A 144,179-nucleotide genomic window follows, 5' to 3' on the forward strand; every position below is an offset into this window, starting at 1 on the left:
TGAAGGTCCTAAGAATACATTGAACCTGCTGAGGTGTATCGGAAATTAATACTGGTATCACAGGGAATGCTGAAAGCACCGACTGTAAGAAGAGTCTCTACTCTTGTACTTACGCGGCAGATTGGCTTTTGTATTTCATTCCGATGCGATTTCTGTGTTTCATCGTCAATGTGAATGTCCAAGGAATACATTGAACCTGGAGTGGTGTATCGGAAACTAATACTGGTCTCACAGGGAATGCTCAAAGCACCGACTGTAAGAAGAGTCTCTATTCTTGTACTTTAGGCGACATTGTGCCTTTTGTATTTAATTCCGATGCGATTTCTGTGTTTCATCATCAATGTGAAGGTCCTAGGAATACATTGAACCTGCAGTGTTGTATCGGAAACTAATACTGGTCTCACAGGGAATACTCAAATCACCGACAGTAAGAAGAGTCTCTATTCTTGTACTTAAGGCGACATTGTGCCTTTTGTATTTAATTCCGATGCGATTTCTGTGCTTCATCGTCAATATGAAGGTCCTAGAAATACATTGAACCTGCTGAGGAGTATCGGAATTTAATACTGGTCTCACAGGGACTGCTGAAAGCACCGACTGTAAGAAGAGTCTCTATTCTTGTACTTTAGCGGCAGTTTGCCTTTTGTATTTCATTCCGATGCGATTTCTGTGTTTCATCGTCAATGTGAATGTCTAAGGAATACATTGAACCTGGAGTGTTGAATCGGAAACTAATTTTGGTCTGACAGGGAATGCTCAAAGCACCGACTGTAAGAAGAGTCTCTATTCTTGTACTTAAGGCGGAATTGCGCCTTTTGTATTTAATTCCGATGCGATTTCTGTGTTTTATCGTCAATGTGAATGTCCTAGGAATACATTGAACATGCTGAGGTGTATCGGAAACTAATACTGGTCTCACAGGGAATGCTGAAAGCACCGACTGTAAGAAGAGTCTCTACTCTTGTACTTACGCGGCAGTTTGCCTTTTGTATTTAATTGCGATGCGATTTCTGTGCTACATCGTCAATGTGAAGGTCCAAAGAATACATTGAACCTGCAGTGGTGTATCGGAAAATAATACTGGTCTCACAGGGAATGCTCAAAGCACCGACTGTAAGAAGAGTCTCTATCCTTGTACATAAGGCGACATTGTGCCTTTTGTATTTAATTCCGATGCGATTTCTGTGTTTCATCGTCAATGTGAAGGTCCTAGGAATACATTGTACCTGCTGAGGTGTATCGGAAACTAATACTGGTCTCACAGGGCATGCTGAAAGCACCGACCGTAGGAAGAGTCTCTATTCTTGTACTTAAGACGGCTTTGTGCCTATTGTATTTAATTCCGATGCGATTTCTGTGTTTCATCGTCAATGTGAAGGTCCAAGGAATACATTGAACCTGCAGTGGTGTATCGGACACTAATACTGGTCTCACAGGGAATGCTCAAACCACCGACCCTAAGAAGAGTCTCTATTCTTGTACTTAAGGTGGCATTGCGCCTTTTGTATTTAATTCCCATGCGATTTCTGTGTTTCATCGTCAATGTGAAGGTCCAAGGAAAACATTGAACCTGCAGTGGTGAATCGGAAACTAATACTGGTCTCACAGGGAATGCTCATAGCACCGACTGTAAGAAGAGTCTCTATACTTGTACTTCAGACGGCATTGAGCCTTTTGTATTTAATTCCGATGCGATTTCTGTGTTTCATCGTCAATGTGAAGGTCCAAGGAATACATTGAATCTGCAGTGGTGTATCAGAAACTACTACTGGTCTCACAGGGAATGCTCATAGCACCGACTATAAGAAGGGTCTCTAATCTTGTACTTAAGGCGCCATTGTGCCTTTTGAATTTAATTCCGATGCGATTTCTGTGTTTCATCGTCAATGTGAAGGTCCAAGGAATACATTGTGCCTGCAGTGGTGTATCGGAAACTAATACTGGTCTCACAGGGAATGCTCAAAGCACCGACTGTAAGAAGAGTCTCTATTCTTGTACTTAAGGCGACATTGTGCCTTTTTTATTTAATTCCGATGCGATTTCTGTGTTTCATCGTCAATGTGAAGGTCCTAGGAATACAATGAACCTGCTGAGTTGTATCGGAAACTAATACTGGTCTCACAGGGAATGCTGAAAGCACCAACTGTAAGAAGAGTCTCTTTTCTTGTACTTACGCGGCAGTTTGCCTTTTGTATTTCATTTCGATGCGATTTCTGTGTATCATCGTCAATGTGAAGGGCCAAGGAATACATTGAACCTGGAGTGGTGTATCGGAAACTAATTCTGGTCTCACAGGGAATGCTTAAAGCACCGACAGTAAGAAGAGTCTCTATTCTTGTACTTAAGGCGACATTGTGCTTTTTGTATTTAATTCCGATGCGATTTCTGTGTTTCATCCTCAATGTGAAGGTCCAAGGAATACATTGAACCTGCAGTGGTGTATCGGAAACTAATACTGGTCTCACAGGGAATGCTCAAAGCACCGACTGTAAGAAGAGTCTCTATTCTTGTACTTAAGGCGACATTGTGCCTTTTGTATTTAATTCCGATGCGATTTCTGTGTTTCATCGTCAATGTGAAGGTCCTAGGAATACAATGAACCTGCTGAGTTGTATCGGAAACTAATACTGGTCTCACAGGGAATGCTGAAAGCACCAACTGTAAGAAGAGTCTCTATTCTTGTACTTACGCGGCAGTTTGCCTTTTGTATTTCATTTCGATGCGATTTCTGTGTATCATCGTCAATGTGAAGGGCCAAGGAATACATTGAACCTGGAGTGGTGTATCGGAAACTAATTCTGGTCTCACAGGGAATGCTCAAAGCACCGACAGTTTGAAGAGTCTCTATTCTTGTACTTAAGGCGACATTGTGCTTTTTGTATTTAATTCCGATGCGATTTCTGTGTTTCATCGTCAATGTGAAGGTCCAAGGAATACATTGAACCTGCAGTGGTGTATCGGAAACTAATACTGGTCTCACAGGGAATGCACAAAGCATCGACTGTAAGAATGGTCTCTATTCTTGTACTTAAGGCGCCATTGTTCCTTTTGAATGTAATTCCGATGCGATTTCTGTGTTTCATCATCAGTGTGAAGGTCCAAGGAATACATTGTGCCTGCAGTGGTGTATCGGAAACTAATACTGGTCTCACAGGATATGCTCAAAGCACCTACGGTAAGAAGAGTCTCTATTCTTGTACTTAAGGCGGCATTGTGCCTTTTGTATTTATTTCCGATGCGATTTCTGTGTTTCATCGTCAATGTGAAGGTCCTAGGAATACATTGAATCTGCTGAGGTGTATCGGAAACTAATACTGGTCTCACAGGGAATACTGAAAGCACCGACTGTAAGAAGAGTCTCTATTCTTGTACTTAAGACGGCATTGTGCTTTTGTATTTAATTTCGATGCGATTTCTGTGTTTCATCGTCACTGTGAAGGTCCAAGGAATACATTGAACCTGCAGTGGTGTATCGGAAACAAACACTGGTCTCACAGGGAATGCTAAAAGCACCGACTGTAAGAAGAGTCTCTGTTCTTGTACTTAAGGCGACATTGTGCCATTTGTATTAAATTCCGATGCGATTTCTGTGTTTCATCGTCAATGTGAAGGTCCTAGGAATACATTGAACCTGCAGAGGTGTATCGGATGCTAATACTGGTCTCACAGGTAATGCTGAAAGCACCGACTGTAAGAAGAGTCTCTATTCTTGTACTTACGCGGCAGTTTGCCTTTTGTATTTCATTCCGATGCGATATCTGTGTTTCATCGTCAATGTGAATGTCCAAGGAATACATTGAACCTGGAGTGGTGTATCGGAAGCTAATTCTGGTCTCACAGGGAATGCTCAAAGCACCGACTGTAAGAAGAGTCACTATTCTTGTACTTAATGCGGCATTGCGCATTTTGTATTTAATTCCGATGCGATTTCTGTGTTTCATCGTCAATGTGAAGGTCCAAGGAATACATTGAACCTACAGTGGTGTATCGGAAACTAATACTGGTCTCACAGGGAATGCTCAAAGCACCGACTGTAAGAACAGTCTCTATTCTTGTACTTAAGGCGACATTGTGCCTTTTGTATTTAATTCCGATGCGATTTCTGTGTTTCATCGTCAATGTGAAGGTCCTAGGAAGACATTGAACCTGATGAGTTTTATCGGAAACTAATACTGGTCTCACAGGGAAAGCTGAAAGCACCGACTGTAAGAAGAGTCTCTTTTCTTGTACTTCAGACGGCATTGAGCCTTTTGTATTTAATTCCGATGCGATTTCTGTGTTTCATCGTCAATGTGAAGGTCCAAGGAATACATTGAACCTGCAGTGGTGTATCAGAAACTACTACTGGTCTCACAGGGAATGCTCATAGCACCGACTATAAGAAGGGTCTCTATTCTTGTACTTAAGGCGCCATTGTGCCTTTTGAATTTAATTCCGATGCGATTTCTGTGTTTCATCGTCAATGTGAAGGTCCAAGGAATACATTGTGCCTGCAGTGGTGTATCGGAAACTAATACTGGTCTCACAGGGAATGCTCAAAGCACCGACAGTAAGAAGAGTCTCTATTCTTGTACTTAAGGCGACATTGTGCCTTTTTTATTTAATTCCGATGCGATTTCTGTGTTTCATCGTCAATGTGAAGGTCCTAGGAATACAATGAACCTGCTGAGTTGTATCGGAAACTAATACTGGTCTCACAGGGAATGCTGAAAGCACCAACTGTAAGAAGAGTCTCTTTTCTTGTACTTACGCGGCAGTTTGCCTTTTGTATTTCATTTCGATGCGATTTCTGTGTATCATCGTCAATGTGAAGGGCCAAGGAATACATTGAACCTGGAGTGGTGTATCGGAAACTAATTCTGGTCTCACAGGGAATGCTTGAAGCACCGACAGTAAGAAGAGTCTCTATTCTTGTACTTAAGGCGACATTGTGCTTTTTGTATTTAATTCCGATGCGATTTCTGTGTTTCATCCTCAATGTGAAGGTCCAAGGAATACATTGAACCTGCAGTGGTGTATCGGAAACTAATACTGGTCTCACAGGGAATGCTCAAAGCACCGACTGTAAGAAGAGTCTCTATTCTTGTACTTAAGGCGACATTGTGCCTTTTGTATTTAATTCCGATGCGATTTCTGTGTTTCATCGTCAATGTGAAGGTCCTAGGAATACAATGAACCTGCTGAGTTGTATCGGAAACTAATACTGGTCTCACAGGGAATGCTGAAAGAACCAACTGTAAGAAGAGTCTCTATTCTTGTACTTACGCGGCAGTTTGCCTTTTGTATTTCATTTCGATGCGATTTCTGTGTATCATCGTCAATGTGAAGGGCCAAGGAATACATTGAACCTGGAGTGGTGTATCGGAAACTAATTCTGGTCTCACAGGGAATGCTCAAAGCACCGACAGTTTGAAGAGTCTCTATTCTTGTACTTAAGGCGACATTGTGCTTTTTGTATTTAATTCCGATGCGATTTCTGTGTTTCATCGTCAATGTGAAGGTCCAAGGAATACATTGAACCTGCAGTGGTGTATCGGAAACTAATACTGGTCTCACAGGGAATGCACAAAGCATCGACTGTAAGAATGGTCTCTATTCTTGTACTTAAGGCGCCATTGTTCCTTTTGAATTTAATTCCGATGCGATTTCTGTGTTTCATCATCAGTGTGAAGGTCCAAGGAATACATTGTGCCTGCAGTGGTGTATCGGAAACTAATACTGGTCTCACAGGATATGCTCAAAGCACCTACGGTAAGAAGAGTCTCTATTCTTGTACTTAAGGCGGCATTGTGCCTTTTGTATTTATTTCCGATGCGATTTCTGTGTTTCATCGTCAATGTGAAGGTCCTAGGAATACATTGAATCTGCTGAGGTGTATCGGAAACTAATACTGGTCTCACAGGGAATACTGAAAGCACCGACTGTAAGAAGAGTCTCTATTCTTGTACTTAAGACGGCATTGTGCTTTTGTATTTAATTTCGATGCGATTTCTGTGTTTCATCGTCACTGTGAAGGTCCAAGGAATACATTGAACCTGCAGTGGTGTATCGGAAACAAACACTGGTCTCACAGGGAATGCTCAAAGCACCGACTGTAAGAAGAGTCTCTGTTCTTGTACTTAAGGCGACATTGTGCCATTTGTATTAAATTCCGATGCGATTTCTGTGTTTCATCGTCAATGTGAAGGTCCTAGGAATACATTGAACCTGCAGAGGTGTATCGGATGCTAATACTGGTCTCACAGGTAATGCTGAAAGTACCGACTGTAAGAAGAGTCTCTATTCTTGTACTTACGCGGCAGTTTGCCTTTTGTATTTCATTCCGATGCGATATCTGTGTTTCATCGTCAATGTGAATGTCCAAGGAATACATTGAACCTGGAGTGGTGTATCGGAAACTAATTCTGGTCTCACAGGGAATGCTCAAAGCACCGACTGTAAGAAGAGTCACTATTCTTGTACTTAATGCGGCATTGCGCATTTTGTATTTAATTCCGATGCGATTTCTGTGTTTCATCGTCAATGTGAAGGTCCAAGGAATACATTGAACCTACAGTGGTGTATCGGAAACTAATACTGGTCTCACAGGGAATGCTCAAAGCACCGACTGTAAGAACAGTCTCTATTCTTGTACTTAAGGCGACATTGTGCCTTTTGTATTTAATTCCGATGCGATTTCTGTGTTTCATCGTCAATGTGAAGGTCCTAGGAAGACATTGAACCTGATGAGTTTTATCGGAAACTAATACTGGTCTCACAGGGAATGCTGAAAGCACCGACTGTAAGAAGAGTCTTTATTCTTGTACTTACGCGGCAGTTTGCCTTTTGTATTTCATTTCGATGCGATTTCTGTGTATCATCGTCAATGTGAAGGGCCAAGGAATACATTGAACCTGAAGTGGTGTATCGGAAACTAATTCTCGTCTCACAGGGAATGCTCAAAGCACCGACAGTAAGAAGAGTCTCTATTCTTGTAGTTAAGGCGACATTGTGCTTTTTGTATTTAATTCCGATGCGATTTCTGTGTTTTATCGTCAATGTGAAGGTCCTAGGAATACATTGAACCTGCTGAGGTGTATCGGAAACTAATACTGGTCTCACAGGGAAAGCTGAAAGCACCGACTGTAAGAAGAGTCTCTATTCTTGTAATTACGCGGCAGTTTGCCTTTTGTAGTTCATTCCGATGTGATTTCTGTGTTTCATCGTCAATGTGAATGTCCAAGGAATACATTGAACCTGGAGTGGTGTATCGGAAACTAATACTTGTCTCATAGGGAATGCTCAAAGCACCGACTGTAAGAAGAGTCTCTATTCTTGTACTTAAGGCGACATTGTGCCCTTTGTATTTACTTCCGATGCGATTTCTGTGTTTCATCATCAATGTGAAGGTCCTAGGAATACATTGAACCTGCTGAGGTGTATCGGAAACTAATACTGGTCTCACAGGGAATGCACAAAGCATCGACTGTAAGAATGGTCTCTATTCTTGTACTTAAGGCGACATTGTGCCTTTTGTATTTAATTCCGATGCGATTTCTGTGTTTCATCGTCAATGGGAAGGTCCTAGGAATACATTGAACCTGCTGAGTTGTATCGGAAACTAATACTGGTCTCACAGGGAATGCTGAAAGCACCAACTGTAAGAAGAGTCTCTATTCTTGTACTTACGCGGCAGTTTGCCTTTTGTATTTCATTTCGATGCGATTTCTGTGTATCATCGTCAATGTGAAGGGCCAAGGAATACATTGAACCTGGAGTGGTGTATCGGAAACTAATTCTGGTCTCACAGGGAATGCTCAAAGCACCGACAGTTTGAAGAGTCTCTACTCTTGTACTTAAGGCGACATTGTGCTTTTTGTATTTAATTCCGATGCGATTTCTGTGTTTCATCGTCAATGTGAAGGTCTAAGGTATACATTGAACCTGCAGTGGTGTATTGGAAACTAATACTGGTCTCACAGGGAATGCACAAAGCATCGACTGTAAGAATAGTCTCTATTCTTGTACTTAAGGCGGCATTGTGCCTTTTGAATTTAATTCCAATGCGATATCTGTGTTTCATCGTCAATGTGAAGGTCCAAGGGATACATTGAGCCTGCAGTGGTGTATCGGAAACTAATACTGGTCTCACAGGGAATGCTCAAATCACCGACTGTAAGAAGAGTCTCTATTCTTGTACTTAAGGCGACATTGTCCCTTTTGTATTTAATTCCGATGCGATTTCTGTGTTTCATCGTCAATGTGAAGGTCCTAGGAATACAATGAACCTGCTGAGTTGTATCGGAAACTAATACTGGTCTCACAGGGAATGCTGAAAGCACCAACTGTAAGAAGATTCTCTATTCTTGTACATACGCGGCAGTTTGCCTTTTGTATTTCATTTCGATGCGATTTCTGTGTATCATCGTCAATGTGAAGGGCCAAGGAATACATTGAACCTGGAGTGGTGTATCGGAAACTAATTCTGGTCTCACAGGGAATGCTCAAAGCACCGACAGTAAGAAGAGTCTCTATTCTTGTACTTAAGGCGACATTGTGCTTTTTGTATTTAATTCCGATGCGATTTCTGTGTTTCATCCTCAATGTGAAGGTCCAAGGAATACATTGAACCTGCAGTGGTGTGTCGGAAACTAATAGTGGTCTCACAGGGATTGCTCATAGCACCGACTGTAAGAAGAGTCTCTATTCTTGTACTTAAGGCGACATTGTGCCTTTTGTATTTAATTCCGATGCGATTTCTGTGTTTCATCGTCAATGTGACGGTCCTAGGAATACAATGAACCTGCTGAGTTGTATCGGAAACTAATACTGGTCTCACAGGGAATGCTGAAAGCACCAACTGTAAGAAGAGTCTCTATTCTCGTACTTACGCGGCAGTTTGCCTTTTGTATTTCATTTCGATGCGATTTCTGTGTATCATCGTCAATGTGAAGGGCCAAGGAATACATTGAACCTGGAGTGGTGTATCGGAAACTAATTCTGGTCTCACAGGGAATGCTCAAAGCACCGACAGTAAGAAGAGTCTCTATTTTTGTACTTAAGGCGACATTGTGCTTTTTGTATTTAATTCCGATGCGATTTCTGTGTTTCATCCTCAATGTGAAGGTCCAAGGAATACATTGAACCTGCAGTGGTGTATCGGAAACTAATACTGGTCTCACAGGGAATGCTCAAAGCACCGACTGTAAGAAGAGTCTCTATTCTTGTACTTAAGGCGACATTGTGCCTTTTGTATTTAATTCCGATGCGATTTCTGTGTTTAATCGTCAATGGGAAGGTCCTAGGAATACATTGAACCTGCTGAGTTGTATCGGAAACTAATACTGGTCTCACAGGGAATGCTGAAAGCACCAACTGTAAGAAGAGTCTCTATTCTTGTACTTACGCGGCAGTTTGCCTTTTGTATTTCATTTCGATGCGATTTCTGTGTATCATCGTCAATGTGAAGGGCCAAGGAATACATTGAACCTGGAGTGGTGTATCGGAAACTAATTCTGGTCTCACAGGGAATGCTCAAAGCACCGACAGTTTGAAGAGTCTCTATTCTTGTACTTAAGGCGACATTGTGCTTTTTGTATTCAATTCCGATGCGATTTCTGTGTTTCATCGTCAATGTGAAGGTCCTAGGAATACATTGAAACTGCAGTGGTGTATCGGAAACTAATACTGGTCTCACAGGGAATGCACAAAGCATCGACTGTAAGAATGGTCTCTATTCTTGTACTTAAGGCGGCATTGTGCCTTTTGAATTTAATTCCAATGCGATATCTGTGTTTCATTGTCAATGTGAAGGTTAAAGGGATACATTTAACCTGCAGTGGTGTATCGGAAACTAATACTGGTCTCACAGGGAATGCTCAAGGCACCGACTATAAGAAGGGTCTCTATTCTTGTACTTAAGGCGCCATTGTGCCTTTTGAATTTAATTCCGATGCGATTTCTGTGTTTCATCGTCAATGTGAAGGTCCAAGGAATACATTGTGCCCGCAGTTGTGTATCGGAAACTAATACTGGTCTCACAGGATATGCTCAAAGCACCTACTGTAAGAAGAGTCTCTACTCTTGTACTTAAGGCGGCATTGTGCCTTTTGTATTTATTTCCGATGCGATTTCTGTGTTTCATCGTCAATGTGAAGGTCCTAGGAATACATTGAATCTGCTGAGGTGTATCGGAAACTAATACTGGTCTCACAGGGAATGCTGAAAGCACCGACTGTAAGAAGAGTCTCCATTCTTGTACTTAAGACGGCATTGTGCTTTTGTATTTAATTCCGATGCGATTTCTGTGTTTCATCGTCACTGTGAAGGTCCAAGGAATACATTGAACCTGCAGTGGTGTATCGGAAACTAATACTGGTCTCACAGGGAATGCTCAAAGCACCGACTGTAAGAAGAGTCTCTATTCTTGTACTTATGACGGCATTGTGCCTTTTGTAATTAATTCCGATGCGATTTCTATGTTTCATCGTCAATGTGAAGGTCCAAGGAATACATTGAACCTGCAGTGGTATATCAGAAACTAATACTGGTCTCAAAGGGAATGCTCAAAGCACCGACTGTAAGATGAGTCTCTTTTCTTGTACTTAAGGCGGCATTGCGCCTTTTGTATTTATTTCCGATGCCATTTCTGTATTTCTTCGTCAATGTGAAGGTCCCAGGAATACATTGAACCTGCTGAGGTGTATCGGAAACTAATACTGGCCTCACAGGGAATGCTGAAAGCACCGACTGTAAGAAGAGTCTCTATTCTTGTACTTAAGACGGCGTTGTGCCTTTTGTATTTAATTCCGATGCGATTTCTGGGTTTCATCGTCGGTGTGAAGGTCCAAGGAATACATTGAACCTGCAGTGGTGTATCGGAAACTAATACTGGTCTCACAGGGAATGCTCAAAGCACCGACTGTAAGAAGAGTCTCTATTCTTGTACTTAATGCTGCATTGTGCCTTTTGTATATAATTCCGATTCGATTTCTGTGTTTCATCGTCAATGTGAAGGTCCAAGGAATACATTGAACCTGCAGTGGTGTATCAGAAGCTAATACTGGTCTCACAGGGAATGCCCAAAGCACCGACTGTAAGAAGAGTCTCTATTCTTGTACTTAAGGCGGCATTGCGCCTTTTGTATTTAATTCCGATGCGATTTCTGTGTTTCAACGTCAATGTGAAGGTCCAAGGAGTACATTGAACCTGCAGTGGTGTATCGGAAACTAATACTGGTCTCACAGGGAATGCTCAAAGCACCGACTGTAAGAAGAGTCTCTATTCATGTACTTAATGCTGCATTGTGCCTTTTGTATATAATTCCGATGCGATATCTGTGCCTCAATGACAATGTGAAGGTCCAAGGAACACATTGAACCTGCAGTGGTGTATCGGAAACTATAACTGGTCTCACAGAGAATGCTGAAAGCACCGACTGTAATAAGAGTCTCTATTCATGTACTTAAGACGGCGTTGTGCCTTTTGTATTTCATTCCGATGCGATTTCTGTGTATCATCGTCAATGTGAATGTCCAAGGAATACATTGAACCTGGAATGGTGTATCGGAAACTAATCCTGGTCTCACAGGGAATCCTCAAAGCACCGACTGTAAGAAGAGTCTCTATTCTTGTACTTAAGGCGGCATTGCGTCATTTGTATTTAATTCCGATGCGATATCTGTGTTTCATCGTCAATGTGAAGGTCCAAGGAATACATTGAACCTGCAGTTGTGTATGGGAAACTAATACTGGTCTCACAGGGAATGCTCAAAGCACCGAGTGTAAGAAGAGTCTCTATTCTTGTACTTAAGGCGACATTGTGCCTTTTGTATTTAATTCCGATGCCATTTCTGTATTTCTTCGTCAATGTGAAGGTCCCAGGAATACATTGAACCTGCTGAGGTGTATCGGAAACTAATACTGGCCTCACAGGGAATGCTGAAAGCACCGACTGCGAGAAGAGTCTCTATTCTTGTACTTACGCGGCAGTTTGCCTTTTGTATTTCATTGCGATGCGATTTCTGTGTTTCATCGTCTATGTGAAGGTCCAAGGAATACATTGAACCTGGAGTAGTGTATCGGAAACCAATACTTGTCTCACAGGGAATGCTCTAAGCACTGACTGTAAGAAGAGTCTCTATTCTTGTACTTAAGGCGACATTGTGCCTTTTGTATTTAATTCAGATGCGATATCTGTGTTTCATCGTCAATGTGAAGGTCCTAGGAATACATTGAACCTGCTGAGGTGTATCGGAAACTGATACTGGTCTCACAGGGAATGCCCAAAGCACCGACTGTAAGAAGAGTCTCTATTCTTGTACTTAAGGCGGCATTGCGTGTTTTGTATTTAATTCCGATGCGATTTCTGTGTTTCATCGTCAATGTGAAGGTGCAAGGAATACATTGAACCCGCAGTTGTGTATCGGAAACTAATACTGGTCTCACAGGGAATGCTCAAAGCACCGACTGTAAGAAGAGTCTCTATTCTTGTACTTAAGGCGGCATTGCGCATTTTGTATTTAATTCCGATGCGATTTCTGTGTTTCAACGTCAATGTGAAGGTCTAAGGAGTACATTGAACCTGCAGTGGTGTATCGGAAACTAATACTGGTCTCACAGGGAATGCTCAAAGCACCGACTGTGAGAAGAGTCTCTATTCTTGTACTTAATGCAGCACTGTGCCTTTTGTATATAATTCCGATGCGATATCTGTGTTTCATCGTCAATGTGAAGGTCCAAGGAATACATTGAACCTGCAGTGGTGTATCGGAAACTAATACCGGTCTCACAGGGAATGCTGAAAGCACCGACTGTAAGAAGAGTCTCTATTCTTGTACTTACGCGGCAGTTTGCATTTTGTATTTCATTCCGATGCGATTTCTGTGTTTCATCGTCAATGTTAAGGTCCAAGGAATACATTGAACCTGCAGTTGTGTATGGGAAACTAATACTGGTCTCACAGGGAATGCTCAAAGCACCGAGTGTAAGAAGTGTCTCTATTCTTGTACTTAAGGCGACATTGTGCCTTTTGTATTTAATTCCGATGCCGTTTCTGTATTTCTTCGTCAATGTGAAGGTCCCAGGAATACATTGAACCTGCTGAGGTGTATCGGAAACTATTACTGGTCTCACTGGGAATGCTGAAAGCACCGACTGCGAGAAGAGTCTCTATTCTTGTACTTACGCGACAGTTTGCCTTTGTATTTCATTCCGATGCGATTTCTGTGTTTCATCGTCAATGTGAAGGTCCAAGGAATACATTGAACCTGGAGTGGTGTATCGGAAACTAATTCTGGTCTCACAGGGAATGCTCAAAGCACCGACTGTAAGAAGTGTCGCTATTCGTGTACTGAAGGCGGCATTGCGCATTTTGTATTTAATTCCGATGCGATTTCTGTGATTCATCGTCAATGTGAAGGTCCTAGGAATACATTGAACCTGCTGAGGTGTATCGGCAACTAATACTGGTCTCACAGGGAATGCTGAAAGTACCGACTGTAAGAAGAGTCTCTAATCTTGTACTTACGCGGCAATTTGCCTTTTTTTATTTCATTCCGATGCGATTTCTGTGTTTCATCGTCAATGTGAAGGTCAAAGGAATACATTGAACCTGCTGAGGTGTATCGGAAACTAACACTGGTCTCACAGGGAATGCTGAAAGCACCGACTGTAGGAAAAGTCTCTATTCTTGTACTTAAGACGGCATTGTGCCTTTTGTATTTAATTCCGATGCGATTTTTGTGTTTCATTGTCAATGTGAAGTTCCAAGGAATACATTGAACCTGCAGTGGTGTATCGGAAACTAATACTGTTTTCACAGGGAATGCTCAAAGCACCGACTGTAAGAAGAGTCTCTATTCTTGTACTTAAGGCGGCATTGGGCCTTTTGTATTGAATTCCGATGCGATTTCTGTGTTTCATGGTCAATGTGAAGGTCCAAGGAATACACTGAACCTGCAGTGGTGTATCAGAAGCTAATACTGGTCTCACAGGGAATGCCCAAAGCACCGACTGTAAGAAGAGTCTCTATTCTTGTACTTAAGGCGGCATTGCGCCTTTTGTATTTAATTCCGATGCGATTTCTGTGTTTCAACGTCAATGTGAAGGTCCAAGGAGTACATTGAACCTGCAGTGGTGTATCGGAAACTAATACTGGTCTCACAGGGAATGCTCAAAGCACCGACTGTAAGAAGAGTCTCTATTCATGTACTTAATGCTGCATTGTGCCTTTTGTATATAATTCCGATGCGATATCTGTGCCTCATTGACAATGTGAAGGTCCCAGGAACACATTGAACCTGCAGTGGTGTATCGGAAACTAATACTGGTCTCACAGAGAATGCTGAAAGCACCGACTGTAATAAGAGTCTCTATTCATGTACTTAAGACGGCGTTGTGCCTTTTGTATTTCATTCCGATGCGATTTCTGTGTATCATCGTCAATGTGAATGTCCAAGGAATACATTGAACCTGGAATGGTGTATCGGAAACTAATACTGGTCTCACAGGGAATCCTCAAAGCACCGACTGTAAGAAGAGTCTCTATTCTTGTACTTAAGGCGGCATTGCGTCATTTGTATTTAATTCCGAAGCGATATCTGTGTTTCATCGTCAATGTGAAGGTCCAAGGAATACATTGAACCTGCAGTTGTGTATGGGAAACTGATACTGGTCTCACAGGGAATGCTCAAAGCACCGAGTGTAAGAAGAGTCTCTATTCTTGTACTTAAGGCGACATTGTGCCTTTTGTATTTAATTCCGATGCCATTTCTGTATTTCTTCGTCAATGTGAAGGTCCCAGGAATACATTGAACCTGCTGAGGTGTATCGGAAACTAATACTGGTCTCACAGGGAATGCTGAAAGCACCGACTGCGAGAAGAGTCTCTATTCTTGTACTTACGCGGCAGTTTGCCTTTTGTATTTCATTGCGATGCGATTTCTGTGTTTCATCGTCTATGTGTAGGTCCAAGGAATACATTGAACCTGGAGTGGTGTAACGGAAACCAATACTTGTCTCACAGGGAATGCTCTAAGCACTGACTGTAAGAAGAGTCTCTATTCTTGTACTTAAGGCGACATTGTGCCTTTTGTATTTAATTCAGATGCGATTTCTGTGTTTCATCGTCAATGTGAAGGTCCTAGGAATACACTGAACCTGCTGAGGTGTATCGGAAACTAATACTGGTCTCACAGGGAATGCCCAAAGCACCGACTGTAAGAAGAGTCTCTATTCTTGTACTTAAGGCGGCATTGCGCCTTTTGTATTTAATTCCGATGCGATTTCTGTGTTTCATCGTCAATGTGAAGGTGCAAGGAATACATTGAACCCGCAGTTGTGTATCGGAAACTAATACTGGTCTCACAGGGAATGCTCAAAGCACCGACTGTAAGAAGAGTCTCCATTCTTGTACTTAAGACGGCATTGTGCTTTTGTATTTAATTCCGATGCGATTTCTGTGTTTCATCGTCAATGTGAAGGTCCAAGGAATACATTGTGCCCGCAGTTGTGTATCGGAAACTAATACTGGTCTCACAGGATATGCTCAAAGCACCTACTGTAAGAAGAGTCTCTACTCTTGTACTTAAGGCGGCATTGTGCCTTTTGTATTTATTTCCGATGCGATTTCTGTGTTTCATCGTCAATGTGAAGGTCCTAGGAATACATTGAATCTGCTGAGGTGTATCGGAAACTAATACTGGTCTCACAGGGAATGCTGAAAGCACCGACTGTAAGAAGAGTCTCCATTCTTGTACTTAAGACGGCATTGTGCTTTTGTATTTAATTCCGATGCGATTTCTGTGTTTCATCGTCACTGTGAAGGTCCAAGGAATACATTGAACCTGCAGTGGTGTATCGGAAACTAATACTGGTCTCACAGGGAATGCTCAAAGCACCGACTGTAAGAAGAGTCTCTATTCTTGTACTTATGACGGCATTGTGCCTTTTGTAATTAATTCCGATGCGATTTCTATGTTTCATCGTCAATGTGAAGGTCCAAGGAATGCATTGAACCTGCAGTGGTATATCAGAAACTAATACTGGTCTCAAAGGGAATGCTCAAAGCACCGACTGTAAGATGAGTCTCTTTTCTTGTACTTAAGGCGGCATTGCGCCTTTTGTATTTATTTCCGATGCCATTTCTGTATTTCTTCGTCAATGTGAAGGTCCCAGGAATACATTGAACCTGCTGAGGTGTATCGGAAACTAATACTGGCCTCACAGGGAATGCTGAAAGCACCGACTGTAAGAAGAGTCTCTATTCTTGTACTTAAGACGGCGTTGTGCCTTTTGTATTTAATTCCGATGCGATTTCTGGGTTTCATCGTCGGTGTGAAGGTCCAAGGAATACATTGAACCTGCAGTGGTGTATCGGAAACTAATACTGGTCTCACAGGGAATGCTCAAAGCACCGACTGTAAGAAGAGTCTCTATTCTTGTACTTAATGCTGCATTGTGCCTTTTGTATATAATTCCGATTCGATTTCTGTGTTTCATCGTCAATGTGAAGGTCCAAGGAATACATTGAACCTGCAGTGGTGTATCAGAAGCTAATACTGGTCTCACAGGGAATGCCCAAAGCACCGACTGTAAGAAGAGTCTCTATTCTTGTACTTAAGGCGGCATTGCGCCTTTTGTATTTAATTCCGATGCGATTTCTGTGTTTCAACGTCAATGTGAAGGTCCAAGGAGTACATTGAACCTGCAGTGGTGTATCGGAAACTAATACTGGTCTCACAGGGAATGCTCAAAGCACCGACTGTAAGAAGAGTCTCTATTCATGTACTTAATGCTGCATTGTGCCTTTTGTATATAATTCCGATGCGATATCTGTGCCTCAATGACAATGTGAAGGTCCAAGGAACACATTGAACCTGCAGTGGTGTATCGGAAACTATAACTGGTCTCACAGAGAATGCTGAAAGCACCGACTGTAATAAGAGTCTCTATTCATGTACTTAAGACGGCGTTGTGCCTTTTGTATTTCATTCCGATGCGATTTCTGTGTATCATCGTCAATGTGAATGTCCAAGGAATACATTGAACCTGGAATGGTGTATCGGAAACTAATCCTGGTCTCACAGGGAATCCTCAAAGCACCGACTGTAAGAAGAGTCTCTATTCTTGTACTTAAGGCGGCATTGCGTCATTTGTATTTAATTCCGATGCGATATCTGTGTTTCATCGTCAATGTGAAGGTCCAAGGAATACATTGAACCTGCAGTTGTGTATGGGAAACTAATACTGGTCTCACAGGGAATGCTCAAAGCACCGAGTGTAAGAAGAGTCTCTATTCTTGTACTTAAGGCGACATTGTGCCTTTTGTATTTAATTCCGATGCCATTTCTGTATTTCTTCGTCAATGTGAAGGTCCCAGGAATACATTGAACCTGCTGAGGTGTATCGGAAACTAATACTGGCCTCACAGGGAATGCTGAAAGCACCGACTGCGAGAAGAGTCTCTATTCTTGTACTTACGCGGCAGTTTGCCTTTTGTATTTCATTGCGATGCGATTTCTGTGTTTCATCGTCTATGTGAAGGTCCAAGGAATACATTGAACCTGGAGTAGTGTATCGGAAACCAATACTTGTCTCACAGGGAATGCTCTAAGCACTGACTGTAAGAAGAGTCTCTATTCTTGTACTTAAGGCGACATTGTGCCTTTTGTATTTAATTCAGATGCGATATCTGTGTTTCATCGTCAATGTGAAGGTCCTAGGAATACATTGAACCTGCTGAGGTGTATCGGAAACTGATACTGGTCTCACAGGGAATGCCCAAAGCACCGACTGTAAGAAGAGTCTCTATTCTTGTACTTAAGGCGGCATTGCGTGTTTTGTATTTAATTCCGATGCGATTTCTGTGTTTCATCGTCAATGTGAAGGTGCAAGGAATACATTGAACCCGCAGTTGTGTATCGGAAACTAATACTGGTCTCACAGGGAATGCTCAAAGCACCGACTGTAAGAAGAGTCTCTATTCTTGTACTTAAGGCGGCATTGCGCATTTTGTATTTAATTCCGATGCGATTTCTGTGTTTCAACGTCAATGTGAAGGTCTAAGGAGTACATTGAACCTGCAGTGGTGTATCGGAAACTAATACTGGTCTCACAGGGAATGCTCAAAGCACCGACTGTGAGAAGAGTCTCTATTCTTGTACTTAATGCAGCACTGTGCCTTTTGTATATAATTCCGATGCGATATCTGTGTTTCATCGTCAATGTGAAGGTCCAAGGAATACATTGAACCTGCAGTGGTGTATCGGAAACTAATACCGGTCTCACAGGGAATGCTGAAAGCACCGACTGTAAGAAGAGTCTCTATTCTTGTACTTACGCGGCAGTTTGCATTTTGTATTTCATTCCGATGCGATTTCTGTGTTTCATCGTCAATGTTAAGGTCCAAGGAATACATTGAACCTGCAGTTGTGTATGGGAAACTAATACTGGTCTCACAGGGAATGCTCAAAGCACCGAGTGTAAGAAGTGTCTCTATTCTTGTACTTAAGGCGACATTGTGCCTTTTGTATTTAATTCCGATGCCGTTTCTGTATTTCTTCGTCAATGTGAAGGTCCCAGGAATACATTGAACCTGCTGAGGTGTATCGGAAACTATTACTGGTCTCACTGGGAATGCTGAAAGCACCGACTGCGAGAAGAGTCTCTATTCTTGTACTTACGCGACAGTTTGCCTTTGTATTTCATTCCGATGCGATTTCTGTGTTTCATCGTCAATGTGAAGGTCCAAGGAATACATTGAACCTGGAGTGGTGTATCGGAAACTAATTCTGGTCTCACAGGGAATGCTCAAAGCACCGACTGTAAGAAGTGTCGCTATTCTTGTACTGAAGGCGGCATTGCGCATTTTGTATTTAATTCCGATGCGATTTCTGTGATTCATCGTCAATGTGAAGGTCCTAGGAATACATTGAACCTGCTGAGGTGTATCGGCAACTAATACTGGTCTCACAGGGAATGCTGAAAGTACCGACTGTAAGAAGAGTCTCTAATCTTGTACTTACGCGGCAATTTGCCTTTTTTTATTTCATTCCGATGCGATTTCTGTGTTTCATCGTCAATGTGAAGGTCAAAGGAATACATTGAACCTGCTGAGGTGTATCGGAAACTAACACTGGTCTCACAGGGAATGCTGAAAGCACCGACTGTAGGAAAAGTCTCTATTCTTGTACTTAAGACGGCATTGTGCCTTTTGTATTTAATTCCGATGCGATTTTTGTGTTTCATTGTCAATGTGAAGTTCCAAGGAATACATTGAACCTGCAGTGGTGTATCGGAAACTAATACTGTTTTCACAGGGAATGCTCAAAGCACCGACTGTAAGAAGAGTCTCTATTCTTGTACTTAAGGCGGCATTGGGCCTTTTGTATTGAATTCCGATGCGATTTCTGTGTTTCATGGTCAATGTGAAGGTCCAAGGAATACACTGAACCTGCAGTGGTGTATCAGAAGCTAATACTGGTCTCACAGGGAATGCCCAAAGCACCGACTGTAAGAAGAGTCTCTATTCTTGTACTTAAGGCGGCATTGCGCCTTTTGTATTTAATTCCGATGCGATTTCTGTGTTTCAACGTCAATGTGAAGGTCCAAGGAGTACATTGAACCTGCAGTGGTGTATCGGAAACTAATACTGGTCTCACAGGGAATGCTCAAAGCACCGACTGTAAGAAGAGTCTCTATTCATGTACTTAATGCTGCATTGTGCCTTTTGTATATAATTCCGATGCGATATCTGTGCCTCATTGACAATGTGAAGGTCCCAGGAACACATTGAACCTGCAGTGGTGTATCGGAAACTAATACTGGTCTCACAGAGAATGCTGAAAGCACCGACTGTAATAAGAGTCTCTATTCATGTACTTAAGACGGCGTTGTGCCTTTTGTATTTCATTCCGATGCGATTTCTGTGTATCATCGTCAATGTGAATGTCCAAGGAATACATTGAACCTGGAATGGTGTATCGGAAACTAATACTGGTCTCACAGGGAATCCTCAAAGCACCGACTGTAAGAAGAGTCTCTATTCTTGTACTTAAGGCGGCATTGCGTCATTTGTATTTAATTCCGAAGCGATATCTGTGTTTCATCGTCAATGTGAAGGTCCAAGGAATACATTGAACCTGCAGTTGTGTATGGGAAACTGATACTGGTCTCACAGGGAATGCTCAAAGCACCGAGTGTAAGAAGAGTCTCTATTCTTGTACTTAAGGCGACATTGTGCCTTTTGTATTTAATTCCGATGCCATTTCTGTATTTCTTCGTCAATGTGAAGGTCCCAGGAATACATTGAACCTGCTGAGGTGTATCGGAAACTAATACTGGTCTCACAGGGAATGCTGAAAGCACCGACTGCGAGAAGAGTCTCTATTCTTGTACTTACGCGGCAGTTTGCCTTTTGTATTTCATTGCGATGCGATTTCTGTGTTTCATCGTCTATGTGTAGGTCCAAGGAATACATTGAACCTGGAGTGGTGTAACGGAAACCAATACTTGTCTCACAGGGAATGCTCTAAGCACTGACTGTAAGAAGAGTCTCTATTCTTGTACTTAAGGCGACATTGTGCCTTTTGTATTTAATTCAGATGCGATTTCTGTGTTTCATCGTCAATGTGAAGGTCCTAGGAATACACTGAACCTGCTGAGGTGTATCGGAAACTAATACTGGTCTCACAGGGAATGCCCAAAGCACCGACTGTAAGAAGAGTCTCTATTCTTGTACTTAAGGCGGCATTGCGCCTTTTGTATTTAATTCCGATGCGATTTCTGTGTTTCATCGTCAATGTGAAGGTGCAAGGAATACATTGAACCCGCAGTTGTGTATCGGAAACTAATACTGGTCTCACAGGGAATGCTCAAAGCACCGACTGTAAGAAGAGTCTCTATTCTTGTACTTAAGGCGGCATTGCGCATTTTGTATTTAATTCCGATGCGATTTCTGTGTTTCAACGTCAATGTGAAGGTCTAAGGAGTACATTGAACCTGCAGTGGTGTATCGGAAACTAATACTGGTCTCACAGGGAATGCTCAAAGCACCGACTGTGAGAAGAGTCTCTATTCTTGTACTTAATGCAGCACTGTGCCTTTTGTATATAATTCCGATGCGATATCTGTGTTTCATCGTCAATGTGAAGGTCCAAGGAATACATTGAACCTGCAGTGGTGTATCGGAAACTAATACCGGTCTCACAGGGAATGCTGAAAGCACCGACTGTAAGAAGAGTCTCTATTCTTGTACTTACGCGGCAGTTTGCATTTTGTATTTCATTCCGATGCGATTTCTGTGTTTCATCGTCAATGTTAAGGTCCAAGGAATACATTGAACCTGCAGTTGTGTATGGGAAACTAATACTGGTCTCACAGGGAATGCTCAAAGCACCGAGTGTAAGAAGTGTCTCTATTCTTGTACTTAAGGCGACATTGTGCCTTTTGTATTTAATTCCGATGCCGTTTCTGTATTTCTTCGTCAATGTGAAGGTCCCAGGAATACATTGAACCTGCTGAGGTGTATCGGAAACTATTACTGGTCTCACAGGGAATGCTGAAAGCACCGACTGCGAGAAGAGTCTCTATTCTTGTACTTACGCGACAGTTTGCCTTTTGTATTTCATTCCGATGCGATTTCTGTGTTTCATCGGCAATGTGAAGGTCCAAGGAATACATTGAACCTGGAGTGGCGTATCGGAAACTAATTCTGGTCTCACAGGGAATGCTCAAAGCACCGACTGTAAGAAGAGTCGCTATTCTTGTACTGAAGGCGGCATTGCGCATTTTGTATTTAATTCCGATGCGATTTCTGTGATTCATCGTCAATGTGAAGGTCCTAGGAATACATTGAACCTGCTGAGGTGTATCGGCAACTAATACTGGTCTCACAGGGAATGCTGAAAGTACCGACTGTAAGAAGAGTCTCTAATCTTGTACTTACGCGGCAATTTGCCTTTTTTTATTTCATTCCGATGCGATTTCTGTGTTTCATCGTCAATGTGAAGGTCAAAGGAATACATTGAACCTGCTGAGGTGTATCGGAAACTAACACTGGTCTCACAGGGAATGCTGAAAGCACCGACTGTAGGAAGAGTCTCTATTCTTGTACTTAAGACGGCATTGTGCCTTTTGTATTTAATTCCGATGCGATTTCTGTGTTTCATTGTCAATGTGAAGGTCCAAGGAATACATTGAACCTGCAGTGGTGTATCGGAAACTAATACTGTTTTCACAGGGAATGCTCAAAGCACCGACTGTAAGAAGAGTCTCTATTCTTGTACTTAAGGCGGCATTGGGCCTTTTGTATTGAATTCCGATGCGATTTCTGTGTTTCATGGTCAATGTGAAGGTGCAAAGAATACATTGAACCTGCAGTGGTGTATCGGAAACTAATACTGGTCTCACAGGGAATGCTCATAGCATCGACTGTAAGAAGAGTCTCTATTACTGTACTTAAGACGGCATTGAGCCTTTTGTATTTAATTCCGATGCGATTTCTGTGTTTCATCGTCAATGTGAAGGTGCAAGGAATACATTGAACCTGCAGTGGTATATCGGAAACTAATACTGGTCTCACAGGGAATGCTCATAACACCGACTGTAAGAAAAGTCCCTTTTCTTGTACTTAAGGCGGCATGGCACCTTTTGTATTTAATTCCGATGCGATTTCTGTGTTTCATCGACAATGTGAAGGTCCAAGGAATACATTGAACCTGCAGTGGTGTATCGGAAACTAATTCTGGTCTCACAGGGAATGCTCAAAGCACCGACTGTAAGAAGAGTCTCTACTCTTGTACTTAAGGCGGCATTGCGCATTTTGTATTTCATTCCGATGCGATCTCTGTGTTTCATCGTCAATGTGAAGGTCCAAGGATTACATTGAACCTGCAGTTGTGTATGGGAAACTAATACTGGTCTCACAGGGAATGCTCAAATCACCGAGTGTAAGAAGAGTCTCTATTCTTGTACTTAAGGCGACATTGTGCCTTTTGTATTTAATTCCGATGCCATTTCTGTGTTTCATCGTCAATGTGAAGGTCCAAGGAATACATTGAACCTGCTGAGGTGTATCGGAAACTAATACTGGTCTCACAGGGAATGCTGAAAGCACCGACTGTAGGAAGAGTCTCTATTCTTGTACTTAAGACGGCATTGTGCCTTTTGTATTTAATTCCGATGCGATTTCTGTGTTTCATTGTCAATGTGAAGGTCCAAGGAATACATTGAACCTGCAGTGGTGTATCGGAAACTAATACTGGTTCCACAGGGAATGCTCAAAGCACCGACTGTAAGAAGAGTCTCTATTCTTGTACTTAAGGCGGCATTGGGCCTTTTGTATTGAATTCCGATGCGATTTCTGTGTTTCATGGTCAATGTGAAGGTCCCAAGAATACATTGAACCTGCAGTGGTGTATCGGAAACTAATACTGGTCTCACAGGGAATGCTCATAGCATCGACTGTAAGAAGAGTCTCTATTATTGTACTTAAGACGGCATTGAGCCTTTTGTATTTAATTCCGATGCGATTTCTGTGTTTCATCGTCAATGTGAAGGTGCAAGGAATACATTGAACCTGCAGTGGTATATCGGAAACTAATACTGGTCTCACAGGGAATGCTCAAAACACCGACTGTAAGAAAAGTCTCTTTTCTTGTACATAAGGCGGCATGGCACCTTTTGGATTTAATTCCGATGCCATATCTGTGTTTCATCGACAATGTGAAGGTCCAAGGAATACATTGAACCTGCAGTGGTGTATCGGAAACTAATACTGGTCTCACAGGGAATGCTCAAAGCACCGACTGCAAGAAGAGTCTCTATTCTTGTACTTAAGGCGGCATTGTGCCTTTTGTATTTAATTCCCATGCGATTTCTGTGTTTCATCGTCAATGTGAAGGTCCTAGGATTACATTGAACCTGCTGTGGTGTATCGGAAACTAATACTGGTCTCACAGAGAATGCTGAAAGCACCGACTGTAAGAAGAGTCTCTATTCTTGTACTTAAGACGGCGTTGTGCCTTTGTATTTCATTCCGATGCGATTTCTGTGTTTCATCGTCAATGTGAAGGTCCTAGGAATACATTGACCCTGCTGAGGTGTATTGGAAACTAATACTGGTCTCACAGGAATGCTGAAAGCACCGACTGTAAGAAGAGTCTCTATTCTTGTACTTACGCGGCAGTTTGCCTTTTGTATTTCATTCCGATGCGATTTCTGTGTTTCGTCGTCAATGTGAATGTCCAAGGAATACATTGAACCTGGAGTGGTGTATCGGAAACTAATTCGGGTCTCACAGGGAATGCTCGAAGCACCGACTGTAAGAAGAGTCTCTATTCTTGCACTTAAGGCGGCATTGCGCCTTTTGTATTTATTTCCGATGCGATTTCTGTGTTTCATCGTCAATGTGAAGGTCCAAGGAATACATTGAACCTGCAGTTGTGTATGGGAAACTAATACTGGTCTCACAGGGAATGCTCAAAGCACCGAGTGTAAGAAGAGTCTCTATTCTTGTACTTAAGGCGACATTGTGCCTTTTGTATTTAATTCCGATGCCATTTCTGTATTTCTTCGTCAATGTGAAGGTCCCAGGAATACATTGAACCTGCTGAGGTGTATCGGAAACTAATACTGGTCTCACAGGGAATGCTGAAAGTACCGACTGCGAGAAGAGTCTCTATTCTTGTACTTACGCGGCAGTTTGCCTTTTGTATTTCATTGCGATGCGATTTCTGTGTTTCATCGTCTATGTGAAGGTCCAAGGAATACATTGAACCTGGAGTGGTGTATCGGAAACCAATACTTGTCTCACAGGGAATGCTCTAAGCACTGACTGTAAGAAGAGTCTCTATTCTTGTACTTAAGGCGACATTGTGCCTTTTGTATTTAATTCAGATGCGATTTCTGTGTTTCATCGTCAATGTGAAGGTGCAAGGAATACATTGAACCCGCAGTTGTGTATCGGAAACTAATACTGGTCTCACAGGGAATGCTCAAAGCACCGACTGTAAGAAGAGTCTCTATTCTTGTACTTAAGGCGGCATTGCGCATTTTGTATTTAATTCCGATGCGATTTCTGTGTTTCAACGTCAATGTGAAGGTCTAAGGAGTACATTGAACCTGCAGTGGTGTATCGGAAACTAATACTGGTCTCACAGGGAATGCTCAAAGCACCGACTGTGAGAAGAGTCTCTATTCTTGTACTTAATGCAGCACTGTGCCTTTTGTATATAATTCCGATGCGATATCTGTGTTTCATCGTCAATGTGAAGGTCCAAGGAATACATTGAACCTGCAGTGGTGTATCGGAAACTAATACCGGTCTCACAGGGAATGCTGAAAGCACCGACTGTAAGAAGAGTCTCTATTCTTGTACTTACGCGGCAGTTTGCATTTTGTATTTCATTCCGATGCGATTTCTGTGTTTCATCGTCAATGTTAAGGTCCAAGGAATACATTGAACCTGCAGTTGTGTATGGGAAACTAATACTGGTCTCACAGGGAATGCTGAAAGCACCGAGTGTAAGAAGTGTCTCTATTCTTGTACTTAAGGCGACATTGTGCCTTTTGTATTTAATTCCGATGCCGTTTCTGTATTTCTTCGTCAATGTGAAGGTCCCAGGAATACATCGAACCTGCTGAGGTGTATCGGAAACTATTACTGGTCTCACAGGGAATGCTGAAAGCACCGACTGTAGGAAAAGTCTCTATTCTGGTACTTAAGGCGGCATTGGGCCTTTTGTATTGAATTCCGATGCGATTTCTGTGTTTCATGGTCAATGTGAAGGTCCCAAGAATACATTGAACCTGCAGTGGTGTATCGGAAACTAATACTGGTCTCACAGGGAATGCTCATAGCATCGACTGTAAGAAGAGTCTCTATTATTGTACTTAAGACGGCATTGAGCCTTTTGTATTTAATTCCGATGCGATTTCTGTGTTTCATCGTCAATGTGAAGGTGCAAGGAATACATTGAACCTGCAGTGGTATATCGGAAACTAATACTGGTCTCACAGGGAATGCTCAAAACACCGACTGTAAGAAAAGTCTCTTTTCTTGTACATAAGGCGGCATGGCACCTTTTGTATTTAATTCCGATGCCATATCTGTGTTTCATCGACAATGTGAAGGTCCAAGGAATACATTGAACCTGCAGTGGTGTATCGGAAACTAATACTGGTCTCACAGGGAATGCTCAAAGCACCGACTGTAAGAAGAGTCTCAATTCTTGTACTTAAGGTGGCATTGTGCCTTTTGTATTTAATTCCCATGCGATTTCTGTGTTTCATCGTCAATGTGAAGGTCCTAGGATTACATTGAACCTGCTGTGGTGTATCGGAAACTAATACTGGTCTCACAGGAATGCTGAAAGCACCGACTGTAAGAAGAGTCTCTATTCTTGTACTTACGCGGCAGTTTGCCTTTTGTATTTCATTCCGATGGGATTTCTGTGTTTCGTCGTCAATGTGAATGTCCAAGGAATACATTGAACCTGGAGTGGTGTATCGGAAACTAATTCGGGTCTCACAGGGAATGCTCGAAGCACCGACTGTAAGAAGAGTCTCTATTCTTGCACTTAAGGCGGCATTGCGCCTTTTGTATTTATTTCCGATGCGATTTCTGTGTTTCATCGTCAATGTGAAGGTCCAAGGAATACATTGAACCTGCAGTTGTGTATGGGAAACTAATACTGGTCTCACAGGGAATGCTCAAAGCACCGAGTGTAAGAAGAGTCTCTATTCTTGTACTTAAGGCGACATTGTGCCTTTTGTATTTAATTCCGATGTCATTTCTGTATTTCTTCGTCAATGTGAAGGTCCCAAGTATACATTGAATCTGCTGAGGTGTATCAGAAACTAATACTGGTCTCACAGGGAGTGCTGAAAGCACCGACTGCGAGAAGAGTCTCTATTCTTGTACTTACGCGGCAGTTTGCCTTCTGTATTTCATTCCGATGCGATTTCTGTGATTCATCGTCAATGTGAATGTCCAAGGAATACATTGAGCCTGGAGTGGTGTATCGGAAACTAATACTGGTCTCACAGGGAATGCTCAAAGCACCGACTGTAAGAAGAGTCTCTATTCTTGTACTTAAGGCAACATTGTGCCTTTTGTATTTAATTCAGATGCAATTTCTGTGTTTCATCGTCAATGTGAAGGTCCTAGGGATACATTGAACCTGCTGAGGTGTATCGTAAACTAATACTGGTCTCACAGGGAATGCCCAAAGCACCGACTGTAAGAAGAGTCTCTATTCTTGTACTTAAGGCGGCATTGCGCCTTTTGTATTTAATTCCGATGCGATTTCTGTGTTTCAACGTCAATGTGAAGGTCCAAGGAGTACATTGAACCTGCAGTGGTGTATCGGAAACTAATACTGGTCTCACAGGGAATGCTCAAAGCACCGACTGTAAGAAGAGTCTCTTTTCTTGTACTTAATGCTGCATTGTGCCTTTTGTATTTAATTCCGATGCGATTTCTGTGTTTCGTCGTCAATGTGAAGGTCCAAGAAATACATTGAACCTGCAGTGGTGTATCGGAAACTAATACTGGTCTCACAGGGAATGCTCATAGCACCGACTGTTAGAAGAGTCTCTATTCTTGTACTTAAGGCGACATTGTGCCTTTTGTATTTATTTCAGATGCGATTTCTGTGTTTCATCGTCAAAGTGAAGGTCCTAGGAATACATTGAACCTGCTGAGGTGTATCGGAAACTAATACTGACTCACAGGGAATGCTGAAAGCACCGACTGTAAGAAGAGTCTCTATTCTTGCACGTAAGACGGCATTGTGCCTTTTCTATTTAATTCCGATTTGATTTCTGTGTTTCATCGTCAATGGGAAGGTCCTAGGAATACATTGAACCTGCTGAGGTGTATCGGAAACTAATACTGGTCTCACAGGGAATGCTGAAAGTTCCGACTGTAAGAAGAGTCTCTATTCTTGTACTTAATTCGGCATTGCGCCTTTTGTATTTAATTCCGATGCGATTTCTGTGTTTCATGGTCAATGTGAAGGTCCAAAGAATACATTGAACCTGCAGTGGTGTATCGGAAACTAATACTGGTCTCACAGGGAATGCTCATAGCATCGACTGTTAGAAGAGTCTCTATTATTGTACTTAAGACGGCATTGAGCCGTTTGTATTTAATTCCTATGCGATTTCTGTGTTTCATCGTCAATGTGAAGGTGCAAGGAATACATTGAACCTGCAGTGGTATATCGGAAACTAATACTGGTCTCACAGGGAATGCTCAAAGCACCGACTGTAAGATAAGTCTCTATTCTTGTACTTAAGGCGGCATGGCACCTTTTGTATTTAATTCCGATGCGATTTCTGTGTTTCATCGTCAATGTGAAGGTCCAAGGAATACATTGAACCTGCAGTGGTGTATCGGAAACTAATACAGGTCTCACAGGGAATGCTGAAAGCACCGACTGCGAGAAGAGTCTCTATTCTTGTACTTACGCGGCAGTTTGCCTTCTGTATTTCATTCCGATGCGATTTCTGTGATTCAACGTCAATGTGAATGTCCAAGGAGTACACTGAGCCTGGAGTGGTGTATCGGAAACTAATACTGGTCTCACAGGGAATGCTCAAAGCACCGACTGTAAGAAGAGTCTCTATTCTTGTACTTAAGGCGACATTGTGCCTTTTGTATTTAATTCAGATGCAATTTCTGTGTTTCATCGTCAATGTGAAGGTCCTAGGGATACATTGAACCTGCTGAGGTGTATCGTAAACTAATACTGGTCTCACAGGGAATGCCCAAAGCACCGACTGTAAGAAGAGTCTCTATTCTTGTACTTAAGGCGGCATTGCGCCTTTTGTATTTAATTCCGATGCGATTTCTGTGTTTCAACGTCAATGTGAAGGTCCAAGGAGTACATTGAACCTGCAGTGGTGTATCGGAAACTAATACTGGTCTCACAGGGAATGCTCAAAGCACCGACTGTAAGAAGAGTCTCTTTTCTTGTACTTAATGCTGCATTGTGCCTTTTGTATTTATTTCCGATGCGATTTCTGTGTTTCATCGTCAATGTGAAGGTCCAAGAAATACATTGAACCTGCAGTGGTGTATCGGAAACTAATACTGGTCTCACAGGGAATGCTCATAGCACCGACTGTTAGAAGAGTCTCTATTCTTGTACTTAAGGCGACATTGTGCCTTTTGTATTTATTTCAGATGCGATTTCTGTGTTTCATCGTCAAAGTGAAGGTCCTAGGAATTCATTGAACCTGCTGAGGTGTATCGGAAACTAATACTGACTCACAGGGAATGCTGAAAGCACCGACTGTAAGAAGAGTCTCTATTCTTGTACGTAAGACGGCATTGTGCCTTTTCTATTTAATTCCGATTTGATTTCTGTGTTTCATCGTCAATAGGAAGGTCCTAGGAATACATTGAACCTGCTGAGGTGTATCGGAAACTAATACTGGTCTCACAGGGAATGCTGAAAGTTCCGACTGTAAGAAGAGTCTCTATTCTTGTACTTAATTCGGCATTGCGCCTTTTGTATTTAATTCCGATGCGATTTCTGTGTTTCATGGTCAATGTGAAGGTCCAAAGAATACATTGAACCTGCAGTGGTGTATCGGAAACTAATACTGGTCTCACAGGGAATGCTCATAGCACCGACTGTTAGAAGAGTCTCTATTATTGTACTTAAGACGGCATTGAGCCGTTTGTATTTAATTCCTATGCGATTTCTGTGTTTCATCGTCAATGTGAAGGTGCAAGGAATACATTGAACCTGCAGTGGTATATCGGAAACTAATACTGGTCTCACAGGGAATGCTCAAAGCACCGACTGTAAGATAAGTCTCTATTCTTGTACTTAAGGCGGCATGGCACCTTTTGTAATTAATTCCGATGCGATTTCTGTGTTTCATCGTCAATGTGAAGGTCCAAGGAATACATTGAACCTGCAGTGGTGTATCGGAAACTAATACAGGTCTCACAGGGAATGCTCAAAGCACCGACTGTAAGAAGAGTCTCTATTCTAGTACTTATGACGGCATTGTGCCTTTTGTAATTAATTCCGATGCGATTTCTATGTTTCATCGTCAATGTGAAGGTCCAAGGAATACATTGAACCTGCAGTGGTGTATCAGAAACTAATACTGGTCTCAAAGGGAATGATCAAAGCACCGACTGTAAGAAGAGTCTCTATTCTTTGCTAAAGACGGCATTGCGCATTTTGTATTTAATTCCAATGCGATTTCTGTGTTTCATCGTCAATGTGAAGGTCCAAGGAATACATTGAACCTACAGTGGTGTATCGGAAACAAATACTGGTCTCACAGGGAATGCTCAAAGCACCGACTGTAAGAAGAGTCTCTATTCTTGTATTTATGACGGCATTGTGCCTTTTGTAATTAATTCCGATGCGATTTCTGTGTTTCATCGTCAATGTGAAGGTCCAAGGAATGCATTGAACCTGCAGTGGTGTATCAGAAACTAATACTGGTCTCACAGGGAATGCCCAAAGCACCGACTGTAAGAAGAGTCTCTATTCTTGTACTTAAGGCGGCATTGCGCCAATTGTATTTAATTCCGATGCGATTTCTGTGTTTCAACGTCAATGTGAAGGTCCAAGGAATACATTGAACCTGCATTGGTGTATCGGAAACTAATACTGGTCTCACAGGGAATGCTCAAAGCACCGACTGTAAGAAGAGTCTCTATTCTTGTACTTAAGGCGACATTGTGCCTTTTGTATTTATTTCAGATGCGATTTCTGTGTTTCATCGTCAATGTGAAGGTCCTAGGAATACATTGAACAATCTGAGGTGTATCGGAAACTAATACTGGTCTCCCAGGGAATGCTGAAAGCACCGACTGTAAGAAGAGTCTCTATTCTTGAACTTACGCGGCAGTTTGCCTTTTGTATTTCATTCCGATGCGATTTCTGTGTTTCATCGTCAATGTGAAGGTCCTAGGAATACATTGAAACTGCTGAGGTGTATCGGAAACTAATACTGGTCTCAAAGGGAATGCTGAAAGCACCGACTGTAAGAAGAGTCTCTATTCTTGTACTTAAGACGGCATTGTGCCTTTTCTATTTAATTCCGATGTGATTTCTGTGTTTCATCGTCAATATGTAAGTCCTAGGAATACATTGAACCTGCTGAGGTGTATCGGAAACTAATACTGGTCTCACAGGGAATGCTGAAAGCACCGACTGTAAGAGGAGTCTCTATTCTTGTACTTAAGGCGGCATTGCGCCTTTTGTATTTAATTCCGATGCGATTTCTGTGTTTCATGGTCAATGTGAAGGTCCAAAGAATACATTGAACCTGCAGTGGTGTATCGGAAAATAATACTGGTCTCACAGGGAATGCTCATAGCACCGACTGTAAGAAGAGTCTCTATTATTGTACTTAAGACGGCATTGAGCCTTTTGTATTTAATTCCGATGCGATTTCTGTGTTTCATCGTCAATGTGAAGGTGCAAGGAGTACATTGAACCTGCAGTGGTATATCGGAAACTACTACTGGTCTCACAGGGAATGCTCAAAGACCCGATTGTAAGAAAAGTCTCTATTCTTGTACTTATGGCGGCCATGCGCCATTTGTATTTAATTCCGATGCGATTTCTGTGTTTCAACGTCAATGTGAAGGTCCAAGGAATACATTGAACCTGCAGTGGTGTATCGGAAACTAATGCTGGTCTCACAGGGAATGCTCAAAGCACCGACTGTAAGAAGAATCTATATTCTTGTACTTAATGCTGCATTGTGCCTTTGGTATTTAATTCCGATGCGATTTCTGTGTTTCATCGTCAATGTGAAGGTCCAAGGAATACATTGAACATGCAGTGGTGTATCGGAAACTAATACTGGTCTCACAGGGAATGCTCAAAGCACCGACTGTAAGAAGAGTCACTATTCTAGTACTTATGACGGCATTGTGCCTTTTGTAATTAATTCCGATGCGATTTCTAAGTTTCATCGTCAATGTGAAGGTCCAAGGAATACATTGAAATTGCAGTGGTGTATCAGAAACTAATACTGGTCTCAAAGGGAATGCTCAAAGCACCGACTGTAAGAAGAGTCTCTATTCTTGTACTTCAGGCGGCATTGCGCCTCTTGTATTTAATTCCGATGCGATTTCTGTGTTTCATCGTCAATGTGAAGGTGCAAGGAATACATTGAACCTGCAGTGGTGTATCGGAAACTAATACTGGTCTCACAGGGAATGCTCAAAGCACCGACTGTAAGAAGAGTCTCTATTCTTGTACTTAATGCTGCATTGTGCCTTTGTATTTAATTCCAATGCGATTTCTGTGTTTCATCGTCAATGTGAAGGTCGAAGGAATACATTGAACATGCAGTGGTGAATCGGAAACTAATACTGGTCACACAGGGAATGCTCAAAGCACCGACTGTAAGAAGAGTCTCTATTCTTGTACTTACGCGGCAGCTTGCTGTTTGTATTTCATTCCGATGCGATTTCTGTGTTTCATCGTCAATGTGAATGTCCAAGGAATACATTGAACCTGCAGTTGTGTATCGGAAACTAATACTAGTCTCACAGGGAATCCTCAAAGCACCGAGTGTAAGAAGAGTCACTATTCTTGTACTTAAGGCGACATTGTGCCTTTTGTATTTAATTCCGATGCGATTTCTGTGTTTCATCGTCAATGTGAAGGTCCTAGGAATACATTGAACCCGCTGAGGTGTATCGGAAACTAATACTGGTCTCACAGGGAATGCTGAAAGCACCGACTGTAAGAAGAGTCTCTATTCTTGTACTAACGCGGCAGTTTGACTTTTGTATTCCATTCCGATGCGATTTCTGTGTTTCATCGTCAATGTGAATGTCCAAGGAATACATTGAACCTGGAGTGGTGTATCGGAAACTAATACTGGTCTCACAGAGAATGCTCAAAGCACCGACTGTAAGAAGAGACTCTATTCTTGTAGTTAAGGCGACATTGTGCCTTTTGTATTTAATTCCGATGCGATTTCTGTGTTTCATCGTCAATGTGGAGGTCCTAGGATTACATTGGACCTGCAGTGGTGTATCGGAAACTAATACTGGTCTCACAGGGAATTCTCAAAGCACCGTCTGTAAGAAGAGTCCCTATTCTTGTACTTAAGGCGACATTGTGCCTTTTTTATTTAATTCCGATGCGATTTCTGTGTTTCAACGTCAATCTGAAGTTCCTAGGAATACATTGAACCTGCTGAGGTGTATCGGAAACTAATACTGGTCTCACAGGGAATGCTGAAAGCACCGACTGTAAGAAGAGTCTCTATTCTTGTACTTACGCGGCAGTTTGCCTTTTGTATTTCATTCCGATGCGAATTCTGTGTTTCATCGTCAATGTGAATGTCCAAGGAATACATTGAACCTGGAGTGGTGTATCGGAAACTAATTCTGGTCTCACTTGGAATGCTCAAAGCACCGACTGTAAGAAGAGTCTGTATTCTTTTACTTAAGGCGGCATTGTACCTTTTGTATTTAATTCCTATGCGATTTCTGTGTTTCATCGTCAATGTGAAGGTCCTAGGAATACATTGAAACTGCTGTGGTGTATCGGAGACTAATACTGGTCTCAAAGGGAATGCTGAAAGCACCGACTGTAAGAAGAGTATCTACTCTTGTACTTAAGGTGGCATTGCGCTTTTTGTATTTAATTCCAACGCGATTTCTGTGTTTCATCGTCAATGTGAAGGTCCTAGGAATACATTGAATCTGCTGAGATGTATCGGAAACTAATACATGTCTCACAGGGAATGCTGAAAGCACCGACTGTAAGAAGAGTCTCTATTCTTGTACTTACGTGGCAGTTTGCCTTTTGTATTTCATTCCGATGCGATTTCTGTGTTTCATCGTCAATGTGAAGGTCCAAGGAATACATTGAACCTGGAGTGGTGTATCGGAAACTAATTCTGGTCACACAGGGAATGCTCAAAGCCCCGACTGTAAGAAGAGTCTGTATTCTTGTACTTAAAGCGACATTGTGCCTTTTGTATTTAATTCCGAAGCGATTTCTGTGTTTCATCGTCAATGTGAAGGTCCTAGGACTACATTGAACCTGCTGAGGTGTATCGGAAACTAATACTGGTCTCACAGGGAATGCTGAATGCACCGACTGTAAGAAGAGTCTCTATTCTTGTACTTACGTGGCAGTTTGCCTTTTGTATTTCATTCCGATGCGATTTCTGTGTTTCATCGTCAATGTGAATGTCCAAGGAATACATTGAACCTGGACTGGTGTATCGGAAACTAATTCTGGTCTCACAGGGAATGCTCAAAGCGCCGACTGTAAGAAGAGTCTCTATTCTTGTACTTAAGGCGGCATTGCGCCTTTTGTATTTAATACCGGTGCGATTTCTGTGTTTCATCGTCAATGTGAATGTCCTAGGAATTAATTGAACCTGCTGAGGTGTATCGGAAACTAATACTGGTCTCACAGGGAATGCTGAATGCACCGACTGTAAGAAGAGTCTCTATTCTTGTACTTACGCGGCTGTTTGCCTTTTGTATTTCATTCCGATGCGATTTCTGTGTTTCATCGTCAATGTGTAGGTCCAAGGAATACATTGAACCTGCAGTTGTGTATCGGAAACTAATATTGGTCTCACAGGGAATGCTCAAAGCACCGAGTGTAGGAAGTGTCTCTATTCTTGTACTTAAGGCGACATTGTGCCTTTTGTATTTAATTCCGATGCCATTTCTGTGTTTCTTCGTGAATGTGATGGTCCCAGGAATACATTGAACCTGGAGTGGTGTATCGGATACTAATACTGGTCTCACAGGGAATGCTCAAAGCAACGACTGTAAGAAGAGTCTCTATTCTTGTACTTAAGGCGACAGTGTGCCTTTTGTATTTAATTCCGGTGCGATTTCTGTGTTTCATCGACAATGTGAAGGTCCTAGGATTACATTGAACCTGCAGTGGTGTATCGGACACTAATACTGGTCTCACAGGGAATGCTCAAAGCACCGACTGTAAGAGCAGTCTCTATTCTTGTACTTAAGGCGACATTGTTCCTTTAGTATTTAATTCCGATGCGATTTCTGTGTTTCAACGTCAATCTGAAGGACCTAGGAATACATTGAACCTGCTGAGGTGTATCGGAAACTAATACTGCTCTCACAGGGAATGCTGAAAGCACCAACTGTAAGAAGAGTCTCTATTCTTGTACTTACGCGGCAGTTTGCCTTTTGTATTTCATTCCGATGCGAATTCTGTGTTTCATCGTCAATGTGAATGTCCAAGGAATACATTGAACCTGGAGTGGTGTATCGGAAACACATTCTGGTCTCACAGGGAATGCTCAAAGCACCGACTGTAAGAAGAGTCTCTATTCTTTTCATGAGACGCCATTGTGCCTTTTGTATTTAATTCCGATTCGATTTCTGTGTTTCATCGTCAATGTGATGGTCCTAGGAATACATTGAAACTGCCGAGGTGTATTGGACTCTAATACTGGTCTCAAAGGGAATGCTGAAAGCACCGACTGTAAGAAGAGTCTCTATTCATGTACTTACGCGGCAGTTTGCCTTTTGTATTTCATTCCGATGCGATTTCTGTGTTTCATCGTCAATGTGAAGGTCCAAGGAATACATTGAACCTGCAGTGGTGTATCGGAAACTAATACTGGTCTCACAGGGAATGCTCAAAGCACCGACTGTAAGAAGAGTCTCTATTCTTGTACTTAAGGCGACATTGTGCCTTTTGTATTTAATTCCGATGCGATTTCTGTGTTTCATCGTCAATGTGAAGGTCCTAGGAATACATTGAACCTGCTGAGGTGTATCGGAAACTAATACTGGTCTCACAGGGAATGCTGAAAGCACCGACTGTAAGAAGAGTCTCTATTCTTGTACTTACGCGGCAGTTTGCCTTTTGTATTTCATTCCGATGCGATTTCTGTGTTTCATCGTCAATGTGAAGGTCTAAGGAATACATTGAACGTGGAGTGGTGTATCGGAAACTAATTCTGGTCTCACAGGGAATGCTCAAAGCACCGACTGTAAGAAGAGTCTCTATTCTTGTGCTTAAGGCGACATTGTGCCTTTTGTATTTAATTCCGATGCGATTTCTGTGTTTCATCGTCAATGTGAAGATCCTAGGATTACATTGAACCTGCTGAGGTGTATCGGAAACTAATACTAGTCTCACAGGGAATGCTGAAAGCACCGACTGTAAGAAGAGTCTCTATTCTTGTACTTACGCGGCAGTTTGCCTTTTGTATTTCATTCCGATGCGATTTCTGTGTTTCATCGTCAATGTGAATGTCCAAGGAATACATTGAACCTGTAGTGGTGTATCGGAATCTAATTCTGGTCTCACAGGGAATGCTCAAAACACCGACTGTAAGAAGAGTTTCTATTCTTGTACTTAAGGCGACATTGTGACTTTTGTATTTAATTCCGATGCGATTTCTGTGTTTCATCGTCAATGTGAAGGTCCTAGGAATACATTGAACCTGCTGAGGTGTATCGGAAACTAATACTGGTCTCACAGGGAATGCTGAAAGCACCGACTGTAAGAAGAGTCTCTATTCTTTTCTTACGCGGCAGTTTGCCTTTTGTATTTCATTCCGATGCGATTTCTGTGTTTCATCGTCAATGTGAAGGTCCAAGGAATACATTGAACCTGGAGTGGTGTATCGGAAACTAATTCTGGTCTCACAGGGAATGCTCAAAGCACCGACTGTGAGAAGAGTTTCTATTCTTGTACTTAGGGCGACATTGTGCTTTTGTATTTAATTCCGATGCAAATTCTGTGTTTCATCGTCTATGTGAAGGTCCTAGCATTACATTGAACCTGCTGAGGTGTATCGGAAACTAATACTAGTCTCACAGGGAATACTGAAAGCACCGACTGTAAGAAGAGTCTCTATTCTTGTACTTACGCGGCAGTTCGCCTTTTGTATTTCATTCCGATGCGATTTCTGTGTTTCATCGTCAATGTGAATGTCCACGGATTACATTGAACCTGGAGTGGTGTATCGGAAACTAATACTGGTCTCACAGGGAATGCTCAAAGCACCGACTGTAAGAAGAGTCTCTATTCTTGTACTTAAGCCGTCATTGTGCCTTTTGTATTTAATTCCGATGCGATTTCTGTGGTTCATCGTCAACGTGAAGGTCCTAGGAATACATTGAACCTGCTGAGGTGTTTCGGAAACTAATACTGGTCTCACAGGGAATGCTGAAAGCACCGACTGTGAGAAGAGTCTCTATTCTTGTACTTACGGGGCAGTTTGCCTTTTGTATTTCATTCCGATGCGATTTCTGTGTTTCATCGTCAATGTGTATGTCCAAGGAATACATTGAACCTGGAGTGGTGTATCGGAAACTAATACTGGTCTCACAGGGAATGCTGTAAGCACCGACTGTAAGAAGAGTCTCTATTCTTGTACTTACGCTTCAGTTCGCCTTTTGTATTTAATTCCGATGCGATATCTGGGTTTCATCGTCAATGTGTATGTCCAAGGAATACATTGAACCTGCAGTGGTGTGTCGGAAACTAATACTGGTCTCACAGGGAATGCTCAAAGCACCGACTGTAAGAAGAGTCTCTATTCTTGTACTGATGACGGCATTGTGCCTTTTGTACATAATTCCGATGCGATTTCTGTGTTTCATCGTCAATGTCAAGGTCCAAGGAATACATTGAACCTGCAGTGGTGTATCAGAAAGTAATACTGGTCTCACAGGGAATGCTCAAAACACCGACTGTAAGAAGAGTCTCTATTCTTGTGCTTAAGGCGGCATTGCGCCTTTTCAATTTAATTCCGATGCGATTTCTATGTTTCATCGTCAATATGAAGGTCCAAGGAATACATTGAACCTGCAGTGGTGTATCGGAAACTAATACTGGTCTCACAGGGAATGCTCAAAGCACCGACTGTGAGAAGAGTCTCTATTCTTGTACTTATGGCGGCATTGCGCCTTTTGTATTTAATTCCGATTCGATTTCTGTGTTTCATCGTCAATGTGAAGGTCCAAGGAATACATTGAACCTGCAGTGGTGTATCGGAAACTAACACTGGTCTCACAGGAAATGCTCAAAACACCGACTGTAAGAAGAGTCTCAATTCTTGTACTTATGGCGGCATTGGGCCTTCTGTATTTAGTTCCGATGCGTTTTCTGTGTTTCATCGTCAATGTGAAGGTCCAAGGAATACATTGAACCTGCTGAGGTGTATCGGAAACTAATACTGGACTCACAGGGAATGTTCATGGCACCGACTATAAGAAGAGTCTCTATTCTTGTACTTAAGACGGCATTGTGCCTTTTGGATTTAACTCCAATGCGATTTCTGTGTTTCTTCGTCAATGTGAAGGTCCTAGGAATACATTGAACCTGCAGTGGTGTATCGGAAACTAATACTGGTCTCACAGGGAATGCTGAAAGCACCGACTGTAAGAAGGGTCTCTATTCTTGTACTTACGCTGCAGTTTGCCTTTTGTATTTCATTCCGATGCGATTTCTGTGTTTCTTCGTCCATGTGAAGGTCTTAGGAATACAATGAACCTGCTGAGGTGTATCGGAAACTAATACTGGTCTCACAGGGAATGCTGGAAGCACCGACTGTAAGAAGAGTCTCTATTCTTGTACTTAAGGCGGCATTGCACCTTTTGTATTAAATTCCGATGCGATTTCTGTGTTTCATCGTCAATGTGATGGTCCAAGGAATACACTGAACCTGCAGTGGTGTATCGGAAACTAATACTGGTCTCACAGGGAATGCTCAAACACCGACTGTAAGAAGAGTCTCTATTCTTGTACTTATGACGGCATTTGCCTTTTGTAATTAATTCCGATGCGATTTCTGTGATTCATCGTCAATGTGAAGGTCCAAGGAATACATTGAACTTGCAGTTTTGAATCAGAAACTAATACTGGTCTCACAGGGAATGCTCAAAGCACCGACTGTGAGAAGAGTCTCTATTCTTGTACTTAAGGCGGCATTGCGCCTTTTGTATTTAATTCCGATGCGATTTCTGTGTTTCAACGTCAATGTGAAGGTCCAAGGAATACATTGAATCTGCAGTGGTGTATCGGAAACTAATACTGGTCTCACAGGGAATGCTCAGAGCACCGACAGTAAGAGGAGTCTCTATTCTTGTACTTAAGGCGGCATTGTGCCTTTTGTATTTACCTCCGACGCGATTTCTGTGTTTCATCGTCAATGTGAAGGTGCAAGGAATACATTGAACCTGCAGTGGTGTATCGGAAACTAACATTGGTCTCACAGGAAATGCTCAAAACACCGACTGTAAGAAGAGTCTCTATTCTTGTACTTAAGACGGCATTGTGCCTTTTGTATTTCACTCCGATGCGATTTCTGTGTTTCTTCGTCATTGTGAAGGTCCTAGGAATACATTGAACCTGCTGAGGTGTATCAGAAACTAATACTGGTCTCACAGGTAATGCTCAAAGCACCGACTGTAAGAAGAGTCTCTATTCCTGTACTTAAGACGGCATTGTGCCTTTTGTATTTAATTCCGATGCGATTTCTGTGTTTCATCGTCAATGTGTATGTCCAATTAATACTTTGAACCTGCAGTGGTGTATCGGAAAATAATTCTGGTCTCACACAGAATACTGAAATCACCGACTGTAAGAAGAGTCTCTATTCTTGTAGTTAAGGCGGCATTGCGCCTTTTGTATTTAATTCCGATGCGATTTCTGTGTTTCATCGTCAATGTGAAGGTCCTAGGAATACATTGAACCTGCTGAGGTGTAACGGAAACTAATACTGGTCTCACAGGGAATGCTGAAAGCACCGACTGTAAGAAGAGTCTCTATTCTTGTACTTACGCGGCAGTTTGCTTTTTGTATTTCATTCCGATGCGATTTCTCTGTTTCATCGTCAATGTGAAGGTCCTAGGAATACATTGAACCTGCTGAGGTGTATCGGAAACTAATACTGGTCTGACAGGGAATGCTCAAAGCACCTAGTGTAAGAAGAGTCTGTATTCTTGTACTAAAGGCGACATTGTGCCTTTTGTTTTTAATTCCGATGCGATTTCTGTGTTTCATCGTCAATGTGAAGTTCCTAGGATTACATTGAACCTGCTGAGGTGTATCGGAAACTAATACTGGTCTCACAGGGAATGCTGAAAACACCGACTGCAAGAAGAGTCTCTATTCTTGTACTTACACGGCAGTTTGCCTTTTGCATTTCCTTCCGATGCTATTTCTGTGTTTCATCGTCAATGTGAAGGTCCAAGGAATACATTGAACCTGGAGTGGTGTATCGGAAACTAATTCTGGTCTCACAGGGAATGCTCAAAGCACCGACTGTAAGAAGAGTCTCTATTCTTGTACTTAAAGCGGCATTGTGCCTGTTGTATTTAATTCCGATGCGATTTCTGTGTTTCATCGTCAATGTGAAGGTCCAAGGAATACATTGAACCTGCAGTGGTGTATCGGAAACTAATACTGGTCTCACAGGGAATGCTCAAAGCACCGACTGTAAGAAGAGTCTCTTTTCTTGTACTTAAGGCGACATTGTGCCTTTTGTATTTAATTCCGATGCGATTTCTGTCTTTCATCGTCAATGTGAAGGTCCTAGGAATACATTGAACCTGCTGAGGTGTATCGGAAACTAATACTGGTCTCACAGGGAATGCTGAAAGCACCGACTGTAAGAAGAGTCTCTATTCTTGTACTTAAGCGGCATTGCACCTTTTGTATTAAATTCCGATGCGATTTCTGTGTTTCATCGTCAATGTGATGGTCCAAGGAATACAATGAACCTGCAGTGGTGTATCGGAAACTAATACTGGTCTCACAGGGAATGCTCAAAGCACCGACTGTAAGCAGAGTCTCTCTTCTTGTACTTATGACGGCATTTGCCTTTTGTAATTAATTCCGATGCGATTTCTGTGTTTCATCGTCAATGTGAAGGTCCAAGGAATACATTGAACCTGCAGTTTCGTATCAGAAACTAATACTGGTCTCACAGGGAATGCTCAAAGCACCGACTGTGAGAAGAGTCTCTATTCTTGTACTTAAGGCGGCATTTCGCCTTTTGTATTTAATTCCGATGCGATTTCTGTGTTTCAACGTCAATGTGAAGGTCCAAGGAATACATTGAATCTGCAGTTTCGTATCAGAAACTAATACTGGTCTCACAGGGAATGCTCAAAGCACCGACTGTGAGAAGAGTCTCTATTCTTGTACTTAAGGCGGCATTGCGCCTTTTGTATTTAATTCCGATGCGATTTCTGTGTTTCAACGTCAATGTGAAGGTCCAAGGAATACATTGAATCTGCAGTGGTGTATCGGAAACTAATACTGCTCTCACAGGGAATGCTCATGGCACCGACTGTAAGAAGAGTCTCTGTTCTTGTACTTAAGGCGGCATTGTGCCATTTGTTTTTAATTCCGATGCGATTTCTGTGTTTCATCGTCAATGTGAAGGTCCAAGGAATACATTGAACCTGCAGTGGTGTGTCGGAAAGTAATACTGGTCTCTCAGGGAATGCTCAAAGCACCGACTGTAAGTAGAGTCTCTATTCTTGTACTTAAGATGGCATAGTGAATTTTGAATTTAATTCCGATGCGATTTCTGTGTTTCATCGTTAATGTTAAGGTCCAAGGAATAAATTGAACATGCAGTGGTGTACCGGAAACTAACACTGGTCTCACAGGAAATGCTCAAAACACCGACTGTAAGAAGAGTCTGTATTCTTGTACTTAAGACGGCATTGTGCCTTTTGTATTTAACTCCGATGCGATTTATGTGTTTCTTCGTCAATGTGAAGGTCCTAGGGATACATTGAACCTGCAGTGGTGTATCGGAAACTAATACTGGTCTCACAGGTATTGCTCAAAGCACGGACTGTAAGAAGAGTCTCTATTCCTGTACTTAAGACGGCATTGCGCCTTTTGTATTTAATTCCGATGCGATTTCTGTGTTTCATCGTCAATGTGTATGTCCAAGGAATACTTTGAACCTGCAGTGGTGTATCGGAAAATAATTCTGGTCTCACACGGAATGCTCAAAGCACCGACTGTAAAAAGAGTCTCTATTCTTGTACCGAAAGTGGCATTGAGCAATTTGTATTTAATTCCGATGCGATTTCTGTGTTTCATCGTCAATGTGAAGGTCCAAGGAATATATTGAACCTGCAGTGGTATATCAGAAAATAATAATGGTCTCACAGGGAATGCTCAAAGCACCGACTGTAAGAAGAGTCTCTATTCTTATACTTAAGGCGGCATTGCGTCTTTTGTATTTAATCCCGATGCGATTTCTGTGTTTCATCGTCAATGTGACGGTCCAAGGAATACATTGAACCTGCAGTGGTGTATCAGAAACTAATACTGATCTCACAGCGAATGCTCAAAACACCGACTGTAAGAAGAGTCTCTATTCTTGTACATAAGGCAGCATTGCGCCTCTTGTATTTAATTCCGATGCGATTTCTGTGTTTCATCGTCAATGTGAAGGTCCAAGGAATACATTGCACCTGCAGTGGTGTATCGGAAACTAAAACTGGTCTCACACGAAAGGATCAAATCACAGACTCTAAGAACTCTCACTCTTCTTGCACTTAAGGCGGCATTGTGCCTTTTGTATTTAATTCCGATGTAATTTCGGTGTTTCATCGTCAATGTGTATGTCCAAGGAATACATTGAACCTGCAGTGGTGTATCGGAAACTAATACTGGTCTCACACGGTATGCTCAAATCACCGATTGTAAGAAGAATCCTTATTCTTGTACTTAATTCGGCATTGTGCCTTTTGTATTTAATTCCGATTCGATTTCTGTATTTAATCGTTAATATGAAGGACCAAGGAATACATTGAACCTGGAGTGATGTAGCGGAAACTAATACTGGTCTCACAGGAATGGATAAAAACACAGACTCTAAGAACTCTCACTCTTCCTGTACTTAAGGCGGCATTGAGTGTATTGTATTTAATTACGATGTAATTTCAGTGTTTCATCGTCAATGTGTATGTCCAAGGAATACTATAAACCTGCAGTGGTGTATCGGAAACTAATACTGGTCTCACTGGGAATGCGCAAGGCACCGACTGCAAGAAGAGTCTGCATTCTTGTACCTAAGGCGGCATTGTGCCTTTTGTATTTAATTCCGATGCGATTTCTGTGTTTCATCGCCAATGTGACGGTTCAAGGAATACATTGAGCCTGCAGTGGTGTATCAGACTCTAATACTGGTCTCACAGGGAATGCTCAAAGCACCGACTGTAAGAAGAGTCTCTATTTTTGTACATAAGGCAGCATTGCGCCTTTTGTATTCAATTCCGATGCGATTTCTGTGTTTCATCGTCAATGTGAAGGTCCAAGGAATACAATGAACCGGCAGTGGTGTATCGGAAACTAAAACTGGTCTCACAGGGAATGCTCAAAACACCGACTGTAAGAAGAGTTTCTATTCTTGTACTTAAGGCGGCATTGTGCCTTTTGTATTTAATTCCGATGCGATTTCTGTGTTTCATCGTCAATGTGAAGGTCCAAGGAATACATTGAACATGCAGTGGTGTATCAGAAGCTAATATTGGTCTCACAGGGAATGCTCAAAGCACCGACTGTAAGAAGAGTCTCTATTCTTGTGCTTAAGCCGGCATTGCGCCTTTTCAATTTAATTCCGATGCGATTTCTATGTTTCATCGTCAATATGAAGGTCCATGGAATACATTGAACCTGCAGTGGTGTATCGGAAACTAATACTGGTCTCACAGGGAATGCTCAAAGCACCGACTGTAAGAAGAGTCTCTATTCTTGTACTTAAGGCGGCATTGGCCTTTTGTATTTAATTCCGATGCGATTTCTGTGTTTCATCGTCAATGTGAAGGTCCAAGGAATACATTGAACCTGCAGTGGTGTATCGGAAACTAATACTGGTCTCATAGGGAATGCTTAAGGCACCGACAGTAAGAAGAGTCTCTATTCTTGTGCTTAAGGCGGCATTGTGCATTCTGTATTTAACTCCGATGCGATTTCTGTGTTTCATCGTCAATGTAAAGGTCCAAGGAATACATTGAACCTGCAGTGGTGTATCAGAAACTAATATTGGCCTCACAGGGAATGTTTAAAGCACCGACTGTAAGAAGAGTCTCTATTCTTGTACTTATGGCGGCATTGCGCCTTTTGTAATTAATTCCCATGCGATTTCTGCGTTTCATCGTCAATGTGAGGGTCCAAGGAATACATTGAACCTGCAGTGGTGTATCGGAAACTAATACTGGTCTCACAGGGAATGCTCAAAGCACCGACTGTAAGAAGAGTCTCTGTTCTTGTACTTAAGGCGGCATTGTGCCTTTTGTATTTAATTCCGATGCGATTTCTGCGTTTCATCGTCAATGTCAAGCTCCAAGGAATACATTGAACCTTCAGTGGTGTAACGGAAACTAATACTGGTCTCACAGGGAATGCTCAAAGCACCGACTGTAAGTAGAGTCTCTAGTCTTGTACTTAAGATGGCATAGTGCCTTTTGAATTTAATTCCGATGCGATTTCTGTGTTTCATCGTTAATGTGAAGGTCCAAGGAATACATTGAACCTGCAGTGGTGTACCGGAAACTAACACTGGTCTCACAGGAAATTCTCAAAACACCGACTGTAAGAAGAGTCTGTATTCTTGTACTTAAGACGGCATTGTGCCTTTTGTATTTAACTCCGATGCGATTTCTGTGTTTCTTCGTCAATGTGAAGGTCCTAGGGATACATTGAACCTGCAGTGGTGTATCGGAAACTAATACTGGTCTCACAGGTAATGCTCAAAGCACCGACTGTAAGAAGAGTCTCTATTCCTGTACTTAAGACGGCATTGTGCGTTTTGTATTTAATTCCGTTGCGATTTCTGTGTTTCATCGTCAATGTGTATGTCCAAGGAATACTTTGAACCTGCAGTGGTGTATCGGAAAATAATTCTGGTCTCACACGGAATGCTCAAAGCACCGACTGTAAAAAGAGTCTCTATTCTTGTACTGAAGGCGGCATTGAGCATTTTGTATTTAATTCCGATGCGATTTCTGTGTTTCATCGTCAATGTGAAGGTCCAAGGAATATATTGAACCTGCAGTGGTATATCAGAAACTAATACTGGTCTCACAGGGAATGCTCAAAGCACCGACTGTAAGAAGGGTCTCTATTCTTATACTTAAGGCGGCATTGCGTCTTTTGTATTTAATTCCGATGCGATTTCTGTTTTTCATCGTCAATGTGAAGGTCCAAGGAATACATTGAACCTGCAGTGGTGTATCGGAAACTAACACTGGTCTCACAGGGAATGCTCAAAACACTGACTGTAAGAAGAGTTTCTATTCTTGTACCTAAGGCGGCATTGTGCCTTTTGTATTTAATTCCGATGCGATTTCTGTGTTTCATCATCAATGTGAAGGTCCAAGGAATACATTGAACCTGCAGTGGTGTATCGGATACTAATACTGGTCTCACAGGGAATGCTCAAAGCACCGACTGTAAGAAGAGTCTCTGTTCTTGTACTTAAGGCGGCATTGTGCCTTTTGTATTTAATTCCGATGCGATTTCTGCGTTTCATCGTCAATGTCAAGCTCCAAGGAATACATTGAACCTTCAGTGGTGTATCGGAAACTAATACTGGTCTCACAGGGAATGCTCAAAGCACCGACTGTAAGTAGAGTCTCTATTCTTGTACTTAAGATGGCATAGTGCCTTTTGAATTTAATTCCGATGCGATTTCTGTGTTTCATCGTTAATGTGAAGGTCCAAGGAATACATTGAACCTGCAGTGGTGTACCTTAAACTAACACTGGTCTCACAGGAAATGCTCAAAACACCGACTGTAAGAAGAGTCTGTATTCTTGTACTTAAGACGGCATTGTGCCTTTTGTATTTAACTCCGATGCGATTTATGTGTTTCTTCGTCAATGTGAAGGTCCTAGGGATACATTGAACCTGCAGTGGTGTATCGGAAACTAATACTGGTCTCACAGGTATTGCTCAAAGCGCGGACTGTAAGAAGAGTCTCTATTCCTGTACTTAAGACGGCATTGCGCCTTTTGTATTTAATTACGATGCGATTTCTGTGTTTCATCGTCAATGTGTATGTCCAAGGAATACTTTGAACCTGCAGTGGTGTATCGGAAAATAATTCTGGTCTCACACGGAATGCTCAAAGCACCGACTGTAAAAAGAGTCTCTATTCTTGTACCGAAGGCGGCATTGAGCATTTTGTATTTAATTCCGATGCGATTTCTGTGTTTCATCGTCAATGTGAAGGTCCAAGGAATATATTGAACCTGCAGTGGTATATCAGAAACTAATACTGGTCTCACAGGGAATGCTCAAAGCACCGACTGTAAGAAGAGTCTCTATTCTTATACTTAAGGCGGCATTGCGTCTTTTGTATTTAATCCCGATGCGATTTCTGTGTTTCATCGTCAATGTGACGGTCCAAGGAATACATTGAACCTGCAGTGGTGTATCGGAAACTAATACTGATCTCACAGCGAATGCTCAAAACACCGACTGTAAGAAGAGTCTCTATTCTTGTACATAAGGTAGCATTGCGCCTTTTGTATTTAATTCCGATGCGATTTCTGTGTTTCATCGTCAATGTGAAGGTCCAAGGAATACAATGAACCGGCAGTGGTGTATCGGAAACTAAAACTGGTCTCACAGGGAATGCTCAAAACACCGACTGTAAGAAGAGGCTCTATTCTTGTACTTAAGACGGCATTGTGCCTTTTGTATTTAACTCCGATGCGATTTCTGTGTTTCTTCGTCAATGTGAAGGTCCAAGGAATTCATTGAGCCTGCAGTGGTGTATCGGAAACTAACACTGGTCTCACAGGGAATGCTCAAAACACCGACTGTTAGAAGAGTTTCTATTCTTGTACTTAAGGCGGAATTGTGCCTTTTGTATTTAATTCCGATGCGATTTCTGTGTTTCATCATCAATGTGAAGGTCCAAGGAATACATTGAACCTGCAGTGGTGTATCGGAAACTAACACTGGTCTCACAGGGAATGCTCAAAACACCGACTGTAAGAAGAGTTTCTATTCTTGTACCTAAGGCGGCATTGTGCCTTTTGTATTTAATTCCGATGCGATTTCTGTAATTCATCGTCAATGTGTATGTCCAAGTAATACTTTGAACCTGCAGTGGTGTATCGGAAAATAATTCTGGTCTTACTCGGATTGCTCAAAGCACCGACTGTAAGGAGAGTCTCTATTCTTGTAATGAAGGCGGCATTGAGCATTTTGTGTTTAATTGCGATGCGATTTCTGTGTGTCATCGTCAATGTGAAGGTCCAAGGAATACATTGCACCTGCAGTGGTGTATCGGAAACTAAAACTGGTCTCACACGAAAGGATCAAATCACAGACTCTAAGAACTCTCACTCTTCTTGCACTTAAGGCGGCATTGTGCCTTTTGTATTTAATTCCGATGTAATTTCGGTGTTTCATCGTCAATGTGTATGTCCAAGGAATACATTGAACCTGCAGTGGTGTATCGGAAACTAATACTGGTCTCAAACGGTATGCTCAAATCACCGATTGTAAGAAGAGTCCTTATTCTTGTACTTAAGGCGGCATTGTGCCTTTTGTATTTAATTCCGATTCGATTTCTGTATTTAATCGTTAATATGAAGGACCAAGGAATACATTGAACCTGGAGTGATGTAGCGGAAACTAATACTGGTCTCACAGGAATGGATAAAAACACAGACTCTCAGAACTCTCACTCTTCCTGTACTTAAGGCGGCATTGAGTCTTTTGTATTTAATTACGATGTAATTTCAGTGTTTCATCGTCAATGTGTATGTCCAAGGAATACTTTAAACCTGCAGTGGTGTATCGGAAACTAATACTGGTCTCACTGGGAATGCGCAAGGCACCGACTGCAAGAAGAGTCTGCATTCTTGTACTTAAGGCGGCATTTTGCCTTTTGTATTTAATTCCGATGCGATTTCTGTGTTTCATCGTCAATGTGAAGGTCCAAGGAATATATTGAACCTGCAGTGGTGTATCAGAAACTAATACTGGTCTCACAGGGAATGCTCAAAGCACCGACTGTAAGAAGAGTCTGTATTCTTGTACTTAAGGCGGCATTACGTCTTTTGTATTTAACTCCGATGCGATTTCTGTGTTTCATCGTCAATGTGAAGGTCCAAGGAATATATTGAACCTGCAGTGGTATATCGGAAACTAACACTGGTCTCACAGGGAATGCTCAAAACACCGACTGTAAGAAGAGTTTCTATTTTTGTACATAAGGCAGCATTGCGCCTTTTGTATTCAATTCCGATGCGATTTCTGTGTTTCATCGTCAATGTGAAGGTCCAAGGAATACAATGAACCGGCAGTGGTGTATCGGAAACTAAAACTGGTCGCACAGGGAATGCTCAAAACACCGACTGTAAGAAGAGTTTCTATTCTTGTACTTAAGGCGGCATTGTGCCTTTTGTATTTAAATCCGATGCGATTTCTGTGTTTCATCGTCAATGTGAAGGTCCAAGGAATACATTGAACCTGCAGTGGTGTATCAGAAGCTAATACTGGTCTCACAGGGAATGCTCAAAGCACCGACTGTATGAAGAGTCTCTATTCTTGTGCTTAAGCCGGCATTGCGCCTTTTCAATTTAATTCCGATGCGATTTCTATGTTTCATCGTCAATATGAAGGTCCAAGGAATACATTGCACCTGCAGTGGTGTATCGGAAACTAATACTGGTCTCACAGGGAATGCTCAAAGCACCGACTGTAAGAAGAGTCTCTATTCTTGTACTTAAGGCGGCATTGGCCTTTTGTATTTAATTCCGATGCGATTTCTGTGTTTCATCGTCAATGTGAAGGTCCAAGGAATACATTGAACCTGCAGTGGTGTATCGGAAACTAATACTGGTCTCATAGGGAATGCTTAAGGCACCGACAGTAAGAAGAGTCTCTATTCTTGTACTTAAGGCGGCATTGTGCATTCTGTATTTAACTCCGATGCGATTTCTGTGTTTCATCGTCAATGTAAAGGTCCAAGGAATACATTGAACCTGCAGTGGTGTATCAGAAACTAATATTGGCCTCACAGGGAATGTTTAAAGCACCGACTGTAAGAAGAGTCTCTATTCTTGTACTTATGGCGGCATTGCGCCATTTGTAATTAATTCCCATGCGATTTCTGCGTTTCATCGTCAATGTGAGGGTCCAAGGAATACATTGAACCTGCAGTGGTGTATCGGAAACTAATACTGGTCTCACAGGGAATGCTCAAAGCACCGACTGTAAGAAGAGTCTCTGTTCTTGTACTTAGGGCGGCATTGTGCCTTTAGTATTTAATTCCGATGCGATTTCTGCGTTTCATCGTCAATGTCATGCTCCAAGGAATACATTGAACCTTCAGTGGTGTAACGGAAACTAATACTGGTCTCACAGGGAATACTCAAAGCACCGACTGTAAGTAGAGTCTCTATTCTTGTACTTAAGATGGCATAGTGCCTTTTGAATTTAATTCCGATGCGATTTCTGTGTTTCATCGTTAATGTGAAGGTCCAAGGAATACATTGAACCTGCAGTGGGGTACCGGAAACTAACACTGGTCTCACAGGAAATTCTCAAAACACCGACTGTAAGAAGAGTCTGTATTCTTGTACTTAAGACGGCATTGTGCCTTTTGTATTTAACTCCGATGCGATTTCTGTGTTTCTTCGTCAATGTGAAGGTCCTAGGGATACATTGAACCTGCAGTGGTGTATCGGAAACTAATACTGGTCTCACAGGTAATGCTCAAAGCACCGACTGTAAGAAGAGTCTCTATTCCTGTACTTAAGACGGCATTGTGCGTTTTGTATTTAATTCCGTTGCGATTTCTGTGTTTCATCGTCAATGTGTATGTCCAAGGAATACTTTGAACCTGCAGTGGTGTATCGGAAAATAATTCTGGTCTCACACGGAATGCTCAAAGCACCGACTGTAAAAAGAGTCTCTATTCTTGTACTGAAGGCGGCATTGAGCATTTTGTATTTAATTCCGATGCGATTTCTGTGTTTCATCGTCAATGTGAAGGTCCAAGGAATATATTGAACCTGCAGTGGTATATCAGAAACTAATACTGGTCTCACAGGGAATGCTCAAAGCACCGACTGTAAGAAGGGTCTCTATTCTTATACTTAAGGCGGCATTGCGTCTTTTGTATTTAATTCCGATGCGATTTCTGTTTTTCATCGTCAATGTGAAGGTCCAAGGAATACATTGAACCTGCAGTGGTGTATCGGAAACTAACACTGGTCTCACAGGGAATGCTCAAAACACCGACTGTAAGAAGAGTTTCTATTCTTGTACCGAAGGCGGCATTGTGCCTTTTGTATTTAATTCCGATGCGATTTCTGTGTTTCATCGTCAATGTGACGGTCCAAGGAATACATTGAACCTGCAGTGGTGTATCAGAAACTAATACTGATCTAACAGCGAATGCTCAAAACACCGACTGTAAGAAGAGTCTCTATTCTTGTTAATAAGGCAGCATTGCGCCTTTTGTATTTAATTCCGATGCGATTTCTGTGTTTCATCGTCAATGTGAAGGTCCAAGGAATACAATGAACCGGCAGTGGTGTATCGGAAACTATAACTGGTCTCACAGGGAATGCTCAAAACACCGACTGTAAGAAGAGTTTCTATTCTTGTACCTAAGGCGGCATTGTGCCTTTTGTATTTAATTCCGATGCGATTTCTGTGTTTCATCGTCAATGTGAAGGTCCAAGGAATACATTGAACCTGCTGTGGTGTATCAGAAACTAATACTGGTCACACAGGGAATGCTCAGAGCACCGACTGTAACAAGAGTCTCTATTCTTGTACCTAAGGCGGCATTGGGCCTATTGTATTTAATTCCGATGCGATGTCTGTGTTTCATCGTCAATGTGAAGGTCCAAGGAATACATTGAACATGCAGTGGTGTATCGGAAACTAATACCGGACTCACAGGGAATGCTCATGGCACCGACTGTAAGAAGAGGCTCTATTCTTGTACTTGAGATGGCATTGTGCCTTTTGTATTTAACTCCGATGCGATTTCTGTGTTTCATCGTCAATGTGAAGGTCCAAGGAATACAATGAACCGGCAGTGGTGTATCGGAAACTAAAACTGGTCTCACAGGGAATGCTCAAAACACCGACTGTAAGAAGAGGCTCTATTCTTGTACTTAAGACGGCATTGTGCCTTTTGTATTTAACTCCGATGCGATTTCTGTGTTTCTTCGTCAATGTGAAGGTCCAAGGAATTCATTGAGCCTGCAGTGGTGTATCGGAAACTAACACTGGTCTCACAGGGAATGCTCAAAACACCGACTGTAAGAAGAGTTTCTATTCTTGTACTTAAGGCGGAATTGTGCCTTTTGTATTTAATTCCGATGCGATTTCTGTGTTTCATCATCAATGTGAAGGTCCAAGGAATACATTGAACCTGCAGTGGTGTATCGGAAACTAACACTGGTCTCACAGGGAATGCTCAAAACACCGACTGTAAGAAGAGTTTCTATTCTTGTACCTAAGGCGGCATTGTGCCTTTTGTATTTAATTCCGATGCGATTTCTGTAATTCATCGTCAATGTGTATGTCCAAGTAATACTTTGAACCTGCAGTGGTGTATCGGAAAATAATTCTGGTCTCACTCGGAATGCTCAAAGCACCGACTGTAAGGAGAGTCTCTATTCTTGTAATGAAGGCGGCATTGGGCATTTTGTGTTTAATTGCGATACGATTTCTGTGTTTCATCGTCAATGTGAAGGTCCAAGGAATACATTGCACCTGCAGTGGTGTATCGGAAACTAAAACTGGTCTCACACGAAAGGATCAAATCACAGACTCTAAGAACTCTCACTCTTCTTGCACTTAAGGCGGCATTGTGCCTTTTGTATTTAATTCCGATGTAATTTCGGTATTTCATCGTCAATGTGTATGTCCAAGGAATACATTGAACCTGCAGTGGTCTATCAGAAACTAATACTGGTCTCACACGGTATGCTCAAATCACTGATTGTAAGAAGAGTCCTTATTCTTGTACTTAAGGCGACATTGTGCCTTTTGTATTTAATTCCGATTCGATTTCTGTATTTAATCGTTAATATGAAGGACCAAGGAATACATTGAACCTGGAGTGATGTAGCGGAAACTAATACTGGTCTCACAGGAATGGATAAAAACACAGACTCTAAGAACTCTCACTCTTCCTGTACTTAAGGCGGCATTGAGTCTTTTGTATTTAATTACGATGTAATTTCAGTGTTTCATCGTCAATGTGTATGTCCAAGGAATACTTTAAACCTGCAGTGGTGTATCGGAAACTAATACTGGTCTCACTGGGAATGCGGAAGGCACCGACTGCAAGAAGAGTCTGCATTCTTGTACTTAAGGCGGCATTTTGCCTTTTGTATTTAATTCCGATGCGATTTCTGTGTTTCATCGCCAATGTGAAGGTCCAAGGAATATATTGAACCTGCAGTGGTGTATCAGAAACTAATACTGGTCTCACAGGGAATGCTCAAAGCACCGACTGTAAGAAGAGTCTGTATTCTTGTACTTAAGGCGGCATTACGTCTTTTGTATTTAACTCCGATGCGATTTCTGTGTTTCATCGTCAATGTGAAGGTCCAAGGAATATATTGAACCTGCAGTGGTATATCGGAAACTAACACTGGTCTCACAGGGAATGCTCAAAACACCGACTGTAAGAAGAGTTTCTATTCTTGTACCTAAGGCGGCATTGTGCCTTTTGTATTTAATTCCGATGCGATTTCTGTGTTTCATCGCCAATGTGACGGTTCAAGGAATACATTGAGCCTGCAGTGGTGTATCAGAAACTAATACTGGTCTCACAGGGAATGCTCAAAGCACCGACTGTAAGAAGAGTCTCTATTTTTGTACATAAGGCAGCATTGCGCCTTTTGTATTCAATTCCGATGCGATTTCTGTGTTTCATCGTCAATGTGAAGGTCCAAGGAATACAATGAACCGGCAGTGGTGTATCGGAAACTAAAACTGGTCGCACAGGGAATGCTCAAAACACCGACTGTAAGAAGAGTTTCTATTCATGTACTTAAGGCGGCATTGTGCCTTTTGTATTTAATTCCGATGCGATTTCTGTGTTTCATCGTCAATGTGAAGGTCCAAGGAATACATTGAACCTGCAGTGGTGTATGAGAAGCTAATACTGGTCTCACAGGGAATGCTCAAAGCACCGACTGTAAGAAGAGTCTCTATTCTTGTGCTTAAGCCGGCATTGCGCCTTTTCAATTTAATTCCGATGCGATTTCTATGTTTCATCGTCAATATGAAGGTCCAAGGAATACATTGAACCTGCAGTGGTGTATCGGAAACTAATACTGGTCTCACAGGGAATGCTCAAAGCACCGACTGTAAGAAGAGTCTCTATTCTTGTACTTAAGGCGGCATTGGCCTTTTGTATTTAATTCCGATGCGATTTCTGTGTTTCATCGTCAATGTGAAGGTCCAAGGAATACATTGAACCTGCAGTGGTGTATCGGAAACTAATACTGGTCTCATAGGGAATGCTTAAGGCACCGACAGTAAGAAGAGTCTCTATTCTTGTACTTAAGGCGGCATTGTGCATTCTGTATTTAACTCCGATGCGATTTCTGTGTTTCATCGACAATGTAAAGGTCCAAGGAATACATTGAACCTGCAGTGGTGTATCAGAAACTAATATTGGCCTCACAGGGAATGTTTAAAGCACCGACTGTAAGAAGAGTCTCTATTCTTGTACTTATGGCGGCATTGCGCCTTTTGTAATTAATTCCCATGCGATTTCTGCGTTTCATCGTCAATGTGAGGGTCCAAGGAATACATTGAACCTGCAGTGGTGTATCGGAAACCAATACTGGTCTTACAGGGAATGCTCAAAGCACCGACTGTAAGTAGAGTCTCTATTCTTGTACTTAAGATGGCATAGTGCCTTTTGAATTTAATTCCGATGCGATTTCTGTGTTTCATCGTTAATGTGAAGGTCCAAGGAATACATTGAACCTGCAGTGGTGTACCGGAAACTAACACTGGTCTCACAGGAAATTCTCAAAACACCGACTGTAAGAAGAGTCTGTATTCTTGTACTTAAGACGGCATTGTGCCTTTTGTATTTAACTCCGATGCGATTTCTGTGTTTCTTCGTCAATGTGAAGGTCCTAGGGATACATTGAACCTGCAGTGGTGTATCGGAAACTAATACTGGTCTCACAGGTAATGCTCAAAGCACCGACTGTAAGAAGAGTCTCTATTCCTGTACTTAAGACGGCATTGTGCCTTTTGTATTTAATTCCGTTGCGATTTCTGTGTTTCATCGTCAATGTGTATGTCCAAGGAATACTTTGAACCTGCAGTGGTGTATCGGAAAATAATTCTGGTCTCACACGGAATGCTCAAAGCACCGACTGTAAAAAGAGTCTCTATTCTTGTACTGAAGGCGGCATTGAGCATTTTGTATTTAATTCCGATGCGATTTCTGTGTTTCATCGTCAATGTGAAGGTCCAAGGAATATATTGAACCTGCAGTGGTATATCAGAAACTAATACTGGTCTCACAGGGAATGCTCAAAGCACCGACTGTAAGAAGGGTCTCTATTCTTATACTTAAGGCGGCATTGCGTCTTTTGTATTTAATTCCGATGCGATTTCTGTTTTTCATCGTCAATGTGAAGGTCCAAGGAATACATTGAACCTGCAGTGGTGTATCGGAAACTAACACTGGTCTCACAGGGAATGCTCAAAACACCGACTGTAAGAAGAGTTTCTAATCTTGTACCGAAGGCGGCATTGTGCCTTTTGTATTTAATTCCGATGCGATTTCTGTGTTTCATCGTCAATGTGACGGTCCAAGGAATACATTGAACCTGCAGTGGTGTATCAGAAACTAATACTGATCTAACAGCGAATGCTCAAAACACCGACTGTAAGAAGAGTCTCTATTCTTGTACATAAGGCAGCATTGCGCCTTTTGTATTTAATTCCGATGCGATTTCTGTGTTTCATCGTCAATGTGAAGGTCCAAGGAATACAATGAACCGGCAGTGGTGTATCGGAAACTATAACTGGTCTCACAGGGAATGCTCAATACACCGACTGTAAGAAGAGTTTCTATTCTTGTACTTAAGGCGGCATTGTGCCTTTTGTATTTAATTCCGATGCGATTTCTGTGTTTCATCGTCAATGTGAAGGTCCAAGAAAAACATTGAACCTGCTGTGGTGTATCAGAAACTAATACTGGTCTCACAGGGAATGCTCAGAGCACCGACTGTAACAAGAGTCTCTATTCTTGTACCTAAGGCGGCATTGGGCCTATTGTATTTAATTCCGATGCGATGTCTGTGTTTCATCGTCAATGTGAAGGTCCAAGGAATACATTGAACATGAAGTGGTGTATCGGAAACTAATACCGGACTCACAGGGAATGCTCATGGCACCGACTGTAAGAAGAGGCTCTATTCTTGTACTTGAGATGGCATTGTGCATTTTGTATTTAACTCCGATGCGATTTCTGTGTTTCTTCGTCAATGTGAAGGTCCAAGGAATTCACTGAACCTGCAGTGGTGTATCGGAAACTGACACTGGTCTCACAGGGAATGCTCAAAGCACCGACTGTAAGAAGAGTCTGTATTCTTGTATTGATGACGGCATTGTGCCTTTTGTACTTAATTCTGATGCGATTTCTGTGTTTCATCGTCAATGTGAAGGTCCAAGGAATACATTGAACCTGCAGTGGTGTATCAGAAAGTAATACTGGTCTCACAGGGAATGCTCAAAGCACCGACTGTAAGAAGAGTCTCTATTCTTGTGCTTAAGCCGGCATTGCGCCTTTTCATTTTAATTCCGATGCGATTTCTATGTTTCATCGTCAATATGAAGGTCCAAGGAATACATTGAACCTGCAGTGGTGTATCGGAAACTAATACTGGTCTCACAGGGAATGCTCAAAGCACCGACTGTAAGAAAAGTCTCTATTCTTGTACTTAAGGCGGCATTGGCCTTTTGTCTTTAATTCCGATGCGATTTCTGTGTTTCATCGTCAATGTGAAGGTCCAAGGAATACATTGAACCTGCAGTGGTGTATCGGAAATTAATACTGGTCTCATAGGGAATGCTTAAGGCACCGACAGTAAGAAGAGTCTCTATTCTTGTACTTAAGGCGGCATTGTGCATTCTGTATTTAACTCCGATGCGATTTCTGTGTTTCATCGTCAATGTAAAGGTCCAAGGAATACATTGAACCTGCAGTGGTGTATCAGAAACTAATACTGGCCTCACAGGGAATGTTTAAACCACCGACTGTAAGAAGAGTCTCTATTCTTGTACTTATGGCGGCACTGCGCCTTTTGTAATTAATTCCAATGCGATTTCTGCGTTTCATCGTCAATGTGAGGGTCCAAGGAATACATTGAACCTGCAGTGGTGTATCGGAAACTAATACTGGTCTCACAGGGAATGCTCAAAGCACCGACTGTAAGAAGAGTCTCTGTTCTTGTACTTAAGGCGGCATTGTGCCTTTTGTATTTAATTCCGATGCGATTTCTGCGTTTCATCGTCAATGTCAAGCTCCAAGGAATACATTGAACCTTCAGTGGTGTATCGGAAACTATTACTGGTCTCACAGGGAATGCTCAAAGCACCGACTGTAAGTAGAGTCTCTATTCTTGTACTTAAGATGGCATAGTGCCTTTTGAATTTAATTCCGATGCGATTTCTGTGTTTCATCATTTATGTGAACGTCCAAGGAATACATTGAACCTGCAGTGGTGTACCGGAAACTAACACTGGTCTCTCAGGAAATGCTCAAAACACCGACTGTAAGAAGACTCTGTATTCTTGTACTTAAGACGGCATTGTGCCTTTTGTATTTAACTCCGATGCGATTTCTGTGTTTCTTCGTCAATGTGAAGGTCCTAGGGATACATTGAACCTGCAGTGGTGTATCGGTAACTAATACTGGTCTCACAGGTAATGCTCAAAGCACCGACTGTAGGAAGAGTCTCTATTCCTGTACTTAAGACGGCATTGTGCCTTTTGTATTTAATTCCGATGCGATTTCTGTGTTTCATCGTCAATGTGAAGGTCCAAGGAATATATTGAACCTGCAGTGGTATATCAGAAACTAATACTGGTCTCACAGGGAATGCTCAAAGCACCGACTGTAAGAAGAGTCTCTATTCTTATACTTAAGGCGGCATTGCGTCTTTTGTATTTAATTATGATGCGATTTCTGTGTTTCATCGTCAATGTGAAGGTCCAAGGAATACATTGAACCTGCAGTGGTGTATCGGAAACTAACACTGGTCTCACAGGGAATGCTCAAAACACCGACTGTAAGAAGAGTCTCTATTCTTGTACCTAAGGCGGCATTGTGCCTTTTGTATTTAATTCCGATGCGATTTCTGTGTTTCATCGTCAATGTGACGGTCCAAGGAATACATTGAACCTGCAGTGGTGTATCAAAAACTAATACTGATCTCACAGCGAATGCTCAAAACACCGACTGTAAGAAGAGTCTCTATTCTTGTACATAAGGCAGCATTGCGCCTTTTGTATTTAATTCCGATGCGATTTCTGTGTTTCATCGTCAATGTGAAGGTCCAAGGAATACAATGAACCGGCAGTGGTGTATCGGAAACTAAAACTGGTCTCACAGGGAATGCTCAAAACACCGACTGTAAGAAGAGTTTCTATTCTTGTACTTAAGGCGGCATTGTGCCTTTTGTATTTAATTCCGATGCGATTTCTGTGTTTCATCGTCAATGTGAAGGTCCAAGGAATACCCTGAACCTGCAGTGGTGTATCAGAAACTAATACTGATCTCACAGGGAATGCTCAAAGCACCGACTGTAAGAAGAGTCTCTATTCTTGTACTTAAGGTGGCATTGCGCCTTTTGTATTTAATTCCTATGCGATTTCTGTGTTTCATCGTCAATGTGAAGGTCCGAGGAATACAATGAACCGGCAGTGGTGTATCGAAAACTAATACTGGTCTCACAGGGAATGCTCAAAGCACCGACAGTATGAAGAGTCTCTATTCTTGTACTTAAGGCGGCATTGTGCCTTTTGTATTTGACTCCGATGCGATTTCTGTGTTTCATTGTCAATGTGAACCTCAAAGGAATACATTGAACCTGCAGTGGTGTATCAGAAACTAATACTGGTCTCACAGGGAATGCTCAGAGCACCGACTGTAACAAGAGTCTCTATTCTTGTACCTAAGGCGGCATTGGGCCTATTGTATTTAATTTCGATGCGATTTCTGTGTTTCATCGTCAATGTGAAGGTCCAACAAATACATTGCACCTGCAGTGGTGTATCGGAAACTAAAACTGGTCTCACACGAAAGGATCAAATCACAGACTCTAAGAACTCTCACTCTTCTTGCACTTAAGGCGGCATTGTGCCTTTTGTATTTAATTCCGATGTAATTTCGGTGTTGCATCGTCGATGTGTATGTCCAAGGAATACATTGAACCTGCAGTGGTGTATCGGAAACTAATACTGGTCTCACACGGTATGCTCAAATCACCGATTGTAAGAAGAGTCCTTATTCTTGTACTAAAGGCGGCATTGTGCCTTTTGTATTTAATTCCGATTCAATTTCTGTATTTAATCGTTAATATGAAGGACCAAGGAATACATTGAACCTGGAGTGATGTAGCGGAAACTAATACTGGTCTCACAGGAATGGATAAAAACACAGACTCTAAGAACTCTCACTCTTCCTGTACTTAAGGCGGCATTGAGTCTTTTGTATTTAATTCCGATGTAATTTCAGTGTTTCATCGTCAATGTGTACGTCCAAGGAATACTTTAAACTTGCAGTGGTGTATCGGAAACTAATACTGGTCTCACTGGGACTGCGCAAGGCACCGACTGCAAGAAGAGTCTGCATTCTTGTACTTAAGGCGGCATTTTGCCTTTTGTATTTAATTCCGAAGCGATTTCTGTGTTTCATCGTCAATGTGAAGGTCCAAGGAATACATTGAACCTGCAGTGGTGTATCAGAAACTAATACTGGTCTCACAGGGAATGCTCAAAGCACCGACTGTAAGAAGAGTCTCTATTCTTGTACTTAAGGCGGCATTCCGTCTTTTGTATTTAACTCCGATGCGATTTCTGTGTTTCATCGTCAATGTGAAGGTCCAAGGAATATATTGAACCTGCAGTGGTATATCGGAAACTAACACTGGTCTCACAGGGAATGCTCAAAACACCGACTGTAAGAAGAGTTTCTATTCTTGTACCTAAGGCGGCATTGTGCCTTTTGTATTTAATTCCGATGCGATTTCTGTGATTCATCGCCAATGTGACGGTTCAAGGAATACATTGAGCCTGCAGTGGTGTATCAGAAACTAATATTGGTCTCACAGGGAATGCTCAAAGCACCGACTGTAAGAAGAGTCTCTATTCTTGTACATAAGGCAGCATTGCGCCTTTTGTATTCAATTCCGATGCGATGTCTGTGTTTCATCGTCAATGTGAAGGTCCAAGGAGTACAATGAACCGGCAGTGGTGTATCGGAAACTAAAACTGGTCTCACAGGGAATGCTCAAAACACCGACTGGAAGAAGAGTTTCTATTCTTGTTATTAAGGCGGCATTGTGCCTTTTGTATTTAATTCCGATGCGATTTCTGTGTTTCATCGTCAATGTGAAGGTCCAAGGAATACATTGAACCTGCAGTGGTGTATCAGAAGCTAATACTGGTCTCACAGGGAATGCTCAAAGCACCGACTGTAAGAAGAGTCTCTGTTCTCGTACTTAAGGCGGCATTGCGCCTTTTGTATTTAATTCCGATGCGATTTCTGTGTTTCATCGTCAATGTGAAGGTCCAAGGAATACAATGAACCGGCAGTGGTGTATCGGAAACTAATACTGGTCTCACAGGGAATGCTCAAAGCACCGACAGTAAGAAGAGTCTCTATTCTTGTACTTAAGGCGGCATTGTGCCTTTTGTATTTAACTCCGATGCGATTTCTGTGTTTCATCGTCAATGTGAAGGTCCAAGGAATACATTGAACCTGCAGTGATGTATCAGAAAGTAATACTGGTCTCACAGGGAATGCTCATGGCACCGACTGTAAGAAGAGGCTCTATTATTGTACTTAATACGGCATTGTGCCTTTTGTTTTTAACTCCGATGCGATTTCTGTGTTTCTTCGTCAATGTGAAGGTCCAAGGAATACATTGAACCTGCAGTGGTGTATCGGAAACTAACACTGGTCTCACAAAGAATGCTCAAAGCACCGACAGTAAGAAGAGTCTCTATTCTTGTACTTAAGGCGGCATTGTGCCTTTTGTATTTAACTCCGATGCGATTTCTGTATTTCATCGTCAATGTGAAGGTCCAAGGAATACATTGAACCTGCAGTGGTGTATCGGAAACTAACACTGGTCTCACAGGGAATGCTCAAAACACCGACTGTAAGAAGAGTTTCTATTCTTTTACCTAAGGCGGCATTGTGCCTTTTGTATTTAATTCCGATGCGATTTCTGTGTTTCATCGTCAATGTGACGGTCCAAGGAATACATTGAACCTGCAGTGGTGTATCAGAAACTAATACTGATCTCACAGCGAATGCTCAAAACACCGACTGTAAGAAGAGTCTCTATTCTTGTACATAAGGCAGCATTGCGCCTTTTGTATTTAATTCCGATGCGATTTCTGTGTTTCATCGTCAATGTGAAGGTCCAAGGAATACAATGAACCGGCAGTGGTGTATCGGAAACTAAAACTGGTCTCACAGGGAATGCTCAAAACACCGACTGTAAGAAGAGTTTCTATTCTTGTACTTAAGGCGGCATTGTGCCTTTTGTATTTAATTCCGATGCGATTTCTGTGTTTCATCGTCAATGTGAAGGTCCAAGGAATACCCTGAACCTGCAGTGGTGTATCAGAAACTAATACTGATCTCACAGGGAATGCTCAAAGCACCGACTGTAAGAAGAGTCTCTATTCTTGTACTTAAGGCGGAATTGTTCCTTTTGTATTTAATTCCGATGCGATTTCTGTGTTTCATCATCAATGTGAAGGTCCAAGGAATACATTGAACCTGCAGTGGTGTATCGGAAACTAACACTGGTCTCACAGGGAATGCTCAAAACACCGACTGTAAGAAGAGTTTCTATTCTTGTACCTAAGGCGGCATTGTGCCTTTTGTATTTAATTCCTATGCGATTTCTGTGTTTCATCGTCAATGTGTATGTCCAAGGAATACTTTGAACCTGCAGTGGTGTATCGGAAAATAATTCTGGTCTCACTCGGAATGCTCAAAGCACCGACTGTAAGAAGAGTCTCTATTCTTGTAATGAAGGCGGCATTGAGCATTTTGTATTTAATTCCGATGCGATTTCTGTGTTTCATCGTCAATGGGAAGGTCCAACAAATACATTGCACCTGCAGTGGTGTATCGGAAACTAAAACTGGTCTCACACGAAAGGATCAAATCACAGACTCTAAGAACTCTCACTCTTCTTGCACTTAAGGCGGCATTGTGCCTTTTGTATTTAATTCCGATGTAATTTCGGTGTTTCATCGTCAATGTGTATGTCCAAGGAATACATTGAACCTGCAGTGGTGTATCGGAAACTAATACTGGTCTCACACGGTATGCACAAATCACCGATTGTAAGAAGAGTCCTTATTCTTGTACTAAAGGCGGCATTGTGCCTTTTGTATTTAATTCCGATTCAATTTCTGTATTTAATCGTTAATATGAAGGACCAAGGAATACATTGAACCTGGAGTGATGTAGCGGAAACTAATACTGGTCTCACAGGAATGGATAAAAACACAGACTCTAAGAACTCTCACTCTTCCTGTACTTAAGGCGGCATTGAGTCTTTTGTATTTAATTCCGATGTAATTTCAGTGTTTCATCGTCAATGTGTACGTCCAAGGAATACTTTAAACTTGCAGTGGTGTATCGGAAACTAATACTGGTCTCACTGGGAATGCGCAAGGCACCGACTGCAAGAAGAGTCTGCATTCTTGTACTTAAGGCGGCATTTTGCCTTTTGTATTTAATTCCGATGCGATTTCTGTGTTTCATCGTCAATGTGAAGGTCCAAAAAATATATTGAACCTGCAGTGGTGTATCAGAAACTAATACTGGTCTCACAGGGAATGCTCAAAGCACCGACTGTAAGAAGAGTCTCTATTCTTGTACTTACGGCGGCATTACGTCTTTTGTATTTAACTCCGATGCGATTTCTGTGTTTCATCGTCAATGTGAAGGTCCAAGGAATATATTGAACCTGCAGTGGTATATCGGAAACTAACACTGGTCTCACAGGGAATGCTCAAAACACCGAATGTAAGAAGAGTTTCTATTCTTGTACCTAAGGCGGCATTGTGCCTTTTGTATTTAATTCCGATGCGATTTCTGTGATTCATCGCCAATGTGACGGTTCAAGGAATACATTGAGCCTGCAGTGGTGTATCAGAAACTAATACTGGTCTCACAGGGAATGCTCAAAGCACCGACTGTAAGAAGAGTCTCTATTCTTGTACATAAGGCAGCATTGCGCCTTTTGTATTTAATTCCGATGCGATGTCTGTGTTTCATCGTCAATGTGAAGGTCCAAGGAATACATTGAACCTGCAGTGGTGTATCAGAAGCTAATACTGGTCTCACAGGGAATGCTCAAAGCACCGACTGTAAGAAGAGTCTCTGTTCTCGTACTTAAGGCGGCATTGCGCCTTTTGTATTTAATTCCGATGCGATTTCTGTGTTTCATCGTCAATGTGAAGGTCCAAGGAATACAATGAACCGGCAGTGGTGTATCGGAAACTAATACTGGTCTCACAGGGAATGCTTAAAGCACCGACTGTAAGAAGAGGCTCTATTATTGTACTTAATACGGCATTGTGCCTTTTGTTTTTAACTCCGATGCGATTTCTGTGTTTCTTCGTCAATGTGAAGGTCCAAGGAATACATTGAACCTGCAGTGGTCTATCGGAAACTAACACTGGTCTCACAGGGAATGCTCAAAACACCGACTGTAAGAAGAGTTTCTATTCTTGTACTTAAGGCGGAATTGTGCCTTTTGTATTTAATTATGATGCAATTTCTGTGTTTATCGTAAATGTGAAGGTCCAAGGAATACATTGAACCTGCAGTGGTGTATCGGAAACAAACACTGGTCTCACAGGGAATGCTCAAAACATCGACTGTAAGAAGAGTTTCTATTCATGTACCTAAGGCGGCATTGTGCCTTTTGTATTTAATTCCGATGCGATTTCTGTGTTTCATCGTCAATGTGTATGTCCAAGGAATACTTTGAACCTGCAGTGGTGTATCGGAAAATAATTCTGGTCTCACACGGAATGCTCAAAGCACCGACTGTAAGAAGAGTCTCTATTCTTGTTCTGAAACCGGCATTGAGCATTTTGTATTTAATTCCGATGCGATTTCTGTGTTTCATCGTCAATGTGAATGTCCAAGGAATACATTGCACCTGCAGTGGTGTATCGGAAACTAAAACTGGTCTCACACGAAAGGATCAAATCACAGACTCTAAGAACTCTCACTCTTCTTGCACTTAAGGCGGCATTGTGCCTTTTGTATTTAATTCCGATGTAATTTCGGTGTTTCATCGTCAATGTGTATGTCCAAGGAATACATTGAACCTGCAGTGGTGTATCGGAAACTAATACTGGTCTCACACGGTATGCTCAAATCACCGATTGTAAGAAGAGTCCTTATTCTTGTACTAAAGGCGGCATTGTGCCTTTTGTATTTAATTCCGATTCAATTTCTGTATTTAATCGTTAATATGAAGGACCAAGGAATACATTGAACCTGGAGTGATGTAGCGGAAACTAATACTGGTCTCACAGGGAATGCTCAAAGCACCGACTGTAAGAAGAGTCTCTATTCTTGTACTTAAGGCGGCATTCCGTCTTTTGTATTTAACTCCGATGCGATTTCTGTGTTTCATCGTCAATGTGAAGGTCCAAGGAATATATTGAACCTGCAGTGGTATATCGGAAACTAACACTGGTCTCACAGGGAATGCTCAAAACACCGACTGTAAGAAGAGTTTCTATTCTTGTACCTAAGGCGGCATTGTGCCTTTTGTATTTAATTCCGATGCGATTTCTGTGATTCATCGCCAATGTGACGGTTCAAGGAATACATTGAGCCTGCAGTGGTGTATCAGAAACTAATATTGGTCTCACAGGGAATGCTCAAAGCACCGACTGTAAGAAGAGTCTCTATTCTTGTACATAAGGCAGCATTGCGCCTTTTGTATTCAATTCCGATGCGATGTCTGTGTTTCATCGTCAATGTGAAGGTCCAAGGAATACAATGAACCGGCAGTGGTGTATCGGAAACTAAAACTGGTCTCACAGGGAATGCTCAAAACACCGACTGGAAGAAGAGTTTCTATTCTTGTTATTAAGGCGGCATTGTGCCTTTTGTATTTAATTCCGATGCGATTTCTGTGTTTCATCGTCAATGTGAAGGTCCAAGGAATACATTGAACCTGCAGTGGTGTATCAGAAGCTAATACTGGTCTCACAGGGAATGCTCAAAGCACCGACTGTAAGAAGAGTCTCTGTTCTCGTACTTAAGGCGGCATTGCGCCTTTTGTATTTAATTCCGATGCGATTTCTGTGTTTCATCGTCAATGTGAAGGTCCAAGGAATACAATGAACCGGCAGTGGTGTATCGGAAACTAATACTGGTCTCACAGGGAATGCTCAAAGCACCGACAGTAAGAAGAGTCTCTATTCTTGTACTTAAGGCGGCATTGTGCCTTTTGTATTTAACTCCGATGCGATTTCTGTGTTTCATCGTCAATGTGAAGGTCCAAGGAATACATTGAACCTGCAGTGATGTATCAGAAAGTAATACTGGTCTCACAGGGAATGCTCAAAGCACCGACTGTAAGAAGAGTCTCTATTCTTGTACCTAAGGCGGCATTGGGCCTTTTGTATCTAATTCCGATGCGATTTCTGTGTTTCATCGTCAATGTGAAGGTCCAAGGAATACATTGAACCTGCAGTGGTGTATCGGAAACTAATACTGGTCTCACAGGGAATGCTCATGGCACCGACTGTAAGAAGAGGCTCTATTATTGTACTTAATACGGCATTGTGCCTTTTGTTTTTAACTCCGATGCGATTTCTGTGTTTCTTCGTCAATGTGAAGGTCCAAGGAATACATTGAACCTGCAGTGGTGTATCGGAAACTAACACTGGTCTCACAAAGAATGCTCAAAGCACCGACAGTAAGAAGAGTCTCTATTCTTGTACTTAAGGCGGCATTGTGCCTTTTGTATTTAACTCCGATGCGATTTCTGTATTTCATCGTCAATGTGAAGGTCCAAGGAATACATTGAACCTGCAGTGGTGTATCGGAAACTAACACTGGTCTCACAGGGAATGCTCAAAACACCGACTGTAAGAAGAGTTTCTATTCTTGTACCTAAGGCGGCATTGTGCCTTTTGTATTTAATTCCGATGCGATTTCTGTGTTTCATCGTCAATGTGACGGTCCAAGGAATACATTGAACCTGCAGTGGTGTATCAGAAACTAATACTGATCTCACAGCGAATGCTCAAAACACCGACTGTAAGAAGAGTCTCTATTCTTGTACATAAGGCAGCATTGCGCCTTTTGTATTTAATTCCGATGCGATTTCTGTGTTTCATCGTCAATGTGAAGGTCCAAGGAATACAATGAACCGGCAGTGGTGTATCGGAAACTAAAACTGGTTTCACAGGGAATGCTCAAAACACCGACTGTAAGAAGAGTTTCTATTCTTGTACTTAAGGCGGCATTGTGCCTTTTGTATTTAATTCCGATGCGATTTCTGTGTTTCATCGTCAATGTGAAGGTCCAAGGAATACCCTGAACCTGCAGTGGTGTATCAGAAACTAATACTGATCTCACAGGGAATGCTCAAAGCACCGACTGTAAGAAGAGTCTCTATTCTTGTACTTAAGGCGGAATTGTTCCTTTTGTATTTAATTCCGATGCGATTTCTGTGTTTCATCATCAATGTGAAGGTCCAAGGAATACATTGAACCTGCAGTGGTGTATCGGAAACTAACACTGGTCTCACAGGGAATGCTCAAAACACCGACTGTAAGAAGAGTTTCTATTCTTGTACCTAAGGCGGCATTGTGCCTTTTGTATTTAATTCCTATGCGATTTCTGTGTTTCATCGTCAATGTGTATGTCCAAGGAATACTTTGAACCTGCAGTGGTGTATCGGAAAATAATTCTGGTCTCACTCGGAATGCTCAAAGCACCGACTGTAAGAAGAGTCTCTATTCTTGTAATGAAGGCGGCATTGAGCATTTTGTATTTAATTCCGATGTGATTTCTGTGTTTCATCGTCAATGGGAAGGTCCAACAAATACATTGCACCTGCAGTGGTGTATCGGAAACTAAAACTGGTCTCACACGAAAGGATCAAATCACAGACTCTAAGAACTCTCACTCTTCTTGCACTTAAGGCGGCATTGTGCCTTTTGTATTTAATTCCGATGTAATTTCGGTGTTTCATCGTCAATGTGTATGTCCAAGGAATACATTGAACCTGCAGTGGTGTATCGGAAACTAATACTGGTCTCACACGGTATGCTCAAATCACCGATTGTAAGAAGAGTCCTTATTCTTGTACTAAAGGCGGCATTGTGCCTTTTGTATTTAATTCCGATTCAATTTCTGTATTTAATCGTTAATATGAAGGACCAAGGAATACATTGAACCTGGAGTGATGTAGCGGAAACTAATACTGGTCTCACAGGAATGGATAAAAACACAGACTCTAAGAACTCTCACTCTTCCTGTACTTAAGGCGGCATTGAGTCTTTTGTATTTAATTCCGATGTAATTTCAGTGTTTCATCGTCAATGTGTACGTCCAAGGAATACTTTAAACTTGCAGTGGTGTATCGGAAACTAATACTGGTCTCACTGGGAATGCGCAAGGCACCGACTGCAAGAAGAGTCTGCATTCTTGTACTTAAGGCGGCATTTTGCCTTTTGTATTTAATTCCGATGCGATTTCTGTGTTTCATCGTCAATGTGAAGGTCCAAAAAATATATTGAACCTGCAGTGGTGTATCAGAAACTAATACTGGTCTCACAGGGAATGCTCAAAGCACCGACTGTAAGAAGAGTCTCTATTCTTGTACTTACGGCGGCATTACGTCTTTTGTATTTAACTCCGATGCGATTTCTGTGTTTCATCGTCAATGTGAAGGTCCAAGGAATATATTGAACCTGCAGTGGTATATCGGAAACTAACACTGGTCTCACAGGGAATGCTCAAAACACCGACTGTAAGAAGAGTTCCTATTCTTGTACCTAAGGCGGCATTGTGCCTTTTGTATTTAATTCCGATGCGATTTCTGTGATTCATCGCCAATGTGACGGTTCAAGGAATACATTGAGCCTGCAGTGGTGTATCAGAAACTAATACTGGTCTCACAGGGAATGCTCAAAGCACCGACTGTAAGAAGAGTCTCTATTCTTGTACATATGGCAGCATTGCGCCTTTTGTACTCAATTCCGATGCGATGTCTGTGTTTCATCGTCAATGTGAAGGTCCAAGGAATACAATGAACCGGCAGTGGTGTATCGGAAACTAAAACTGGTCTCACAGGGAATGCTCAAAACACCGGCTGTAAGAAGAGTTTCAATTCTTGTTATTAAGGCGGCATTGTGCCTTTTGTATTTAATTCCGATGCGATTTCTGTGATTCATCGTCAATGTGAAGGTCCAAGGAATACATTGAACCTGCAGTGGTGTATCAGAAGCTAATACTGGTCTCACAGGGAATGCTCAAAGCACCGACTGTAAGAAGAGTCTCTGTTCTCGTACTTAAGGCGGCATTGCGCCTTTTGTATTTAATTCCAATGCGATTTCTGTGTTTCATCGTCAATGTGAAGGTCCAAGGAATACAATGAACCGGCAGTGGTGTATCGGAAACTAATACTGGTCTCACAGGGAATGCTCAAAGCACCGACAGTAAGAAGAGTCTCTATTCTTGTACTTAAGGCGGCATTGTGCCTTTTGTATTTAACTCCGATGCGATTTCTGTGTTTCATCGTCAATGTGAAGGTCCAAGGAATACATTGAACCTGCAGTGATGTATCAGAAAGTAATACTGGTCTCACAGGGTATGCTCAAAGCACCGACTGTAAGAAGAGTCTCTATTCTTGTACCTAAGGCGGCATTGGGCCTTTTGTATCTAATTCCGATGCGATTTCTGTGTTTCATCGTCAATGTGAAGGTCCAAGGAATACATTGAACCTGCAGTGGTGTATCGGAAACTAATACTGGTCTCACAGGGAATGCTCATGGCACCGACTGTAAGAAGAGGCTCTATTATTGTACTTAATAAGGCATTGTGCCTTTTGTTTTTAACTCCGATGCGATTTCTGTGTTTCTTCGTCAATGTGAAGGTCCAAGGAATACATTGAACCTGCAGTGGTCTATCGGAAACTAACACTGGTCTCACAGGGAATGCTCAAAACACCGACTGTAAGAAGAGTTTCTATTCTTGTACTTAAGGCGGAATTGTGCCTTTTGTATTTAATTATGATGCGATTTCTGTGTTTATCGTCAATGTGAAGGTCCAAGGAATACATTGAACCTGCAGTGGTGTATCGGATACAAACACTGGTCTCACAGGGAATGCTCAAAACACCGACTGTAAGAAGAGTTACTATTCATGTACCTAAGGCGGCATTGTGCCTTTTGTATTTAATTCCGATGCGATTTCTGTGTTTCATCGTCAATGTGTATGTCCAAGGAATACTTTGAACCTGCAGTGGTGTATCGGAAAATAATTCTGGTCTCACACGGAATGCTCAAAGCACCGACTGTAGGAAGAGTCTCTGTTCTTGTTCTGAAACCGGCATTGAGCATTTTGTATTTAATTCCGATGCGATTTCTGTGTTTCATCGTCAATGTGAATGTCCAAGGAATACATTGCACCTGCAGTGGTGTATCGGAAACTAAAACTGGTCTCACACGAAAGGATCAAATCACAGACTCTAAGAACACTCACTCTTCTTGCACTTAAGGCGGCATTGTGCCTTTTGTATTTAATTCCGATGTAATTTCGGTGTTTCATCGTCAATGTGTATGTCCATGGAATACATTGAACCTGCAGTGGTGTAGCGGAAACTAATACTGGTCTCACAGGAAAGGATAAAAAAACAGACTCTAAGAACTCTCACTCTTCTTGTACTTAAGGCGGCATTGAGTCTTTTGTATTTAATTCCGATGTAATTGCAGTGTTTCATCGTCAATGTGTATGTCCAGGGAATACATTAAACCTGCAGTGGCGTATCGGAAACTAATACTGGTCTCACAGGGAATGCGCAAGGCACCGACTGTAAGAAGAGTCTGTATTCTTGTACTTAAGGCGGCATTGTGCCTTTTTTATTTAATTCCGATGCGACTTCTGTGTTTCATTGTCAATGTGAAGGTCCAAGGAATATATTGAACCTGCAGTGGTGGATCAGAAACTAATACTGGTCTCACAGGGAATTCTCATGGCACCGACTGTAAGAAGAGGCTCTATTATTGTACTTAAGACGGCATTGTGCCTTTTGTTTTTAACTCCGATGCGATTTCTGTGTTTCTTCGTCAATGTGAAGGTCCAAGGAATACATTGAACCTGCAGTGGTGTATCGGAAAATAACACTGGTCTCACAGGGAATGCTCAAAACACCGACTGTAAGATGAGGCTCTATTCTTGTACTTAAGACGGCATCGGGCCTTTTGTATTTAATTCCGATGTAATTTCGGTGTTTCATCGTCAATTTGTATGTCCAAGGAATACATTGAACCTGCAGTGGTGAATCGGAAACTAATACTGGTCTCACAGGGAATGCTCAAATCACCGATTGTAAGATGAGTCTATATTCTTGTACTTAAGGCGGCATTTTGCCTTTTGTATTTAATTCCGATTCGATTTCTGTATTTAATCGTCAATATGAAGGACCAAGGTATACATTGAACCTGCAGTGGTGTAGAGGAAACTAATACTGGTCTCACAGGAAAGGATAAAAACACAGACTCTAAGAACTCTCCCTCTTCTTGTACTTAAGGCGGCATTGAGTCTTTTGTATTTAATTCAGATGTAATTTCAGTGTTTCATCGTCAATGTGTAGGTCCAAGGAATACATTAAACCTGCAGTGGTGTATCGGAAACTAATACTGGTCTCACAGGGAATGCTCAAAGCATCGACTGTAAGAAGAGTTTCTATTCTTGTACTTAAGGCGGCATTGTGCCTTTTGTATATAATTCAGATGCGATTTCTGTGTTTCATCGTCAATGTGAAAGTCGAAGGAATACATTGAACCTGCAGTGGTGTATCGGAAACTAATACTGGTCTCACAGGGAATGCTCAAAGCACCGACTGTAAGAGGAGTCTCTATTCTTGTACTTAAGGCGGCATTGTGCCTTTTGTATTTAATTCCGATGCGATTTCTGTGTTTCATCGCCAATGTGAAGGTCCAAGGAATACATTGAACCTGCAGTGGTGTATCGGAAACAAATACTGGTCGCGCAGGGAATGCTCAAATCACCGACTGTAAGTAGAGTCTCTATTCTTGCACTCAAGGCGGCATTGTGCCTTTTGTATTTTATTCCGATGTAATTTCAGTGTTCCATCGTCAATGTGTATGTCCAAGGAATACATTGAAACTGCAGTGGTGTATCGGAAACTAATACTGGTCTCACAGGGAATGCTCAAAGCACCGACTGTGAGAAGGGTCTCTATTCTTGTACTTAAGGCGGCATTGTGCCTTTTTTATTTAATTCCGATGCGATTTCTGTGTTTCATCGTCAATGTGAGGGACCAAGGAATACATTGAACCGGCAGTGGTGTATCGTAATCTAATACTGGTCTTACAGGAAAGGATCAAAGCACAGACTCTAAGAAGTCTCACTGTTCTTGCACTTATGGCGGAATTGTTCCTTTTGTATTTAATTCCGATGTAATTTCAGTGTTTCATCGTCAATGTGTATGTCCATGGAATACAATGAACCTGCAGTGGTGTATCGGAAACTAATACTGGTCTCACAGGGAATACTCAAAATACCGACTGTAAGAAGAGTCTCTATTCTTGTATTTAAGGCGTCATTGTGCCTATTGTATTTAATTCCGATGCGATTTCTGTGTTTCATCGTCAGTGTGAAGGTCCAAGGAATACATTGAACCTGCAGTGGTGTATCGGAAACTAATACTGGTCTCACAGGGAATGTTCAAAGCACCGAACGTAAGAAGAGTCCCTATTCTTGTACTTAAGGCTGCATTGTGCCTTTTGTATTTAATTCCGATGCGATTTCCGTGTTTCATCGTCAATGTGAAGGTCCAAGGAATACATTGAACCTGCAGTGGTGAATCGGAAACTAATACTGGTCTCACAGGGAATGCTCAAAACACCGACTGTAAGAAGAGTTTCTATTCTTGTACTTAAGGCGGCATTGTGCCTTTTGTTTTTAATTCCGATGCGATTTCTGTGTTTCATCGTCAATGTGAAGGTCCAAGGAATACATTGAACCTGCAGTGGTGTGTCGGAAACTAATACTGGTCTCACAGGGAATGCTCAAAGCACCGACAGTAAGAAGAGTCTCTATTCTTGTACTTAAGGCGGCATTGTGCCTTTTGTATTTAATTCCGATGCGATTTCCGTGTTTCATCGCCAATGTGAAGGTCCAAGGAATACATTGTACCTGCAGTGGTGTATCGGAAACTAAAACTGGTCTCACAGAGAATGCTCAAAACACTGACTGTAAGACGAGCCTCTATTCTTGTACTTACGCGGCAGTTTGCCTTTTGTATTTCATTCCGATGCGTTTTCTGTGTTTCTTCGTCAATGTGAAGGTCCAAGGAATACATTGTGCGTGCAGTGGTGTATCGAAAACTAATACTGGTCTCACAGGGAATGCTCAAACCACCGACCGTAGGAAGAGTCTCTATTCTTGTACATAAGGTGGCATTGTGCCTTTTGTACTTAATTCCGATGCGATTTCTGTGGTTCATCGTCAATGTGAAGGTCCAAGGAACACACTGAACCTGCAGTGGTGTATCGGAAACTAATACTGGTCTCACAGGGAATGCTCGAAGCACCGACTGTAAGAATGGTCTCTATTTTTGTACTTAAGGCAGCATTGTGCCTTTTGAATTTAATTCCGATGCGAATTCTGTGTTTCATCGTCCATGTGAAGGTCCAAGGGATACATTTAACGTGCAGTCTTGTATCGGAAACTAATACTGGTCTCACAGGGAGTGCTCAAAGCACCGACTGTAAGAAGGGTCGCTATTCTTGTACTTAAGGAGGCATTGTGCCTTTTGAATTTAATTCCGATGCGATTTCTGTGTTTCATCGTCAATTTGAAGGTCCAAGGAATACATTGTGCCTGCAGTGGTGTATCGGAAGCTAATACTGGTCTCACAGGGAATGCTCAAAGCACCGACTGTAAGAAGAGTCTCTATTCTTGTATTTATGGCGGCATTGTGCCTTTTGTATTTAATTCCGATGCGATTTCTGTGTTTCATCGTCAATGTGAAGGACCAAGGAATACATAGAACCTGCAGTGATGTATCGGAAACTAATACTGGTCTCACAGGAAAGAATAAATACACAGACTCTAAGAAGTCTCACTCTTCTTGTACTTAAGGCGGCATTGAGACTTTTGTATTTCATTCCGATGTAATTAAAGTGTTTCATCGTCAATGTGTATGTCCAAGGAATACATTGAACTTGCAGTGGTGTATCGGAAACTAATACTGGTCTCACAGGGAATGCTGAAAGCACCGACTGTAAGAAGAGTCTCTATTCTTGTACTTATGGTGGCATTGTGCCTTTTGTATTTAATTCCGAAGCGATTTCTGTGTTTCATCGTCAATGTGAAGGTCCAAGGAATACACTGAAATTCCAGTGGTGTGTCGGAAACTAATACTGGTCTCACAGGGAATGCTCAAAGCACCGACTGTTAGAAAAGTTTCTAATCTTGTAGTTAAGGCGGCTTTGTGCCTTTTGTATTTAATTCCGATGCGATTTCTGTGTTTCATTGTCAATGTGAAGGTCCAAGGAATGCATTAAACCTGCAGTGGTGTATCGGAAACTAATACTGGTCTCACAGGGAATGCACAAAACACCGACTGTAAGAAGAGTCTGTATTCTTGTACTTAAGGCGGCATTTTGCCTTTTGTATTTAATTCCGATGCGATTTCTGTGTTTCTTCGTCAATGTGAAGGTCCTAGGAATACATTGAACCTGCAGTGGTCTATCAGAAACTAATACTGGTCTCACAGGGAATCCTCAAAGCACCGACTGTAAGAAGAGTCTCTATTCTTGCACATAAGTCGGCATTGTGCATTTTGTATTTAATTCCGATATAATTTCTGTTTTCCATCGGCAATGTGTATGTCCAAGGAATACATTGAACCTGCAGTGGTGTATTGGAAACTAATACTGGTCTCACAGGGAATGCTTAAAGCACCGACTGTAAGAAGAGTCTCTATTCTTGTACTTAAGGCGGCATTGTGCCTTTTGTATTTAATTCCGATGTAATTTCAGTGTTTCATCGTCAATGTGTATGTCCAGTCAATACATTGAACCTGCAGTGGTGTATCGGAAACTATTACTTGTCTCACAGGGAATGCTCAAAGCACCGACTGTACGAAGAGTCACTATTCTTGTACTTGAGGCGACATTGTGCCCTTTGTATTTAATTCCAATGCGATTTCTCTTTTTCATCGTCAATGTGAAGGACAAAGGAATACATCCAACTTGCAGTGGTGTATCGGAAACTAATACTGGTCTCACAGGAAAGGATAAAAACACAGACTCTAAGAAGTCTCACTCCTCTTGTACTTACATCGGCATTGAGTCTTTTGTATTTAATTCGGATGTAAATTCAGTGTTTCGTCGTCATTGCGTATGTCCAAGGAATACATTGAACCTGCAGTGGTGTATCGGAAACTAATACTGGTCTCACAGGGAATGCTCAAAGCACCGACTGTAAGAAGGGTCTCTATTCTTGTACTTAAGGCGGCATTGTGCGTTTTGTATTTAATTCCGATGCGATTTCTGTGTTTCATCGCCAATGTGAGGGTCCAAGGAATATATTGTACCTGCAGTGGTGTATCGGAAACTAATACTGGTCTCACAGGGAATGCTCAAAGCACCGACCGTAAGAAGAGTCTCTATTCTTGTACATAAGGCGGCATTGTGCCTTTTGTACTTAATTCCGATGCGATTTCTGTGTTTCATCGTCAATGTGAAGGTCCAAGGAATACCTTGAACCTGCAGTGGTGTATCGGAAACTAATACAGGTCTCACAGGGAATGCTCAAAGCACCAACTGTAAGAATGGTCTCTATTCGTGTACTTAAGGCGGCATTGTGCCTTTTGAATTTCATTCCGATGCGATATCTGTGTTTCATCGCCAATGTGAAGGTCCAAGGAATACATTGAACCTGCAGTGGTGTATCGGAAACTAATACTTGTCTCACAGGGAATGCTCAAAGCACCCACTGTAAGAAGAGTCTCTATTGTTGTGCTTAAGGCGGCATTTTGCCTTTTGTATTTAATTCCGATGCGATTTCTGTGTTTCATCGTCAATGTGTATGTCCAACGAATATATTGAACCTGCAGTGGTGTTTCGTAAACTAATACTGGTCTGACAGGGAATGCTCAAAGCACCGACTGTAAGATGAGTCTCTATTCATGTACTTATGGTGGCATTGTGCCTTTTGTATCTAATTCCCAAGCGATTTTTGTGCGTCATCGTCAATGTGAAGGTCCAAGGAATACACTGAAACTGCAGTGGTGTATCGGAAACTAATACTGGTCTCACAGGGAATGCTCAAAGCACCGACTGTAAGAAAAGTTTCTAATCTTGTACTTCAGGCGGCATTGTGCCTTTTGTATTTAATTCCGATGTAATTTCAGTGTTTCATCGTCAATGTGTATGTCCAGTCAATACATTGAACCTGCAGTGGTGTATCGGAAACTAATACTGGTCTCACAGGGAATGCTCAAAGCAACGACTGTACGAAGAGTCACTATTCTTGTACTTGTGGAGACATTGTGCCCTTTGTATTTAATTCCGATGCGATTTCTCTTTTTCATCGTCAATGTGAAGATATAAGGAATACATTGAACCTGCAGTGGTGTATCGGAAACTAATACTGGTCTCACAGGGAATGCGCAAAACACCGAGTGTAAGAAGAGTCTCTATTCTTTTACTTAAGGCGACATTGTGCCTTTTGTATTTAGTTCCGACGCGCTTTCTGTGTTTCATCGTAAATGTGAAGGTCCAAGGAATACATTGAACCTGCAGTGGTGTATCGGAAACTAATACTGGTCTCACAGGGAATGCTCAAAGCACCGACTGTAAGAAGAGTCTCTATTCTTGTACTTAAGGCGGCATTGCGCCTTTTGTATTTAATTCCGATGCGATTCCTGTGTTTCATCGTCAATGTGAAGGTCCACGGAATACATTGAACCTGCAGTGGTGTATCGGAAACTAATACTGGTCTCACTGGGAATGCTTATAGCACCGACTGTAAGAAGAGTCTCAATTCTTGTACTTATGACGGCATTGTGCCTTTTGTATTTAATTCCGATGCGATTTCTGTGTTTCATCGTCAATGTGAAGGTCCAAGGAATAGATTGAACCAGCAGTGGTGTATCAGAAACTAATACTGGTCTCACAGGGAATGCTCAAAGCACCGACTGTAAGAAGGGTCTCTATTCTTGTACGTAAGGCGGAATTGCGCCTTTTGTATTTAATTCCGATGCGATTTCTGTGTTTCATCGTCAATGTGAAGGTCCAAGGAATACATTGAACCTGAAGTGGTGTATCGGAAACTAATACTGGTCTCACAGGGAGTGCTCAAAGCACCACCTGTAAGAAGAGTCTCTAATCTTGTACTTAAAGCGGCATTTCGCCTTTTGTATTTAATTCCGATGCGATTTCTGTGTTTCATCGTCAATGTGAAGGTCCAAGGAATACATTGAACCTGCAGTGGTGTATCGGAAACTAATACCGGTCTCACAGGGAATGCTCAAAGCACCGACTGTAAGATAGTCCCTATTCTTGTACTAATGACAGCATTGTGCCTTTTGTATTTAATTCCGATGCGATTTCTGTGTTTCATCGTCAATGTGAAGGTCCAAGGAATACATTGAACCAGCAGTGGTGTATCAGAAACTAATACTGGTCTCACTGGGAATGCTCAAAGCACCGACTGTAAGAAGGGTCTCTATTCTTGTACGTAAGGCGGAATTGCGCCTTTTGTATTTAATTCCGATGCGATTTCTGTGTTTCATCGTCAATGTGAAGGTCCAAGGAATACATTGAACGTGCAGTGGTGTATCGGAAACTAATACTGGTCTCACAGGGAATGCTCAAAGCACCGACTGTAAGAATGGTCTATATTTTTGTACTTAAGGCAGCATTGTGCCTTTTGAATTTAATTCCGACGCGATTTCTGTGTTTCGTCGTCCATGTGAAGGTCCAAGCGATACATTTAACGTGCAGTCGTGTATCGGAAACTAATACTGGTCTCACAGGGAATGCCCATAGCACCGACTGTAAGAAGGGTCTCTATTCTTGTACTTAAGGAGGCATTGTGCCTTTCGAATTTAATTCCGATGCGATTTCTGTGTTTCATCGTCAATTTGAAGGTCCAAGGAATACATTGTGCCTGCAGTGGTGTATCGGAAGCTAATACTGGTCTCACAGGGAATGCTCAAATCACCGACTGAAAGAAGAGTCTCTATTCTTGTATTTAAGGCGGCATTGTGCCTTTGGTATTTAATTCCGATGCGATTTCTGTGTTTCATCGTCAATGTGAAGGTGCAAGGAATACATTGAACCTGCAGTGGTGTATCGGAAACTAATACTGGTCTCACAGGGTATGATCAAAACACCGACTGTAAGACGAGTCTCTATTTTTGTACTTACGCGGCAGTTTGCTATTTGCATTTCTTTCCGATTCGATTTCTGTGTTTCATCGTCAATGTGAAGGTCCAAGGAATACATTGAACTTGGAGTAGTGTATCGGAAACTAATTCTGGTCTCACAGGGAATGCTCAAAGCACCGACTGTAAGAAGAGCCTCTATTCTTGTACTTAAGATGGCATAGTGCCTTTTGAATTTAATTCCAAAGCGATTTCTGTGTTTCATCGTCGATGTGAAGGTCCAAGGAATACATTGAACCTGCAGTGGTGTATAGGAAACTAACACTGGTCTCACAGGGAATGCTCAAAACACCGACTGTAAGAAGAGTTTCTATTCTTGTACCTTAGGCGGCGTTGTGCCTTATGTATTTAATTCCGATGCGATTTCTGTGATTCATCGTCAATGTGAATGTCCAAGGAATACATTGAACCTGCAGTGGTGTATCAGAAACTAATACTGGTCTCACAGGGAATGCTCAAAGCACCGACTGTAAGAAGAGTCTCTATTCTTGTACTTAAGGCGGCATTGGGCCTTTTGTATTTAATTCCGATGCGATTTCTGTGTTTCATCGTCAATGTGAAGGTCCAAGGAATACATTGAACCTGCAGTGGTGTATCGGAAACTAATACTGGTGTCACAGGGAATGATCATGGCACCGACTGTAAGAAGAGGATCAATTCTTGTACTTAAGATGGCATTTTGCCTTTTGTATTTAACTCCGATGCGATTTCTGTGTTTCTTCGTCAATGTGAAGGTCCTTGGAATACATTGAACTTGCAGTGGTGTATCGGAAACTAATACTGGTCTCACAGGGAATGCTCAAAGCACCGACTGTAAGAAGGGTCTCTATTCTTGTACGTAAGCCGGAATTGCGCCTTTTGTATTTAATTCCGATGGGATTTCTGTGTTTCATCGTCAATGTGAAGGTCCAAGGAATACATTGAACCTGCAGTGGTGTATCGGAAACTAATACCGGTCTCACAGGGAATGCTCAAAGCACCGACTGTAAGAAGAGTCTCTATTCTTGTACTTAAGGCGGCATTGCGCCTTTTGTATTTAATTCCGATGCGATTCCTGTGTTTCATCGTCAATGTGAAGGTCCACGGAATTCATTGAACCTGCAGTGGTGTATCGGAAACTAATACTGGTCTCACAGGGAATGCTTATAGCACCGACTGTAAGAAGAGTCTCTATTCTTGTACTTATGACGGCATTGTGCCTTTTGTATTTAATTCCGATGCGATTTCTGTGTTTCATCGTGAATGTGAAGGTCCAAGGAATAGATTGAACCAGCAGTGGTGTATCAGAAACTAATACTGGTCTCACAGGGAATGCTCAAAGCACCGACTGTAAGAAGGGTCTCTATTCTTGTACGTAAGGCGGAATTGCGCCTTTTGTATTTAATTCCGATGCGATTTCTGTGTTTCATCGTCAATGTGAAGGTCCAAGGAATACATTGAACCTGCAGTGGTGTATCGGAAACTAATACTGGTCTCACAGGGAGTGCTCAAAGCACCACCTGTAAGAAGAGTCTCTAATCTTGTACTTAAAGCGGAATTGTGCCTTTTGTATTTAATTCCGATGCGATTTCTGTGTTTCATCGTCAATGTGAAGGTCCAAGGAATACATTGAACGTGCAGTGGTGTATCGGAAACTAATACTGGTCTCACAGGGAATGCTCAAAGCACCGACTGTAAGAATGGTCTATATTTTTGTACTTAAGGCAGCATTGTGCCTTTTGAATTTAATTCCGACGCGATTTCTGTGTTTCGTCGTCCATGTGAAGGTCCAAGCGATACATTTAACGTGCAGTCGTGTATCGGAAACTAATACTGGTCTCACAGGGAATGCCCAAAGCACCGACTGTAAGAAGGGTCTCTATTCTTGTACTTAAGGAGGCATTGTGCTCTTTCGAATTTAATTCCGATGCGATTTCTGTGTTTCATCGTCAATTTGAAGGTCCAAGGAATACATTGTGCCTGCAGTGGTGTATCGGAAGCGAATACTGGTCTCACAGGGAATGCTCAAATCACCGACTGAAAGAAGAGTCTCTATTCTTGTATTTAAGGCGGCATTGTGCCTTTGGTATTTAATTCCGATGCGATTTCTGTGTTTCATCGTCAATGTGAAGGTGCAAGGAATACATTGAACCTGCGGTGGTGTATCGGAAACTAATACTGGTCTCACAGGGTATGATCAAAACACCGACTGTAAGACGAGTCTCTATTTTTGTACTTACGCGGCAGTTTGCTATTTGCATTTCTTTCCGATTCGATTTCTGTGTTTCATCGTCAATGTGAAGGTCCAAGGAATACATTGAACTTGGAGTAGTGTATCGGAAACTAATTCTGGTCACACAGGGAATTCTCAAAGCACCGACTGTAAGAAGTGCCTCTATTCTTGTACTTAAGATGGCATAGTGCCTTTTGAATTTAATTCCAAAGCGATTTCTGTGTTTCATCGTCGATGTGAAGGTCCAAGGAATACATTGAACCTGCAGTGGTGTATCAGAAACTAACACTGGTCTCACAGGGAATGCTCAAAACACCGACTGTAAGAAGAGTTTCTATTCTTGTACCTTAGGCGGCGTTGTGCCTTATGTATTTAATTCCGATGCGATTTCTGTGTTTCATCGTCAATGTGAAGGTCCAAGGAATACATTGAACCTGCAGTGGTGTGTCGGAAACTAATACTGGTGTCACAGGGAATGATCATGGCACCGACTGTAAGAAGAGGATCTATTCTTGTACTTAAGATGGCATTGTGCCTTTTGTATTTAACTCCGATGCGATTTCTGTGTTTCTTCGTCAATGTGAAGGTCCTTGGAATACATTGAACTTGCAGTGGTGTATCGGAAACTAATACCGGTCTCACAGGGAATGCTTATAGCACCGACTGTAAGAAGAGTCTCTATTCTTGTACTTATGACGGCATTGTGCCTTTTGTATTTATTCCGATGCGATTTCTGTGTTTCATCGTCAATGTGAAGGTCCAAGGAGTACATTGAACCAGCAGTGGTGTATCAGAAACTAATACTGGTCTCACAGGGAATGCTCAAAGCACCGACTGTAAGAAGGGTCTCTATTCTTGTACGTAAGCCGGAATTGCGCCTTTTGTATTTAATTCCGATGGGATTTCTGTGTTTCATCGTCAATGTGAAGGTCCAAGGATTACATTGAACCTGCAGTGGTGTATCGGAAACTAATACTGGTCTCACAGGGAATGCTCAAAGCACCGACTGTAAGAATGGTCTCTATTCTTGTATTTCAGGCGGCATTGTGCCTTTTGTATTTAATTCCTATGCGATTTCTGTGTTTCATCGCCAATGTGAAGGTGCAAGGAATACATTGAACCTGCAGTGGTGTATCGGAAACTAATACTGGTCTCACAGGGTATGCTCAAAACACCGACTGTAAGACGAGTCTCTATTCTTGTACATACGCGGCAGTTTGCTATTAGTATTTCTTTCCGATTCGATTTCTGTGTTTCATCGTCAATGTGAAGGTCCAAGGAATACATTGAACCTGGAGTGGTGTATCGGAAACTAATTCTGGTCTCACAGGGACTGCGCAAAACACCGACTGTAAGAAGAGTCTCTATCCTTGTACTTAAGGCGGCATTGTGCCTTTTGTATTTAATTCCGATGTAATTTCAGTGTTTCATCGTCAATGTGTATGTCCAGTCAATACATTGAACCTGCAGTGGTGTATCGGAAACTAATACTGGTCTCACAGGGAATGCTCAAAGCACCGACTGTAAGAACAGTCTCTATTCTTGTATTTCAGGCGGCATTGTGCCTTTTGTATTTAATTCCTATGCGATTTCTGTGTTTCATCGCCAATGTGAAGGTGCAAGGAATACATTGAACCTGCAGTGGTGTATCGGAAACTAATACTGGTCTCACAGGGTATGCTCAAAACACCGACTGTAAGACGAGTCTCTATTCTTGTACATACGCGGCAGTTTGCTATTAGTATTTCTTTCCGATTCGATTTCTGTGTTTCATCGTCAATGTGAAGGTCCAAGGAATACATTGAACCTGGAGTGGTGTATCGGAAACTAATTCTGGTCTCACAGGGACTGCGCAAAACACCGACTGTAAGAAGAGTCTCTATCCTTGTACTTAAGGCGGCATTGTGCCTTTTGTATTTAATTCCGATGTAATTTCAGTGTTTCATCGTCAATGTGTATGTCCAGTCAATACATTGAACCTGCAGTGGTGTATCGGAAACTAATACTGGTCTCACAGGGAATGCTCAAAGCACCGACTGTAAGACGGGACACTATTCGTGTACTTATGGCGGCATTGTGCTTTTTGTATTTAATTCCGATGCGATTTCTGTGTTTCATCGCCAATGTGAAGGTCCAAGGAATATATTGTACCTGCAGTGGTGTATCGGAAACTAATACTGGTCTCACAGGGAATGCTCAAAGCACCGACCGCAAGAAGAGTCTCTATTCTTGTACATAAGGCGGCAATGTGCCTTTTGTACTTAATTCCGATGCGATTTCTGTGTTTCATCGTCAATGTGAAGGTCCAAGGAAAACATTGAACCTGCAGTGGTGTATCGGAAACTAATACAGGTCTCACAGGGAATGCTCAAATCACCGACTGTAAGAATGGTCTCTATTCTTGTACTTAAGGCGGCATTGTGCCTTTTGAATTTAATTCCGATGCGATTTCTGTGTTTCATCGCCAATGTGAAGGTCCAAGGAATACATTGAACCTGCAGTGGTGTATCGGAAACTAATACTTGTCTCACAGGGAATGCTCAAAGCACCGACTGTAAGAAGAGTCTCTATTGTTGTGCTTAATGCGGCATTGTGCCTTTTGTATTTAATTCCGATGCGATTTCTGTGTTTCATCGTCAATGTGTATGTCCAAGGAATACATTGAACCTGCAGTGCTGTATCGGAAACTAATACTGGTCTCACAGGGAATGCTCAAAGCACCGACTGTAAGATGAGTCTCTATTCATGTACTTATGGTGGCATTGTGCATTTTGTATTTAATTCCGAAGCGATTTCTGTGCTTCATCGTCAATGTGAAGGTCCAAGGAATACACTGAAACTGCAGTGGTGGTTCGGAAACTAATACTGGTCCCACAGGGAATGCTCAAAGCACCGACTGTAAGAAAAGTTTCTAATCTTGTACTTAAGGCGGCTTTGTGCCTTTTGTATTTAATTCCGATGCGATTTCTGTGTTTCATCGTCAATGTGAAGGTCCAAGGAATGCATTAAACCTGCAGTGGTGTATCGGAAACTAATACTGGTCTCTCAGGGAATGCGCAAAACAACGACTGTAAGAAGAGTCTGTATTCTTGTACTTAAGGCGGCATTTTGCCTTTCGTATTTAATTCCGATGCGATTTCTGTGTTTCTTCGTCAATGTGAAGGTTTTAGGAATATATTGAACCTGCAGTGGTCTATCAGAAACTAAAACTGGACTCACAGGGAATGCTCAAAGCACCGACTGTAAGAAGAGTCTCTATTCTTGTACTTATGACGGCATTGTGCCTTTTGTATTTATTCCGATGCGATTTCTGTGTTTCATCGTCAATGTGAAGGTCCAAGGAATACATTGAACCAGCAGTGGTGTATCAGAAACTAATACTAGTCTCACAGGGAATGCTCAAAGCACCGACTGTAAGAAGGGTCTCTATTGTTGTGCTTAAGGCGGCATTGTGCCTTTTGTATTTAATTCCGATGCGATTTCTGTGTTTCATCGTCAATGTGTATGTCCAAGGAATACATTGAACCTGCAGTGGTGTATCGGAAACTAATACTGGTCTCACGGGGAATGCTCAAAGCACCGACTGTAAGATGAGTCTCTATTCATGTACTTATGGTGGCATTGTGCATTTTGTATTTAATTCCGAAGCGATTTCTGTGCTTCATCGTCAATGTGAAGGTCCAAGGAATACACTGAAACTGCAGTGCTGGTTCGGAAACTAATACTGGTCCCACAGGGAATGCTCAAAGCACCGACTGTAAGAAAAGTTTCTAATCTTGTACTTAAGGCGGCTTTGTGCCTTTTGTATTTAATTCCGATGCGATTTCTGTGTTTCATCGTCAATGTGAAGGTCCAAGGAATGCATTAAACCTGCAGTGGTGTATCGGAAACTAATACTGGTCTCGCAGGGAATGCGCAAAACAACGACTGTAAGAAGAGTCTGTATTCTTGTACTTAAGGCGGCATTTTGCCTTTCGTATTTAATTCCGATGCGATTTCTGTGTTTCTTCGTCAATGTGAAGGTTTTAGGAAAATATTGAACCTGCAGTGGTCTATCAGAAACTAATACTGGACCTACAGGGAATGCTCAAAGCACCGACTGTAAGAAGAGTCTCTATTCTTGTACTTATGACGGCATTGTGCCTTTTGTATTTATTCCGATGCGATTTCTGTGTTTCATCGTCCATGTGAAGGTCCAAGGAATACATTGAACCAGCAGTGGTGTATCAGAAACTAATACTGGTCTCACAGGGAATGCTCAAAGCACCGACTGTAAGAAGGGTCTCTATTCTTGTACGTAAGGCGGAATTGCGCCTTTTGTATATAATTCCGATGCGATTTCTGTGTTTCATCGTCAATGTGAAGGTCCAAGGAATACATTGATCCTGCAGTGGTGTATCGGAAACTAATACTGGTCTCACAGAGAATGCTCAAAGCACCGACTGTAAGAATGGTCTCTATTTTTGTACTTAAGGCAGCATTGTGCCATTTGAATTTAATTCCGATGCGATTTCTGTGTTTCATCGTCCATGTGAAGGTCCAAGGGATACATTTAACGTGCTGTCGTGTATCGGAAACTAAAACTGGTCTCACAGGGAATGCTCAAAGCACCGACTGTAAAAAGGGTCCCTATTCTTGTAATTAAGGAGGCATTGTGCCTTTTGAATGTAATTCCGATGCGATTTCTGTGTTTCATCGTCAATTTGAAGGTCCAAGGAATACATTGTGCCTGCAGTGTTGTATCGGAAGCTAATACTCGTCTCACAGGGAATGCTCAAAGCACCGACAGTTAAGAAGAGTCTCTATTCTTGTATTTAAGGCGGCATTGTGCCTTTTGTATTTAATTCCTATGCGGTTTCTGTGTTTCATCGTCAATGTGAAGGTGCAAGGAATACATTGAACCTGCAGTGGTGTATCGGAAACTAATACTGGTCTCACAGGGTATGCTCAAAACACCGACTGTAAGACGAGTCTCTATTCTTGTACATACGCGGCAGTTTGCTATTAGTGTTTCTTTCCAGTTCGATTTCTGTGTTTTATCGTCAATGTGAAGGTCCAAGGTATACATTGAACCTGGAGTGGTGTGTCGGAAACTAATACTGGTCTCACAGGGAATGCTCAAAGCACCGACTGTAAGAAAAGTTTCTAATCTTGTACTTAAGGCGGCTTTGTGCGTTTTGTATTTAATTCCGATGCGATTTCTGTGTTTCATTGTCAATGTGAAGGTCCAAGGAATGCATTAAACCTGCAGTGGTGTATCGGAAACTAATACTGGTCTCACAGGGACTGCGCAAAACACCGACTGTAAGAAGAGTCTGTATTCTTGTACTTAAGGCGGCATTTTGCCTTTTGTATTTAATTCCGATGCGATTTCTGTGTTTCTTCGTCAATGTGAAGGTCCTAGGAATACATTGAACCTGCAGTGGTCTATCAGAAACTAATACTGGTCTCACAGGGATTCCTCAAAGCACCGACTGTGAATAGAGTCTCTATTCTTGTACTTATGGCGGCATTGTGCCTTTTGTATTTAATTCCGATGTAATTTCAGTGTTTCATCGTCAATGTGTATGTCCAGTCAATACATTGAACCTGCAGTGGTGTATCGGAAACTAATACTGGTCTCACAGGGAATGCTCAAAGCACCGACTGTAAGAAGGGTCTCTATTCGTGTACTTAAGGCGGCATTGTGCCTTTTGTATTTAATTCCGATGCGATTTCTGTGTTTCATCGTCAATGAGAATGTCCAAGGAATACATTGAACCTGCAGTGGTGTATCGGAAACTAATACAGGTCTCACTGGGAATGCTCAAATCACCGACTGTAAGAATGGTCTCTATTCTTGTACTTAAGGCGGCATTGTGCCTTTTGAATTTAATTCCGATGCGATTTCTGTGTTTCATCGCCAATGTGAAGGTCCAAGGAATACATTGAACCTGCAGTGGTGTATCGGAAACTAATACTTGTCTCACAGGGAATGCTCAAAGCACCGACTGTAAGAAGAGTCTCTATTGTTGTGCTTAAGGCGGCATTGTGCCTTTTGTATTTAATTCCTATGCGATTTCTGTGTTTCATCGTCAATGTGTATGTCCAAGGAATACATTGAACCTGCAGTGGTGTATCGGAAACTAATACTGGTCTCACTGGGAATGCTCAAATCACCGACTGTAAGAATGGTCTCTATTCTTGTACTTAAGGCGGCATTGTGCCTTTTGAATTTAATTCCGATGCGATTTCTGTGTTTCATCGCCAATGTGAAGGTCCAAGGAATACATTGAACCTGCAGTGGTGTATCGGAAACTAATACTTGTCTCACAGGGAATGCTCAACGCACCGACTGTAAGAAGAGTCTCTATTGTTGTGCTTAAGGCGGCATTGTGCCTTTTGTATTTAATTCCTATGCGATTTCTGTGTTTCAGCGTCAATATGTATGTCCAAGGAATACATTGAACCTGCAGTGGTGTATCGGAAACTAATACTGGTCTCACAGGGAATGCTCAAAGCACCGACTGTAAGATGAGTCTCTATTCTTGTACTTATGGTGGCATTGTGCCTTTTGTATTTAATTCCAAAGCGACTTCTGTGCCTTATCGTCAATGTGAAGGTCCAAGGAATACACTGAAACTGCAGTGGTGTATCGGAAACTAATACTGGTCTCACAGGGTATGATCAAAACACCGACTGTAAGACGAGTCTCTATTTTTGTACTTACGCGGCAGTTTGCTATTTGCATTTCTTTCCGATTCGATTTCTGTGTTTCATCGTCAATGTGAAGGTCCAAGGAATACATTGTGCCTGCAGTGGTGTATCGGAAGCGAATACTGGTCTCACAGGGAATGCTCAAATCACCGACTGAAAGAAGAGTCTCTATTCTTGTATTTAAGGCGGCATTGTGCCTTTGGTATTTAATTCCGATGCGATTTCTGTGTTTCATCGTCAATGTGAAGGTGCAAGGAATACATTGAACCTGCGGTGGTGTATCGGAAACTAATACTGGTCTCACAGGGTATGATCAAAACACCGACTGTAAGACGAGTCTCTATTTTTGTACTTACGCGGCAGTTTGCTATTTGCATTTCTTTCCGATTCGATTTCTGTGTTTCATCGTCAATGTGAAGGTCCAAGGAATACATTGAACTTGGAGTAGTGTATCGGAAACTAATTCTGGTCACACAGGGAATTCTCAAAGCACCGACTGTAAGAAGTGCCTCTATTCTTATACTTAAGATGGCATAGTGCCTTTTGAATTTAATTCCAAAGCGATTTCTGTGTTTCATCGTCGATGTGAAGGTCCAAGGAATACATTGAACCTGCAGTGGTGTATAGGAAACTAACACTGGTCTCACAGGGAATGCTCAAAACACCGACTGTAAGAAGAGTTTCTATTCTTGTACCTTAGGCGGCGTTGTGCCTTATGTATTTAATTCCGATGCGATTTCTGTGATTCATCGTCAATGTGAATGTCCAAGGAATACATTGAACCTGCAGTGGTGTATCAGAAACTAATACTGGTCTCACAGGGAATGCTCAAAGCACCGACTGTAAGAAGAGTCTCTATTCTTGTACTTAAGGCGGCATTGGGCCTTTTGTATTTAATTCCGATGCGATTTCTGTGTTTCATCGTCAATGTGAAGGTCCAAGGAATACATTGAACCTGCAGTGGTGTATCGGAAACTAATACTGGTGTCACAGGGAATGATCATGGCACCGACTGTAAGAAGAGGATCTATTCTTGTACTTAAGATGGCATTGTGCCTTTTGTATTTAACTCCGATGCGATTTCTGTGTTCCTTCGTCAATGTGAAGGTCCTTGGAATACATTGAACTTGCAGTGGTGTATCGGAAACTAATACCGGTCTCACAGGGAATGCTTATAGCACCGACTGTAAGAAGAGTCTCTATTCTTGTACTTATGACGGCATTGTGCCTTTTGTATTTATTCCGATGCGATTTCTGTGTTTCATCGTCAATGTGAAGGTCCAAGGAGTACATTGAACCAGCAGTGGTGTATCAGAAACTAATACTGGTCTCACAGGGAATGCTCAAAGCACCGACTGTAAGAAGGGTCTCTATTCTTGTACGTAAGCCGGAATTGCGCCTTTTGTATTTAATTCCGATGGGATTTCTGTGTTTCATCGTCAATGTGAAGGTCCAAGGATTACATTGAACCTGCAGTGGTGTATCGGAAACTAATACTGGTCTCACAGGGAATGCTCAAAGCACCGACTGTAAGAATGGTCTCTAATTTTGTACTTAAGGCAGCATTGTGCCTTTTGAATTTAATTCCGATGCGATTTCTGTGTTTCATCGTCCATGTGAAGGTCCAAGGGATACATTTAACGTGCTGTCGTGTATCGGAAACTAATACTGGTCTCACAGGGAATGCTCAAAGCACCGACAGTAAGAAGGGTCCCTATTCTTGTACTTAAGGAGGCATTGTGCCTTTTGAATTTAATTCCGATGCGATTTCTGTGTTTCATCGTCAATTTGAAGGTCCAAGGAATACATTGTGCCTGCAGTGTTGTATCGGAAGCTAATACTGGTCTCACAGGGAATGCTCAAAGCACCGACTGTAAGAACAGTCTCTATTCTTGTATTTCAGGCGGCATTGTGCCTTTTGTATTTAATTCCTATGCGATTTCTGTGTTTCATCGCCAATGTGAAGGTGCAAGGAATACATTGAACCTGCAGTGGTGTATCGGAAACTAATACTGGTCTCACAGGGTATGCTCAAAACACCGACTGTAAGACGAGTCTCTATTCTTGTACATACGCGGCAGTTTGCTATTAGTATTTCTTTCCGATTCGATTTCTGTGTTTCATCGTCAATGTGAAGGTCCAAGGAATACATTGAACCTGGAGTGGTGTATCGGAAACTAATTCTGGTCTCACAGGGACTGCGCAAAACACCGACTGTAAGAAGAGTCTCTATCCTTGTACTTAAGGCGGCATTGTGCCTTTTGTATTTAATTCCGATGTAATTTCAGTGTTTCATCGTCAATGTGTATGTCCAGTCAATACATTGAACCTGCAGTGGTGTATCGGAAACTAATACTGGTCTCACAGGGAATGCTCAAAGCACCGACTGTAAGACGGGACACTATTCGTGTACTTATGGCGGCATTGTGCTTTTTGTATTTAATTCCGATGCGATTTCTGTGTTTCATCGCCAATGTGAAGGTCCAAGGAATATATTGTACCTGCAGTGGTGTATCGGAAACTAATACTGGTCTCACAGGGAATGCTCAAAGCACCGACCGCAAGAAGAGTCTCTATTCTTGTACATAAGGCGGCAATGTGCCTTTTGTACTTAATTCCGATGCGATTTCTGTGTTTCATCGTCAATGTGAAGGTCCAAGGAAAACATTGAACCTGCAGTGGTGTATCGGAAACTAATACAGGTCTCACAGGGAATGCTCAAATCACCGACTGTAAGAATGGTCTCTATTCTTGTACTTAAGGCGGCATTGTGCCTTTTGAATTTAATTCCGATGCGATTTCTGTGTTTCATCGCCAATGTGAAGGTCCAAGGAATACATTGAACCTGCAGTGGTGTATCGGAAACTAATACTTGTCTCACAGGGAATGCTCAAAGCACCGACTGTAAGAAGAGTCTCTATTGTTGTGCTTAATGCGGCATTGTGCCTTTTGTATTTAATTCCGATGCGATTTCTGTGTTTCATCGTCAATGTGTATGTCCAAGGAATACATTGAACCTGCAGTGCTGTATCGGAAACTAATACTGGTCTCACAGGGAATGCTCAAAGCACCGACTGTAAGATGAGTCTCTATTCATGTACTTATGGTGGCATTGTGCATTTTGTATTTAATTCCGAAGCGATTTCTGTGCTTCATCGTCAATGTGAAGGTCCAAGGAATACACTGAAACTGCAGTGGTGGTTCGGAAACTAATACTGGTCCCACAGGGAATGCTCAAAGCACCGACTGTAAGAAAAGTTTCTAATCTTGTACTTAAGGCGGCTTTGTGCCTTTTGTATTTAATTCCGATGCGATTTCTGTGTTTCATCGTCAATGTGAAGGTCCAAGGAATGCATTAAACCTGCAGTGGTGTATCGGAAACTAATACTGGTCTCTCAGGGAATGCGCAAAACAACGACTGTAAGAAGAGTCTGTATTCTTGTACTTAAGGCGGCATTTTGCCTTTCGTATTTAATTCCGATGCGATTTCTGTGTTTCTTCGTCAATGTGAAGGTTTTAGGAATATATTGAACCTGCAGTGGTCTATCAGAAACTAAAACTGGACTCACAGGGAATGCTCAAAGCACCGACTGTAAGAAGAGTCTCTATTCTTGTACTTATGACGGCATTGTGCCTTTTGTATTTATTCCGATGCGATTTCTGTGTTTCATCGTCAATGTGAAGGTCCAAGGAATACATTGAACCAGCAGTGGTGTATCAGAAACTAATACTGGTCTCACAGGGAATGCTCAAAGCACCGACTGTAAGAAGGGTCTCTATTGTTGTGCTTAAGGCGGCATTGTGCCTTTTGTATTTAATTCCGATGCGATTTCTGTGTTTCATCGTCAATGTGTATGTCCAAGGAATACATTGAACCTGCAGTGGTGTATCGGAAACTAATACTGGTCTCACGGGGAATGCTCAAAGCACCGACTGTAAGATGAGTCTCTATTCATGTACTTATGGTGGCATTGTGCATTTTGTATTTAATTCCGAAGCGATTTCTGTGCTTCATCGTCAATATGAAGGTCCAAGGAATACACTGAAACTGCAGTGCTGGTTCGGAAACTAATACTGGTCCCACAGGGAATGCTCAAAGCACCGACTGTAAGAAAAGTTTCTAATCTTGTACTTAAGGCGGCTTTGTGCCTTTTGTATTTAATTCCGATGCGATTTCTGTGTTTCATCGTCAATGTGAAGGTCCAAGGAATGCATTAAACCTGCAGTGGTGTATCGGAAACTAATACTGGTCTCGCAGGGAATGCGCAAAACAACGACTGTAAGAAGAGTCTGTATTCTTGTACTTAAGGCGGCATTTTGCCTTTCGTATTTAATTCCGATGCGATTTCTGTGTTTCTTCGTCAATGTGAAGGTTTTAGGAAAATATTGAACCTGCAGTGGTCTATCAGAAACTAATACTGTACCTACAGGGAATGCTCAAAGCACCGACTGTAAGAAGAGTCTCTATTCTTGTACTTATGACGGCATTGTGCCTTTTGTATTTATTCCGATGCGATTTCTGTGTTTCATCGTCCATGTGAAGGTCCAAGGAATACATTGAACCAGCAGTGGTGTATCAGAAACTAATACTGGTCTCACAGGGAATGCTCAAAGCACCGACTGTAAGAAGGGTCTCTATTCTTGTACGTAAGGCGGAATTGCGCCTTTTGTATATAATTCCGATGCGATTTCTGTGATTCATCGTCAATGTGAAGGTCCAAGGAATACATTGATCCTGCAGTGGTGTATCGGAAACTAATACTGGTCTCACAGAGAATGCTCAAAGCACCGACTGTAAGAATGGTCTCTATTTTTGTACTTAAGGCAGCATTGTGCCATTTGAATTTAATTCCGATGCGATTTCTGTGTTTCATCGTCCATGTGAAGGTCCAAGGGATACATTTAACGTGCTGTCGTGTATCGGAAACTAAAACTGGTCTCACAGGGAATGCTCAAAGCACCGACTGTAAAAAGGGTCCCTATTCTTGTAATTAAGGAGGCATTGTGCCTTTTGAATGTAATTCCGATGCGATTTCTGTGTTTCATCGTCAATTTGAAGGTCCAAGGAATACATTGTGCCTGCAGTGTTGTATCGGAAGCTAATACTCGTCTCACAGGGAATGCTCAAAGCACCGACAGTTAAGAAGAGTCTCTATTCTTGTATTTAAGGCGGCATTGTGCCTTTTGTATTTAATTCCTATGCGGTTTCTGTGTTTCATCGTCAATGTGAAGGTGCAAGGAATACATTGAACCTGCAGTGGTGTATCGGAAACTAATACTGGTCTCACAGGGTATGCTCAAAACACCGACTGTAAGACGAGTCTCTATTCTTGTACATACGCGGCAGTTTGCTATTAGTGTTTCTTTCCAGTTCGATTTCTGTGTTTTATCGTCAATGTGAAGGTCCAAGGTATACATTGAACCTGGAGTGGTGTGTCGGAAACTAATACTGGTCTCACAGGGAATGCTCAAAGCACCGACTGTAAGAAAAGTTTCTAATCTTGTACTTAAGGCGGCTTTGTGCGTTTTGTATTTAATTCCGATGCGATTTCTGTGTTTCATTGTCAATGTGAAGGTCCAAGGAATGCATTAAACCTGCAGTGGTGTATCGGAAACTAATACTGGTCTCACAGGGACTGCGCAAAACACCGACTGTAAGAAGAGTCTGTATTCTTGTACTTAAGGCGGCATTTTGCCTTTTGTATTTAATTCCGATGCGATTTCTGTGTTTCTTCGTCAATGTGAAGGTCCTAGGAATACATTGAACCTGCAGTGGTCTATCAGAAACTAATACTGGTCTCACAGGGATTCCTCAAAGCACCGACTGTGAATAGAGTCTCTATTCTTGTACTTATGGCGGCATTGTGCCTTTTGTATTTAATTCCGATGTAATTTCAGTGTTTCATCGTCAATGTGTATGTCCAGTCAATACATTGAACCTGCAGTGGTGTATCGGAAACTAATACTGGTCTCACAGGGAATGCTCAAAGCACCGACTGTAAGAAGGGTCTCTATTCGTGTACTTAAGGCGGCATTGTGCCTTTTGTATTTAATTCCGATGCGATTTCTGTGTTTCATCGCCAATGTGAAGGTCCAAGGAATATATTGTACCTGCAGTGGTGTATCGGAAACTAATACTGGTCTCACAGGGAATGCTCAAAGCACCGACCGCAAGAAGAGTCTCTATTCTTGTACAAAAATCGGCATTGTGCCTTTTGTACTTAATTCCGATGCGATTTCTGTGTTTCATCGTCAATGTGAATGTCCAAGGAATACATTGAACCTGCAGTGGTGTATCGGAAACTAATACAGGTCTCACTGGGAATGCTCAAATCACCGACTGTAAGAATGGTCTCTATTCTTGTACTTAAGGCGGCATTGTGCCTTTTGAATTTAATTCCGATGCGATTTCTGTGTTTCATCGCCAATGTGAAGGTCCAAGGAATACATTGAACCTGCAGTGGTGTATCGGAAACTAATACTTGTCTCACAGGGAATGCTCAAAGCACCGACTGTAAGAAGAGTCTCTATTGTTGTGCTTAAGGCGGCATTGTGCCTTTTGTATTTAATTCCTATGCGATTTCTGTGTTTCATCGTCAATGTGTATGTCCAAGGAATACATTGAACCTGCAGTGGTGTATCGGAAACTAATACTGGTCTCACTGGGAATGCTCAAATCACCGACTGTAAGAATGGTCTCTATTCTTGTACTTAAGGCGGCATTGTGCCTTTTGAATTTAATTCCGATGCGATTTCTGTGTTTCATCGCCAATGTGAAGGTCCAAGGAATACATTGAACCTGCAGTGGTGTATCGGAAACTAATACTTGTCTCACAGGGAATGCTCAACGCACCGACTGTAAGAAGAGTCTCTATTGTTGTGCTTAAGGCGGCATTGTGCCTTTTGTATTTAATTCCTATGCGATTTCTGTGTTTCATCGTCAATATGTATGTCCAAGGAATACATTGAACCTGCAGTGGTGTATCGGAAACTAATACTGGTCTCACAGGGAATGCTCAAAGCACCGACTGTAAGATGAGTCTCTATTCTTGTACTTATGGTGGCATTGTGCCTTTTGTATTTAATTCCAAAGCGACTTCTGTGCCTTATCGTCAATGTGAAGGTCCAAGGAATACACTGAAACTGCAGTGGTGTATCGGAAACTAATACTGGTCCCACAGGGAATGCTCAAAGCACCGACTGTAAGAAAAGTTTCTAATCTTGTACTTAAGGCGGCTTTGTGCCTTTTGTATTTAATTCCGATGCGATTTCTGTGTTTCATCGTCAATGTGAAGGTCCAAGGAATGCATTAAACCTGCAGTGGTGTATCGGAAACTAATACTGGTCTCACAGGGAATGCGCAAAACACCGACTGTAAGAAGAGTCTGTATTCTTGTACTTAAGGCGGCATTTTGCCTTTCGTATTTAATTCCGATGCGATTTCTGTGTTTCTTCGTCAATGTGAAGGTCCTAGGAATACATTGAACCTGCAGCGGTCTATCAGAAACTAATACTGGTCTCACAGGGAATGCTCAAAGCAACGACTGTACGAAGAGTCACCATTCTTGTACTTGTGGCGACATTGTGCCTTTGTATTTAATTCCGATGCGATTTCTCTTTTTCATCGTCAATGTGAGGATAAAAGGAATACATTGAACCTGCAGTGGTGTATCGGAAACTAATACTGGTCTCACAGGGAATGCTCAAAGCACCGACTGTAAGAAGAGTCTCTATTCTTGTACTTAAGGCGACATTGTGCCTTTTGTATTTAATTCCGATTCGATTTCTGTGTTTCATCGTCAATGTGAAGTTCCAAGGAATACATTGAACCTGTAGTGGTGTATCGGAAACTAATACTGATCTCACAGGGAATGCTCAAAGCACCGACTGTAAGAAGAGTCTCTATTCTTGTACTTAAGCCGGCATTGAGACTTTTGTATTTAATTCCGATGCGATTTCTGTGTTTCATCGTCAATGTGAAGGTCCACGGAATACATTGTACCTGCAGTGGTGTATCGGAAACTAATACTGGTCTCACAGGGAATGCTTATAGCACCGACTGTAAGAAGAGTCTCTATTCTTGTACTTATGACGGCATTATGCCTTTTGTATTTAATTCCGATGCGATTTCTGTGTTTCATCGTCAATGTGAAGGTCCAAGAAATACATTGAACCAGCAGTGGTGTATCAGAAACTAATACTGGTCTCACAGGGAATGCTGAAAGCACCGACTTTAAGAAGGGTCTCTATTCTTGTACGTAAGGCGGAATTGCGCCATTTGTATTTAATTCCGATGCGGTTCCTGTGTTTCATCGTCAATGTTAAGGTCCAAGGAATACATTGAACCTGCAGTGGTGTATCGGAAACCAATACTGGTCTCACAGGGAGTGCTCAAAGCACCGACTGTAAGAAGAGTCTCTAATCTTGTACTTAAAGCGGCATTGCGCTTTTTGTATTTAATTCCGATGCGATTTCTGTGTTTCATCGTCAATGTGAAGGTCCAAGGAATACATTGAAGCTGCAGTGGTGTATCGGAAAGTAATACCGGTCTCACAGGGAATGCACAAACACCGACTGTAAGATAGTCTCTATTCTTGTACTTATGACTGCATTGTGCCTTTTGTAATTAATTCCAATGCGATTTCTGTGTTTCATCGTCAATGAGAAGGTCCAAGGAATACATTGAACCTGCAGTGGTGTACCAGAAACTAAAACTGGTCTCACAGGGAAAGCTCAAAGCACCGACTGTAATAAGAGTCTCTATTGTTGTACTTAAGGCGGCATTGCGCCTTTTGTATTTAATTCCGATGCGATTTCTGTGTTTCAATTTCAATGTGAAGGTCCAAGGAATACATTGAACCTGCAGTGGTGAATCGGAAACTAATACTGGTCTCACAGGGAATGCTCAAAGCACCGACAGTAAGAAGAGTCTCTATTCTTGTACCTCAGGCCCCATTGTGCCTTTTGTATTTAACTCAGATGCGATTTCTGTGTTTCATCGTCAATGTGAAGGTCCAAGGAATACATTGAACCTGCAGTGGTGGATCGGAAACTAATACTGGTCTCACAGGGAATGCTCAAAACACCGACTGTAAGAAGAGTCTTTATTCTTGTATTTAAGGCGGCATTGCGCCTTTTTTATTTAATTCCGATGCGATTTCTGTGTTTCATCGTCAATGTGAAGGTCCAAGGAATACATTGAACCTGCAGTGGTGTATCGGAAACTAATACTGGTCTCACAGGGAACGCTCAAAACACCGACTGTAAGAAGAGTCTCTATTCTTGTACTTATTACGGCATTGTGCCTTGTGTATTTAATTTCGATGCGATTTCTGTGTTTCATCGTCTATGTGAAGGTAGAAGGAATACATTGAACCTGCAGTGGTGTATCAGAAACTAATACTGGTCTCATAGGGAATGCTCAAAGCACCGACAGTAAGAAGAGTCTCTATTCTTGTACTTAAGGCTTCATTGTGCCTTTTGTATTTAACTCCGATGCGATTTCTATGTATCATCGTCAATGTGAAGGTCCAAGGAATACATTGAACCTGCACTTAAGGCGGCATTGCGCCTTTTGTATTAAATTCCGATGTGATTTCTGTGTTTCATCGTCAATGTGAAGGTCCAAGGAATACATTGAACCCGCAGTGGTGTATCGGAAACTAATACTGGTCTCACAGGGAATGCTCAAAGCACCGACTGTAAGAAGAGTCTCTATTCTTGTACTTAAGACGGCATTGTGCTTTTTGCATTTAATTCCGATGCGATTTCTCTTTTTCATCGTCAATGTGAAGATAAAAGGAATACATTGAACCTGCAGTGGTGTATCGGAAACTAATACTGGTCTCACAGGGAATGCTCAAAGCATTGACTGTAAGAAGAGTCTCTATTCTTGTACTTAAGGCGACATTGTGCCTTTTGTATTTAGTTCCGACGCGCTTTCTGTGTTTCATCGTCAATGTGAAGGTCCTAGGAATACATTGAATCTGCTGAGGTGTATCGGAAACTAATACTGGTCCCACAGGGAATGCTGAAAGCACCGACTGTAAGAAGAGTCTCTATTCTTGTACTTAAGCCGGCATTGTGCCTTTTGTATTTAATTCCGATGCGATTTCTGTGTTTCATCGTCAATGTGAAGGTCCAAGGAATACATTGAACCTGCAGTGGTGTATCAGAAACTAATACTGGTCTCACAGGGAATGCTCAAAGCACCGACTTTAAGAAGGGTCTCTATTCTTGTACGTAAGGCGGAATTGCGCCGTTTGTATTTAATTCCGATGCGATTTCTGTGTTTCATCGTCAATGTGAAGGTCCAAGGAATACATTGAACCTGCAGTGGTGTATCGGAAACTAATACTGGTCTCACAGGGAGTGCTCAAAGCACCGACTGTAAGAAGTGTCTCTAATCTTGTACTTAAAGAGGCATTGCGCCTTTTGTATTTAATTCCGATGCGATTTCTGTTTTTCATCGTCAATGTGAAGGTCCAAGGAATACATTGAACCTGCAGTGGTGTATCGGAAAGTAATACCGGTCTCACAGGGAATGCTCAAACACCGACTGTAAGATAGTATCTATTCTTGTACTTATGACTGCATTGTGCCTTTTGTAATTAATTCCAATGCGATTTCTGTGTTTCATCGTCAATGAGAAGGTCCAAGGAATACATTGAACCTGCAGTGGTGTACCAGAAACTAAAACTGGTCTCACAGGGAAAGCTCAAAGCACCGACTGTAATAAGAGTCTCTATTGTTGTACTTAAGGCGTAATTGCGCCTTTTGTATTTAATTCCGATGCGATTTCTGTGTTTCAATTTCAATGTGAAGGTCCAAGGAATACATTGAACCTGCAGTGGTGTATCGGAAACTAATACTGGTCTCACAGGGAATGCTCAAAGCACCGACAGTAAGAAGAGTCTCTATTCTTGTACCTCAGGCCCCATTGTGCCTTTTGTATTTAACTCCGATGCGATTTCTGTGTTTCATCGTCAATGTGAAGGTCCAACGAATACATTGAACCTGCAGTGGTGTATCGGAAACTAATACTGGTCTCACAGGGAATGCTCAAAACACCGACTGTAAGAAGAGTCTCTATTCTTGTACTTATTACGGCATTGTGCCTTGTGTATTTAATTTCGATGCGATTTCTGTGTTTCATCGTCAATGTGAAGGTAGAAGGAATACATTGAAGCTGCAGTGGTGTATCAGAAACTAATACTGGTCTCATAGGGAATGCTCAAAGCACCGACAGTAAGAAGAGTCTCTATTCTTGTACTTAAGGCTTCATTGTGCCTTTTGTATTTAACTCCGATGCGATTTCTATGTATCATCGTCAATGTGAAGGTCTAAGGAATACATTGAACCTGCACTTAAGGCGGCATTGCGCCTTTTGTATTTAATTCCGATGTGATTTCTGTGTTTCATCGTCAATGTGAAGGTCCAAGGAATACATTGAACCTGCAGTGGTGTATCGGAAACTAATACTGGTCTCACAGGGAATGCTCAAAGCACCGACTGTAAGAAGAGTCTCTATTCTTGTACTTAAGACGGCATTGTGCATTTTGTATTTAATTCCGATGCGATTTCTGTGTTTCATCGTCAATGTGATGGTCCAAGGAAGAAATTGAACCTGCAGTGGTGTATCGGAAACTAATACTGGTCTCACAGGGAATGCTCAAAACACCGACTGTAAGAAGAGTCTCTATTCTTGTACTTATGACGGCATTCTGCCTTGTGTATTTAGTTTCGATGCGATTTCTGTGTTTCATCCTCAATATGACGGTAGAAGGAATACACTGAACCTGCAGTGGTGTATCAGAAACTAATACTGGTCTCACAGGGAATGCTCAAAGCACCGACAGTATGAAGAGTCTCTATTCTTGTACTTAATGCGGCATTTCGCCTTTTGTATTTAATTCGGATGCGATTTCTGTGTTTCATCGTCAATGAGAAGGTCCAAGGAATACAATGAACCGGCAGTGGTGTATCGGAAACTAATACTGGTCTCACAGGGAATGCTCAAAGCACCGACAGTAAGAAGAGTCTCTATTCTTGTACTTAAGGCGGCATTGTGCCTTTTGTAATTAACTCCGATGCGATTTCTGTGTTTCATCGTCAATGTGAAGGTCCAAGGAACACATTGAACCTGCAGTTGTGTATCAGAAACTAATACTGGTCTCACAGGGAATGCTCATAGCACCGACCGTAAGAAGAGTCTCTATTCTTGTACTTAAGGCAGCATTTCGCCTTTTGTATTTAATTCCGATGTAATTTCACTGTTCCATCGTCAATGTGTATGTCCAAGGAATACATTGAACTTGCAGTGGTGTATCGGAAACTAATACTGGTCTCACAGGGAATGCTCAAATCACCGACTGTAAGAAGAGTCTCAATTCTTGTTCTTAAGGCTGCATTGTGCCTTTTGTATTTAATTCCGATGCGATTTCTGTGTTTCATCGTCAATGTGAAGGACCAAGGAATATATTGAACCTGCAGTGGTGTATCGGAAACTAATACTGGTCTCACAGGAAACGATAAAAACACAGACTCTAAGAAGTCTCACTCTTCTTGTACTTAAGGCGGCATTGAGTCTTTTGTATTTAATTCCGATGTAATTCCAGTGTTTCATCGTCAATGTGTGTCTCCAAGGAATACATTGAACCTGCAGTGGTCTATCGGAAACTAATACTGGTCTCACAGGGAATGCTCAAAGCACCGACTGTAAGAAGAGTCTCTATTCTTGTACTTATGGTGGCATTGTGCCTTTTGTACTTAATTCCGACGCGATTTCTGTCTTTCATCGTCAATGTGAAGGTCCAAGGAATACACTGAACCTGCAGTGGTTTATTGGAAACTAATACTGGTCTCACAGGGAATGCTCAAAGCACCGACTGTAAGAAGAGTCTCTATTCTTGTACTTGAGGCAACATTGTGCCTTTTGTATTTAATTCCGATGCGTTTTCTCTTTTTCATCGTCAATGTGAAGATCCAAGGTATACATTGAACCTGCAGTGGCGTATCAGAAACTAATACTGGTCTCACAGGGAATGCTCAAAGCACCGACTGTAAGAAGAGTCTATATTCTTGTACCTAAGGCGGCATTGTGCCTTTTGTATTTAATTCCGATTCGATTTCTATATTTCATCCTCAATGTGAAGGACCAAGGAATATATTGAACTTGCAGTGGTGTATCGGAAACTATTACTGGTCTCACATGAAAGGATAAAAACACAGACTGTAAGAAGTCTCACTCCTCTTGTACTTAAGGCGCCATTGAGTCTTTTGTATTTAATTCCGATGTAATTTCAGTGTTACGTCGTCAATGTGTATGTCCAAGGAATACATTGAACCTGCAGTGGTGTATCGGAAACTAATACTGGTCTCACAGGGAATGCTCAAAGCACCGACTGTAAGAATTGCTTCTATTCTTGTACTTAAGGCGGCATTGTGCCTTTTGTATTTAATTCCGATGCGATTTCTGTGTTTCATCGCCTATGTGAAGGTCCAAGGAATATATTGTACCTGCAGTGGTGTATCGAAACTAATACTGGTCTCACAGGGAATGTTCAAAGCACCGAACGTAAGAAGAGTCTCTATTCTTGTACATAAGGCGGCATTGTGCCTTTTGTACTTAATTCCGATGCGATTTCTGTGTTTCATCGTCAATGTCAACGTCCAAGGAATACATTGAACCTGCAGTGGTGTTTCGGAAACTAATACAAGTCTCACAGGGAATGCTCAAAGCACCGACTGTAAGAATGGTCTCTATTCTTGTACTTAAGGCGGCATTGTGCCTTTTGAATTTAATTCCGATGCGATTTCTGGGTTTCATCGTCAATATGAAGGTCCAAGGAATACATTGAACCTTCAGTGGTGTATCGGAAACTAATACTGGTCTCACAGGGTATGCTCATAGCACCGACTGTAAGAAGAGTCTCTATTCTTGTACTTAAGACGGCATTGGGCCTTTTGTATTTAATTCCGATGCGATTTCTGTGTTTCATCTACAATGTGAAGGTCCAAGGATTACATTGAACCAGCAGTGGTGTATCAGAAACTAATACTGGTCTCACAGGGAATGCTCAAAGCACCAACTGTAAGAAGGGTCTCTATTCTTGTACGTAAGGTGGCATTGCGCCATTTGTATTTAATTCCGATGCGATTTCTGTGTTTCATCGTCAATGTGAAGGTCCAAGGAATACATTGAACCTGCAGTGGTGTATCGGAAACTACCACTGGTCTCACAGGGAATGCTCAAAGCACCGACAGTAAGAAGAGTCTCTAATCTTGTACTTAAGGCGGCATTGCGCCTTTTGTATTTAATTCCGATGCGATTTCTGGGTTTCATCGTCAATGTGAAGGTCCAAGGAATACACTGAACCTGCAGTGGTGTATCGGAAAGTAATAACGGTCTCACAGGGAATGCTCAAAGCACCGACTGTAAGATAGTCTCTATTCTTGTACTTATGACGGCATTGTGCCTTTTGTAATTAATTCCGATGCGATTTCTGTGTTTCATCGTCAATGTGAAGGTCCAAGGAATTCATTGAACCTGCAGTGGTGTATCGGAAACTAATACTGGTCTCACAGGGAATGCTCAAAATACCGACTGTAAGAAGAGTCTCTATTCTTGGACTTAAGGCGGCATTGCGCATTTTGTATTTAATTCCGATGCGATTTCTGTGTTTCATCGTCAATGTGAAGGTCCAAGGAATACATTGAACCTGCAGTGGTGTATCGGAAACTAATACTGGTCTCACAGGGAATGCTCAAAACACCGACTGTAAGAAGAGTCTCTATTCTTGTACTTACGACGGCATTGTGCCTTGTGTACTTAATTTCGATGCGATTTCTGTGTTTCATCGCCAATGTGAAGGTAGAAGGAATACATTGAACCTGCAGTGGTGTATCAGAAACTAATACTGGTCTCACAGGGAATGCTCAAAGCACCGACAGTAAGAAGAGTCTCTATTCTTGTATTTAAGGCGGAATTGCGCCTTTTGTATATAATTCCGATGCGATTTCTGTGTTTTAACTTCAATGTGAAGTTTCAAGGAATACATTGAACCTGCAGTGGTGTATCGGAAACTAATACTGGTCTCACAGGGAATTCTCAAAGCACCGACAGTAAGAAGAGTCTCTATTCTTGTACCTCAGGCACCATAGTGCATTTTGTATTTAACTCCGATGCGATTTCTGTGTTTCATCGTCAATGTGAAGGTCCAAGGAATACATTGAACCTGCAGTGGTGTATCAGAACCTAATACTGGTCTCACAGGGAATGCTTAAAGCATTAAGAGTCTGTAATAAGAGTCTCTATTCTTGTACTTAAGGCGGAATTGCGCCTTTTGTATATAATTCCGATGCGACTTCTGTGTTACAACTTCAATGTGAAGTTTCAAGGAATACATTGAACCTGCAGTGGTGTATCGGAAACTAATACTGGTCTCACAGGGAATTCTCAAAGCACCGACAGTAAGAAGAGTCTCTATTCTTGTACCTCAGGCACCATTGTGCATTTTGTATTTAACTCCGATGCGATTTCTGTGTTTCATCGTCAATGTGAAGGTCCAAGGAATACATTGAACCTGCAGTGGTGTATCAGAACCTAATACTGGTCTCACAGGGAATGCTCAAAATGCCGACTGTAAGAAGAGTCTCTATTCTTGTACTTAAGGCGGCATTCCGCCTTTTGTATTTAATTACGATGCGATTTCTGTGTTTCACCGTCAATGTGAAGGTCCAAGGAATTCATTGAACCTGCAGTGGTGTATCGGAAACTAATACTGGTCTCACAGCGAATGCTCAAAATACCGACTGTAAGAAGAGTCTCTATTCTTGTACTTAAGGCGGCATTGCGCCTTTTGTATTTAATTCCGATGCGATTTCTGTGTTTCATCGTCAATGTGAAGGTCCAAGGAATACATTGAACCGGCAGTGGTGTATCGGAAACTAATACTGGTCTCACAGGGAATGCCCAAAACACCGACTGTAAGAAGAGTCTCTATTCTTGTACTTACGACGGCATTGTGCCTTGTGTACTTAATTTCGATGCGATTTCTGTGTTTCATCGCCAATGTGAAGGTAGAAGGAATACATTGAACCTGCAGTGGTGTATAAGAAACTAATACTGGTCTCACAGGGAATGCTCAAAGCACCGACAGTAAGAAGGGTCTCTATTCTTGTATTTAAGGCGGCATTGTGCCTTTTGTATTTAACTCCGATGCGATTTTTGTGTATCATCGTCAATGTGAAGGTCCAAGGAATACATTGAACCTGCACCTTACTCGGCATTGTGCCTTTTGTATTTAACTCCGATGCGATTTCTATGTTTCATCGTCAATGTGAAAGTCCAAGGAACACATTGAACCTGCAGTGGTGTATCAGAAACTAATACTGGTCTCACAGGGAATGCTCAAAGCACCGACTGTAAGAAGAGTCTTTATTCTTGTACTTATGACGGCATTGTGCCTTTTGTATTTAACTCCGAGGCGATTTCTGTGTTTCATAGTCAATGTGAAGGTCCAAGAAATACATTGAACATGCAGTGATGTATCAGAAACTAATACTGGTCTCACAGGGAGTGCTCAATGCACCGACAGTAGGAAGAGTCTCTATTCTTGTACTTAAGGTGGCATTGCGCCTGTTGTAATTAATTCCGATGCGATATCTGTGTTTCATCGTCAATGTGAAGGTCCAAGAATTACATTGAACCAGCAGTGGTGTATCAGAACCTAATACTGGTCTCACAGGGAATGCTCAAAGCACCGACTGTAAGAAGAGTCTCTATTCTTAAACTGAAGGCGGCATTGCGCCTTTTGTATTTAATTCCGATGCGATTTCTGTGTTTCATCGTCAATGTGAAGGTCCAAGGAATACATTGAACCTGCAGTGGTGAATCGGAAACAAATACCGGTCTCACAGGGAATGCTCAAAACACCGACTGTAAGAAGAGTCTCTATTCTTGTACTTATGACGGCATTGTGCCTTGTGTATTTAATTTCGATGCGATTTCTGTGTTTCATCGTCAATGTGAAGGTAGAAGGAATACATTAAACCTGCAGTGGTGTATCAGAAACTAATGCTGGTCTCACAGGGAATGCTCAAAGCACCGACAGTAAGAAGAGTCTCTATTCTTGTACTTAAGGCGGCATTGTGCCTTTTGTATTTAACTCCGATGCGATTTCTGTGTATCATCGTCAATGTGAAGGTCCAAGGAATACATTGAACCTGCACTTAAGGCGGCATTGTGCCTTTTGTATTTCATTCCGATGCGATTTCTGTGTTTCAACGTCAATGTGAAGGTCCAAGGAATACATTGAACCTGCAGTGGTGTATCGGAAACTAATACAGGTCTTACAGGGAATGCTCAAAACACCGACTGCAAGAAGAGTCTCTATTCTTGTACTTAAGGCGGCATTGCGCCTTTTGTATTTAATTCCGATGCGATCTCTATGTTTCATCGTCAATGTGTAGGTCCAAGGAATACATGGAACCTGCAGTGGTGTATCGGAAACTAATACCGGTCTCACAGGGAAAGCTCAAATTACCGACAGTAAGAAGAGTCTCTATTCTTGTACTTAGGGTGGCATTGCGCCTCTTGTATTTAATTCCGATGCGATTTCTGTGTTTCATCGCCAATGTGAAGGTCCAAGGAATACATTGAACCTGCAGTGGTGTATCGGAAACAAATACCGGTCTCACAGGGAATGCTCAAAACACCGACTGTAAGAAGAGTCTCTATTCTTGTACTTATGACGGCATTGTGCCTTGTGTATTTAATTTCGATGCGATTTCTGTGTTTCATCGTCAATGTGAAGGTAGAAGGAATACATTAAACCTGCAGTGGTGTATCAGAAACTAATACTGGTCTCACAGGGAATGCTCAAAGCACCGACAGTAAGAAGAGTCTCTATTCTTGTACTTAAGGCGGCATTGTGCCTTTTGTATTTAACTCCGATGCGATTTCTGTGTATCATCGTCAATGTGAAGGTCCAAGGAATACATTGAACCTGCACTTAAGGCGGCATTGTGCCTTTTGTATTTCATTCCGATGCGATTTCTGTGTTTCAACGTCAATGTGAAGGTCCAAGGAATACATTGAACCTGCAGTGGTGTTACGGAAACTAATACTGGTCTCACAGGGAATGCTCAAAACACCGACTGTAAGAAGAATCTCTATTCTTGTACCTCAGGCACCATTGTGCCTTTTGTATTTAACTCCGACGCGATTTCTGTGTTTCATCGTCAATGTGAAGGTCCAAGGAATACATTGAACCTGCAGTGGTATATCAGAACCTAATACTGGTCTCACAGGGAAAGCTCAAAGCACCGACCTTAAGAAGAGTCTCTATCCTTGTACTTAAGGCGGCATTCCGCCTTTTGTATTTAATTACGATGCGATTTCTGTGTTTCACCGTCAATGTGAAGGTCCAAGGAATTCATTGAACCTGCAGTGGTGTATCGGAAACTAATACTGGTCTCACAGGGAATGCTCAAAACACCGACTGTAAGAAGAGTCTCTATTGTTGTACTTAAGGCGGCATTGCGCCTTTTGTATTTAATTCCGATGCGATTTCTGTGTTTCATCGTCAATGTGAAGGTCCAAGGAATACATTGAACCTGCAGTGGTGTATGGGAAACTAATACTGGTCTCACAGGGAATGCTCAAAACACCGACTGTAAGAAGAGTCTCTATTCTTGTACTTACGACGGCATTGTGCCTTGTGTACTTAATTTCGATGCGATTTCTGTGTTTCATCGCCAATGTGAAGGTAGAAGGAATACATTGAACCTGCAGTGGTGTATCAGTAACTAATACTGGTCTCACAGGGAATGCTCAAAGCACCGACAGTAAGAAGAGTCTCTATTCTTGTATTTAAGGCGGCATTGTGCCTTTTGTATTTAACTCCGATGCGATTTTTGTGTATCATCGTCAATGTGAAGGTCCAAGGAATACATTGAACCTGCACCTTACTCGGCATTGTGCCTTTTGTATTTAACTCCGGTGCGATTTCTATGTTTCATCGTCAATGTGAAAGTCCAAGGAACACATTGAACCTGCAGTAGTGTATCAGAAACTAATACTGGTCTCACAGGGAATGCTCAAAGCACCGACTGTAAGAAGAGTCTTTATTCTTGTACTTATGACGGCATTGTGCCTTTTGTATTTAACTCCGAGGCGATTTCTGTGTTTCATAGTCAATGTGACGGTCCAAGAAATACACTGAACCTGCAGTGATGTATCAGAAACTAATACTGGTCTCACAGGGAGTGCTCAATGCACCGACAGTAGGAAGAGTCTCTATTCTTGTACTTAAGGTGGCATTGCGCCTTTTGTAATTAATTCCGATGCGATATCTGTGTTTCATCGTCAATGTGAAGGTCCAAGAATTACATTGAACCAGCAGTGGTGTATCACAACCTAATACTGGTCTCACAGGGAATGCTCAAAGCACCGACTGTAAGAAGTGTCTCTATTCTTGTACTGAAGGCGGCATTGCGCCTTTTGTATTTAATTCCGATGCGATTTCTGTGTTTCATCGTCAATGTGAAGGTCCAAGGAATTCATTGAACCTGCAGTGGTGTATCGGAAACTAATACAGGTCTTACAGGGAATGCTTAAAACACCGACTGCAAGAAGAGTCTCTATTCTTGTACTTAAGGCGGCATTGCGCCTTTTGTATTTAATTCCGATGCGATCTCTATGTTTCATCGTCAATGTGTAGGTCCAAGGAATACATGGAACCTGCAGTGGTGTATCGGAAACTAATACCGGTCTCACAGGGAATGCTCAAAACACCGACAGTAAGTAGAGTCTCTATTCTTGTACTTAAGGTGGCATTGCGCCTTTTGTATTTAATTCCGATGCGATTTCTGTGTTTCATCGTCAATGCGAAGGTCCAAGGAATACATTGAACCTGCAGTGGTGTATCGGAAACAAATACCGGTCTCACAGGGAATGCTCAAAACACCGACTGTAAGAAGAGTCTCTATTCTTGTACTTATGACGGCATTGTGCCTTGTGTATTTAATTTCGATGCGATTTCTGTGTTTCATCGTCAATGTGAAGGTAGAAGGAATACATTAAACCTGCAGTGGTGTATCAGAAACTAATACTGGTCTCACAGGGAATGCTCAAAGCACCGACAGTAAGAAGAGTCACTATTCTTGTACTTAAGGCGGCATTGTGCCTTTTGTATTTAACTCCGATGCGATTTCTGTGTATCATCGTCAATGTGAAGGTCCAAGGAATACATTGAACCTGCACTTAAGGCGGCATTGTGCCTTTTGTATTTCATTCCGATGCGATTTCTGTGTTTCAACGTCAATGTGAAGGTCCAAGGAATACATTGAACCTGCAGTGGTGTTACGGAAACTAATACTGGTCTCACAGGGAATGCTCAAAACACCGAAAGTAAGAAGAATCTCTATTCTTGTACCTCAGGCACCATTGTGCCTTTTGTATTTAACTCCGACGCGATTTCTGTGTTTCATCGTCAATGTGAAAGTCCAAGGAATACATTGAACCTGCAGTGGTATATCAGATCCTAATACTGGTCTCACAGGGAATGCTCAAAGCACCGACTGTAAGAAGAGTCTCTATTCTTGTACTTAAGGCGGCATTCCGCCTTTTGTATTTAATTACGATGCGATTTCTGTGTTTCACCGTCAATGTGAAGGTCCAAGGAATACATGGAACCTGCAGTGGTGTATCGGAAACTAATACCGGTCTCACAGGGAATGCTCAAAACACCGACTGTAAGAAGAGTCTCTATTCTTGTACTTATGACGGCATTGTGCCTTGTGTACTTAATTTCGATGCGATTTCTGTGTTTCATCGCCAATGTGAAGGTTGAAGGAATACATTGAACCTGCAGTGGTGTATCAGAAACTAATACTGGTCTCACAGATAATGCTCAAAACACCGACTGTAAGAAGAGTCTCTATTCTTGTACTTATGACGGCATTGTGCCTTGTGTATTTAATTTCGATGCGATTTCTGTGTTTCATCGTCAATGTGAAGGTAGAAGGAATACATTGAACCTGCAGTGGTGTATCGGAAACTAATACTGGTCTCACAGGGAATGCTCAAAACACCGACTGTAAGAAGAGTCTCTATTCTTGTACTTAAGGCGGCATTGCGCCTTTTGTATTTAATTCCGATGCGATTTCTTTGTTTCATCGTCAATGTGAAGGTCCAAGGAATACATTGAACCTGCAGTGGTGTATCGGAAACTAATACTGGTCTCACAGGGAATGCTCAAAACACCGACTGTAAGAAGAGTCTCTATTCTTGTACTTACGACGGCATTGTGCCTTGTGTACTTAATTTCGATGCGATTTCTGTGTTTCATCGCCAATGTGAAGGTTGAAGGAATACATTGAACCTGCAGTGGTGTATCAGAAACTAATACTGGTCTCACAGGGAATGCTCAAAGCACCGACAGTAAGAAGAGTCTCTATTCTTGTATTTAAGGCGGCATTGTGCCTTTTGTATTTAACTCCGATGCGATTTTTGTGTATCATCGTCAATGTGAAGGTCCAAGGAATACATTGAACCTGCACCTTACTCGGCATTGTGCCTTTTGTATTTAACTCCGATGCGATTTCTATGTTTCATCGTCAATGTGAAAGTCCAAGGAATACATTGAACCTGCAGTGGTGTATCAGAAACTAATACTGGTCTCACAGGGAATGCTCAAAGCACCGACTGTAAGAAGAGTCTTTATTCTTGTACTTATGACGGCATTGTGCCTTTTGTATTTAACTCCGAGGCGATTTCTGTGTTTCATAGTCAATGTGAAGGTCCAAGAAATACATTGAACCTGCAGTGATGTATCAGAAACTAATACTGGTCTCACAGGGAGTGCTCAGTGCACCGACAGTAGGAAGAGTCTCTATTCTTGACTTAAGGAGGCATTGCGCCTTTTGTAATTAATTCCGATGCGATATCTGTGTTTCATCGTCAATGTGAAGGTCCAAGAATTACATTGAACCAGCAGTGGTGTATCAGAACCTAATACTGGTCTCACAGGGAATGCTCAAAGCACCGACTGTAAGAAGAGTCTCTATTCTTGTACTGAAGGCGGCATTGCGCCTTTTGTATTTAATTCCGATGCGATTTCTGTGTTTCATCGTCAATGTGAAGGTCCAAGGAATTCATTGAACCTGCAGTGGTGTATCGGAAACTAATACAGGTCTTACAGGGAATGCTCAAAACACCGACTGCAAGAAGAGTCTCTATTCTTGTACTTAAGGCGGCATTGCGCCTTTTGTATTTAATTCCGATGCGATCTCTATGTTTCATCGTCAATGTGTAGGTCCAAGGAATACATGGAACATGCAGTGGTGTATCGGAAACTAATACCGGTCTCACAGGGAATGCTCAAAACACCGACTGTAAGAAGAGTCTCTATTCTTGTACTTATGACGGCATTGTGCCTTGTGTATTTAATTTCGATGCGATTTCTGTGTTTCATCGTCAATGTGAAGGTAGAAGGAATACATTAAACCTGCGGTGGTGTATCAGAAACTAATACTGGTCTCACAGGGAATGCTCAAAGCACCGACAGTAAGAAGAGTCTCTATTCTTCTACTTAAGGTGGCATTCTGCCTTTTGTATTTAACTCCCATGCGATTTCTGTGTATCATCGTCAATGTGAAGGTCCAAGGAATACATTGAACCTGCAGTGGTGTATCAGAAACTAATACTGGTCTCACAGGGAATGCTCAAAGCACCGACTGTAAGATGAGTCTCTTTTCTTGTACTTAAGGCGGCATTGCGCCTTTTGTATTTCATTCCGATGCGATTTCTGTGTTTCAACGTCAATGTGAAGGTCCAAGGAATACATTGAACCTGCAGTGGTGTTACGGAAACTAATACTGGTCTCACAGGGAATGCTCAAAGCACCGACAGTAAGAAGAATCTCTATTCTTGTACCTCAGGCACCATTGTGCCTTTTGTATTTAACTCCGAGGCGATTTCTGTGTTTCATCGTCAATGTGAAGGTCCAAGGAATATATAGAACCTGCAGTGGTATATCAGAACCTAATACTGGTCTCATAGGGAATGCTCAAAGCACCGACTGTAAGAAGAGTCTCTATTCTTGTACTTAAGGCGGCATTCCGCCTTTTGTATTTAATTCCGATGCGATTTCTGTGTTTCATCGTCAATGTGAAGGTCCAAAGGAATTCATTGAACCTGCAGTGGTGTATCGGAAACTAATACTGGTCTCACAGGGAATGCTCAAAACACCGACTGTAAGAAGGGTCTCTATTCTTGTACTTAAGGCGGCATTGCGCCTTTTGTATTTAATTCCGATGCGATTTCTGTGTCTCATCGTCAATGTGAAGGTCCAAGGAATACATTGAACCTGCAGTGGTGTATCGGAAACTATTACTGGTCTCACAGGGAATGCTCAAAACACCGACTGTAAGAAGAGTCTCTATTCTTATACTTATGACGGCATTGTGCCTTGTGTATTTAATTTCGATGCGATTACTGTGTTTCATCCTCAATGTGAAGGTAGAAGGAATACATTGTACCTGCAGTGGTGTATCAGAAACTAATACTGGTCTCACAGGGAATGCTCAAAGCACCGACAGTAAGAAGAGTCTCTATTCTTGTACTTAAGGCGGCATTGTGCCTTTTGTATTTAACTCCGATGCGATTTCTGTGTATCATCGTCAATGTGAAGGTCCAAGGAATACATTGAACCTGCACTTTATGCGGCATTGTGCCTTTTGTATCTAACTCCGATGCGATTTCTATGTTTCATCGTCAATGTGAAAGTCCAAGGAATACATTGAACCTGCAGTGGTGTATCAGAAACTAATACTGGGCTCACAGGGAATGCTCAAAGCACCGACTGTAAGAAGAGTCTCTATTCTTGTACTTAAGGCGGCATTGCGCCTTTTGTATTTCATTCCGATGCGATTTCTGTGTTTCATCGTGAAATGTGAAGGTCCAAGGAATACATTGAAGCTGCAGTGGTGTATCGGAAACTAATACTCGTCTCACAGGGAATGCTCAAAGTACCGAGAGTAAGAAGAGTCTTTATTCTTGTACTTAAGGCGGCATTGTGCCTTTTGTATTTAACTCCGAGGCGATTTCTGTGTTTCATAGTCAATGTGAAGGTCCAAGAAATACATTGAACCTGCAGTGATGTATCAGAAACTAATACTGGTCCCACAGGGAATGCTCAAAGCACCGACAGTAGGAAGAGTCTCTATTCTTGTACTTAAGGTGGCATTGCGCCTTTTGTAATTAATTCCGATGCGATTTCTGTGTTTCATCGTCAATGTGAAGGTCCAAGGAATACATTGAACGCATTGTGCCTTTTGTATTTAATACCGATGCGATTTCTGTGTTTCATCGTCAATATCAAGGTCCAAGGAATACATTGAACCTGCAGTGGTGTATCGGAAACTAATACTGGTCTCACAGGGAATGCTCAAAGCACCGACTTTAAGAAGAGTCTCTATTTTTGTTCTTAAGACGGCATAGTGCCTTTTGAATTTAATTCCGATGCGATTTCTGTGTTTCTTCGTCAATGTGAAGGTCCAAGGAATACATTGAACCTGCAGTGGTGTATCGGAATCTAATACTGGTCTCACAGGGAATGCTCAAAACACCGACTGTAAGAAGATTTTCTATTCTTGTACTTCTATATCTACATCTATACTCCGCGAGCCACCTTACGGTGTGTGGCGGAGGGTACTTATTGTACCACTATCTGATCCCCCCTTCCCTGTTCCATTCACGAATTGTGCGGGGGAAGAACGACTGCTTGTAAGTCTCCGTATTTGCTCTAATTTCTCGGATTTTTCGTTGTGATCATTACGCGGGATATATGTGGGCGGTAGTAATATGTTGCCCATCTGTTCCCGGAATGTGCTCCCTCGTAATTTCGATAATAAACCTCTCCGTATTGCGTAACGCCTTTCTTGAAGTGTCCGCCACTGGAGCTTGTTCAGCATCTCCGTAACGCTCTCGCGCTGACTAAATGTCCCCATGACGAATCGCGCTGCTTTTCGCTGGATCATGTCTATCTCTTCTATTAATCCAACCTGGTAAGGGTCCCATACTGATGAGCAATACTCAAGAATCGGACGAACAAGCGTTTTGTAAGCTACTTCTTTCGTCGATGAGTCACATTTTCTTAGAATTCTTCCTATGAATCTCAACCTGGCGCCTGCTTTTCCCACTATTTGTTTTATGTGATCATTCCACTTCAGATCGCTCCGGATAGTAACTCCTAAGTATTTTACGGTCGTTACCGCTTCCAATGGTTTACCACCTATGGCATAATCATACTGGAATGGATTTCTGCCCCTATGTATGCGCATTATATTACATTTATCTACGTTTAGGGAAAGCTGCCAGCTGTCGCACCATGCATTAATCCTCTGCAGGTCCTCCTGGCGTACGTACGAGTCTTCTGATGTTGCTACTTTCTTGTAGACAACCGTGTCATCTGCAAATAGCCTCACGGAGCTACGGATGTTGTCAACTAAGTCATTTATGTATATTGTAAACAATAAAGGTCCTATCACGCTTCCCTGCGGTACTCCCGAAATTACCTCTACATCTGCAGATTTTGAACCGTTAAGAATGACATGTTGTGTTCTTTCTTCTAGGAAATCCTGAATCCAATCACAAATCTGGTCCGATATTCCGTAGGCTCGTATTTTCTTCACTAAACGTAAGTGCGGAACCGTATCAAATGCCTTCCTGATGTCCAGGAATACGGCATCAATCTGCTCGCCAGTGTCTACGGCACTATGAATTTCTTGGGCAAATAGGGCGAGCTGAGTTTCACATGATCTCTGTTTGCGGAATCCATGTTGGTTATGATGAAGGAGATTTGTATTATCTAAGAACATCATAATACGGGAACACAAAACATGTTCCATTATTCTACAACAGATTGACGTAAGCGAAATAGGCCTATAATTATTCGCATCTGATTTATGACCCTTCTTGAAAATGGGAACGACCTGCGCTTTCTTCCAGTCGCTAGGTACTTTACGTTCTTCCAGCGATCTACGATAAATTGCTGATAGAAAGGGGGCAAGTTCTTTAGCATAATCACTGTAGAATCTTAAGGGTATCTCGTCTGGTCCGGATGCTTTTCCACTACTAAGTGATAGCAGTTGTTTTTTAATTCCGATATCGTTTATTTCAATATTTTCCATTTTGGCGTCCGTGCGACGGCTGAAGTCAGGGACCGTGTTACGATTTTCCGCAGTGAAACAGTTTCGGAACACTGAATTCAGTATTTCTGCCTTTCTTCGGTCGTCCTCTGTTTCGGTGCCATCGTGGTCAACGAGTGACTGAATAGGGGATTTAGATCCGCTTACCGATTTTACATATGACCAAAACTTTTTAGGGTTCTTGTTTAGATTGTTTGCCAATGTTTTATGTTCGAATTCGTTGAATGCTTCTCTCATTGCTCTCTTTACGCTCTTTTTCGCTTCGTTCAGCTTTTCCTTATCAGCTATGATTCGGCTACTCTTAAACCTATGATGAAGCTTTCTTTGTTTCCGTAGTACCTTTCGTACATGATTGTTATACCACGGTGGATCTTTCCCCTCGCTTTGGACCTTAGTCGGTACGAACTTATCTAAGGCGTACTGGACGATGTTTCTGAATTTTTTCAATTTTTGTTCCACATCCTCTTCCTCAGAAATGAACGTTTGATGGTGGTCACTCAGATATTCTGCGATTTGTGCCCTATCACTCTTGTTAAGCAAATATATTTTCCTTCCTATCTTGGCATTTCTTATTACACTTGTAGTCATTGATGCAACCACTGACTTATGATCACTGATACCCTCTTCTACATTCACGGAGTCGAAAAGTTCCGGTCTATTTGTTGCTATGAGGTCTTAAACGTTAGCTTCACGAGTTGGTTCTCTAACTATCTGCTCGAAGTAATTCTCGGACAAGGCAGTCAGGATAATGTCACAAGAGTCTCTGTCCCTGGCTCCAGTTCTGATTGTGTGACTATCCCATTCTATACCTGGTAGATTGAAGTCTCCCCCTATTACAATAGTATGACCACGAAACTTCTTCACGACGTTCTGCAGGTTCTCTCTGAGGCGCTCAACTACTACGGTTGCTGATGCAGGTGGTCTATAGAAGCATCCGACTATCATATCTGACCCACCTTTGATACTTAACTTAACCCAGATTATTTCACATTCGCATTCGCTAATAACTTCACTGGATATTATTGAATTCTTTACTGCTATAAATACTCCTCCACCATTGGCGTTTATCCTATCCTTGCGGTATATATTCCATTCTGTGTCTAGGATTTCGTTACTGTTCACTTCAGGTTTTAAACAACTTTCCGTTCCTAATACTATAAGCGCACTATTTCCTTCAATAAGAGATACTAATTCAGGAACCTTGCCCTGGATACTCCTGCAGTTTACCAATATTACGTTAACTTTTCCTGTTTTTGGTCATTGAGGACGGACGTTCTTTATCAACGATGATAATGTCCTCTCTGGTAAGCCGTCAGGTATTATATCGTTTCGCCCAACGGGGGGTCCATCTAACCTAAAAAAACCTCGTGTCCACGCCACACGTACTCTGCTACCCTAGGCGGCATTGTACCGTTTGTATATAATTCCGATGCGATTTCTGTGTTTCATCGTCAATGTGAAGGTCCAAGGAATACAGTGAACCTGCAGTGGTGTATCAGAAACTAATACTGGTCTCACAGGGAATGCTTAAAGCACCGACTGTAAGAAGAGCCTCTATTCTTGTACTTAAGGCGGCATTGCGCCTTTTGTATTTATTTCCGATGCGATTTCTGTGTTTCATCGTCAATGTGAAGGTCAAAGGAAAACATTGAACGTGCAGTGGTGTATCGGAAACAAATACTGGTCTCACAGGGAATGCTCAAAACACCGACTGTAAGAAGAGTCTCTATTCTTGTACTTATGACGGCATTGTGCCTTGTGTATTTAATTTCGATGCGATTTCTGTGTTTCATCGTCAATGTGAAGGTAGAAGGAATACATTGAACCTGCAGTGGTGTATCAGAATCTAATACTGGTCTCAAAGGGAATGCTCAAAGCACCAAAAGTAAGAAGAGTCTCTATTCTTGTACTTAAGGCGGCATTGTGCCTTTTGTATCTAACTCCGATGCGATTTCTGTGTATCATCGTCAATGTGAAGGTTCAAGGAATACATTGAACCTGCACTTAAGGCGGCATTGTGCCTTTTGTATTTAACTCCGATGCGATTTCCATGTTTCATCGTCAATGTGAAGGTCCAAGGAATACATTGAACCTGCAGTGGTGTATCAGAAACTAATACTGGTCTCACAGGGAATGCTCAAAGCACCGACTGTAAGAAGAGTCTCTATTCTTGTACTTAAGGCGGCATTGCGCCTTTTGTATTTCATTCCGATGCGATTTCTGTGTTTCATCGTCGATGTGAAGGTCCAAGGAAACATTGAACCTGCAGTGGTGTATCGGAAACTAATACTGGTCTCACAGGGAATGTTCAAAGTACCGACAGTAAGAAGAGTCTTTATTCTTGTACTTAAGGCGGCATTGTGCCTTCTGTATTTAATACCGATGCGATTTCTGTGTTTCATCGTCAATGGCAAGGTCCAAGGAATACATTGAACCTGCAGTGGTGTATCGGAAACTAATACTGGTCTCACAGGGAATGCTCAAAACACCGACTGTAAGAAGATTTTCTATTCTTGTACTTAAGGGGGCATTGTGCCGTTTGTATTTAATTCCGATGCGATTTCTGTGTTTCATCGTCAATGTGAAGGTCCAAGGAATACATTGAACCTGCAGTGGTGTATCAGAAACTAATACTGGTCTCGCAGGGAATGCTTAAAGCACCGACTGTAAGAAGAGCCTCTTTTCTTGTACTTAAGGCGGCATTGCGCCTTTTGTATTTAATGCCAATGCGATTTCTGTGTTTCATCGTCAATGTGAAGGTCCATGGAATACATTGAACCGGCAGTGGTGTATCGGAAACTAATACTGGTCTCACAGGGAATGCTCAAAACACCGACTGTAAGAAGATTTTCTATTCTTGTACTTAAGGCGGCATTGTGCCGTTTGTATTTAATTCCGATGCGATTTCTGTGTTTCATCGTGAATGTGAAGGTCCAAGGAATACATTGAACCTGCAGTGGTGTATCAGAAATTAATACTGGTCTCACAGGGAATGCTCAAAGCACCGACAATAGGAAGAGTCTCCATTCTTGTACTTAAGGTGGCATTGCGCCTTTTGTAATTAATTCCGATGCGATTTCTGTGTATCATCGTCAATGGGAAGGTCCAAGCAATACATTGAACCTGCAGTGGTGTATCAGAAACTAATACTTGTCTCACAGGGAATGCTCAAAGCACCGACTGTAAGAAGAGTCTCTATTCTTGTACCTAAGGCGGCATTGGGGTTTTTATATTTAATTCCGATGCAATTTCTGTGTTTCATCGTCAATGTGAAGGTCCAACGAATACATTGATCCTGCAGTGGTGTATCGGAAACTAATACTGGTCTCACAGGGAATGCTCATGGCAGCGACTGTAAGAAGAGTCTCTATTATTGTACTTAAGGCGGCATTGCGCCTTTTGTATTTAATTCAGATGCGATTTCTGTATTTCATCGTCAATGTGAATGTCCAAGGAATAAATTGAAAACGAAGTGGTGTATCGGAAACTAATACTGGTATCACTGGGAATGCTCAAAGCACCGACTGTAAGAAGAGTCTCTATTCTTGTACTTATGACGGCATTGTGCCTTTTGGTTTTAATTCCGATCCGATTTCTGTGTTTCATCGTCAATGTGAAGGTACAAGGAATACATTGAACCTGCAGTGGTGTATCAGAAAGTAATACTGGTCTCACAGGGTATGCTCAAAGCACCGACTGTAAGAAGAGTGTCTATTCTTGTACTTAAGGCGGCATTGCGACTTTTGTATTTAATTCCGATGCGATTTCTGTGTTTCATCGACAATGTGAAGGTCCAAGGAATACATTGAACCTGCAGTGGTGAATCGGAACCTAATACTGGTCTCACAGGGAATGCTCAAAGCACCGACAGTAAGAAGAGTCTCAATTCTTGTACTTAAGGCGGCATTGTGCCTTTTGTATTTAACTCCGATGCGATTTCTGTGTTTCATCGTCAATGTGAAGGTCCCAGGAATACATTGAATTTGCAGTGGTGTATCGGAAACTAATACTGGTCCCACAGGGAATGTTCAAAGCACCGACTGTAAGAAGAGTCTCTCTTATTGTAATTAAGGCGGCATTGCGCTTTTTGTATTTAATTTAGATGCGATATCTGTGTTTCATCGTCAATGTGAATGTCCAAGGAATACATTGATCCTGCAGTGGTGTATCGGAAACTAATACTGGGCTCACTTGGAATGCTCATGGCACCGACTGTAAAAAGAGCCTCTATTCTTGTACTTAAGACAGCATTGTGCCTTTTGTATTTAACTCCGATGCGATATCGGTGTTTCATCGTCAATGTGAAGGTCCAAGGAATACATTGAACCTGCAGTGGTGTATCAGAAACTAATACTGGTCTCACAGGGAATGCTCAAAGCACCGACTGTAAGAAGAGTCTCTATTCTTGTACTTAAGGCGGCATTGCGCCTTTTGTATTTAATTCAGATGCGATTTCTGTGTTTCATCGTCAATGTGAATGTCCAAGGAATAAATTGAACACGCAGTGGTGTATCGGAAACTAATACTGGTCTCACTGGGAATGCTCAAAGCACCGACTGCAAGAAGAGCCTCTATTCTTGTACTTATGACGGCATTTTGCCTTTTGGATTTAATTCCGATGCGATTTCTGTGTTTCATCGTCAATGTGAAGGTACAAGGAATACATTGAACCTGCAGTGGTGTATCAGAAAGTAATACTCGTCTCACAGGGTATGCTCAAAGCACCGACTGTAAGAAGAGTCTCTATTCTTGTACTTCAGGCGGCATTGCGCCTTTTGTATTTAATTCCGATGCGATTTCTGTGTTTCATCGTCAATGTGAAGGTCCAAGGAATACATTGAACCTGCCGTGGTGAATCGGAACCTAATCCTGGTCTCACAGGGAATGCTCAAAGCACCGACTGTAAGAAGAGTCTCTATTCTTGTACTTAAGGCGGCATTGTGCCTTTTGTATTTAACTCCGATGCGATTTCTGTGTTTCATCGTCAATGTGAAGGTCCCAGGAATACATTGAATTTGCAGTGGTGTATCGGAAACTAATGCTGGTCTCACAGGGAATGCTCAAAACACCGACTGTAAGAATATTTTCTATTCTTGTACTTAAGGCGGCATTGTGCCGTTTGTTTTTAATTCCGATGCGACTTCTGTGTTTCATCGTCAATGTGAAGGTCCAAGGAATACATTGAACCTGCAGTAGTGTATCAGAAACTAATACTGGTCTCACAGGGTATGCTCAAAGCACCGACTGTAAGGAGAGTGTCTATTCTTGTACTTAAGGCGGCATTGCGCCTTTTGTATTTAATTCCGATGCGATTTCTGTGTTTCATCGTCAATGTGAAGGTCCAAGGAATACATTGAATTTGCAGTGGTGTATCGGAAACTAATACTGGTCCCACAGGGAATGTTCAAAGCACCGACTGTAAGAAGAGTCTCTCTTATTGTACTTAAGGCGGCATTGCGCCTTTTGTATATAATTCAGATTCGATTTCTGTGTTTCATCGTCAATGTGAATGTCCAAGGAATACATTGATCCTGCAGTGGTGTATCGGAAACTAATACTGGTCTCACTGGGAATGCTCATGGCACCGACTGTAAAAAGAGCCTCTATTCTTGTACTTAAGACAGCATTGTGCCTTCTGTATTTAACTCCGATGCGATATCGGTGTTTCATCGTCAATGTGAAGGTCCCAGGAATACATTGAATTTGCAGTGGTGTATCGGAAACTAATACTGGTCCCACAGGGAATGTTCAAAGCATCGACTGTAAGAAGAGTCTCTATTATTGTACTTAAGGCGGCATTGTGCATTTTGTATTTAATTCCGATGCGATTTCTCTTTTTCATCGTCAATGTGAAGATAAAAGGAATACATTGAACCTGCAGTGGTGTATCGGAAACTAATACTGGTCTCACAGGGAATGCTCAATGCATCGACTGTAAGAAGAGTCTCTATTATTGTACTTAAGGCGGCATTGTGCATTTTGTATTTAATTCCGATGCGATTTCTCTTTTTCATCGTCAATGTGAAGATAAAAGGAATACATTGAACCTGCAGTGGTGTATCGGAAACTAATACTGGTCTCACAGGGAATGCTCAATGCATCGACTGTTAGAAGAGTCTCTATTATTGTACTTAAGGCGGCATTGCGCCTTTTGTATTTAATTCAGATGCGATTTCTGTATTTCATCGTCAATGTGAATGTCCAAGGAATAAATTGAAAACGAAGTGGTGTATCGGGAACTAATACTGGTATCACTGGGAATGCTCAAAGCACCGACTGTAAGAAGAGTCTCTATTCTTGTACTTATGACGGCATTGTGCCTTTTGGTTTTAATTCCGATCCGATTTCTGTGTTTCATCGTCAATGTGAAGGTACAAGGAATACATTGAACCTGCAGTGGTGTATCAGAAAGTAATACTGGTCTCACAGGGTATGCTCAAAGCACCGACTGTAAGAAGAGTGTCTATTCTTGTACTTAAGGCGGCATTGCGACTTTTGTATTTAATTCCGATGCGATTTCTGTGTTTCATCGTCAATGTGAAGGTCCAAGGAATACATTGAACCTGCAGTGGTGAATCGGAACCTAATACTGGTCTCACAGGGAATGCTCAAAGCACCGACAGTAAGAAGAGTCTCAATTCTTGTACTTAAGGCGGCATTGTGCCTTTTGTATTTAACTCCGATGCGATTTCTGTGTTTCATCGTCAATGTGAAGGTCCCAGGAATACATTGAATTTGCAGTGGTGTATCGGAAACTAATACTGGTCCCACAGGGAATGTTCAAAGCACCGACTGTAAGAAGAGTCTCTCTTATTGTAATTAAGGCGGCATTGCGCCTTTTGTATTTAATTCAGATGCGATATCTGTGTTTCATCGTCAATGTGAATGTCCAAGGAATACATTGATCCTGCAGTGGTGTATCGGAAACTAATACTGGGCTCACTTGGAATGCTCATGGCACTGACTGTAAAAAGAGCCTCTATTCTTGTACTTAAGACAGCATTGTGCCTTTTGTATTTAACTCCGATGCGATATCGGTGTTTCATCGTCAATGTGAAGGTCCAAGGAATACATTGAACCTGCAGTGGTGTATCAGAAACTAATACTGGTCTCACAGGGAATGCTCAAAGCATCGACTGTAAGAAGAGTCTCTATTATTGTACTTAAGGCGGCATTGCGCCTTTTGTATTTAATTCAGATGCGATTTCTGTGTTTCATCGTCAATGTGAATGTCCAAGGAATAAATTGAACACGCAGTGGTGTATCGGAAACTAATACTGGTCTCACTGAGAATGCTCAAAGCACCGACTGTAAGAAGAGCCTCTATTCTTGTACTTATGACGGCATTTTGCCTTTTGGATTTAATTCCGATGCGATTTCTGTGTTTCATCGTCAATGTGAAGGTACAAGGAATACATTGAACCTGCAGTGGTGTATCAGAAAGTAATACTCGTCTCACAGGGTATGCTCAAAGCACCGACTGTAAGAAGAGTCTCTATTCTTGTCCTTATGACGGCATTGTGCCTTTTGGTTTTAATTCCGATGCGATCTCTGTGTTTTATCGTTAATGTGAAGGTACAAGGAATACATTGAACCTGCAGTGGTGTATCAGAAACTAATACTGGTCTCACAGGGAATGCTTAAAGCACCGACTGTAAGAAGAGCCTCTATTCTTGTACTTAAGGCGGCATTGCGCCTTTTGTATTTAATTCCGATGCGATTTCTGTGTTTCATCGTCAATGTGAAGGTCCAAGGAATACATTGATCCTGCAGTGGTTTATCGGAAACTAATACTGGTCTCACAGGGAATGCTCAAAGGACCGACTGTAAGAAGAGTCTCTATTCTTGTACTTAAGGCGGCATTGGGAATTTTATATTTAATTCCGATGCGATTTCTGTGTTTCATCGTCAATGTGAAGGTCCAAGGAATACATTGATCCTGCAGTGGTGTATCGGAAACTAATACTGGTCTCACAGGGATTGCTCATGGCACCGACTGTAAAAAGAGTCTCTATTCTTGTACTTAAGACAGCATTGTGCCTTTTGTATTTAATTCCGATGCGATTTCTGTGTTTCATCGTCAATGCGAAGGTCCAAGGAATACGCCGAACCTGCAGTGGTGTATCAGAAAGTAATACTGGTCTCACAGGGTATGATCAAAGCACCGACTGTAAAAAGAGTCTCTATTCTTGTACTTAAGGCGGCATTGCGCCTTTTGTATTTAATTCCGATGCGATTTCTGTGTTTCATCGTCAATGTGAAGGTCCAAGGAATACATTGAACCTGCAGTGGTGAATCGGAACCTAATACTGGTCTCACAGGGAATGCTCAAAGCACCGACAGTAAGAAGAGTCTCAATGCTTGTACTTAAGGCGGCCTTGTGCCTTTTGTATTTAACTCCGATGCGATTTCTGTGTTTCATCGTCAATGTGAAGGTCCAAGGAATACATTGAATTTGCAGTGGTGTATCGGAAACTAATACTGGTCCCACAGGGAATGTTCAAAGCACCGACAGTAAGAAGAGTCTCTATTCTTGTACTTAAAGCGGCATTGTGCCATTTGTATTTAACTCCGATGCGATATCTGTGTTTCATCGTCAATGTGAACGTCCAAGGAATACATTGAACTTGCAGTGGTGTATCAGAAACTAATACTGGTCTCACAGGGAATGCTTAAAGCACCGACTATAAGAAGCGTCTCTCTTATTGTACTTAAGGCGGCATTGCGCCTTTTGTATTTAATTCAGATGCGATTTCTGTGTTTCATCGTCAATGTGAATGTCCAAGAAATAATTTGAACACGCAGTGGTGTATCGGAAAATAATACTGGTCTCACTGGGAATGCTCATGGCACCGACTGTAAAAAGAGCCTCTATTCTTGTACTTAAGACAGCATTGTGCCTTTTGCATTTAATTCCGATGCGATTTCTGTGTTTCATCGTCAATGTGAAGGTCCAAGGAATACAATGAACCTGCAGTGGTGTATCAGAAACTAGTACTGGTCTCACAGGGAATGCTCAAAGCACCGACTGTAAGAAGAGTCTCTATTCTTGTACTTAAGGTGGCATTGCGCCTTTTGTATTTAATTCCGATGCGATTTCTGTCTTTCATCGTCAATGTGAAGGTCCAAGGAAAACATTGAACCTGCAGTGGTGTATCGGAAACTAATACTGGTCTCAAAGGGAATGCTCAAAGCACCGACTGTAAGAAGAGTCTCTATTCTTGTACTTAAGACGGCATAGTGCCTTTTGAATTTAATTCCGATGCGATTTCTGTGTTTCATCGTCAATGTGAAGGTCCATGGAATACATTAAACCTACAGTGTTGTATCGGAATCTAATACTGGTCTCACAGGGAATGCTCAAAACACCGACTGTAAGAAGATTTTCTATTCTTGTACTTAAGGCGGCATTGTGCCGTTTGTATTTAATTCCGATGCTATTTCTGTGTTTCATGGTCAATGTGAAGGTCCAAGGAATACATTGAACCTGCAGTGGTGTATCAGAAACTAATACTGGTCTCACAGGGAATGCTTAAAGCACCGACTGTAAGAAGAGCCTCTATTCTTGTACTTAAGGCGGCATTGCGCCTTTTGTATTTAATTCCGATGCGATTTCTGTGTTTCATCGTCAATGTGAAGGTCCAAGGAATACAATGAACCTGCAGTTGTGTATCGGAAACTAATACTGGTCTCACAGGGAATGCTCAAAGCACCGACTGTAAGAAGAGTCTCTATTCTTGTACTTAAGGCGGCATTGCGCCTTTTGTATTTAATTCCGATGCAATTTCTGTGTTTCATCGTCAATGTGAAGGTCCAAGGAATTCATTGAACCTGCAGTGGTGTATCGGAAACTAATACTGGTCTCACGGGGATTGCTCAAAACACCGACTGTAAGAAGAGTCTCTATTCTTGACTTAAGGCGGCATTGCGCCTTTTGTATCTAATTCTGATGCGATTTCTGTGTTTCATCGTCAATGTGAAGGTAGAAGGAATACATTGAACCTGCAGTGGTGTACCAGAAACTAATACTGGTCTCACAGGGAATGCTCAAAGCACCAACAGTAAGAAGAGTCTCTATTCTTGTACTTCAGGCGGCATTGTGCCTTTTGTATTTAACTCCGATGCGATTTCTGTGTATCATCGTCAATGTGAAGGTCCAAGGAATACATTGAACCAGCACTTAAGGCGGCATTGTGCCTTTTGTATTTAACTCCGATGCGATTTCTATGTTTCATCGTCAATGTTAAGGTCCAAGGAATACATTGAACCTGCAGTGGTGTATCAGAAACTAATACTGGTCTCACAGGGAATGCTCAAAGCATCGACTGTAAGAAGAGTCTCTATTCTTGTACTTAAGGCGGCATTGCGCCTTTTGTATTTCATTCCGATGCGATTTCAGTGTTTCATCGTCAATGTAAAGGTCCAAGGAATACATTGAACCTGCAGTGGTGTATCGGAAACTAATACTGGTCTCACAGGAAATGCTCAAAGTACCGACAGTAAGAAGAATCTTTATTCTTGTACTTAAAGCGGCATTGTGCCTTTTGTATTTAACTCCGTTGCGATTTCGTGTTTCATAGTCAATGTGAAGGTCCAAGGAATACATTTAACCTGCAGTGATGTACCAGAAACCAATACTGGTCTCACAGGGAATGCTCAAAGCATCGACAGTAGGAAGAGTCTCTATTCTTGTACTTAAAGTAGCATTGCGTCTTTTGTAATTAATTCCGATGCGATTTCTGTGTTTCATCGTCAATGTGAAGGTCCAAGGAATACATTGAACCTGCAGTGGTGAATCGGAACCTAATACTGGTCTCACAGGGAATGCTCAAAGCACCGACAGTAAGAAGAGTCTCAATTCTTGTACTTAAGGCGGCCTTGTGCCTTTTGTATTTAACTCCGATGCGATTTCTGTGTTTCATCGTCAATGTGAATGTCCAAGAAATAATTTGAACACGCAGTGGTGTATAGGAAAATAATACTGGTCTCACTGGGAATGCTCATGGCACCGACTGTAAGAGGAGTCTCTATTCTTGTACTTAAGGCGGCATTGTGCCTTTTGTATTTAATACCGATGCGATTGCTGTGTAGCATCGTCAATGTCAAGGTCCAAGGAATACATTGAACCTGCAGTGGTGTATCGGAAACTAATACTGGTCTCAACAGGGAATGCTCAAAACACCGACTGTAAGAAGATTTTCTATTCTTGTACTTAAGGCAGCATTGTGCCGTTTGTATTTAATCCCGATGCGATTTCTGTGTTTCATCGTCAATGTGAAGGTCCAAGGAATACATTGAACCTGCAGTGGTGTATCAGAAATTAATACTGGTCTCACAGGGAATGCTCAAAGCACCGACAGTAGGAAGAGTCTCTATTCTTGTACTTAAGGTGGCATTGCGACTTTTGTAATTAATTCCGATGCGATTTCTGTGTTTCATCGTCAATGAGAAGGTCCAAGCAATACATTGAACCTGCAGTGGTGTTTCAGAAAGTAATACTGGTCTCACAGGGAATGCTCAAAGCACCGACTGTAAGAAGAGTCTCTATTCTTGTACTTAAGGCGGCATTGGGCTTTTTATACTTAATTCCGATGCAATTTCTGTGTTTCTTCGTCAATGTGAAGGTCCAAGGAATACATTGATCCTGCAGTGGTGTGTCAGAAACTAATACTGGTCTCACAGGGAATGCTGATGGCACCGACTGTAAAAAGAGTCTCTATTCTTGTACTTAAGACAGCATTGTCCCTTTTGTATTTAATTCCGATGCGATTACTGTGTTTCATCGTCAATGTGAAGGTCCAAGGAATACAATGAACCTGCAGTGGTGTATCAGAAACTAATACTGGTCTCACAGGGAATGCTCAAAGCACCGACTGTAAGAAGAGTCTCTATTCTTGTACTTAAGGCGGCATTGCGCCTTTTGTATTTCATTACGATGCGATTTCTGTGTTTCATTGTCATTGTGAAGGTCCAAGGAATACATTGAACTTGCAGTGGTGTATCGGAAACTATTACTGGTCTCACAGGGAATGCTCAAAGCATCGACTGTAAGAAGAGTCTCTATTATTGTACTTAAGGCGGCATTGCGCCTCTTGTATTTAATTCCGATGCGATTTCTGTGTTTCATCGTCAATGCGAAGGTCCAAGGAATACGACGAACCTGCAGTGGTGTATCAGAAAGTAATACTGGTCTCACAGGGTATGATCAAAGCACCGACTGTAAAAAGAGTCTCTATTCTTGTACTTAAGGCGGCATTGCGCCTTTTGTATTTAATTCCGATGCGATTTCTGTGTTTCATCGTCAATGTGAAGGTCCAAGGAATACATTGAACCTGCAGTGGTGAATCGGAACCTAATACTGGTCTCACAGGGAATGCTCAAAGCACCGACAGTAAGAAGAGTCTCAATTCTTGTACTTAAGGCGGCCTTGTGCCTTTTGTATTTAACTCCGATGCGATTTCTGTGTTTCATCGTCAATGTGAATGTCCAAGAAATAATTTGAACACGCAGTGGTGTATAGGAAAATAATACTGGTCTCACTGGGAATGCTCATGGCACCGACTGTAAAAAGAGCCTCTATTCTTGTACTTAAGACAGCATTGTGCCTTTTGCATTTAATTCCGATGCGATTTCTGTGTTTCATCGTCAATGTGAAGGTCCAAGGAATACAATGAACCTGCAGTGGTGTATCAGAAACTAATACTGGTCTCACAGGGAATGCTCAAAGCACCGACTGTAAGAAGAGTCTCTATTCTTGTACTTAAGGTGGCATTGCGCCTTTTGTATTTAATTCCGATGCGATTTCTGTCTTTCATCGTCAATGTGAAGGTAGAAGGAAAACATTGAACCTGCAGTGGTGTATCGGAAACTAATACTGGTCTCAAAGGGAATGCTCAAAGCACCGACTGTAAGAAGAGTCTCTATTCTTGTACTTAAGACGGCATAGTGCCTTTTGAATTTAATTCCGATGCGATTTCTGTGTTTCATCGTCAATGTGAAGGTCCATGGAATACATTAAACCTACAGTGTTGTATCGGAAACTAATACTGGTCTCACAGGGAATGCTCAAAACACCGACTGTAAGAAGATTTTCTATTCTTGTACTTAAGGCGGCATTGTGCCGTTTGTATTTAATTCCGATGCTATTTCTGTGTTTCATGGTCAATGTGAAGGTCCAAGGAATACATTGAACCTGCAGTGGTGTATCAGAAACTAATACTGGTCTCACAGGGAATGCTTAAAGCACCGACTGTAAGAAGAGCCTCTATTCTTGTACTTAAGGCGGCATTGCGCCTTTTGTATTTAATTCCGATGCGATTTCTGTGTTCCATCGTCAATGTGAAGGTCCAAGGAATACAATGAACCTGCAGTTGTGTATCGGAAACTAATACTGGTCTCACAGGGAATGCTCAAAGCACCGACTGTAAGAAGAGTCTCTATTCTTGTACTTAAGGCGGCATTGCGCCTTTTGTATTTAATTCCGATGCAATTTCTGTGTTTCATCGTCAATGTGAAGGTCCAAGGAATTCATTGAACCTGCAGTGGTGTATCGGAAACTAATACTGGTCTCACGGGGATTGCTCAAAACACCGACTGTAAGAAGAGTCTCTATTCTTGACTTAAGGCGGCATTGCGCCTTTTGTATCTAATTCCGATGCGATTTCTGTGTTTCATCGTCAATGTGAAGGTAGAACGAATACATTGAACCTGCAGTGGTGTACCAGAAACTAATACTGGTCTCACAGGGAATGCTCAAAGCACCAACAGTAAGAAGAGTCTCTATTCTTGTACTTCAGGCGGCATTGTGCCTTTTGTATTTAACTCCGATGCGATTTCTGTGTATCATCGTCAATGTGAAGGTCCAAGGAATAAATTGAACCAGCACTTAAGGCGGCATTGTGCCTTTTGTATTTAACTCCGATGCGATTTCTATGTTTCATCGTCAATGTTAAGGTCCAAGGAATACATTGAACCTGCAGTGGTGTATCAGAAACTAATACTGGTCTCACAGGGAATGCTCAAAGCATCGACTGTAAGAAGAGTCTCTATTCTTGTACTTAAGGCGGCATTGCGCCTTTTGTATTTCATTCCGATGCGATTTCTGTGTTTCATCGTCAATGTAAAGGTCCAAGGAATACATTGAACCTGCAGTGGTGTATCGGAAACTAATACTGGTCTCACAGGAAATGCTCAAAGTACCGACAGTAAGAAGAATCTTTATTCTTGTACTTAAAGCGGCATTGTGCCTTTTGTATTTAACTCCGTTGCGATTTCGTGTTTCATAGTCAATGTGAAGGTCCAAGGAATACATTTAACCTGCAGTGATGTACCAGAAACCAATACTGGTCTCACAGGGAATGCTCAAAGCATCGACAGTAGGAAGAGTCTTTATTCTTGTACTTAAAGTAGCATTGCGTCTTTTGTAATTAATTCCGATGCGATTTCTGTGTTTCATCGTCAATGTGAAGGTCCAAGGAATACATTGAACCTGCAGTGGAGTATCGGAAGCTAATACTGGTCTCACAGGGAATGCTCAAAGCACCGACTGTAAGAGGAGTCTCTATTCTTGTACTTAAGGCGGCATTGTGCCTTTTGTATTTAATACCGATGCGATTGCTGTGTAGCATCGTCAATGTCAAGGTCCAAGGAATACATTGAACCTGCAGTGGTGTATCGGAAACTAATACTGGTCTCAACAGGGAATGCTCAAAACACCGACTGTAAGAAGATTTTCTATTCTTGTACTTAAGGCAGCATTGTGCCGTTTGTATTTAATCCCGATGCGATTTCTGTGTTTCATCGTCAATGTGAAGGTCCAAGGAATACATTGAACCTGCAGTGGTGTATCAGAAATTAATACTGGTCTCACAGGGAATGCTCAAAGCACCGACAGTAGGAAGAGTCTCTATTCTTGTACTTAAGGTGGCATTGCGACTTTTGTAATTAATTCCGATGCGATTTCTGTGTTTCATCGTCAATGAGAAGGTCCAAGGAATACATTGAACCTGCAGTGGAGTATCGGAAGCTAATACTGGTCTCACAGGGAATGCTCAAAGCACCGACTGTAAGAGGAGTCTCTATTCTTGTACTTAAGGCGGCATTGTGCCTTTTGTATTTAATACCGATGCGATTGCTGTGTAGCATCGTCAATGTGAAGGTCCAAGGAATACAATGAACCTGCAGTGGTGTATCAGAAACTAATACTGGTCTCACAGGGAATGCTCAAAGCACCGACTGTAAGAAGAGTCTCTATTCTTGTACTTAAGGCGGCATTGCGCCTTTTGTATTTCATTACGATGCGATTTCTTTGTTTCATTGTCATTGTGAAGGTCCAAGGAATACATTGAACCTGCAGTGGTGCATCGGAAACTATTACTGGTCTCACAGGGAATGCTCAAAGCATCGACTGTAAGAAGAGTCTCTATTATTGTACTTAAGGCGGCATTGCGCCTTTTGTATTTAATTCAGATGCGATTTCTGTGTTTCATCGTCAATGTGAATGTCCAAGGAATAAATTGAACACGCAGTGGTGTATCGGAAATTAATACTGGTCTCACAGGGAATGCTCAAAGCACCGACTGTAAGAAGAGTCTCTATTCTTGTACTTATGACGGCTTTGTGCCTTTTGGATTTAATTCCGAGGCGATTTCTGTGTTTCATCATCAATGTGAAGGTCCAAGGAATACATTGAACCTGCAGTGGTGTATCAGAAAGTAATACTGGTCTCACAGGGTATGCTCAAAGCACCGACTGTAAGAAGAGTCTCTATTCTTGTACTTAAGGCGGCATTGCGCCTTTTGTATTTCATTACGATGCGATTTCTGTGTTTCATTGTCAATGTGAAGGTCCAAGAAATACATTGAACCTGCAGTGGTGTATCGGAATCTATTACTGGTCTCACAGGGAATGCTCAAAGCATCGACTGTAAGAAGAGTCTCTATTATTGTACTTAAGGCGGCATTGCGCCTTTTGTACTTAATTCAGATGCGATTTCTGTGTTTCATCGTCAATGTGAATGTCCAAGGAATAAATTGAACACGCAGTGGTGTATCGGAAACTAATACTGGTCTCACTGGGAATGCTCAAAGCACCGACTGTAAGAACAGTCTCTATTCTTGTACTTATGACGGCTTGTGCCTTTTGGATTTAATTCCGATGCGATTTCTGTGTTTCATCATCAATGTGAAGGTCCAAGGAATACATTGAACCTGCAGTGGTGTATCAGAAAGTAATACTGGTCTCACAGGGTATGCTCAAATCACCGACTGTAAGAAGAGTATCTATTCTTGTACTTAAGGCGGCATTGCGCCTTTTGTATTTAATTCCGATGCGATTTCTGTGTTTCATCGTCAATGGGAAGGTCCAAGCAATACATTGAACCTGGAGTGGCGTATCAGAAACTAATACTGGTCTCACAGGGAATGCTCAAAGCACCGACTGTAAGAAGAGTCTCTATTCTTGTACTTAAGGCGGCATTGCGCTTTTTATATTTAATTCCGATGCGATTTCTGTGTTTCATCGTCAATGTGAAGGTCCAAGGAATACATTGATCCTGCAGTGGTGTATCGGAAACTAATACTGGTCACACAGGGAATGCTCATGGCACCGACTTTAAAAAGAGTCTCTATTCTTGTACTTAAGACAGCATTGTGCCTTTTGTATTTAATTCCGAAGCGATTTCTGTGTTTCATCGTCAATGTGAAGGTCCATGGAATACAATGAACCTGCAGTGGTGTATCTGAAACTAATACTGGTCTCACAGGGAATGCTCAAAGCACCGACTGTAAGAAGAGTCTCTATTCTTGTACTTCAGGCGGCATTGCGCCTTTTGTATTTAATTACGATGCGATTTCTGTGTTTCATCGCCAATGTGAAGGTCCAAGGAACACATTGAACCTGCAGTGGTGTATCGGAAACGAATACTGGTCTCACAGGGAATGCTCAAAGCATCGACTGTAAGAAGAGTCCCTATTATTGTACTTAAGGCGGCATTGCGCCTTTTGTATTTAATTCCGATGCGATTTCTGTGTTTTATCGTCAATGTGAAGGTCCAAGGAATACATTGAACCTGCAGTGGTGTATGGGAACCTAATACTGGTGTCACAGGGAATGCTCAAAGCACCGACAGTAAGAAGAGTCTCAATTCTTGTACTTAAGGCGGCATTGTGGCTTTTGTATTTAACTCCGATGCGATTTCTGTGTTTCATCGTCAATGTGAAGGTCCAAGGAATACATTGAACCTGCAGTGGTGTATCGGAAACTAATACTGGTCTCACAGGGAATGCTCAAAGCACCGACAGTAAGTAGAGTCTCTATTCTTGTACTTAAAGCGGCATTGTGCCTTTTGCATTTAACTCCGATGCGATATCTGTGTTTCATCGTCAAAGTGAAGGTCCAAGGAATACATTGAACCTACAGTGGTGTATCAGAAACTAATACTGGTCTCACAGGGAATGCTCAAAGCACCGACTTTAAGAAGAGTCTCTATTATTGTACTTAAGGTGGCATTGCGCCTTTTGTATTTAATTCAGATGCGATTTCTGTGTTTCATCGTCAATGTGAATGTCCAAGGAATACATTGATCCTGCAGTGGTGTAACGGAAACTAATACTGGTCTCACTGGGAATGCTCATGGCACCGACTGTAAAAAGAGCCTCTATTCTTGTACTTATGACAGCATTGTGCCTTTTGCATTTAATTCCGATGCGATTTCTATGCTTCATCGTCAATGTGAAGGTCCAAGGAATACAATGAACCTGCAGTGGTGTATCAGAAACTAATACTGGTCTCACAGGGAATGCTCAAAGCACCGACTGTAAGAAGAGCCTCTATTCTTGTACTTAAGGCGGCATTGCGCCTTTTGTATTTAATTCCGATGCGATTTCTGTCTTTCATCGTCAATGTGAAGGTCCAAGGAATACATTGAACCTGCAGTGGTGTATCGGAAACTAATACTGGTCTCAAAGGGAATGCTCAAAGCACCGACTGTAAGAAGCGTCTCTATTCTTGTACTTAAGACGGCATAGTGCCTTTTGAATATAATTCCGATGCGATTTCTGTGTTTCATCGTCAATGTGAAGGTCCATGGAATACATTAAACGTACAGTGTTGTATCGGAAACTAATACTGGTCTCACAGGGAATGCTCAAAACACCGACTGTAAGAAGAGCCTCTATTCTTGTACTTAAGGCGGCATTGCGCCTTCTGTATTTAATTCCGATGCGATTTCTGTGTTTCATCGTCAATGTGAAGGTCCAAGGAATAGAATGAACCAGCAGTTGTGTATCGGAAACTACTACTGGTCTCACAGGGAATGCTCAAAGCACCAACTGTAAGAAGAGTCTCTATTCTTGTACTTAAGGCGGCATTGCGCCTTTTGTATTTAATTCCGATGCAATTTCTGTGTTTCATCGTCAATGTGAAGGTCCAAGGAATTCATTGAACCTGCAGTCGTGTATCGGAAACTAATACTGGTCTCACAGGGATTGCTCAAAACACCGACTGTAAGAAGAGTCTCTATTCTTGTACTTAAGGCGGCATTGCGCCTTTTGTATCTAATTCCGATTCGATTTCTGTGTTTCATCGTCAATGTGAAGGTCCAAGGAATACATTGTACCTGCAGTGGTGTATCGGAAACTAATACTGGTCTCACAGGGAATGCTCAAAACACCGACTGTAAGAACAGTCGCTATTCTTGTACATATGACGTCATTGTGCCTTGTCTATTTAATTTCGAAGCGATTTCTGTGTTTCATCGTCAATGTGAAGGTAGAAGGAATACATTGAACCTGCAGTGGTGTATCAGAAACTAATACTGGTCTCACAGGGAATGCTTAAAGCACCGACTGTAAGAAGAGCCTCTTTTCTTGTACTTAAGGCGGCATTGCGCCTTTTGTATTTAATTCCGATGCGATTTCTGTGTTTCATCGTCAATGTGAAGGTCCAAGGAATACAATGAACCTGCAGTTGTGTATCGGAAACTAATACTGGTCTCACAGGGAATGCTCAAAGCACCGACTGTAAGAAGAGTCTCTATTCTTGTACTTAAGGCGGCATTGCGCCTTTTGTATTTAATTCCGATGCAATTTCTGTGTTTCATCGTCAATGTGAAGGTCCAAGAAATTCATTGAACCTGCAGTCGTGTATCGGAAACTAATACTGGTCTCACAGGGATTGCTCAAAACACCGAATGTAAGAAGAGTCTCTATTCTTGTACTTAAGGCGGCATTGCGCCTTTTGTATTTAATTCCGATGCGATTTCTGTCTTTCATCGTCAATGTGAAGGTCCAAGGAATACATTGAACCTGCAGTGGTGTATGGGAACCTAATACTGGTGTCACAGGGAATGCTCAAAGCACCGACAGTAAGAAGAGTCTCAATTCTTGTACTTAAGGCGGCATTGTGGCTTTTGTATTTAACTCCGATGCGATTTCTGTGTTTCATCGTCAATGTGAAGGTCCAAGGAATACATTGAACCTGCAGTGGTGTATCGGAAACTAATACTGGTCTCACAGGGAATGCTCAAAGCACCGACAGTAAGTAGAGTCTCTATTCTTGTACTTAAAGCGGCATTGTGCCTTTTGCATTTAACTCCGATGCGATATCTGTGTTTCATCGTCAAAGTGAAGGTCCAAGGAATACATTGAACCTACAGTGGTGTATCAGAAACTAATACTGGTCTCACAGGGAATGCTCAAAGCACCGACTTTAAGAAGAGTCTCTATTATTGTACTTAAGGTGGCATTGCGCCTTTTGTATTTAATTCAGATGCGATTTCTGTGTTTCATCGTCAATGTGAATGTCCAAGGAATACATTGATCCTGCAGTGGTGTAACGGAAACTAATACTGGTCTCACTGGGAATGCTCATGGCACCGACTGTAAAAAGAGCCTCTATTCTTGTACTTATGACAGCATTGTGCCTTTTGCATTTAATTCCGATGCGATTTCTGTGTTTCATCGTCAATGTGAAGGTCCAAGGAATACAATGAACCTGCAGTGGTGTATCAGAAACTAATACTGGTCTCACAGGGAATGCTCAAAGCACCGACTGTAAGAAGAGCCTCTATTCTTGTACTTAAGGCGGCATTGCGCCTTTTGTATTTAATTCCGATGCGATTTCTGTCTTTCATCGTCAATGTGAAGGTCCAAGGAATACATTGAACCTGCAGTGGTGTATCGGAAACTAATACTGGTCTCAAAGGGAATGCTCAAAGCACCGACTGTAAGAAGCGTCTCTATTCTTGTACTTAAGACGGCATAGTGCCTTTTGAATATAATTCCGATGCGATTTCTGTGTTTCATCGTCAATGTGAAGGTCCATGGAATACATTAAACGTACAGTGTTGTATCGGAAACTAATACTGGTCTCACAGGGAATGCTCAAAACACCGACTGTAAGAAGAGCCTCTATTCTTGTACTTAATGCGGCATTGCGCCTTCTGTATTTAATTCCGATGCGATTTCTGTGTTTCATCGTCAATGTGAAGGTCCAAGGAATAGAATGAACCAGCAGTTGTGTATCGGAAACTACTACTGGTCTCACAGGGAATGCTCAAAGCACCAACTGTAAGAAGAGTCTCTATTCTTGTACTTAAGGCGGCATTGCGCCTTTTGTATTTAATTCCGATGCAATTTCTGTGTTTCATCGTCAATGTGAAGGTCCAAGGAATTCATTGAGCCTGCAGTCGTGTATCGGAAACTAATACTGGTCTCACAGGGATTGCTCAAAACACCGACTGTAAGAAGAGTCTCTATTCTTGTACTTAAGGCGGCATTGCGCCTTTTGTATCTAATTCCGATTCGATTTCTGTGTTTCATCGTCAATGTGAAGGTCCAAGGAATACATTGTACCTGCAGTGGTGTATCGGAAACTAATACTGGTCTCACAGGGAATGCTCAAAACACCGACTGTAAGAACAGTCGCTATTCTTGTACTTATGACGTCATTGTGCCTTGTGTATTTAATTTCGAAGCGATTTCTGTGTTTCATCGTCAATGTGAAGGTAGAAGGAATACATTGAAAATGCAGTGGTGTATCAGGAACTAATACTGGTCTCACAGGGAATGCTCAAAGCACCGACAAAAAGAAGAGTCTCTATTCTTGTACTTCAGGCGGCATTGTGCCTTTTGTATTTAACTCCGATGCGATTTCTGTGTATCATCGTCAATGTGAAGGTCCAAGGAATACATTGAACCAGCACTTAAGGCGGCATTGTGCCTTTTGTATTTAACTCCGATGCGATTTCTATGTTTCATCGTCAATGTGAAAGTCCAAGGAATACATTGAACCTGCAGCGGTGTATCAGAAACTAATACTGGTCTCACAGGGAATGCTCAAAGCATCGACGGTAGGAAGAGTCTCTATTCTTGTACTTAAAGTAGCATTGCGCCTTTTGTATTTAATTCCGATGCGATTTCTGTGTTTCATCGTCAATGTGAAGGTCCAAGGAATACATTGAACCTGCAGTGGAGTATCGGAAGCTAATACTGGTCTCACAGGGAATGCTCAAAGCACCGACTGTAAGAAGAGTCTCTATTCTTGTACTTAAGGCGGTATTGTGCCTTTTGTATTTAATACGGATGCGATTTCTGTGTTGCATCGTCAATGTCAAGGTCCAAGGAATACATTGAACCTGCAGTGGTGTAACGGAAACTAATACTGGTATCACAGGGAATGCTCAAAACACCGACTGTAAGAAGAGTCTCTATTCTTGTACTTAAGGCGGCATTGCGCCTTTTGTATTTCATTACGATGCGATTTCTGTGTTTCATTGTCAATGTGAAGGTCCAAGGAATACATTGATCCGGCAGTGGTGTATCAGAAATTAATACTGGTCTCACAGGGAATGCTCATGGCACCGACTGTAAAAAGAGTCTCTATTCTTGTACTTAAGACAGCATTGTGCCTTTTGTATTTAATTCCGATGCGATTACTGCGTTTCATCGTCAATGTGAAGGTCCAAGGAATGCAATGAACCTGCAGTGGTGTATCAGAAACTAATACTGGTCTCACAGGGAATGCTCAAAGCACCGACTGTAAGAAGAGTCTCTATTCTTGTACTTAAGGCGGCATTGCGCCTTTTGTATTTCATTACGATGCGATTTCTGTGTTTCATTGTCAATGTGAAGGTCCAAGGAATACATTGAACCTGCAGTGGTGTATCGGAAACTATTACTGGTCTCACAGGGAATGTTCAAAGCATCGACTGTATGAAGAGTCTCTATTATTGTACTTAAGGCGGCATTGCGCCTTTTGTATTTAATTCAGATGCGATTTCTGTGTTTCATCGTCAATGTGAAGGTCCAAGGAATAAATTGAACACGCAGTGGTGTATCGGAAACTAATACTGGTCTCACTGGGAATGCTCAAAGCACCGACTGTAAGAAGAGTCTCTATTCCTGTACTTATGACGGCTTTGTGCTTTTTGGATTTAATTCCGATGCGATTTCTGTGTTACATCATCAATGTGAAGGTCCAAGGAATACATTAAACCTGCAGTGGTGTATCAGAAAGTAATACTGGTCTCACAGGGTATGCTCAAAGCACTGACTGTAAGAAGAGGCTCTATTCTTGTATTTAAAGCGGCATTCTGCCTTTTGTATTTAACTCCGATGCGATATCTGTGTTTCATCGTCAATGTGAAGGTCCAAGGAATACATTGAACCTGCAGTGGTGTATCGGAAACTGATACTGGTCTCACTGGGAATGCTCATGGCACCGACTGTAAAAAGAGCCTCTATTCTTGTACTTAATACAGCATTGTGCATTTTGCATTTAATTCCGATGCGATTTCTGTGTTTCATCGTCAATGTGAATTTCCAAGGAATACAATGAACCTGCAGTGGTGTATCAGAAACTAATACTGGTCTCACAGGGAATGCTCAAAGCACCGACTGTAAGAAGAGTCTCTATTCTTGTACTTAAGGCGGCATTGCGCCTTTTGTATTTAATTCCGATGCGATTTCTGTCTTTCATCGTCAATGTGAAGGTCCAAGGAATACATTGAACCCGCAGTGGTGTATCGGAAACTAATACTGGTCTCAAAGGGAATGCTCAAAGCACCGACTGTAAGAAGAGTCTCTATTCTTGTACTTAAGACAGCATAGTGCCTTTTGAATATAATTCCGATGCGATTTCTGTGTTTCATCGTCAATGTGAAGGTCCATGGAATACATTAAACGTACAGTGTTGTATCGGAAACTAATACTGGTCTCACAGGGAATGCTCAAAACACCGACTGTAAGAAGAGCCTCTATTCTTGTACTTAAGGCGGCATTGCGCCTTCTGTATTTAATTCCGATGCGATATCTGTGTTTCATCGTCAATGTGAAGGTCCAAGGAATAGAATGAACCAGCAGTTGTGTATCGGAAACTACTACTGGTCTCACAGGGAATGCTCAAAGCACCGACTGTAAGAAGAGTCTCTATTCTTGTACTTAAGGCGGCATTGCGCCTTTTGTATTTAATTCCGATGCAATTTCTGTGTTTCATCGTCAATGTGAAGGTCCAAGGAATTCATTGAACCTGCAGTCGTGTATCGGAAACTAATACTGGTCTCACAGGGATTGCTCAAAACACCGACTGTAAGAAGAGTCTCTATTCTTGTACTTAAGGCGGCATTGCGCCTTTTGTATCTAATTCCGATTCGATTTCTGTGTTTCATCGTCAATGTGAAGGTCCAAGGAATACATTGTACCTGCAGTGGTGTATCGGAAACTAATACTGGTCTCACAGGGAATGCTCAAAACACCGACTGTAAGAACAGTCGCTATTCTTGTACATATGACGTCATTGTGCCTTGTCTATTTAATTTCGAAGCGATTTCTGTGTTTCATCGTCAATGTGAAGGTAGAAGGAATACATTGAACCTGCAGTGGTGTATCAGAAACTAATACTGGTCTCACAGGGAATGCTTAAAGCACCGACTGTAAGAAGAGCCTCTTTTCTTGTACTTAAGGCGGCATTGCGCCTTTTGTATTTAATTCCGATGCGATTTCTGTGTTTCATCGTCAATGTGAAGGTCCAAGGAATACAATGAACCTGCAGTTGTGTATCGGAAACTAATACTGGTCTCACAGGGAATGCTCAAAGCACCGACTGTAAGAAGAGTCTCTATTCTTGTACTTAAGGCGGCATTGCGCCTTTTGTATTTAATTCCGATGCAATTTCTGTGTTTCATCGTCAATGTGAAGGTCCAAGAAATTCATTGAACCTGCAGTCGTGTATCGGAAACTAATACTGGTCTCACAGGGATTGCTCAAAACACCGACTGTAAGAAGAGTCTCTATTCTTGTACTTAAGGCGGCATTGCGCCTTTTGTATCTAATTCCGATTCGATTTCTGTGTTTCATCGTCAATGTGAAGGTCCAAGGAATACATTGTACCTGCAGTGGTGTATCGGAAACTAATACTGGTCTCACAGGGAATGCTCAAAACACCGACTGTAAGAACAGTCGCTATTCTTGTACTTATGACGTCATTGTGCCTTGTGTATTCAATTTCGAAGCGATTTCTGTGTTTCATCGTCAATGTGAAGGTAGAAGGAATTCATTGAAAATGCAGTGGTGTATCAGGAACCAATACTGGTCTCACAGGGAATGCTCAAAGCACCGACAAAAAGAAGAGTCTCTATTCTTGTACTTCAGGCGGCATTGTGCCTTTTGTATTTAACTCCGATGCGATTTCTGTGTATCATCGTCAATGTGAAGGTCCAAGGAATACATTGAACCAGCACTTAAGGCGGCATTGTGCCTTTTGTATTTAAATCCAATGCGATTTCTATGTTTCATCGTCTATGTGAAGGTCCAAGGAATACATTGAACCTGCAGCGGTGTATCAGAAACTAATACTGGTCTCACAGGGAATGCTCAAAGCATCGACGGTAGGAAGAGTCTCTATTCTTGTACTTAAAGTAGCATTGCGCCTTTTGTATTTAATTCCGATGCGATTTCTGTGTTTCATCGTCAATGTGAAGGTCCAAGGAATACATTGAACCTGCAGTGGAGTATCGGAAGCTAATACTGGTCTCACAGGGAATGCTCAAAGCACCGACTGTAAGAAGAGTCTCTATTCTTGTACTTAAGGCGGTATTGTGCCTTTTGTATTTAATACCGATGCGATTTCTGTGTTGCATCGTCAATGTCAAGGTCCAAGGAATACATTGAACCTGCAGTGGTGTATCGGAAACTAATACTGGTCTCACAGGGAATGCTCAAAACACCGACTGTAAGAAGAGTCTCTATTCTTGTACTTAAGGCAGCATTGCGCCTTTTGTATTTCATTACGATGCGATTTCTGTGTTTCATTGTCAATGTGAAGGTCCAAGGAATACATTGATCCGGCAGTGGTGTATCAGAAACTAATACTGGTCTCACAGGGAATGCTCATGGCACCGACTGTAAAAAGAGTCTCAATTCTTGTACTTAAGACAGCATTGTGCCTTTTGTATTTAATTCCGATGCGATTACTGCGTTTCATCGTCAATGTGAAGGTCCAAGGAATACATTGAACCTGCAGTGGTGTATCAGAAACTAATACTGGTCTCACAGGGAATGCTCAAAGCACCGACTGTAAGAAGAGTCTCTATTCTTGTACTTAAGGCGGCATTGCGCCTTTTGTATTTCATTACGATGCGATTTCTGTGTTTCATTGTCAATGTGAAGGTCCAAGGAATACATTGAACCTGCAGTGGTGTATCGGAAACTATTACTGGTCTCACAGGGAATGCTCAAAGCATCGACTGTATGAAGAGTCTCTATTATTGTACTTAAGGCGGCATTGCGCCTTTTGTATTTAATTCAGATGCGATTTCTGTGTTTCAACGTCAATGTGAAGGTCCAAGGAATAAATTGAACACGCAGTGGTGTATCGGAAACTAATACTGGTCTCACTGGGAATGCTCAAAGCACCGACTGTAAGAAGAGTCTCTATTCCTGTACTTATGACGGCATTGTGCTTTTTGGATTTAATTCCGATGCGATTTCTGTGTTACATCATCAATGTGAAGGTCCAAGGAATACATTAAACCTGCAGTGGTGTATCAGAAAGTAATACTGGTTTCACAGGGTATGCTCAAAGCACTGACTGTAAGAAGAGTCTCTATTCTTGTATTTAAAGCGGCATTCTGCCTTTTGTATTTAACTCCGATGCGATATCTGTGTTTCATCGTCAATGTGAAGGTCCAAGGAATACATTGAACCTGCAGTGGTGTATCGGAAACTGATACTGGTCTCACTGGGAATGCTCATGGCACCGACTGTAAAAAGAGCCTCTATTCTTGTACTTAATACAGCATTGTGCATTTTGCATTTAATTCCGATGCGATTTCTGTGTTTCATCGTCAATGTGAATTTCCAAGGAATACAATGAACCTGCAGTGGTGTATCAGAAACTAATACTGGTCTCACAGGGAATGCCCAAAGCACCGACTGTAAGAAGAGTCTCTATTCTTGTACTTAAGGCGGCATTGCGCCTTTTGTATTTAATTCCGATGCGATTTCTGTCTTTCATCGTCAATGTGAAGGTCCAAGGAATACATTGAACCTGCAGTGGTGTATCGGAAACTAATACTGGTCTCAAAGGGAATGCTCAAAGCACCGACTGTAAGAAGAGTCTCTATTCTTGTACTTAAGACGGCATAGTGCCTTTTGAATTTAATTCCGATGCGTATTCTGTGTTTCATCGTCAATGTGAAGGTCCATGGAATACATTAAACGTACAGTGTTGTATCGGAAACTAATACTGGTCTCACAGGGAATGCTCAAAACACCGACTGTAAGAAGATTTTCTATTCTTGTACTTAAGGCGGCATTGTGCCGATTGTATTTAATTCCGATGCGATTTCTGTGTTTCATCGTCAATGTGAAGGTCCAAGGAATACATTGAACCTGCAGTGGTGTATCAGAAACTAATACTGGTTTCACAGGGAATGCTTAAAGCACCGACTTTAAGAAGAGCCTCTTTTCTTGTACTTAAGGCGGCATTGCGCCTTTTGTATTTAATTCCGATGCGATTTCTGTGTTTCATCGTCAATGTGAAGGTCCAAGGAATACAATGAACCTGCAGTTGTGTATCGGAAACTAATACTGGTCTCACAGGGAATGCTCAAAGCACCGACTGTAAGAAGAGTCTCTATTCTTGTACTTAAGGCGGCATTGCGCCTTTTGTATTTAATTCCGATGCAATTTCTGTGTTTCATCGTCAATGTGAAGGTCCAAGGAATTCATTGAACCTGCAGTCGTGTATCGGAAACTAATACTGGTCTCACAGGGAATGCTCAAAACACCGACTGTAAGAACAGTCGCTATTCTTGTACTTATGACGTCATTGTGCCTTGTGTATTTAATTTCGAAGCGATTTCTGTGTTTCATCGTCAATGTGAAGGTAGAAGGAATACATTGAAAATGCAGTGGTGTATCAGGATCTAATACCGGTCTCACAGGGAATGCTCAAAGCACCGACAAAAAGAAGAGTCTCTATTCTTGTACATCAGGCGGCATTGTGCCTTTTGTATTTAACTCCGATGCGATTTCTGTGTATCATCGTCAATGTGAAGGTCCAAGGAATACATTGAACCAGCACTTAAGGCGGCATTGTGCCTTTTGTATTTAACTCCGATGCGATTTCTATGTTTCATCGTCAATGTGAAGGTCCAAGGAATATATTGAACCTGCAGAGGTGTATCAGAAACTAATACTGGTCTCACAGGGAATGTTCAAAGCATCGACTGTAAGAAGAGTCTCTATTCTTGTACTTAAGGCGGCATAGCGCCTTTTGTATTTCATTCCGATGCGATATCTGTGTTTCATCGTCAATGTGAAGGTCCAAGGATTACATTGAACCTGCAGTGGTGTATCGGAAACTAACACTGGTCTCACAGGGAATGCTCAAAGTACCGACAGTAAGAAGAATCTTTATTTTTGTACTTAAGGCGGCATTGTGCCTTTTGTATTTAACTCCGATGCGATTTCGTGTTTCACAGTCAATATGAAGGTCCAAGGAATACATTGAACCTGCAGTGATGTACCAGAAACTAATACTGGTCTCACAGGGAATGCTCAAAGCATCGACAGTAGGAAGAGTCTCTATTCTTGTACTTAAAGTAGCATTGCGCCTTTTGTAATTAATTCCGATGCGATTTCTGTGTTTCATCGTCAATGTGAAGGTCCAAGGAATACATTGAACCTACAGTGGAGTATCGGAAGCTAATACTGGTCTCACAGGGAATGCTCAAAGCACCGACTGTACGAAGAGTCTCTATTCTTGTACTTAAGGCGGCATTGTGCCTTTTGTATTTAATACCGATGCGATTTCTGTGTTGCATCGTCAATGTCAAGGTCCAAGGAATACATTGAACTTGCAGTGGTGTATCGGAAACTAATACTGGTCTCACAGGGAATGCTCAAAACACCGACTGTAAGAAGATTTTCTATTCTTGTACTTAAGGCGGCATTGTGCCGTTTGTATTTAATTCCGATGCGATTTCTGTGTTTCATCGTCAATGTGAAGGTCCAAGGAATACATTGAACCTGCAGTGGTGTATCAGAAATTAATACTGGTCTCACAGGGAATGCTCAAAGCACCGACAGTAGGAAGAGTCTCTATTCTTGTACTTAAGGTGGCATTGCGACTTTTGTAATTAATTCCGATGCGATTTCTGTGTTTCATCGTCAATGAGAAGGTCCATGCAATACATTGAACATGCAGTGGTGTATCAGAAAGTAATACTGGTCTCACAGGGAATGCTCAAAGCACCGACTGTAAGAAGGGTCTCTATTCTTGTACTTAAGGCGGCATTGGGCTTTTTATATTTAATTCCGATGCGATTTCTGTGTTTCATCGTCAATGTGAAGGTCCAAGGAATACATTGTTCCTGCAGTGGTGTATCAGAAACTAATACTGGTCTCACAGGGAATGCTCATGGCACCGACTGTAAAAAGAGTCTCTATTCTTGTACTTAAGACAGCATTGTGCCTTTTGTATTTAATTCCGATGCGATTACTGTGTTTCATCGTCAATGTGAAGGTCCAAGGAATACAATGAACCTGCAGAGGTGTATCAGAAACTAATACTGGTCTCACAGGGAATGCTCAAAGCACCGACTGTAAGAAGAGTCTCTATTCTTGTACTTAAGGCGGCATTGCGCCTTTTGTATTTCATTACGATGCGATTTCTGTGTTTCATTGTCAATGTGAAGGTCCAAGGAATACATTGAACCTGCAGTGGTGTATCGGAAACTATTACTGGTCTCACAGGGAATGCTCAAAGCATCGACTGTAAGAAGAGTCTCTATTATTGTACTTCAGGCGGCATTGCGCCTTCTGTATTTAATTCAGATGCGATTTCTGTGTTTCATCGTCAATGTGAATGTCCAAGGAATAAATTGAACACGCAGTGGTGTATCGGAAACTAATACTGGTCTCACAGGGAATGCTCAAAGAACCGACTGTAAGAAGAGTCTCTATTCTTGTACTTAAGGCGGCATTGCGCCTTTTGTATTTAATTCCGATGCGATTTCTGTCTTTCATCGTCAATGTGAAGGTCCAAGGAATACATTGAACCTGCAGTGGTGTATCGGAAACTAATACTGGTCTCAAAGGGAATGCTCAAAGCACCGACTGTAAGAAGAGTCTCTATTCTTGTACTTAAGACGGCATAGTGCCTTTTGAATTTAATTCCGATGCGATTTCTGTGTTTCATCGTCAATGTGAAGGTCCATGGAATACATTAACGGTACAGTGTTGTATCGGAAACTAATACTGGTCTCACAGGGAATGCTCAAAACACCGACTGTAAGAAGATTTTCTATTCTTGTACTTAAGGCGGCATTGTGCCGTTTGTATTTAATTCCGATGCGATTTCTGTGTATCATCGTCAATGTGAAGGTCCAAGGAATACATTGTACCTGCAGTGGTGTATCGGAAACTAATACTGGTCTCACAGGGAATGCTCAAAACACCGACTGTAAGAACAGTCGCTATTCTTGTACTTATGACGTCATTGTGCCTTGTGTATTTAATTTCGAAGCGATTTCTGTGTTTCATCGTCAATGTGAAGGTAGAAGGAATACATTGAAAATGCAGTGGTGTATCAGGAACTAATACTGGTCTCACAGGGAATGCTCAAAGCACCGACAAAAAGAAGAGTCTCTATTCTTGTACTTCAGGCGGCATTGTGCCTTTTGTATTTAACTCCGATGCGATTTCTGTGTATCATCGTCAATGTGAAGGTCCAAGGAATACATTGAACCAGCACTTAAGGCGGCATTGTGCCTTTTGTATTTAACTCCGATGCGATTTCTATGTTTCATCGTCAATGTGAAGGTCCAAGGAATATATTGAACCTGCAGTGGTGTATCAGAAACTAATACTGGTCTCACAGGGAATGCTCAAAGCATCGACTGTAAGAAGAGTCTCTATTCTTGTACTTAAGGCGGCATTGCGCCTTTTGTATTTCATTCCGATGCGATTTCTGCGTTTCATCGTCAATGTGAAGGTCCAAGGAATACATTGTACCTGCAGTGGTGTATCGGAAACTAATACTGGTCTCACAGGGAATGCTCAAAGTACCGACAGTAAGAAGAATCTTTATTTTTGTACTTAAGGCGTCATTGTGCCTTTTGTATTTAACTCCGATGCGATTTCGTGTTTCACAGTCAATGTGAAGGTCCAAGGAATACATTGAACCTGCAGTGATGTACCAGAAACTAATACTGGTCTCACAGGGAATGCTCAAAGCATCGACAGTAGGAAGAGTCTCTATTCTTGTACTTAAAGTAGCATTGCGCCTTTTGTAATTAATTCCGATGCGATTTCTGTGTTTCATCGTCAATGTGAAGGTCCAAGGAATACATTGAACCTGCAGTGGAGTATCGGAAGCTAATACTGGTCTCACAGGGAATGCTCAAAGCACCGACTGTACGAAGAGTCTCTATTCTTGTACTTTAGGCGGCATTGTGCCTTTTGTATTTAATACCGATGCGATTTCTGTGTTGCATCGTCAATGTCAAGGTCCAAGGAATACATTGAACTTGCAGTGGTGTATCGGAAACTAATACTGGTCTCACAGGGAATGCTCAAAACACCGACTGTAAGAAGATTTTCTATTCTTGTACTTAAGGCGGCATTGGGCTTTTTATATTTAATTCCGATGCGATTTCTGTGTTTCATCGTCAATGTGAAGGTCCAAGGAATACATTGAACCTGCAGTGGAGTATCGGAAGCTAATACTGGTCTCACAGGGAATGCTCAAAGCACCGACAGTAGGAAGAGTCTCTATTCTTGTACTTAAGGTGGCATTGCGACTTTTGTAATTAATTCCGATGCGATATCTGTGTTTCATCGTCAATGAGAAGGTCCATGCAATACATTGAACCTGCAGTGGTGTATCAGAAAGTAATACTGGTCTCACAGGGAATGCTCAGAGCACCGACTATAAGAAGAGTCTCTATTCTTGTACTTAAGGCGGCATTGGGCTTTTTATATTTAATTCCGATGCGATTTCTGTGTTTCATCGTCAATGTGAAGGTCCAAGGAATACATTGAACCTGCAGTGGTGTATCAGAAACTAATACTGGTCTCACAGGGAATGCTCAAAGCACCGACTGTAAGAAGAGTCTCTATTCTTGTACTTAAGGCGGCATTACGCCTTTTGTATTTCATTACGATGCGATTTCTGTGTTTCATTGTCAATGTTAAGGTCCAAGGAATACATTGAACCTGCAGTGGTGTATCGGAAACTATTACTGGTCTCACAGGGAATGCTCAAAGCATCGACTGTAAGAAGAGTCTCTATTATTGTACTTAAGGCGGCATTGCGCCTTTTGTAATTAATTCAGATGCGATTTCTGTGTTTCATCGTCAATGTGAATGTCCAAGGAATAAATTGAACACGCAGTGGTGTATCGGAAACTAATACTGGTCTCACTGGGAATGCTCAAAGCACCGACTGTAAGAAGAGTCTCTATTCTTGTACTTATGACGGCTTTGTGCCTTTTGGATTTAATTCCGATGCGATTTCTGTGTTTCATCGTCAATGTGAAGGTCCAAGGAATACATTGTACCTGCAGTGGTGTATCGGAAACTAATACTGGTCTCACAGGGAATGCTCAAAACACCGACT

This window comes from Schistocerca americana, chromosome 7 (genome assembly GCF_021461395.2).
Source record: "Schistocerca americana isolate TAMUIC-IGC-003095 chromosome 7, iqSchAmer2.1, whole genome shotgun sequence".
NCBI classification, from domain to species: domain Eukaryota; kingdom Metazoa; phylum Arthropoda; class Insecta; order Orthoptera; family Acrididae; genus Schistocerca; species Schistocerca americana.